This window comes from Crocodylus siamensis, chromosome 5, assembly GCF_052110815.1.
Source record: "Crocodylus siamensis isolate JL-2025a chromosome 5, ASM5211081v1, whole genome shotgun sequence".
Lineage (NCBI taxonomy): Eukaryota > Metazoa > Chordata > Crocodylia > Crocodylidae > Crocodylus > Crocodylus siamensis.
The window spans coordinates 192,837,893-192,939,413 of record NC_143399.1 but is presented as its reverse complement, the minus strand read 5'-3'; the positions used below and the strand labels follow the sequence as shown (position 1 = coordinate 192,939,413).

The 101,521-nt window shown below is 43.9% G+C and overlaps 1 protein-coding gene across 1 annotated transcript; it reads right to left on the bottom strand.

The window, feature by feature from the left end:
* Window positions 1–7,468: 7,468 nt before the first annotated feature.
* On the bottom strand, window positions 7,469–72,418 carry PAXIP1 (PAX interacting protein 1). Its single transcript, XM_090047666.1, has 21 exons — window positions 72,263–72,418; window positions 68,153–68,287; window positions 66,150–66,193; window positions 57,892–57,955; window positions 57,239–57,352; window positions 40,395–41,042; window positions 33,313–34,045; window positions 32,368–32,462; window positions 31,668–31,763; window positions 29,404–29,541; window positions 28,313–28,434; window positions 27,522–27,706; window positions 27,321–27,364; window positions 23,220–23,287; window positions 21,254–21,356; window positions 15,882–16,050; window positions 12,681–12,781; window positions 10,710–10,844; window positions 10,543–10,618; window positions 9,020–9,079; window positions 7,469–8,228 (listed from the first exon to the last, which is right to left on the bottom strand). The coding sequence occupies exons 1-21, from the start codon at window positions 72,350–72,352 to the stop codon at window positions 8,212–8,214; spliced, it is 3,237 nt and encodes a 1,078-aa protein (XP_089903792.1). The 5' UTR covers window positions 72,353–72,418; the 3' UTR covers window positions 7,469–8,211.
* Between the last annotated feature and the right edge of the window lie 29,103 nt (window positions 72,419–101,521).

Sequence of the window (101,521 nt, the reverse complement as noted above, 5' to 3'; positions counted from 1 at the left end):
CCACCCTATTTCTATGATCCTCTTTCCTACAGCAAATACCCTTTTCTCCTCTGTTAGCTTTCTACATGCATTACTCTAGATGTCCCCTCTAGCCTCCTGAGTTGGGACAGTTCTTTCAGTGAAAGCCCCCTTGGCTCTGAAGACTGTATCACAGAGAATGAGCTAATGGTCTGGATGCCAGCCTAGGATTTGGGAGATAGCCTGGGTTATATTCCTTGTTCCCCCACAAACTTCCCATGCGACCTCGAACGGGTCACTTAGGGATGGATCCAAATGGTCAACTAGGAATCTAAATGTAAGCAAGCCCTAGTGTATTACTACCCTGCTTTGCTGCCAGGGGTTGTGAAAAGATTTTGGCTTACAAAGATCCTTACCTGCCTAGATTTAGACTTCTGAGCACGTAAAATACATCAACAACCCAGGGAGCAGGAACCGTTGGGTTTCTTGTTTGTTCGCCTAGCCCATGGCTCAGACTCCATAGTATGCCTAGCTGTCCAGCGAGACAGGTTCAATAGGAGGAATGAAGGGGACCCTCACCGTTCTCTGATTATTTTATAGACTCCTGCTTAAGGCACTCCCCAAGATGAGAGATGTGAAACTGCATGCCTTCAAGCTGAGAACCTAAAACCTAAGTCTCCCACTTCCTGGACAGGCAACGAACCCAAAGGCTGCTGTACCAAAGGCAGGCATTACCACCACTGGCCATGCTTTGCAGTGATAATGGCTGATGTGTTTTGTACTGAGCTCAATGCTGCCAGTATGCACTAGAAACCCTGGTCAACTACAGGTTTCCCTCGATTTATGCGGGTTCTTGTATGTGAATTTGCTCTTATGCGATGACCCTTTTCATACCCAAAATTTGTTTCATGAGAGGTAAATTCACTCTTATGTGATCAGCATAGGTATGCTCCCCCATCCCACAAGCAGGTAAGTCTGTGGGGGGAGGGGAACGGGCCATGGGGCTAGGGGCCCATTCGCCCCAGCCCTAGCTGCAGCAGCCCCCAGGAGCAGCTGGCATCAGCTACCTACAGCCACTGGGCTGCACCGTGCCCGCAGGCAGGTGATGTTGGCCACTCCCAGGGCAGCTGCAGGAGGCCTGGGGGGGCATGGGGCGTGGCGAACTTTGGGGCGGTGGCAGCCCTTCTCCCATCATCGCGGCCTGCCCCAAGTGCTCAGAAGAGACTGGTGCCATCAATGGCCCAAGCCTGCAGCAGCAGCCTACTCTCATCTCCCATGTGGATCTGGAGGCATGGTGGAGCCCCCAGCCCGCAGCCCTCCTGGGGTGCGTGTAGCAGCAACAGCTGTATTTTGCTCCCTGCTGCAGCCCCAGGAGCAGCCAACGGGCTGTGCTACAACCCTCCCCCTGCCCCTTCCCTAGTCCCAGCCTTACTCCCTTCCTCCCCGCCATGGGAACGCATCCCTACTTGTTACTTTATAAACTGGGTTCTCTTTATGCAAATTCAATTTATGCAGTTTTCCGGGAATGTATGTACCGTATAAAGCGAGGGAAATCTGTACTGTATTTTCTCATTTATAACATATCCCAAAATATGTATCTTATTGTTGAAAGGCAGAATGAAGAAAAAAAGATTTTTAAAGCATTATGGCAGCACAAAGCAGGAATGGAGCCTAATCTTGTTGACACACCCTCCCTTTCCTGCTTAACTAAAGCTGAAACCCTAGCTGCTGCTGAAGACTGATTTCCACGGGTTGGTCAATGATTTTGCAAATAGTCACCAAGGCTGTGAAACAGGAGAGACCAGAATCAGCACACAGACAGCAAAATTGCCCTAAGAAAGGTTAGCTTGATTAGTAGATTGTTAAACAAGGGAGACCTGTTAACACCTCTAGAATGAAGAACAATGAATCACTAAATCAACCGAGTAACTGCTGCACCATGGAGCAGGAATCAAAGTAGGGTGTTTCTATCTTGGGCAGAAAGTAGCTTCTCTGCTTAATACACATACTCCAATAGCCTCAATTTTGGTTGCAGCTTATTTTGGTGGTAAAGGTGCATCCTGTATGCAAGAAAATATGGTAGTGTCCCCCAAACTCTCTCCCCACAGGTGTTCTGGGTTTGAGACAGTAAAAATGTTTTCTGTGGAGCTCTGTCTATATAAATTGCCACACTAGGTCAGACAAGGGTCTTTCTAACTTAGTATCCTGCCTCAGAGTAGCAAGCAGTGGATACTTTAAAGCAGGGCTCTCCAACTTCTAAGCAGGTGGGAGGCTGCACGCTCAAAGTGAGCCACAGCAGGACAGGCCACATGCCGCACAGGCGCACCATCTCCCTCAATACACTGCATGCACAGGCATCTCACCTCACCCTTTGCTCCCCAGCACCATGAGCTACACTGTGTTGCCATGCCCTTTGGGGTGGGGGATGTGGAAGCTGCAAGAGGGAGGGAGAGCCCAGAGACCCCAGATGCTGTTGTAGCTGGAACAATGGAGTAGGAATAGTGGCTAAATGAGAACATCGGTGGTTATAAATAACCCATGTGGGCTACATGCATCTCACGGGCCATCAGTTGGACAGCTGGATTTGGAGGAAGAGCAGAAGAACCAGGGTATAGCTATCACTCTGTCATGCCCTCCGAGAACCAGCAGTTGCAGGCTTAGTTACGTAACCTCTGGTTTATAACATCTCTGTTGTGTTTAACAGCCCCTTACGGGCCCATCCTTCACAGAACTCATCAAAAGATTTAAAAATCTAAGTACGTTACTTGACCAATCCCTCATGCGTATGTTTGTTGACAACTTACAAAAACTTTAGATTGGTGCAATACAATTTCCCTTTTAAAAAACTATGCCAGTTCTTTCCAAGCGTATCATATTTTTCCAGGTGCCTAGTAATTCTGGTTTGTTTGCATCATGCTGGGCATGTCTACATGTGCATTAATGCACTGTGATTACTGTGCATTAAGTTTAGTGCCTGTAATAACGAAATGAGCAGTAACCGGCGGTACTGTACAGTAGTGTCGGTGCGTGCCTTTTAAGTGACGCTAATACACAGTAGGCTAGTTCTACTGCGCATTAGCACAGCTTTTGCCATGGTGTATTTCACATTTAGCATCTCTTGTAGATGCACTCACATTCTACTAACATGCTGGGAACAGAAATTAGTCTCACCAGTCTGTAGTTCCCTAGCTTACCTCTGGAGCCCTTTTGTAAAGATTACTGTTACACTGGTTACCCTCCAGTCCTCTGGGACTGAGCCTGGTTTGAGCAATCAGTTGGATACCTCCTAAAATGTCAAGCTCTTTTAGAACTCTTGCCTGAATGCCCACTGGTCCTAGGGTCTTGTTACAGTGCACTATTACCTCTGTTGAGTCAGGTCTTCGTATTTATCCTGTAAAAAGTATTGTATGTGGTGTGGAACCTCCCTAACATCCTCTGTAGTAGAGACTGATGCAAAGAATTCATTTATCTTCTCTGATGTGGCCTATTTTCCCCAGAGTATACCTTATACACTGTAGTCATCTAGTGGCCCCACCAACTCGGCAACAGGCTGATATACTTGAAAATAAATATTAGCAGCTTTTATGGCTTTAGCAAGATGCTGCTCAAATTTTTTTTTTTTTTTTGGCCTGCCATATTATGATTATTATGATTTTATATTGAACTCACCAGAGTTTCTGTGCCTACTTTCTTCATTTGAGCATCATTTCCACCTTTTGGAATTAGGACTTTTCATCTCAAGCAGCCTCAATTCTACCATTAAATCATTCTGGTATTCAGTTTTGGGGGTTGTTGTTTTTTCTTTTCGGAGACTTTGATTTATGGTATATATGACCCTCCAATACAGTGTTTATAAACAGCTCTATACTGCCTCTGAGCATTTTACCATTTTCTTCTAAGTAACTCACATATTTGTGTAGCTCTCCTTTTTACACTTAAATATTGCTCTAGTAGAAACACTGCTGTGGACTCTAGGGAGGAATGGGAATTTAGGCAGAGCTCCTATGCTGTGTTTTAATACTGGGTAGATATAGGCAGCGCCTGGGGTGCTCCTGATTACTCTTTAGAGGTGCCTAACGTTTCCCAAAGGAGTATTAAGATAATAAATCCAGTTAGGATTGTAACATAGTCAAATACTATGGTTACGGAGCTCTAGAAGTAGCTAATATGATGAGAATTCACTTTTCTGTGTGAAGTACAACTTGATTCTCAAAACCCAGGGTAGTGATACTAAAGTGAAAATGAGTATTTCTATGAAGAACTCAAGCAAATGTTGAGGTAAAAATATGTGCATTATATTGCCTTTGACTTTGCTCTACAACATAACAAACTACTTAGCATATCAGGAGAGGGGAAAAGAGAAGGATTGAGTCAAGCAAGCAAATATCTATTCCTCCGTTAAAAAAAAATCTAAAATGTGCAGACTAGAAATCTAATACTGAATTCCTGCATCAAATCTTTTCTTGATCACCAGTCAACCAAGCAACATCTGTGCAAGCCAGTTGGCTCTAGACAGCTCCTGTGGCTCGTGAAGGGCTACTTCTTGGCAGGTTCTTTTTTTACTCTAATTGAAAGGTTAATCAAATCAGTCAGACTTGTATGTTGGCTAAATAAACACACTCTCTCCACTGATGATGAAACAGGTGCATTATTGCTCACATTTCCCAGGGGGTTCATTTGTTCCATTATTGCATTCACTTTTCCTCAAGCTACTGTATGCAATATGTGACAGCATTTTGGATAGTTTTCATGAAATTAAATTACATTACCTGTAAGGAGCTATTGCATTCGCATCTTCTATTATATTTTTCTGCCAAACAGTAATACATCAACAGCACTACATGGTTTCTGAAGATGACGGGATAAATTAATCCTAAAAGGCGAGAACTCTTATTAAAAAAAGGGCACGTAGGCTGAGCCAATTCCAACAATCCACTCTCAGCAGTAGGCAAAATTACTGTTACATTCAGTGCTAGTCTCTCTCTTAGTAAAACTGAAAGAATTTGTGCTGCAAAAAAGGAGCCTTATTAGCCTCTGGAATCTAATCCTGCAATGATTATGAATGTGCTTAATTGTATGTAGTGAGTAATCCTCAATGACTATTGACCAAATGTAAAGTTATACCTTTGCATAGTCCAGGGTTAAATCTGATACAGGATCAAACTGTGCAAAATACTCTGAAGTCCTAAAACTATGCTAAGTATTATTAGAACCACAGTAGACAGAAATGATCTGAGCCAAAAATATTTATGCTTAACAACTATATATATAAAAAATAAAAATGCTGAGCCCAGGCAACAAAGCCAGATAATTCCTTTTAAAGAGGCATCTAATAAAAGACTCACTTGTAATCAATGCTCACTGTAAAGAAAAATGATTTTTTAAAATTGCATGCAACAGATAACACATCCCATTTAGGGTTTTTTACATTACATACATATGCCTATATGTACATACGTATGTATCCTAATCGTCTATTTGATAAACATTTCAAGAACGGCAAATTTCCTGTTTTTCTTCAAAGCAATAACCTATCAGTAAATACCTCACCAATTCCCACTGCAATTTTCCCCCTGCTTCTGTAATTTCTACACATCTTAAACCAAAATAGAAGCCATTTCTGTAACTGGAGGTTGATTATTTAAATATAAACAACAAAATTACTTCTTTCAGGCCTCATGGAGGAGGGATCACTATATTATAAAGAGCTTCACAGGGAATGGCTTACCAACTGGTGTCACAAGTATGTGCAACTTGAGGAGAAAGCTGTGTCAATGTTTTCCTCTTGGTCTGATCTTTGCTAACTTCTGATCTCTCGGACTCGCCATCTGCATTAATCAAGAGTCAGCTCGTACCTCATGGCTGTGTCCCTTGCAATTAATGCAGTCATATTCATGCTACAAAACCTTTTTATACATACATAAAATATGTAACGGCTGTATCACACAAAACTCCCCAAACTTCAAGGAAAAACGTATAAAACAAAGCTAAAATGACTAGGTCGAACGGTCACAAACTCCTGCAAAACCATTTCAGGCTGGACATAAGGAAGAATTTCTTTACTGTCCGAGCCCCCAAGGTCTGGAACAGTCTGCCAGCGGAGGTGGTTCAAGCACCTACATTGAATACCTTCAAGAGTAAATTGGACGCTTATCTTGCTGGGATCCTATGACCCCAGCTGACTTCCTGCCCTTTGGGCAGGGGGCTGGACTCGATGATCTCCCGAGGTCCCTTCCAGCCCTAATGTCTATGAAATCTATGAAAACCCCAAATGCTGGAGCAAACTGAAATGAGACTTCAGGAACCCAATGTCCATGAGAAACAATACAGGGCAACAGGAGTTGTATTTCTTTAAATAAGCTTATGCTAAATCCTTGAACTCTAAGAACATGTGATAGTCCAATACCTACTGCTTTTATGTGGTTTTAATGTACTAACAATTAATACAACACCCTATAAACTATCACGTGCAAAGACTGTTCTCTAAGAAGAATCTATATATTTTTCTTCAAATTATACAGGTGTTAACTAAAAATACAATAGGGACAAGAACAGGCAAAGCAGATGACATTTTTGCATAGAAAATTCAGTGAAATTTTGAAAATTGGAAGAAGCTAAATAGAATACATAGTTTTAAGACTTAACATCATACCAAGGAGCACAAATGCTTAAGACATCAAGTCAAAGAGCCTATTAGTTCGTTTCAGTGAGACAAATCCATGTGCCTTGCTTTAAAAATGTAGTTAGCCCCACTGCCTTCAGTGGATATAGTCTCACATTCAAGTGAGTTAGGTACTGGCTTGAAGTATCTTGCTGCATGAGAGTTTGGGAGAAAACCAAACAGAAGGAAGAGACAGACAGATTTCTCTCTCTTTCTATACTACAGGGTATATAATTTTAGTATTTTTATTAAGTACAGCTTTCTACAGACAAACTAAAACACCTTTGCTCACCTTTCTGATATTACTATATTTGTAAAAGGTCTGCAAAATGCTTCTTAATCAGAATACTGTGCCTACTTGGTATGGTTTGATATTTTCACTACACTCAGTGTTCATTTCACACCAAGTCCACTTTGAAATACAAGACACAGGCAGAAAAGGAGGACAGGGTGGCACTTTAGAAACTAAATGGTTTAGAGCAGCATAGGCTTTCATAAGTTACAGCACATTTCATCGGAAGATATGAACGGCCATGCTAGTTTGATTTCACGCTAACACATCTAACCACCTCTATGCAAGATACCGGGTGCCATAATGTACGTGGTGCTTTACAAGGAAACAGAATCCCCCTTCCCCAAAAAGTTTAACTGCTTATTGATCAAGCTGCATGCACATCAGTGCTTTTACACTGTTTTTTTCCCTGCATTACAAAATCTTGTCCAAAGATGTATAACTCTTTGTTGAGGGGTAATTAGGCACTTTAAATAAGTAGTATAGGTACTGGCCTGCTTTTTAAAAAAAAACAATTGCTTTTGTTAAAATACAAGTTAAAATACAGATGTGGCATATTTTTTTTTAAATATTTATTTAATAACATTTTTTACACAAAAGAAAAGTGCAGGAGAGGGGACCACAGTCACTCCCACCTTCGAGCTATTTGCTTTAGTAGAAACACAGTTATGCGCCTTATATTATTATTAAAAACATATCTAGTAAAATAAATTTAAAATAAATCTCATGTCATTGAGGGGGGAGGGGTTGGAGGAAGGGGGAAAGTAATTTACTCTTACCAGGGTACCATAATTGTAAGATTTTAAAAAAATGAACCACCACTAAATTTTAGCGTAAAACATTTAAAAGTACATTTATTTAAAACTTGGGCAAAATAGCAATATAAAAGAAAATAGAGTATAAGAAATAAAAATAAAGTACAAAACATTTTAATCTTCAACATCCATAATTTAATAGATAGCAAGCCCTTTCTGATTTTTACATCCACATTTTACTTTTGGCTGAAGTACCATAGATTTGTCAAAACATTTAGAAACTGGCTAATCATGATACCTAAAGTGGGCTCTTAAAATGGTAGTATAATACAAAACATAGTAAATTATGTTTCCTCATAATAAAATTACACATCCTAAAAAAGATGCAGTTTATTTTTGCTTTCCTGCTTTAAACTGCTCATCACCCTAAGGAAAACAGCTGGAAAACAGCATCCACAGGAAGTATTAGTTCCTTTATACGGTGGCTGGAACAGCTAGATTTAATGCTCCAAGGACTCCGAAGCAATAAGGCATTTTACTAGCCATCAAGTAAATTTGCATGTAAGTTTGTTAAGGAAAGCACATACTTTCTTATAAAGACATACAACACTTACATTGCTTTTCTTGAGAGAATATGGTAATTATCAAAATGTTTATAACTTTCTGGAACAGAACTGTTTACCACCCATAGAAACCTCCAATGATTTGCTACCACCTATTTTTTGTGATGCCCATAGTCATCTCTTCTAGACTGTGCGTTAAACAAGCCAAAATGTTTGTTTTTTCCTATTAAAAAATCCATCACTTGCACCCTATTTATTCAGTACCTTGTACATCCATCATTGATAAATGGTTCCATTTCTTTAAAGGCTTTTTTTTTCAATAATTTGGACAAGAGATGACATTTTTAAAATAAATCATCATTCAACTCACTTCCAACTTGCCAACCAAATGGGGTTCTCTGAACTTCAAGGGAATTCCCAATAGCCTGTCAAATGCTGAGAAAACAGTGAATGGTCTTACAAATCCACTCATGTCTTAAGTGAAGACAAAGAAAGACTAGTGAATGCATTACATAGTCAATACCCAAGACATGACCTACTGTGCAAAAAAGGATGATGCTGAATGCGACAGAGGAGGCTATTCAGGTGAATGGCTGTAATCTCTTCTGTACAGGGGCAGATGGGGAAATTACCAAATTAATTTCACTATGAATCGAAATCAGATCTCTAGAAACCAGAGACTGTGTTACCCTTCTACACCTTCTACTACAGAAATACATTTCATAACATGGTGGAGTCTCCTTAACAAGCCCTTAAAAGTATTATGTAGTTTCCACAATAAAAGGATATGATTCGTAATCCAGTGTTTGAGTAAGTACTCCAGTCAAAACAAACTCGGCATTATGGACATCTAGAAACAAAAAAATAACGAGACAGTCTTCTATACTCTGCTTTGTGAGAGGCATAGGGATCACTGGAGACACTTGACTGACAGACTTCAGGGGAAATTAGGAAAGTGTGGATCGTCTTAATGTGAATATATACTCTCTACCAAGGGAACAACTTCATTGCCTTGGGCTGGTTTGTCTGTACAATCAACCACCAAGGTGTAGAGCCTTCATTCTGCACATAGCTTCTTGCGGGTAGGGTCTGGCATCCTTGCAGAGGCCCAGTGCACCTTTATAGGGGTGCCAGGTCTGTCCACATGGAGCTCAGTTCAGCTTAGCTCAACGCTATGGTTACAAAGGAGATTTGGGTTGGATGAAACAGTCTCTATGGATGTGCGGGGCCCAGTGCATCAGACATCAGAGACTGATGTCTGTGTCGGGCCCGAGGTTGGGGGGGGGGGGGGGGGGTCGGCGAGCAGCTGGAGCCAGCGAAGCGGAGTGGCGAGCATCCGGAGTCTGCAGTGCTTGGCAGCAGCAGAGCCAACAGCGCTCAGCGGTGGCAGTCATGGCGGGGCCTGTACGACACTGTCTGCGGGTGCCCCCCCTCCCCAAAGCATGGGGCCCAGGACAGTCACCCCAATTTGCTGCCCCCCATCTAGGGACTGCCTTGGTTGGGTGTTTGAAGTTTGAAAGCTGCTGGTTATTACACTGGGTGTACATTTCAAACTAGTGTATGTACAGTTAACTTGACTACTTTCTATATGAGATAGGTCACCATGATAATTTAATTCTTTGTTGTTGCAATGCCCAGTCAGCACCCCCAGACATTAACTCCTGATAACTCATCACTACGGAATAATTTGCCATTTGCGTTCCTCTTAAATGGAGTATACTGTGGTGTTTCAGTACTGACTGCAAATCCTACTATTAGCACAGAAGCACTTTGTGCACACATGATCAGAATCCTTGGCTAGGAAGTTCAGGTGGGGCCACTTGTGGGCATCTGAACATCACTAAAGGAGCAGAAAAAAACCTATTTGAAAACTCAGAACATTCCATTAAAGAGCTGTTCTTCACCCTTGCTTATTTAAGAAAACAATGAAATAGACACTAGGCATATCTATAGTCTAACTATAAAGACAGCTAAGTTAAGTTAAGTTATCTCAGGTACTGGATAGGCAGCAATCCAGGAATGACAGCATGGAGCTGAATACAGACTACGTTACCTTGCTGAGAATGGGTTAAATTAGCCTATATTGAGATTTGTGCTGCTATGGTAATATTGCTTGAGCTAGATAACTTAAAAGCTAACTATGCTAACACTACACTGCAGTCTGCTGTACGGACTTAACAACCCCTTTAACTGTTTTCATCTGTGACTGTTGCCAGTAACAGATGCACATACTTGATGAAAAATAAATACAGAAAACAAATGAATTCTTGAGTTGCACGTACGGACGTGATTATACTGGCAGTTTATACATACCTATGCCTCGGGCAAAATATTCTCGACATAAGTGAAGATCATTTTCACAGGATATCAGGATTATTTCTGGCAAACTCTAAATTGAAGAAACTAAATATGAGCTCAATAACACAAAAAGCAAAATATTTTATAAAAAAAATACATTTTACAAATTATATTTCACCCACTTTGTTTTGTTTATGTTCCATAAGTTTCCGAAATGAAGGTTGTTTGGATAATACTTTTCCTCCTGCACATTCCACAATAGCTTTCATGGTAGAAAGACTAGGACAAATTCCAGGTGTAATGTAAAAATATTTTCCCTAAAAATAAAAACACAACAAAAAAACAGATTAAAAGTCAATGGAAAAGGGCTGCCTCTGGACAAGTGGCTTGTAATATGCATCTTGGGGTGACCTACTGCCATGCAATTCATTTTACAGATTAAGGCTCATACTGTCCGATGGCATATATTAGCACTGCCTCAATCTTAGTAGGGCTATGGCAAGACCCGTTTGAAAAGGCTTTTCATTTTCTTATAAAATGGAGACATGGGGGGAAGCAGGGAGAAGGGGGAGACTGTCTGGATTTAAAGATGAAGTTAACAGGGACTTCAGAAATCCAGTCTTCTTTATACCTGAGGAGCAGCTAAAGAAGTGCTTTCCGTGACAGTTAGAACAATTACTATACTATAAAAACTTTGAAATACCAAACCATTACGACTTTCAGGATTATTAAGACCAGTCAGGATGTGTAAAAAGGAATTTCCCTGTCTTTAATTGGAGAGGGTAGGAATGAAGAGGGCATGACTAATGGTTTATAAAGAGACAGAAAGAAGTTCCTGGTGCAAATAATCAGCAAACTTCTACCGCCTGCCAACGAAGCTGTAACTAGGCTCTTACCTACTTAATGGTGCATTTTTGCACCAGACTAACTTATACTAGTATCCACTGTACAGATGTCAAACTCTCCAGACGCACCAATGTAGAGTTGTGTCCTGTGTCTACTCCATGTTTACACAAGTTCAATCTTGCTGTGTATCTACACCCTGAGACTACTGTACATGTTATCATGTAACACAGTATCTTTTGTGTTCCTGCTTTCCAGAAGAAGCCTAATTTTGTTATTTGGACTAGTAAAATGTAACAGAAGAATAAGATGTTATTTATCTTCTCAGATCTTACAACCAATGTTATTTCCTGAAACAATCCTAAGCGTTACATTGCTTTTGGCTGCTCAACTTCTGACTGAAACAAGGCAGAAGATTTCAGGTTTCCTCACCAATAATTTATTTTGATTTTAAATGATAGATTTATGAAGTAAATAGGTTTCTGTTAAAAAAGCATTTCTCCTCCATGTCTAAAATTGTTTCTTACAGTGCATACGACCAGAGAAGAGTCTTATGTCTTAGCTGCTCTCAAGCAAACAGAGGCTGTTTGTCTTCTCCAAAAACATAGATCACAAAGGCCAATAGCAATAGTCTTTCAGCTATTTATATAAAACAAAACCCAGCCAGAACAGGACCAGTGCAAAGTGAGATAGTACTAAGTTATTGGAACAAATCAAATTATTAATTTCATTTTAAGTTTAATACGAAATTTGGAAAAGTACACATACAAATGCTCCAGAAATCATCATTCTGCTCTCAAATGGAGTCTGAAAGTAAAGATTAATATTGTGTACGTGTGTGTGTTTTATTTATTTATTTATTCCCCCCCCCCATTAAGTCATCCAATTTAAAACAGCTTTGTACCTTAAGTGAAAGTGGAACCCTAACTGGATGTTATTGTTAGAAATGTTACACTTGTACAAATAGTGTAGGACTATCTTCCTTTATATAGAGGCACACATTTCAACTAACAGCAACAAGACATTAGGTAGCATATTCTAGTCATTCTCTCATTTTGTTGAAGTCCCCCAAGACTTTAACCTTTCGTGATATCACGACACCCCCTTACATACACAAATACCTACGGAAAAGGTCACCTTAAATACTTGTACAGGAAAAGCCGTTACAATTAGCAGGAGAATTTTTCAAGACATAACAAATGAATAACCATACATGCCATCTGTTTTATTGTAGAAGCTATGGTCCCAAAGCTGAGAAATAAATTTAGTCACATGCTCCACAGATTTAAGCATGTTCTTAAATTGTATACCTTAAAAAGTGGAGCTACTTGTGCTCTCTTCAGGGACTCCTCTAAACTGAAGCAGAAAAGCACTTCAGCTTCCGCATCTCTGAGCATGTAGTTCTGCTCATCTGAAAAAGAAAATTTACAGATCGCATATATAACAAAGGAAGAAATAAAGGTGTCAACATAACCCCTCACTAAGCCTTATTACCAAGCATTAGGGAGAAAAAAACCCCACTTATTTTAATTCCCACTTGTTTTGACATTGACTGTCATCCTACCATGAACAACGCATGCCCCCACAGCGGTGACGGGAGTGCAGAGCTCCCGCACACGCCGCCAGCACTGTTGGCAGGGGGAGAGGGGAGGTGGAAAGCACCAACTAGGGGTTGGCCACCACCCGCAGGCACCACCAGCGGCATCAGCCAGTGCAATGCCTGCAGCAAAGCCTGCAGATGCTGCCAGCGGTGGGGTGGCAAGTAGCGGCCGCCTGCAGGCACGGCCCAGTGTGGGCGCCGCTTTTTTGTAGGGGGTCCACTGCCACGCTCAGGAGGTGCACATGCATTCGTGCGCACCCCCTATGCATCACCCCTGCATCCCACTGTATCTCCATGCAAAATTGCTTTCTTAATGAGATCAAGATATTAAAGAAAACAATTTAAAAACTGTTACTTTACTTATCGCTGAGGATCATCCAACATTTCTATAACAGGAGAGTCTTATTTTTTCTTTTTGTACATTTGACAACATCTAACCACCCATGTCCTCCTTTATTGCACATAACTGACTATTTTAAATATAAAAATATAAAAAACATTAGCATGTCCATCCTTGTTCATAAAGGCAGAGGCACAGAGTGGTTTACTGAACCACATGCCTAAGGAACGATGTCCAAGACAAAAAATCCAAGACTGAGCCTAGACCTGACTTCAAGTCTCTGGCTTTAACCACATGACAGTCTTTCAGTTTGTTTCTCACTGCATAGTCATTCAGCTTCTTTTTGTCTACGAGGGGATTTCAGTCTCTCACTCATCACAACCCATATCTTAATGAGACTTAAAAAATATTAAACATATAGAATAGCAAAGGAAAGACTCCGAGCGGGATCTGGATAGTGACTGAAAATAGCAACTCCTTTAGTAAACTTAACTAGATTTCAAGCTGATGGTTTATCTTTAGTTCTATAACCAACATAAAAATGTCAAATTTTCACATTATAAAAAAAAAAAAATCAGTTCTGCCACCTAAGAACTTTCAAAGTGCTTGATTAGTCTGCCTGCTGTGGCTGAACGAAACAAGTTAAAACCCTAGAAAACAAGTCTAACCCCCACACCATGTGCATAAGAGACAAACTGGCTTGTGTGCTCATTAGCTGCAAATTATTTACAAACATATATTCTTAGAGTGGCTATTGCAGCAGTACTATGTATTTGCTGTATTAATCAAATAAGCATGTAAAAAGGTCAAACATACAGGAATCAGCAGTCATGTAATCTAGCTAAGAAGAGTTTATGCCATATCCCTGAAATCAGCTGTGTAAGAAATCAATATGGTACTCTGACCTGTCGTTAACAGAAAATATAAAAATAGATCAAAATTGTAGTACAGTTCTGGTCCTGTATTGAGTACAAACCTGATGCGCTTTTAATGCACTTTTGTCCACAACTGCACCAGATATAAACTTTTATTTTTATTTCAGGAATGCCACTATTGAGCAACACTTAACTTATTGTTAAATAAATTTCTAGTTAAAAAGATACTGATTTTTGTCCTTGTTTTAAGGTCATGCCTTGCCATGTAATGCACAAAATTGTAAACTTTTGGAGAACAATCATAAAAACAAACAAACTGGGATTTAAAAATTGCAAGCACCAGTGAAATCTCTCTCTGACAATGACAAAAGAAAGGGACATAAAGAGAAGAAAAAGGGAGCCAGGGAAAGTCTATGTAGTATTATTACATCCAGTGTTGTTTGATAAGTCTGAGTATCTTTTATTAAATAACATAATTATATGGGTTTTTTTTAATTCTCTTTTTTCCTATATTAAATCGTGTGGCAAGTTAAAATCAGAACAGTAATTGAAAAGTTAATAAAAACCAGGTGAATTTTGCTTGTGTGATAGTGCACTGGTATCTGAATGGTTATTAAAAGCATGAAATATTAAAAAAAAAATGATAAAACCTGTCAATTGTGAAATATCAACTAAAGTTTCAGCTGTCAATCTTCAAACAGCATTTTCTAGTTGCGTGCAAATTATTCAGAATTCAGCAGACTGAGAATAACTATTCTTAAAGTAATGCCCTAATGCGCAGATGTCAAAATTATGGCCCATGTGCCAGATCCAGCCCACGGAGCCCCACCGTCTGGCTTCTAGTGCTACCCCTGGATCTGGGCAGCCCCTCAACAGGGCATGGCGTGCGCTGGACCAGCTGCATGGATAGGGCCCTACATGCGTGTGGCACCTGCCCTGGCTGCTCCAGGATTGCATACGCAGATGCATGTGGCACAGATCCCAGAGCACCTGGAACAGGTACTGCTTGTGACGCAGTCCAGAGGGAGTGTGTAACACAGATCTCAGACTGGCTGGAGTGGGTGCAGCAATACACAGTGTGCCCACCCCAGCCAGACTGTGCCACATGCAATTCCTGCTCTGGGACATGCAATGCATGCAGTGCGGGCCCCAGAAGCTCTGGGACTGTGCCACACATGGCACTCACTATGGGACAAGCACGGCACATGTCCTAGACCACATGGAGCAGAAGCCATGTGCAAGAAAGCAGGGCGCCATGTACAGTGCAGTCCGGACAGGGCAAGCACCACATGTAGCACAGTATCCACTCCAGCCAGTCTGGGATCTGTGCTAAATGACCCAGGTGGACTGCACCACACATGGCACCCATTCCGGCCACTCTAGGTACGAGGCCACACACAGCGTTGGACCCAGACCTGCTGCAGCAGGCAATGGATCCAGTATGCTGTGGGAGGTAGAGGGATCTATGGGTCTAAATCCAGCCCATGGATTAGCCCTGTGCCATTCATCTAGCCTGTGGGGCCAAATGAGTCTGACACCCCTGCCCTAAAATCCCATAGTAAATAGCTGTCTGTGTAAAATCAGTCAGCAGAAAAGTACTTCCATTCAAATAATTAAGAAGTATGCAACTTTATTGTTAAAAAAATTAATCGATTACTTGTATACTAATCATCAACTGATGCTAATATTTACTTACCAACAAACTTCTGGCATTTGAAACACTCTTCTAACCATTCTGGAGTTACAATGTGCTTGACTATTGAAATGGCTGTTAAGAACTTTACAGTGCGGGTCACTTTGCTGGCAATCAGATGTGTACATTTCTGTGCAGACTCTGCCACTTCACCGCCCAGAATATAGAGTTTCTGAAAGTTTTACAGATACGTAAATCAGAAGCTGAACACTTAAAGTAAACGTTTCCATAGCAACATAAGAGAATGCAAGTATTATACAACGAGAATGAGATCTGTATCGAGTAAGCAATGCAGGAGCTTTCTGGCATTGCATAATATGCACACCAATAAGATGTGCATATCAAAAAGTCTTTCCTGAATATACAAGAGCTGGTCAGAAAATGGAATTTCCATCTGACAGGAAATTCTGACACTTCAAACCTGTAATATTTTATGTCTGTTGACAAGGTGCAGTACAACAGTATCAAAATGCAGACACCCTAATTTCAACAAGTTCTTCAGAGACAAACTTTTGCTAAAGTGGGTCACAGGCTTCTGAGAACTCGGGTGGACCTGACAACTGGGCCAGGTCTCATTTCCCTCCAAACTATTCTTTTCACTGTTGTGGAAGAGTTTTCAGACTGGGGGCAAAGTGTTAGTGCCACAGGGCAACATAAAGGGGCTTATGCATAAATGGTAATCATGTTTCTAAAGTACTCTTTAATCAAGAAGCAGACCCAGTGGATGAGGTCACATAGTTATGATGGAATGAGATGTTCTTCTTCAGAATGAAGAGCAGTTGATAGATTCTCTTTTACCTATTGAGATAGATCAAGCTGCCAGCAAACAAAACACAAGTGCAAAACATACCCTTGTCAAGCAACATGAAACAACTGAAATAAATCAACTGTTCTCCTTCCTACCCAGCGAGCACTTAGCAAAATTCAAGAGGTCCCAACTTTTATTTAGACAACTGTTTATGAATTGAGATATTGTGTGAACAAGTTCTGGAAGGCTCAAACCCATCTTCAGTAAGGGGCCCACATCTGCCTACCAGATACCATGCAACATCACCTTTAGCTTCTGGTCCTGGTCACTGTCACAGAATATGGGACTAAATGGTTCTGATCCAGTATGGCAAGTTGCGTGACCATGAGATTTGTTACCAGAAGGTGCCTCCTTCCAATTAAAATTAGCATCAGGAAAAGGAAATGTAACAACATATTAATAATAATAAGTGGGATGGAAACCCCGCCCTGCCCCTTCCCAGGTTTGGGACTGGAAGGGTTAGAATATAACAAGTGCCATCTAGGATGCTCCTTCCTCCACCACCTCCAATATGACTGGCAGCTCTTATCTGCAAGGCCTCCCCATACGAGGCCTCAGTGAGCTCCTGGAGTTCTGCCAGGACCTCCCTAGGGCCTGTAGACTGGTTTCCACCCTTGGGTGACCCTGTCTGGTGACCTAAGGCGCAGACCTTTTAGTCAAGCCCCTGAAAAACCCGCAGCTGAGATGCCCTACATGTGTTGGAGAATGGTCCTGGTCAACATCATTCATACTGGGGGTCCTCCTAAACTGTGCCAAGCAGGGATGGAAAGATCCCTCTGTTGTTCAAGGCCCCCCTGCTGGACAGTGCCTTCACCTACATCCAACAGGTCCTGTGCAAGGGAAGTCCCTGCCCTCTAGTATCCCTGTCCCACAAAGCTTGTTGTGGGACCCCTCAGTATTCCTCACCACACCGTCTCAGCAGCCTGGGGGATACCAAATCAGTCTGCTTCCACACAGCCCATTGCTGCTACTCTACAAGCTTATACTCAGAACAATCCAGCATCCCGTCCTCGTGTCCCACGCAGACACAAAGTGGCATCCTTGACAAGAGCAAGGGTAAACAAGCCCATACCTCAACCTTCATCCCATGGGCCACCAGGGACCTCAGCTGGCAGTTCCTACACAGAGTTGTCACCACACATGTGTATTACACAGGTGTGTATTTGGGTGTTTCAGACACCCCCGACATCTGCCCCTTCTGTCAGCAGAGGAAGACCCTGCCCGGTGTACCCCCTTTGCAGCACTTGTTATTAACTTCTGACCCACACTCCCATCTTTTTTCACAACTGTTGCCTGAAGAAATCAGCTGTATCCCCAGTAGCCTCCCTAATTAAGAGAGGCTTAAAGTTTTCCTGGTGGACCTGAAACCCACTGTTACAATGGCAGTGGCACAAGAGGATGCTTTGGAGGGAGAGTATTGAACTGGATACATCTGGAATGATCTATCCTATAACCATATTACCTTTCTTCCTGCTGACCTTTTTTTGCCCACTTACTTAGCTTGGTGAGACCTTCCTGCAATTTCTCTGTCAACTTGGGATCTGACTACCTGGAATAATTTGGTATCATCTGCAAACTTGGGAGATTTCAAGTACACTTCCATTTCCATATCATTGATGAAAACATTGAACAAAACTGGGCCTAGCACAGTTTCCTCAGAACCTTACTTCCGATTTCCCTCCACCCTGAAAAGTGACACTGTAGCTCCTACCCTTTGCTTCCTATCTTTTAACAAGTGCTCTGTCCACGAAAGAACCTTTCCTCCAATTCCACGGCAAGGGAGTTTTTAAAGAAGACTTTGGTGAAGGATTTTGTTGAAAGCTTTTTGGAAGTCCAAATACATTGTGTCAACTGGACACCCCGTGTCCAGGCGCTTGTTAACAGTCTCAAAGAACTCCAGCAGTTTGACAAGGCAAGATTTCACCATGCTGACTCTTCAAAAGCAGAACATATTTGTCCATGTGACTGCTGATTTTATTTTTATTACAGTCTATCAACTTGCCAGGGATAGAAGTGACACCCATTGGTCTGTAGCTCCTACTTTTGGAGCCCTTTTTGGTGATGGGTATTATGTTGGCAGCACACAGGCCATCAGTAACCATAGGTTATGTACCATTGCCAAGAGTTTTGCATTTTCACTGATGACTTCTTTTAGAACTCTCAGGTGAATGCCATTCAGTCCTGGGGACTTACTAGTACACGACCCTCGCCATTCGTGGGGGATATGTTCTCGTATTCCCTGCAAATGGCGAAATTCACGAATAAAGCACTGTGTTTACAAACACCATTTACATTCATGAACACGGTGCCCCTGGCAGCTGGGTGGGGGGAGGCATAGCTGCTCTGGCAGTGGTGGGAGCTCGGCTGTGGCAAGTGCAGAGTTCCCGAGGAGCTCCTTTAAGTGCATTACAAGACGGGTTCAGCGTTTGCTAATATTTGAAACCATGAATGCCGAACCCGGAAATAGCGAGGATTTCTTGTATTTAATTAATTCATTTTTTCTAGAGCTACTTCTGTTGTCACTTCAATATGGTCCAAATCTTCAGACCTGCGCACTAGGAACGACTGATCTGGCATGGGAATTTCCCCAGTAGCTTTTGCAGTAAAAACTGATGCAAACAATGAATTCAGCTTCTCTGCTATGGCTTTATCATCCTTGAGTGTACCTTTTGCACATTAGTCACTCAATGGTCCCTCTGATTCTTTCATTGGCTTCCTGTTTCTAACTTCTTTAAAAAAGTTCTTATGATTTACTTTAGTGTCCTTTGTTAGATTTCATAGATTTCGTAGACATTAGGGCTGGAAGGGACCTCGGGAGATCATCGAGTCCAGCCCCCTGCCCAAAGGGCAGGAAGTCAGCTGGGGTCATAGGATCCCAGCAAGATAAGCATCCAATTTACTCTTGAAAATCCAATTTACTCTTGATGGCATGCAAATCTTTTTTTAGCCTGCCTTACCTTGCTTTCATATTTCACCTGCAAGAATCTGTGAGCTTTCCTGTTTTCCTCCTTTGGGTGTGGCTTCCATTTTTTGGAAGGATGTTTTTTTTTACTTGAATGGCCTCCTTAATGATGCTATTAAATCAGGCAGGGGTTTTTACTGAACCACCTGGTATCCTTTTTGATTTGTGGTACACACTTTCCCTGAGCCACTAACATGCTATTTTTAAACAAGCTGCCTGCAGGCCTTTTATATTTCGGACTGCTCCTTTTAACTTCTTTCTAATTAACTTCTTAATTTTTTTGTAATTTTTGTGTTACTTCCTAAAGTTGTATATCAGCATGGTGGATTTTTCTGACTTACTCCCTACCACTAGTGTTGAATAGGATTATGCCAAGATTACTATTACATAGTAACTCACCAGGTCCTGTGTGTTACTCAGGATTAGCTCTAGAACTGTTTCCCCTCTTGTAGAGTACAAAACAAGGTGTTTTAAAAAACAGCCATGTACTACATCCAGAAATTTTACCGCTACGTCTTACCCCGATGAAGCACTTACCCAATCTCTGTAAGGGTTGTTGAAGTCTCCCATTATTATTGCTTGTCCCATTTTAGCAGGCTCTCTAATCTTTCTAAGCATTTCATAATCACCTTCTCCTTCCTGATCAGATGGTCATTATACAACCCTAGTACCATATTTCTTTTTATTCAAGTACAGAATTCTACCCACAGGGCTTCTATGGTAGTTTCCTTTCCCCACTGACTATTATCCTTCTACCAGGGACTCTGAGATTCCTATGATGTCAAAGTCACTATTTACTACCAGGTGTTCTAGTTCACCCACCTTATTTTCAGGCTTCTGGCAGCTGTGTAGAAGCATTTATAAATGCTGTCCTTGTTCAGCTGCCTGTTATTCCTCATGCTTTTTGACTGGGACTCTAGATGCTTTGATTTATCCTATTATTATACTTCTTACTCCCCTACTATCCTCTTCAAGACAGTTTAGAACCTGAATAATGTCCCCTTCTGGGGTTCCCTGAACCCAGCCCATGTCATCTTCTAAACCTGTTGGCTTTCCCCTAGTTTAAAAACATCTCTACTGCATTTTTAATTTTCAGTGCCAGCAGTCTTGTTCCATTCTGGTTCAAGTGGAACCCATCTTTTCTGCACAAGCTCCTTCTGTCCCAAAAGGCTCCCCAGTTCTTGATAAACCTAAACTTCTCCTCCCTGCCCCATCTCACCCACACATTTGGACTCTAGAGCTCTGCCCGTATCTCTAGCCCCGCACATAGAACTAGAAGCATTTCAGAGAGTGCTACCATGGAAGTCCAGGCCTTTAACCTCATGACTATCAGCTGGGGGGGGAAGGGGAGGGAAGCCAGGAGATGACACATGAGCATGAAGTAGCAGGATAAAGCTACATGGAAATAATTAGCAAAATACATCACAGAACAATGTACTTTTCTATTTTAATCCCAATTTTTTCATGTTTTCTCTTTTTATCTAGCAGGCATTCACACATGGAGGTAAAGTCTTATACCCTAATTTTTGTTTAAATCAGGGAAAAGTATCTGAAGCCATCAGGTGTTCCAATGTAATCTGCACAGCAGACAAACATGAAAGTCACCTTGATATACTGCTGAACTTGCATAGGTTCAAATCCTGTGAAGAGCACCACTGGCGTCAATTCTGGTGTGAGCTTTTTAGTAGGAGGTGGTAAGTCTTCAATTCTACAAAAATACATAAATATCAATGTACATCATATACTCCACACAAACACTGTGAACATTGTCCCAAAGTGTTTATTTTAAAATCAATTAAACACCATCCTGCAAGCTATTACTCCTGTGAGTAGTCCAATGAGTTAACAGTTTGCAGAATTTCTCTCTTTGGCAAATGATCTCCATCCTGGAAACAAGAGAAGTCCCAACTCCTACCCACTGAAGATGCCTCTGCCTCCAGAATGACTTCTTAAAATGCAGCGATTTTCCAAAAAGATAACAGAAATTTTCCAAGTGCTTTGCCTCCTTATGTCAAACACTTCACCCTTATAAAAGGCTAAAAGATGTCCCACTATGAATGGCAGAATGGTTCCCTGGACAGAAAAGAAATCTCACCCACTTCAAACCAAATATTCAACAGGACTGCAATACTACAAGCCTTTATGTTAGCAGTGAAACATGAAAATAAAACATTTGAAAGAACCTACTCGACTATCTCAAAAAATGATTGTAAGCTAAGTGAAGCACAACCTCTCATGAAATGTATAATTTCAGTTTCAAGAAAAGTTCAGACTTTGTTTCTATGTTTTAAATAAAGAAAAATATCTTTATTATTATAATGTTTAGCTCCTACTCCATTTTAAAATGAGTATACTATTTCTATCTTGATTGTTTTTGTCCATTCTCTTCTCCTCCTTCCTTTCTTGCTCTATTATTGCATGTTTAAAATCCCCTCTTTCCAATTTGGCTCTTTTTCCAATCTGAATTATAAAAAAAATTTCTCCTTCATATCAGTCCTTCTAATGCTCTTTTGCCATGACACCTTCAAAAATCTTAACAGCTAGGCTGTTGACATACCTGTCGTGATGACACAGCCTCTTGGCTGTCTGAATCCATCTATTCTCTCTGGTCTCAGGGCCATAGCTGGCAGCTTTTTTAGGCTGCGGGCCGAAATGCATCAATTTGGGTCAGAAGCAGGCAGGCAGGTGTCATTTTTCCTCCATGGTGGCATGGGGAAAGTCCCACCACCACTGCTTTTCCCTATGGCTGCAACCACCACCAAAGTACCCCGACAGCCAAATGCCACTGAAGCCCCACATCATGGGCTGGATCAAATGACTCTGTGGGTTGGACCTAGCACATAGGCTGAAGGTTGCCAATCTATCTCAGAGTATAGATATACAAACAACGCACAGTAAGTTAAAGCACAGGTAGGGACTGACTGCAAAGGAACATATGCAGGTAACTGCCTATGGGCCTGAGCATAAACCAGCAAAAAATACAAGATAAACTGGGGCAATTTAGCTCTGTTCTCAAAGAAAACCTACTGCACTTTCATTTATCTTAGGTATGAAACAGTAGGCAGGCAATACTACAGGGGGACTGATGTATTGTAAGTCCTTGTCCCTTTTTTAAACTTGTTGTACTTCGTTGTTTGACTGTACCCTTAGCTTGAATTGTAAGCCTTTTGGGGCAGAAACATCTTTTTGTTCTATTTGTACAAGAACAGCACAATGGGATTCTGGTCCACAACTGGGCCTCTTACATGCTACAATGTCACCAGTCCTCTTTCTTCCCTCTACCTATTTTTAAAAGGTCCCTGTTCTCAGCTTAAGCTCTCCCTACCTCACTTTACCTTTCCTTTACATAGCTCCCCTCCCCATGTTCTCCTTTCTTTCATCCATTAGGTATTGTCTTTTCCCTCTGAACTCCTCAATGCTTGACTAACAACATGTGCAAATGTGGATAAGAAAGTGACTGGACAGTTGACAGTTCTGTGGGCAGCCTGCTAAATTTCTGGTAAAGAAGGAAACCAATGTCTGTGCAAAAGGAAATAAATAATTCTTGTCACTGGTATCCAGTTATTCTTACCTTGCTCTTTTAGAAGAAGGCTGAACACTTGTTTCATTTTGCTTTGGTTTCAGGGGTAACCTCACACCCTGTAATAAGACCACAATGCATGTCTGAATTTAGCATAAGCTTTTTGATAGGGAATCCTAAGTCCCCTCTTTCACAACCCTATCTCTGCCTACTTCTTACCACATATTTGAAGCTACATGAAAACAAATAATTATACTTGTTGATGAAAAATATGACATGCGTTCACTACTTTTACACAAAAGTTTCTTAAATAACTGACTTGCCAGCAAATTTTGTTACAGGCAAATCCAAAAACGTTTTGTCCTTCTTTAAAAGAGCACCAACATGGGGAAAAGTGTTCTTTAAGTGAATCACCATTACAAAAACTCATTCAAAAAAGGAAAAGAAGAAACAAAAAGGTTTTCTGTTGAAGTTCACTGACAATGTGTTTGACACCATTTGTGTTTTGTCTATTAGGAGAGAAAAGCAAATTAAAGAAGCATTCACAATGCCAACAGCAGAGCAGAAAACACCTGAAGAGATTACTAATCAAAGTCTGAATAAAAAGTTTGAACACAGACATGCTATTCATTAGGGGGTGCGCGAAGTGGACCCTATTCGATTCGGGTTTGGATTCGGCCCAAATCAGGGAGTGATTCAATTTGTTGATCTGGATCGCTGTCCCTAATTCAATTTGGCCGAATTCGTATCTGAAGATTCGATGCCAATTTGGAGAACAGGCAATTCAGCCATTGACACAGCTTTAAATGTTTTTTCTACATACCTCGAGGTACTAGAGCGGCTTGTGAACGCTACAATGCTGGGGCAGATCAAGTGTCCCACAGAAGCATGGGGGGGGCTCCCGTGTGCTCGGCAGCAAACCCAGAAATGGACCGGAATACTTTGTTGTTCATACAGTGGGTCCACTGGGGAGCATGATGGGGGGCTCCCCTGCACGCCCCGGCTCGAAGATTGGCTACGGGGGGACCCCGGGTGCCACCCCAGACCCAGGAGGCACCAGTCACCGAGCTGGGGATGGCGGGGGGGCCACATGCTCTCCAGCAGACCCAGAAGTGGATCAGAAGTGCTTCCGGTCCACTTCTGGGTCTGCTGCTGAGTGCACTGGGGACCACACCTCCATGCTTCTGTGGGACACTCCATGCGCCCCAGCACTGCAGCATTCACAAACCACCTGGTACCTTGAGGCATGTAGAAAAAATATTTAAAGCTGTCTATATAGCCGAAGCTCTCCGAATCGATTTGGAGGGTTCCAATTCGATTCAGAGAGATTAAAGGATCCTTTGATTCTATTCGGATTTGGAGATTCGGCCACCGAATCAAGGACCGAAGATAAGCACAGCCCTACTACTATTCATCGTTTACTCTGTTAGAAAACAGGCTATTTTTCAAAGAAGTCTACTTTAAAAAAAATCAAGTTGTTAATGGCCCTCTAGGTTACTGACCACTTCCATTTCTGATAAAATGTGTGCTTCTCAACAGCAAAATATAAAGCACAGAACAGTTTCAACTGAAGTCTCTACATCTTCATAAGCTGCTTCATGAGGAAAACAAGAACTGCACATGATCCAGATTTGTAATATATGTATTATCTGGCATATTTATAGGAAAGTTTTACATTGTTAGTATCTTGTATGTTCTTTGACCAAACCTATTTCAAATAGTCCACAAAATGTTTGTCAGGCCCATGGAATACACCAGGAGACTCAAGAAAGTTAATGCAAATGAACGAAAGATGTGAAGCCAATGAACGCAGTGAAGTGAAGATGCATGAAGTAAACCCCCATACAGATTCTCAAGCCCACTTCACTCCTGAGCAAGAGCAACCGAACAGGGATTTAATGTTACGTTCAGTGACTTTACAGCATTAGTGGGGTCACCTAAGGTTGAGTGTCCCAGCACAATCAAGGCCTTAGTGTATAAAGTCCCCTTAAAAAAACAACAGCTATCTTTCATTCATATGGCCATGCTGTCTTGACTGTCTGTCTTGCCAAACATTCCCCCTATAGTTTTGTTAAGTAGCAACTAATGCACATACAAGTATTCTTAACTATTTAATTGTACAAAAATAAGTTAAATGACTGCCAAAGGAAGGAGGCTTAGATTCAAATACTGGTAAAATGACTACCAAAAAGATGATTAAGAAGTCAGAGCACAAAGACCCAATTCCTAAATGTCTGCAATTCTATTCCAAACTTTGGGCTTACGGCCTAGACTAGGAACACTTTAGTCCTGGCTACTGCTGCTAAGCCTTTTAAAAAAATATATTTTGACAGTTTAAAAAAAGTACAAGTTAATTATGACAGTTATACAGTTCCTGCTTGGTGACGAACATGATAGCAAGGTTCAGATAACGAATGATCCAGAACAGAAGAGGTAAGGCAAAAATTTTCCCCGAAACATGAGATGTTATCTAAAGCCAATTGAGTTGTATGCTCATTGATGCAAACAAGGATTTATATTGGTCAAGTGAGACACTGTGAAAACAATTATTAGAAATATAGCTCACACGACCAAGGAAATTAGAATCTGAAAGCTTGCAATATAATAAACTAAAACGAAACTCGGTGCATTGACAAAAACACGGAACTTAAGGTTGACGTTGCATGTTCCACTTTTACAGATGAACTTTTACATAGCTTACGTTATGTATTGCAATATCAAAAGAGCCTTGCTTGTGTCAGTTTCTGCCGCAGTCTGACTATGTATACCAGGGCAGCCTATCCCTATAAGGAGAAAGGACCAGTCCTCCTAGAGATCCCAGCTGTGGGGCATTAGGGTAAGCAGTAAATGCCCACTGGGATATTTAAAAGCTCCCAGAAGAGGAAGTGGTGGGAAGGGGGGGCCAAGCTGCAAGGAGGCTCACCTCCTAGTGTCTGGGAAAGGACAGAAGGATTTTACTTTGCTTAAGACTGAATTTTGTCTTGGAGAATGGGCTGAGGAGCTCCTCAGGGAGTGAATTCTCTTGCAAAAGCCAGCAGGCTAAAGTAACCATCAGGCTGCAACCTCAACCCTGGGGCTTTACCCTGACTAGCACAGTTGCTCAACCCACCCTGCCATCCTACAGTTGACCACCCAGGCTGGGCATGGCTGACCTGAAGCCTCCATCAAAGCCAAGCCCTCCACTCATTCCCTGTCACCAATCAGGATCGCTGAACCTCCACTTATGGATTTCAGGTGCCCATATAAACTGACCTGGAACAGGGTTCAATCTCATCCCAGACCACCTTCTATAGATGTACCCTCCAGCCTGCTCTCTGACTCTGCTCTCTGCCTGATCCCCCAGCTTCCTGACTCAGCTCGTTCCTAGACCCTGTTCTTTTATTCATCTCCTGACTTCTTGACCTGGCTTCCTCCTAAAATCTGTTCCTTCCTCCCAGCCCTGGTCAGCACCTCAATCCTTGAGTGGCCCCAGACCTGGCCGTCCTTCACCTGGTGTGACAGTAACCTACTTACATGATCGTTTCAATCATTTACAAACTTAAAAAAATATAATGCTATAATAAAATGAAATCTGAATGGCACATCATTCACTCTACTGGGGCAGAGCCCCTTTCTACTCTACCCCCAGCAGCTTGGCTCCTCCTTGCAGCTTGCCCCCTCATCTCCTCTGCTTCCTCATCTGTAACCTTTCACTCTTTTGTACGTACTCATGATAATATTTGAAACTGGTAAGAAACATATTGCTTTAATTTTTCCTAGTAAGAATTGTATGCTTTAAAACAGATTAAAAAATGACCACTGATTAAAGTTCTTCAAGTTGGGCACCTGAAATCGCAAAAGTGGTCTGATCTACTAACTCTCTGAAAACCAAAGCCTTTGAAGAAGTTTGAAGGGACTAATCAAAATCCCCGGTTGCTTTTGGAGAGCGTCTAATAAATGATCGTTGGTTGGATTTTGCAAAGGATATTTTCCTTTTTCTCCTAACCCTGATGCATGGTAACAAGACACCAGAGAAAAAGGAAGCTTTTTATTGTTTCATAGCCTTTACAAATTTATGCTCATCCAGTTCTTGTGGACATGCTTACACATGCATACAGAATAAAATCGCAACAATAACTTTATATAAAGTTAACTTTCATAAAGTCAACATACCATTAGAAGTTCTGATGATACCTTTAATGGCACTCTCCATGCATCTATAAGAGGTGAAGACACAACACAAAAGGACTGTATGAGTAATTTGCTACAGGAGAGGTGTGTTCCAGTCCAGCAAAGACAAGTACAACCATGATTTTATCCAGTGAACTAATTTCTAGGCTACATGGAATTTTGTGAATCTAAAATCTTACTTACCCAGGAGATTCAGAACTAGATGCTGACTAGGAGACAGTGGATCTTGAAGGTTGAATACTATGTATCGGCTGTGTTGAATCTGCCGCAAAGCTTCGAAGTTTCCTAGAAGTATGTCACACAACCACTGTGCATTTACACATGGTATCCTCCACTCTTTGGCTTTCTCATACTTTAACCCACTAGGCCTTATTGTGTGGGGGAAAAGAGGAAACATGCACATTAATAAGCTTCTACCAATATGCTCTAAAACCCCAAAGTTCCCTTCTTGACCTGCCCTGCTGAATTCATTTAACTGTAGCTATAACTAAATAAATGTTTCCAGTAAAAGGTACTTTTGTTATACATGTGAAGAACAAACAACTGGTAGTGCCCTTAGCAGTGTATCTAAATTGGCTCTAGTAAAATACATTTACCCAGTCAATATTAACACAGTACTATACGACTTTTAACTTCTGAGCCATTTCAGTTTTCACTAGTTTGAATGGTCTAAAAAGAAAAAAAAAGAATCAATAAAAAAATGTAACTTTCTAAACATTCAGAAGATTAGGTTTTTTTTTCTTTTTCTTAAAAGACTAGCAGGGTGTAGTATATCGTAATATAATTAAAAAACACTGGGCATCCATAGCATCTTTAGGGAAGTACTTCCCACTAGGGAAATAACTAAAAAAAAAAAAAAAGTATTTTTATCATGAAACAGATAAACAACACTTTGTACAGTAATAAAGGATATTTTTGTAGCTTAAACTGCCAATAAACTATTGATGTGCATGTTGGCAAGAGAAACTACTTACTCTTTACAGATGAGAACCGTGTTGCTGCGACACAGATAGCCTGTATACTTGGCTCCTGCTAGGTATGCCATTAGTTTGAGGTCATCTCTGTCACTATCAACAAATCCTGTTACTGAGATTATCTATTGCAGAAAAGAATAAGTTATAAATATTATAAATGAAAGTAACAGGCAGTATTTGTAGGTTTCAAATAAAGTACTATCCTCTAACTTTGTGCATTTGCTTACAAATCTCAATGAATTCACAGCATCCTCCCCAATTTGCAGGTGAGCAAACTAAGACTGCATGGAAGAGTGACTTGCCCAAGCCGAGAAAAGACTCGAAGTCAAAGCTAGCACAAAAACTATCAGACTCCTGCCTTTGTTTTACCTTAAATTTCCTGATCTATCAATTCAACACCATCTTTGGAGCTACATATATTTTTCTGGGAAATAATTTTTGATCTTTGCCCTTCATGAGAAAAACCAGTCACAAAAATGTGGTAAGTGCTGAATGAGAAATTGCCCAAACACGTGCAAGCTTTATTCGTTATCTTACTATAATTCGTATTAATCTGAAATGCCTTTATTGGAGAAAAAATTATTATGTCAGGTATCAAAGACAGCTGTTAAATTAAGGCAGATAAAATTCCTAGAGAACATTCCTGAGCTGTAACTGCAATGTATGTTTGCCTGTAACAAAAACGCATTGCTGTTCTTGTATAACTATTAAAATTGCTATTTTTTCATGTATGGTATCAATGAGAAGAACTGGACCCAGTTCTCAATTATGTCAGCTGCAAATACTAGGGGTAGAATCCTATTACCTTAGCCACTCAGCTTTTGGGGCTGAAACAAAGAAGTCCAAAGCCAGACTTATGTTACTGTACAGGTGTGTACACCACATAACCACCCCGCCAGTGGTAACCTATTGTGTGCGTGTAGTATATAACTGTATGTTTACATGCCTACATTTCACAGGCAAGCAAAATATCACAAGCTGTCAAAAACGCGACTTGTTGGGTAAATGCTAATTAAGCACATAAAGTCTGCCCTAAATTGTTCTTATTAAAAACTTCTGAGGTTTCATTGCCCAAATTAGCTGCATCTTACATGCTGAGAACATGGTTTTCCTCCTGGGGGGAATGCCACTGGAAAATGAAGGGCACGATGTGGTGGTATCATTTTCTTCTTCTTTAAGATTGAGTTCAACCAGTGTGCTGTTATGCATCTCTTCCTTTCTCTCAAAGCCTACCAACAAATGCATAAACAACAATTAGAAATTGTTACATACCTTCTTGAACTCACTCTGAAAACAGTCTATTCGGACACCCACTTAACCCATTAAAAAAAAAGACAGACTTTGCTTGTTCATACTTTCTCTCAAGAGAATCTTTATATCTAGCCCTCTTTCATACACCATATCCTTCAGATATACCATAGAACACTATGCTGGAAGTACAGTTTGTTATAGATGACAAAAGATACAAAAAAGTTTTATAAAAATGCTTGTTAAGACTCCATGAGTAAGGTTATGCTCCAATTTGCATTGAAAAACAAACAAACAAAATTTTATGTATTAAAAAAATATAGCATATCCCCCCAAACTTACCATAGTTAATATTTGAATGCAGGATGAGCTTGCTCAGAAAGTCAATTCTAATTTTAACTATATTAGAAAGTCCAACAATTTAGAAATTTCCCCTTAAAAAAAATACCACCGGGCCATTCTTTTCTGTGTCCCAAACAACTCTAACTGAAAACACACAGATCCCCTTAACCATGTAGGCACAATACTAACTTGATTTTTTGCAAAAGGTTCTATCTAGTCTTAGTCCATGTTGAAATGGGAATTTTTAAGTTACTGACATTGTCAACAAACAACAGAGCCATAATTATCCCATACCTGAACATTATGAATTCAGGAAAATCAATGTTGAGATGACATTTAGAAGAAATCCAAACATGTTTAAGGAGTAAACAGCTGATACCTCAAAAAAACCTTAATTACGTCTCAAAATGGCATACAACTAGTGATAAATTATCTTACCATTTGCAATTCTGAAGTAGGTAAAACTGATTTTAAAGGCACATTACATTTGTTTACTTCCTGATCTTGGAGGGGTGCTAAACCTACTTCAAAACCCATCTCTGAATCTACATAAACAGAACCCCCCTCCACCCAGATGAATAAAACAATAGTAGGGCTCCTTCCAGTAAGTTGTTTACCAGTACTAGTTTACTCAGTAGGTTTTTTCCTGAAGCAATTATGCTCGTAGAGCAGGGATAGGTAATTGTTTCAGCTGGTGGGCCACTTAATGAGTATTAGTGAACTGTCGATGGCCACCCAAAATCTTTCAGGAGATATCGTTTTAACAAATTATAGATAAAAACAAACCATATGCTAAAAATTAAACTTCTACTACAATGTATTTTAATTTTATATCAAAAATATTTTTGTCCCTATTTATGGCTTGGGAATTTTTTTTTTTTTTTTTTTAGTAACACATACACACACGCACACAGAGTAAAAGCTGTGTTAACTGGCATTTTAGTAATCGACACACTCTAATAACTAGGATTTTTGGCCAGCCGCAGGAAGGAGGAGGGCGGGGGAAGCTTACTATCCTGCACCGTCGCTGCTCCCATTCTTCAAAATGGCAGTGGGCGCACTAAATAAAGCTTATTCGACAAGCTTTAGATAAGCACCCCCACCACCATTTTTAAGCGCAGGGACACTGATGCATGAGATGCTCCGGGTGCTTTAATTAGAGCAGTTCTTGGAGCCATTTTAATTAAAGTGCCCCCCACTCCCAGAGCATGTGTAAAAATGCCCTTTATTTTAAACAGAATGTAAATGTAAAGGTACATATATCAATACAAGTTAGGTACAGACTTCAGCCTTGGCTCAGGAAACCCTAGATTGCATTTATAGGTACAACGATGTAATATAACTACAGTCTTGTGCAGATACTCAAGTTTCTCCTGGGAGAGCAACAACCTGCACTGTAATTTAAATGTTAGGGCAGTCTAAATATCACTTTCTAATCTTTAAATGCAGGTTGCATAATTCTTCTTTGCGTTGCTGCTCCACACAACAAGATGGTTTTGATTACACCATAAATCTAATAATTTTGACTGATTCGTATTTTCAGCTATCTTCTTTCTCCGCTGGACTATCAAGTTATTAATATTGTGATACAGCCTTTACTTGTTACCAAGATAAAATTTCATAAACTACAACAGAACTTCTGACTTAGTGAAGCTGGAAAGATTTGACCCATACTGTTTTATGTTCAATAAAGCTGCAAGCACTGGCATTTCTTAATAAATCTCCAAAGCAAAAGTGTGTCAAGTCATATTACGGTTTTGCTTACCTGAGCGTACATATTACTGACTTGGCTTTCGCAGAGAAGATGCGTACATCTGTTTGTTAGTGTAGGATCCACAGTGCCGCCATGTGCTTGGATTATCTGGTAAACCAAAAAAGCTAAACTTTTAATGTCTACAATTGACTCTTAAATTTTAACTTAACCTAACAAATCAACAGTTTCAACAGGGCCAACCGTTCTTCTTAGTGGAGTCTTTTTGCATCTCAAGAGTTGGAGCTATAATTAAAAACAACAGAGCATTCTTATGTGCAAATAAATCATAATTATTACAAACATTACTTGAGAAGACCTTTTCATGGAATGATTTAAGACTGCTATTTATTTCTGAAGGAGAGAGAAACAGCATTAAGTGCCTCAGCTTTAGGAGCAACTAACACTCCTACCATTCTCCCACCACCAAACTTCCAGACCCACGGGAAGCTGCATGGGGTAGATGAGAAATGCTGCAGATGAGAAATGCTGCAGGCCAGATTTGGCTCTCAGGCCAGAGGCTGTGAACCACTGTTTTAGGTCACATAACAAGGGACATATATTATATGCACACGTGTCACACACAGAATGGGTAATGAGAAAATTATCAGGGTTTTAAAAAAAAATAGTGCATACAACCTTTATTCTTTATAATTTTACTGATCAACCACCATGCTGTATCAATTCTGTTCTTCTGAACAAAGCAAAATCTTACCCGTTTCCAGGTCGCTAGCAGTTGTTTATCAGACATCTGTTCTGGATAGTCAGCAATTGCAAACACGCAGCCCAGGAGAAAATAATCTTCTGGAACTAGAATAATTTGGCACATGAAAGAACAGAATTATAAACCAAGAGTTTGGAGATATCCATCTCAGACTATATTTGTTGTATTATTTATTTCCCACTACCAAACTATGGAATAAATACATTTTGGATTGATTATATATAAATTAATCATAAACTATAACAGAATAATAAAATCAACATACATATAAAATTTTGTGGATAACTCAGCCCTCAAAAGATTTTAAAAAGTCATATTCATGAAAATATCCAGTGATATCCACTGAAATCCTGTTCATCTAAACAAATGTATAGTTCAGCCCTTACATATTTTTTGTAATATGATGCTATTAACAGGGCAGAGAACCATAAGCTATTTCACAAAGACCACCAATAGACAGTCAAAAATAAAAAACCTTGTTGTTACCAGCACAGGCAGAATTTGAAATGGCACCGTAGGAAGTGAAAAGTTGATATCCCAACACCAATCTTTTGAGCTATCTAGTTTCCCCAGCCTTTCCAGTGCTCTTCCCTAACTAGGTTCTCTTTGAAAACTTCCGTCCCAATCAAAAAATGGACAGTAGACATGGACTAACACCACAGTCATTGCACAATTCATGCATTTAGATGCTAGATATTAAAAGGTGTTTCACTACTTCTGCCACATTCAGAGTTTGGAACAGTCTTTTGTTTTACCGCTCTATGTATGCAATACTTACTAGAATGCGGTCCAAACCATGGTTCCTAGGCAATGCAGTGGCATGCTGTAAACCTACAATTACTTCCTTTAAGTTCTTAATTAAAAACATAACCTATTTAACCTAACATCTTTCATCTCACCAAGCATCATGTTAAGGATCATAAAATCATCACTAACTCTCTACTGCTGGGTCATGTCCAAAGAGCTGCTGCTGCTGCAATTGTGGCTGCTGTTGCTGGTGATGTTGGGGCTGCTGGGCTGGAACTTGATGCTGTAGTGTCTGTGATGCTTGAGTCAAGTGCTGTGATGCTTGATTTTGCATTTGCTGATGATGATGCTGTTGGTGTAATCTCTGCAGGTGCTGCTGCTGCAACTGCTGTTGCTGGATCTGCTGCTGATGATGCTGCAGCTGTTGATGTTGTTGCAGGTTCTGCTGCTGTAGTTGTTGCAGCTGCTGCTGTTGCAGTTGCTGCTGTTGTAATTGATGCAGCTGCTGTTGCAAAGCATGCTGCTGCTGAAACTGCAGCTGTTGCTGAGGCCGGTGCAGCTGCTGTGGATGTAGCTGTTGCTGTGGAAACTGTAACTGCTGCTGTGCAAATTGGTGTTGCTGATGAACTTGCTGTTGCTGTTGTGAAAACTGATGTGTCTGCTGCTGTGGAAAAGGCTGTTGGGAAATTTGTGGTGGTTGTTGCTGCTGCTGCTGTTGCTGCTGCAGCTGCATGAGTTGTTGAGGCTGCAGGTGTAAAAGAGGGTGGTGCTGTTGTTGCTGGGTTTGATGGGGCTGTTGTAATAAATGTGTCTCTGGAGTTAATTTCACTTGGCTAAACAACACCGCATTTGGGTGTCCCTGTTGGCTGTGATTGACTTGTTGCTCTAAACTTTTTGTAGGTGCTGAAAGGGATTGCAAGATCTAGAAAACAAAGATTACTCTTGTAACCTTTATGTCATCAGCCACATACAAAAAAAACAAAGCACAAATGTGAAAATTACTTTTCACAAAACAATATAGCAAGCTTGTTTTACATACAATTCAAGATCAATAGAACCTTTAATATTGTTTTGTGATTTAAATCAGCGCAGTAACAACTATCTAAAATAAAAGAGCATATATAGTGCATGACATGGAAAAGAACATTTTAGCATGAGTCTCAAATAAGAATCCAATCCAAAACTCTTGACAGTATCTTGAATAAAAATATGATATTTAAGACATTTGTTAATCACACTTAGATGCCTCAACTCCATAGGTTACATTTCTTTAGAAGAAAAATGAAAACAAATGGGCTTTTACTCTTTAGAGTCTATTGGTCCATACAGGTAAACTTTAAAGAAACTACGAAAATGGAATCGTCTCCCTAAATCTGTAAAGAATGTCCCAATTTTCTAAGCTGTATGGAGGAATTCAGTATAAGACAGCTTCCCCATCAAGACTAGGAGCAACAGTCTCAAACCGCAGCAGAGGAAATTTAGGTTGAAGATTAGAAGGAACTTTTTGATAATGAAGGTGGTCAAGCTTTGGAAGAAGGCTGCCTTGGGAAGCTGTGCTGTGTAATCTCCAGCCCTGGAAATTTTCAAGAGCAGCTCAGACCAGTGGTGCTCAAGCTCTCCAGCCACATGGGCCACATGAGCAGTGTAGGGCTTGTCTGCAGGCCAGATCCCATACATGGGGTTGGTCTGCAGGTTCAATGTGGCTCACAGACCCACAATCCAGAAATTTGGTGGTGACAGCAGCAGCAGCATTTATTGTTATGGCTTTGGGAGCAATTAATGCTGCTACCACTCCCCTGCTGCCACCCTTACAGACCCATGAGGAGCCCCACAGGCTGGACCACGTGGCACTAGACCATTGCATTAGATCAACACTTTTGCATTAGACAAACACTTGACTGGGATGGGTTTAGTCAAGGCTAATTCTGCCTTCAGCAGGCTTGGACTAAATGGCCCCATGAGGTCTCTTTCAGCCCTGCTACAAACCTACGATCCTTTTGGCATATCTCAAGGGCGGCTTTTTGTTCTTCCTTTTGACTATATCCCACAATGCACTGTTCTGTATTGAGAAACTTAGTATCACTGTAACAGCAGTATTTGTGATGCCACAGAGGTGTCTGTAGTTACTAGAATGAGACAGATCTTAGAAACTGTTTAAAAAATGTAAACACCTGTTAAAATGTAGAATGTCTATACCAAAGGCAACACCCACCTAATATTTCCGAGGCTTTTGTTCACAAAGCTTGTTTTTCATTAAACAGAAGCCAAAAATTGTCACATGTATTTGTTTGAAAAATAGCAGATAAAAGAAAGAACTAGATAAACTGCCAGTAATACTAGAATGTATGCTAAAAGGCAACAATAAACTCTTTTCCAACAATAAAAAATACTCTTCTAACCTGTAAAAAGCCATAAGAAGTGAGAATAGTTTGTATTACAAACTACTCGCTCATGAATCTCTGCCTTCATGAGGCACCTAAAAATTAAACTGAAATGAGTAGACACAGTTTATTATCTCACTTCACTGCATAAACATTGAACCAATACTATAAAATCACTTGCACTTAAACTTTTACATTTTAAGATATTATATTATCCCTTTCCACTACTGTCTTGTGCAGTTCTTTAACTTCTCCAAAAAACCTTTTTGTTATGAAGTTGCAAAATGCTGGAGGCTCTCTTTTAGTTTTTATTTTATAGTTATCTTCAAGGGTTTGGTGACTTCTGCCTTCAAGAACAACACAGAATGACATTTCTTCTGCAGTGGTGCCATCCATAGTTTCATAGTTTCTAGGGTCAGAAGGGACCTGAACAGATCATCAAGTCTGACCCCCTACCCTGGGCAGGAACGAGTGCTGGGATCGTAATACCCGAGCCAGATATCTATCAAACCATCCACGTTAGTGAATGACAGGTTACTAGGGCTAGGAATCATAACAGCTCCCACCTACCAATGGGAACTATGCCTTGCTAGAAGAAAAGCCACTACTGTATTCAACGGCCCGTATACTTAGTGTGGCAGGCCAATAGGGGGACTCCTGAGCAGAGACACCTATTTCACTGCACCCTGCCAAAAACCAAGCTTCAGATGCCTCTCCGGGAGCACCAACTTCTGGTCATCCCCCTTCCTGGAGCACACCTGCAAGCTTGGGGTAACTGCTGCCACCACCCAGAGTCAGGTCTCTGTCTGGGCCCTACGCTGCCCGGGATACATAGGCCCTGCAGACTTTGGGGTGCTTCTATTTACCTGAAGCCTAGAAAGTAGCCTCCCTTAGCCAGCTGAGTCAAGGGAGCAAAAAGGCCTGCCCAATCCCTCTCAAGCATGTACCGCAAGGTTTGCTAACTTTATTGGGTAAAGAGGGTAGGCTTGGGGAGGGGTACAAGTTAGAGAAGTATTAAAAGAAAATCCCAGAGCAAACAAACAGCGTGGTAGCCTTTTGACAAGCAACTAAAACTCTAGATTCTGAATTCCTAACTACATTTCAGGTAAATTACTCACAATTCCATCCAGGGGCTGATTGAGCCTGCTCTACAGGCAGCATGGCTTCCTGGCTGAGTCCCCAAAACATGTCTTCCCTTCTCCTTCTAGGAATAAGGACCTTATATACCCATCGTGACCTGGTCACTAATTTCTACCCCAAACCAGTATCTTCAAACCATGGCCGATGCCGGTTGGTCAGTTTGAAATAACATCACCAACCTCAGGTGAAGGTTTAAGGTTACACAGGATGGGAGAACAAGTTCCCCCTGCTGCAGGAATGTCTCCAGCCCAGGTCACAGCTCAGTGGTAAATCAAACAGATGGGGGCAGGGGCTGCCTGCTTACACAGACTGGGGGGTGATTTCTCCACACTTAGTACATGTCTTATTTGTCTTTACAGATAAACCTAACGGAGGTTAGCATGTTCAATCCATTTTTCAGTCCACCTGGTTTTGCTTTCGAATGATATGGAAGATTAATAAACATGGTCCTGTCTTCCCCTGCAGTAAAGCCCATTAGATGCCCTAGACTCTCATGATGGGGTAGCATTAATTATAAATAATTATGCAAAATAGCTTCATTACTCTAGTCTTCCCTTTGCAGTTGTTTCCCATCATTTTTTTCAGGCAGGAACTTATTAGTGTATACTGGTCAGTACCCAGCAAAAAGGCAACCTAACCCCATTGTGGCCTCTGAACACTACCTGAATATAAAAGGCACATAAATAAAGAAAACCACTGCACACAGTATAGCACTGGAATTAATCTAGTAGGCTGAGATCTGACTATTGGTCTCTGTCCCAAGTCCAAAACATCACATACTCTGCAGGACACAACATGCAAAATTTTAAGGAGTAAAATCTTCCAGAGTCATCCCAGGGCTGACTCTACAAGGGAACCTGGGAGCAAAGCTCATCATCATAGCTCACCCACCAGACAATTGCTGCTCCAGCAAAATTCTCACCTTTCAGCTTCCCGTACATTAACTGGCTTCACGTTAGCTGGCTGAGCTGAGAGGCACCTCAGGTAGACGGTGGGTAGCGTAGAAATGGATGTGACCTGGGATTCTCAGGGGTAAATCTTTACCTGGAGTTGCACATACAGGCCAAGTCGCCCCCGCCCCTCTCACATAAGAGAGGAAAGACCCATCTCTTCTTGAGGGTTTAAGCACTTTCTGGAGCTATGGGAGAACTGTTTTCAAATCCCAGCTCCGTATTAGGGAGACTGAAAACTTCAAAACAGGTCTCTTGTAATGCAAGTAAAAGCCCAATAAAAGACCAAAAGTTAACTGCCTTCTAAGGCTCTATGAATGTTATTTATACAAACTGAAACAACTATAGCAGGAGAGATCGAATGAGAGATTCAGATCAGGAACCCGAAATGGCTTAATGTAATAAGGACTCGCTCCAGGATGCAGGAACCCTGGCTTCAAATCCCCAATCCAAATCAGGCACAGCGAGAATCTGAGACTAGGTCTCTGACCTCTTTGGTAAGCATCCTAACTGCAGAGCTACTCAACATAATCATGCACTCAGTCGAGTGCAGAAGTCCAGCGGTCATTTGTGTAAGGCTGACCTGATAGGTGGGTCTGGAGAATGGCTACTGGACCAGGCATCACAGTTAAAGAACACCTGGTTTGGATCTTGATGGGAGCTGGGCACGAACTAGGGCACTGAACAACCCAGGAGTGGGTAATTGTATATGATCCCACTGGAAGAAACTTAGGTACTTTGAGAAATAATGCACCTTGAATGTCAGCCAGGAGCTGAGCATGCATTTTGCAATTCTCCATGATACTTAACGTTTCACTTAAGAGTTACATTCACAAAAGGGATTTGAAACTTAAATCACTTTTCTGAAAATGTGACATAGGCACTCAAAAACCAAAATCCGAAAGCTCCTACTGCCTGAAGTGCACTAGTTATAATCATCTGAATAAAATGTACCTGTCTATAAATACAAAAAAAATGTGGCAGCATGGCATTCTAGCTATTCATTTTTCCACATGCATCACTGAAACGCAATTTTGCAATTCTGAAATGTATACTGAAATGCAACTGCAACTTAGGGCTGCATTAGCAGAATTACTGCATGCAAGACACCAGAGGTGATAGTACCAGTTAGGGCTGGTTAGGCCTCTGTTGGAGTACTATTTCTAGTTTTGGAATCTGCGTTTTGAGGATATAGAGAAAATGGAGATGATCCAGAGGCAAGTAACAAAGATGATAAAGGGACTGGAAAGCAAACCATAAGAGGTAAAGCCTGGGGGAACTAGGTACATTTAAGTTTGGAGAAAAGGGCCATGTCCAAATGAGCATGGACGTTTGCTTCCCTGGGGGCAAGCAGCAGCAGTGCACCTTGCACCACCACTACTCATCCCCCCAGGGAAGGCCTGGGTCATATGTGCTTTTGTGTGCAGCGAGTCACCCCAGGTAGGGTAGGGGAGGCTGGGGCCACCACTGAGATAGCCCCAGCAGCCTTACCTGGGGTCCTCCCGGGGCTGCAGCAGTGGCAACTCTGCTGTGTGGAGCTTGGCCAGCAACCAGGGCATGGCTCTGGGTGGCCTGGCTCTGCTTTTTTTTGTGGGTTTTTTGACCCCTGGATAGCAAGGGGTCAAAAAAAACCTGTCATGGATCAAAAAAAATGGAGCAGAACATGCATGGGCAACGTGCCATTGCAGCTTGGAGAATATCTAAATGTGTGGTATTTGGTGCCACCGATGTGTTTGTGGCATCACATACTGCACGGCCACGGTCATCTGGACATGGCCAAGATGATTAAGGGGGGAGTCCTGGCAGAAGCTGTCAAATCTGAACACCTGCAGAAAGAGGAGGGGGAAAACTGGTCTTTGCTACAAGGGCTGAATATGAAACAGAGGGTTTAACATGCAGCAAAGCAGACTTAAAATTAAAGCACAGAAAAAGCTTCCTAACCATAAGAACAATAGAATGAAACTAGCTGCCCATGAAATCTCCTTCACTGAAAGTTTTTAAGAGGCTGGACTGAGATCTAGCAGTTTACAAATAGCACATCCTGCATTTGCACGAGGAGCTGGACTAAATAACCCCTAATTTGATGAAATCTAATAGCATGGAGCTCCTACAGACGTGCGGGGAGCCTGCTCCTACATGCTGAAAATCCAGCACATCGGACCTGATTAATCAAGTCTCCTGGAGCACAGAAATTGATGTGATCTGACAGCAAAGCCTTCCACGTCACATGCTGAGAAAACAGCTTTGTATAGCTAATATAAGTAAATGGGTGGCACATGACAGAACCAGCTGCAACTTATGGCTTTTGCAACTGTACCTTCAGTGTACCACACAATTTAACAAATACCTAGTGGTACAAAATACTACAAATGCAAAATTGGAAATATATTACAGCTGGGCAGAAGGTTTCAAGTTCATGAAGTATGGTGCAACTCTCTTGGCTAAATAGTCTGAAGTCTATGAATCAATTTTTGCGCTTCTGCCAGCACAGACAGTACATAATTAAACATAAATAAGAACAAGCTGAAAGGAAATAAATAAAAAGAACCTAGGTATCAAAGATCAGAGTTAAATTCTGTTTTAACATCATTAATTCATATATTCCATCAATCCACTGTTTTTGGTTTTTCAAGAGAAAAAATAAGTGTCTATCTGGGGATACGTTTAAATCTATCTGCAATCTATATGGAACTTGGGAGCACTTTACATTTTGTGGGTTTCAAAAGGAAAGAACATTCTTAGAAGAGTTAGCTCCTAATAAAATGCACAATATTTTATAAGTTAAAAATTCAACACTTACATGTGCTACATTTGATGGTCTATTAATCTGCTGAATATCAGCACTATTAGTAATATTTCTTAATGTCCGTGCGGCTGGACTCCACGTAGCCATCATTTCTGGTCGTTCAGAGCTTTGAGTCCCTTGTACTGAAGCCATTATATTACCTCTGATTTCTGGTGGTAAAATATTGCCTGGTACTGGAGGAACATTGGCACATAAATTAATTAACCCAGAGTCCTTGCCCTGAGGCAATCTGCGCTTTGCTGTAGATGTCTGTGGAACTTCAGCTGGTGTCCAGTTCAAATTCCTTTCTTGCTTTTCTGGAGAGGAATCTGAAGAATCATCAAACATCAGTTCCCCTTTTGTTTTATCAGCACTAACAGATTTGGGTGAAAAAGCTCGGTCACCCAAAGGCGAGGCTTCTCGAGAAGATGCTGGGCTTGATAATTTTTCATCTGTACTAGCTTCATTTGGGGAATCTCGTTCTTCATTTTCTGCTTCTTCCTCTTCCTCCTCCTCTTCCTCCTCCTCTTCCTCCTCGTATACAATTAGACGAGGATGATAGGGTATCTCTTCTTTTTTAGCTTTATCAGATATAGAGTCTAGTACCCAGTCAGGTGTCACAATTTTAATGCTCTCTCGTTTACAAGCACATTCGTATTTTTCCTGGGGAGAAAATTTAAGAAACTGTTATAAACAAAGTTTGACATTTCCCCTCTCACTCATATTCAGATGAGATTTAATTATTCTTAGTGATGTTGACAAATCCTACCGTCAAATATGCTTCAGTACATAAGTAGTTTAGCCCACAATTAACAACTTTTTATTTCACAGCATATGACTACTTAAGACTACCTAAAACAGTAGCAACTGAAAAGTTTCAAATAATCTTTAACAGAACCTAAATCAAAAAAGCTTCAATAATTATCAACAGGGAGCTTAGTTTTCTTGGTTTAAAAATCACATTCTCTGATAAAACCCACAACATTTGCAATTAAAATGAAAAGCCAATATATTTTATATGTGTATCAGCTGAACACAATGTTTTACTGATATATTTCACATTTTAAAGCCTACTAGTGCTTCAATCACTATAATAAAATAAATTCCAAATACCTATACCATTTGGTATTTGATCTTGTTTTCTTTTTATAATAGAAAATCAGAGCTCCTTCTGCCCCTTTCACTCATCAGGACGCAGGTCCAGGCCCCTCACTCCCCACCCACAGCCTCCCAGCCCTGTTGGTGACCCTCGCCCCCAACCCACAGCCCCCTGCCCTCCCAGGGGGGTCCCCAGCTGCCAGAGCCACAGGGCCAGAGACCTGGGTCTGCAGTCCCCTGCAGCAGCGCCCGTGCCCCAGCTGCCACCCATGGGAGCCAGCGGCTCTGCAGCAGAACAGAGCGCAGAGCTCCCCTTTCCCAATAGGTAGCACAGCCAGAGTGGAGCCCATGGGGGGCAGGGGCAGGCTGCCTGCTACGAGCTCAGGCTCCCCACCCTGCTGCCCTCTTCTGGGGCCTCCACATCCCAGTGGGTGGGACCATCGCGGCAGGGCAGAGTGGGACCGGGTAGGAAAGGTCCTTGGCACTGCAACCCCTGAACTGCCCTGGTGAGATGCCCCCATCTGCACCTGGCAGCAGCAAGGGGCACAACTCTGCACTGCCGGGTGGGCAGGGGGCAGTTCGCCAGGGCAGCGTGGGGCTTGCAGCAGCAAGAAGCTTCCCTGCCCGTCCCTACTCTGCCCTGCCATGATGGGTCCCGCCTGCTGGGCCACAGAGGACCCACCCCATGCACAAATCGGGGGGGGGCACATGCCCCCCACCCAGGAGTTTGTGCAGCAGCAGAGAGCCAGCCGTTCTGCCTCGTCCTGCTCCCTGCCCAGGCCCTGCAGGCACACATTCCAGCCCTGGGTTCCAAGCTCCATGCACCACCCAGATGGGCAGCAGCCCTACCCCTGCCTAACTCCCTCCCCCTCCCCTCCCCTCCCTATGGGGGCTTCAATCCACCACTCTTCCCCCCACAGACTTACCTGTGGGAGCTGCTCTCCAGGCTGCCTGGGGCCACATTCATGAACATGCACATGGCTCCCCCCACCAGACCGCCCTCCTCCTGCTCCCTCCAGCCCCTTGCAGGCTGGAAATCTGCCAGCCTGCGGAGAGCTCTTTGCAAAACTGGAAAATCTGTGTTTTCTCTTGGGTAAAAAGGAAAACACGTGCTTTTCCCCCCATTTTTCTGTGTGAAATAGAAAACCCAGATCCCTGATTATCACGTATAGTAAGTCAAGTAAGGCCAAATGTTTTCAAGCAACCAACTGTGGCCCTGTTTTTTTGCAAACTACTGCAATTTCTATAGTTATGTATTTATTTGTGGGTGCACCAGAATGACTTTCACATCATTCATTTATTAGACTCCTCGTATTAAAAGTATTGTCCAGTGAAAAGATTAGAGAATTCTTGTTGAGAAGTGATGCTGAACGATGTTCATTCTGATCCAAAATTTTCGAACTATTTACAAGATTTATAAAGCTGGGAGACAAGATGCAGTCACTTCATTTACTAGACTAGAGAAATCCATGCCATCAGTGACTATCAAACATGTATAGGCATCAGAACTAGACGAGCTTTACTTGGCTAAATGTATTGTTATGAGTAACTTGTTTTGAATCAACTTCTTCAAATAAGGAACTTCGATTAAAAACTTATTTAATTTTGATTTAAACATCCACATTCAAAATTACAAATATACCATTTAGGAAATACAAAAGCCACACACCACCAGGGTCATTTGCCATTTTTTTAAAATTCTTCTTTGGCAAAGAGAATCTGAGCAAAGATGCAGCCTGCCTGACCAAAACTACATTGATTATTCCCCCTCCCCCAAATTTAAAATATTACACTTTTGGAGAGATACCAAGCATAACCGTGTTCATTTTCCGAAAGGTTAATGTTTAAGAAGTTACAGATGACTGCAGCTTTAGAGTGAAAGTACATCCTGGAGCTTAACCAGAGCACTGCAGTAATAACTAAAAAGTGCCATTTTATATCTGCTAACTCTTAAACACTCTCTGAACATTTCTTTCCTTTTGTAGTAGGATATAAGAATTTCTCCGTATTTAGCAAAGAGTTAAGTCTCTTCTAAATAAGAAAACAAGCAACAAGAAAACAGGAAAACAAGCAAAGAAAACAGGAAAACAAAGTGGTGAACGACTTCTTAAAATGCTTATATTGCATCAAAATAGACAAGATATAACTGAAGGAATGATCTTCTTTGAATCTAGGCCTCCATTAAAAAATGAGTATCAGAAAATGATTAAAGTAAACTAATCATTAAACAGATGGTTCATTTTTTTCAAATCGTGTGTGTGATAAAACAGGATTACACTTAAATGTTTAAATTAAAAGGATTCACCACTACCATATTAAAAGTGCTATCTGATTTTAAAAGTAATCCACCACTTTGACATTATTATATAGCCGTAGCAATCTAGAACTTTGACATTATATGTATTTTCAAAAGGGGCTCATGAAATCAGGCACTTTGCTAATGTGAATTTAGTGTCTAGTACCCTTAAACCCCTTTGAAAATTCAGCCTAAAAAGGTATGTATTACATTCCCTTCTTCTCTATCTTCTGTCTTGTATATTTAAATCATAATCTCTTTAAAGATCAGACTGTCTCTTTTAGTGCATTTGTACAGCACAGTGTAACAACAGGCCATGTTCCTGCCTGCAACATTCTCTAGATGCTGGCAAAATAAAAATACGTTAAAAATCCAATCTGAACAGATTTTTAAAAACGAACTAATTGCAAAGCCAACGCACTAAATGCCTATAAAACAACAGATGGCTGGCTTCCGTGCCAAACAATGCCTGTATCATCCCTTTGTTGAGAGCAAAGCCACAAAGGAATCTTTCTGGAGCATAAGGTCAGCTTAAGAGGATCAAACTCTTTTTTTTTCCGTGAGAAAACCTACAAAGCTGTGTCATGCCATATTTTTAAGATTTTAACTCCCAAAGGACTTTAAATCCCAAAAGCAGCATTAAAAAAAAAAAAAGACAAAAACACAGAACTTTGCCAAACCTGACCTTCTACAGGCTGGCTCCATGCCCCAGCAGAGTGCTGCAGACCTGTGACGTCACCAACATAAGGAATGCTGGGGCATCACTGGGAATGGGAGGCAGCAATCTATTAATTTGTGGGACCTGAAAACAAACAAAAATCACTTATGTGCTGTGTGCTCCCGTAAACCTGCTATGTGGAGAACAAAACATCAAATCCTCAATTTTATTTCAAAATCAAAGAGTCCTGGTTTGCTGAGCGTACGTATTTTAAAGTTACCATGCCAAATACTTTTGAAACTTTGCACTGCAACATCAAAATAATTGTCATGTCACTATGTCTGTAAACAGCTTTGCAAAAAACCCACCTAGCAAACCTATAAAAGTAGCTAAACTCACACAAACAGCCCAAATGTGTTACAAGCTTTTGGACGAATCCATAATGAGGCTTTAAACTCCACCATACTTCCTACCACAGTGTTAAAAGGCAGACATCCTATTGTTTATGGCCACTAAAACCATTTGGGCCTGCAGGATTGTCACACGTGCAGGAAGTAGGCTTAATGCCGCTATTAGCTAGCTTGCTTTATTCTTTGGGGTTGTAGACTGATTGTTGAGATAATACAACTGTATTTCTAAACAGAAGCCAGCCTCAATGGGGGCAACTTTGACCTCTTCCAGGGAAAGCTCAAGAACATCAGGCTAAATAAGAGGTAATCTCTTTTCCTTTGTGACCATTCTCATTTAACATTAACCCTCCATCCCAGACCCTTCCCCCCCAGACACAAACACACAGAGGAAAGAGGCCCGGTTTTCACTCCAGTCTTCACTGGGACTCCCTTTCTGTGCCTGCCATCTGCAAGTGTACATAACTCCAGGAGTAATTTAGTCATTCAGATACCCAAGTCTTTCATTTGTCAAACTGCAAACTTAGTCAAACTGCAGGTACAAAGCAGATGCCACTTTCTGAAAGTCTAGCCCAAAAATGTTCGTTGTATTGTTCAGACTTAGGAGTGAAGTTTAAGAGGGAACAGCAGCCTATGAATACCTGAGGGGGTCTCTAAGAGGATTAATTGGATGAAACCCAGAAAAAAAAATGAAGCTAGATGCTTCTCAATGGAATTCAATGCAGACAAGTGCAAGGTGCTACATCTGGGAAGAAGGAACCTGCAATGCATCTATAGGCTGGGGAACACCTTCTTGTCAACACGGTGGCAGAAAGGGATCTTGGAATCTTTTTCGACTCCAGGATGAGCATGAGCTGCCAATGTGAGGAAGCGGTCAGTAAGGCTAACCACACCTTGTCGTGCATCTACAGATGCATCATGAGCAGGTCCAGGGAGGTGATCCTTGCCCTCTCTGCAGCATTGGTCAGGCCACAGTTGGAGTACTGTGTCCAGTTCTGGGCGCTGCACTTCAAGAGGAACGTGGCTAGCATTGAGAGGGTCAAGAAGAGGGCCACTCACATGGTCAAGGGGCAGCTGGGCAGGCCCTACGAAGAGAGGCTAAAGGGCCTGAACCTATTCAACCTCCACAAGAGAAGGCTGAGAGGGGATCTAGTGGCCAATTACAAACTCACCGGGGGGACCAGTGGGAATTGGGGGAGGCTCTGTTCCCCTGGGTACCACCAGAGCTACTAGGAATAATGGCCACAAATTGTTAAAGAGACGTTCAGCTGGACATTAGGAGACAGTACTTTACAGGTAGGGCTGCCAGACTCTGGAATAGGCTCCCAAGGGAGGTGGTGCTCTCTCCTACCTTGGGGGTCTGCAAGAGGAGGCTGGACAGATATCTGGCTGGGATGATATGATCCTGGCACCCCTTCCTGCCTGGGAGAGGGGGTCAGACCTGATGATCTGTTTAGGTCCCTTTTGACCCTAAGTACTATGATACTAAGTAAATCTCAGGATGTCATCCTCCCGCTGTACTTGGTCTTGGTGAGGCCACAGCTGGAGTACTGCATCCAATTCTGGGCTCCACAATTCAAGAAGGATGTCGAGAAGCTTGAGAGAGTCCAGAGGAGGGCCACATGCGTGATCCGAAGGCAAGAGAATAGGCCTTATGAAGAGAGGCTGAGAGCCATAGGACTCTTCAGTCTGGAAAAGTGCAGGCTCAGGGGGAACTGGTGGCAGCTATACAAGGGGTATACATCAGGATCTGGGGGAACAGCTGTTCACCACAGCACCCCAAGGAAAAACAAGGACCAATGGTCATAAACTCCTCCAAGACTGTTTTAGGCTGGACATAAGAAAAACTGTATTTACTATCCAAGCCCCCAAGACCTGGAATAAACCCCCTCCAGAAGTGGTGCAGGCACCTACTCTGGACTTATTCAAGAAACACTTCGATGCTTATTTTGCTGGGATCTTTTGACCCTAGCTGACTTCTTGCCCCTGGGGCAGGGGGCTGGACTTGATGATCTTCAAGGTCCCTTCCAGCCCTAACGTCTATGAAAAGGAAGAGAAGGTCAACCCTTTCTCAGGGACTGACGGTTATAAGTATACCCAATGAAGACAACAGTTAGAGTATTTCATTGAGAGAGAGAGAGGGGAAAAACATTTTCAAATTCTCATCCTCCTGATTTGGAACAGGGACTTTAATCTGGCTCTCCCACACACCAGGTGAGGGCTCTGGCCACTGAGCTGACAGCTGCAGCAGAACAGACATGCACACACCACTCAACCCCCAAGTGTCAGCTCCAGCTCTTTTTCATGCAAGGTCCAATCTGGAGGTGCATTCTGCGAATGCTGACACGACCAGATGCCCCAGGTGCAGGAACAGCTGGCTTGAGAATCTCACTGGGACCTACATATGGGGGACCAGTGCTGAACATAAAAAGCAGCTTGGCTGTGTGACTGCATGCATGCATACATGGGAAATGCAGGTCCCTAGGTAATTCCAAAAGGAAGGACTTGGTATTGGCAATGCTGATTTTCTAGGATGGATCTCTGCAAGGATTTATTGGCAGCATGCTACTCCTTTGGATTTAGGGAAGAAATGATTATTGCTAGCTATACAATTCTGGACTTGATCCTTCTGATGTAATCACTCAGGTCTCTAAGAACTGGATTACAGCAAAGAAAGTAAATCTGCTGCCTGCCAGAGGAAGGGATGTGGCAGCTGATGGAAAGAGTTTCCTTTTAGACAGTGTCTGACTACTCCACCAGAGCCTTTGGTGGACTATAGTGATGGTAGACAGGTTGCCCCATACCTACGAAGTGCCTTCTGAGGAGAGAAGGGTCGGGAGATAAGGGAAGAGAGATGGATGGAAGACCCCCCAGGGGTAAGAATCTTAACTCTGTTAATTTTAACCTAACAAATTGTGGCCTTTGAATGGTAAATCTATTGTTCATCTGGGATGCCCAAACAAGATCACTAAGAATACCACAAAGGAACTACACCTCCCATAACTACAGACTTGACAAACTGTATCCGAAGAAAATGAAACCTGCATCTAAAAAGAAACCTTCAAGACTAAGTGACTGCTTGCTAAGATAAGTTTGAACATGAAGTCATCTGTATAGGTATTAGCACTTTACTAACTAAACACCACATGGCACACTACTTTACTCAGTCATATCTTGATACCTCAGAATATTAATTTGTAATTCTCATCTCCAGACTTGATTCTGAAATGTAACTTCCAACTGAAGAGAGCAAGGATGTTCAAATGCTCTTTTTCTTCTGATTTTGTTGAGAACTCACTTTGTTGATGTGATGATCACTTAAGATGCCAATCCCATGTGATAGGAGATTGGTTCAAACCTAGAAGCCAAGAGCTGATACTATTTATTTGCATGGCTTGAAGTCAGCACTAAGAACTTGACAGTCTCACAATCTGATTTTTTGGATCACCAAATGACCTGGTATCATGTTTTGTAGAAGATCCGGTAGTTTGCTTAGCTTTTCCTACACTGCTTTGACATGCACTTCTCCAGAACCGCTGCCAGTCTCTTAATAAAATCCTGGGAGATTTTATCGTCTTCAGAAGTCAAGAGGTTTGATTTGGTACAAAGTTGTGGCTGAAGGAGCGAGGTGAAGGAGGGGATCAGATGGTTCTTGACCTTGCTCCTGTATTGGAGGATGTGATGTCTGTAGAGAGGGACATGACTTAGAAGGAGAGACTGAGGAAACGGCGCTTTATTCTGTCTGGAGAAGAGTAGACTGAGAGGGGATTTAATAGCAGCTTTCAGCTACCTGAAGGGTTGCTCCAAAGAGGATGGAGCTGGACTGTTCTCAGTGGTGGCAGATGACAGAACAAGGAGCAATGGTCATAGCAAGTTAAGTTTAGGTTAGAGATTAGGAAAAACTCTCTCACTAGGAGAGTAGGGAAACACTGGAACAAGTTACCCAGAAAGGTCGTGGACTCTCCATCCTTGGAGATTTTTAAGACCTGGCTAGACAAAGCTTTGACTGGGATGATCTAGTTGGGGGTAGTCCAGTTTTGAGCAGGGGGTTGAACTATGATCTCCTAAGGTCCCTTCCAACCCTAATTGTCTATGATTCTATGAATATCTCAGTCTAGTATATGTCAGAAAACCAGGTCTCCTACAGGAAGAACACCACTTCCACTCTCCTTTCTCCCTCACCAACCCACAACCAAGAAGATCCATGGATACTGGAAATTAAACAGAACAGGGGGCCATGGGAAGGATGCAGCTGTCAAAATTAACTGGTTTTATTTTTATGATGAGCTAGGGATAAGCAGGCCCCTAGTTTCGCTGGCTTTATGCCTCCTGAAAAGTTTTATGGCCATGCAGCCAGACGCTTTTATAGGACAGCAGTGCTGCCGTCACTTCTCTGGTTATTCTTGGGCAATTCACTTGCTAGTAGTAGAAATCACACAAATTATGCATCTCTAATACCACTTTTCTCCCCCCACTCAAGCTCCCTAAGGAACAGTATTGTAACATTGCTATGATGATTTAGATGGACATGACACTTAACTAAACACAAAATAATGACCAGTCCAATAAGCTTAAAACTCTCAAAAAAAGCATGCGATTCAGGAAAGGATAACAGATGGAGGGATAGCATTTGGAGGTACAGTAAAGATGACTGGTAAAATGGTTAAAGTTCATTAGCTGTATTTTAGTTCCATATTCATGTATTCTGATTTCTGTATGCAGATATTAAGATAATTCATCTTGATTATGTCACGTCCTCTTTTACTATGTTTTGGAATGACAGAGAAGCTTTACAGTGATCCTTAAAGTAATTTAAACTTACTTTAATACCCCTTTGATCTTACAGAGTGGAGCAAAATTAGCTTATTGTAAATCAGAATCTGTCAAATGATAAATAGTGAGGTACAATTAGAGATACCAAAATCTAGGAACATTGTACATCGGGGTAACTAAAGAATCAAAAGACTATCCCTTCTATTACATGCATCTTAATAGAGGAACCTGATGAAAGGACTACATGTACCTGGAAGTTACATTTCTGTCTGAATGGTTTTTTTAACCTACTATAATCACAATCAGCCAAGACTATTTATAATGGCAATGTGGGTCAAATGCATGTATTTGACTAATATTTGAATAAAACAAATGCGTGCAGTCTGTAGTTTCAGGATATCCCCTTTTTCCTGTGATAAAACTACATATACCTGCACTTGCAACAGTAAAGGTGAGATAAACAAAGGGACTTAAGCAAGGCAGCACTGACTGTTTTTTGCACTTCAAGGTGAGGCAGCTGGCCCCAGAAATACAATCCACTGCCCTAAATTAGGCACATAAGTTTCCTGTATTTTAACTGGGAAGGCAACAAGCATTGATACATGCCGTGCTGATTGAAAGACACCTAGCACAGGGAACAGGAAACACCAAAGATGGGAGGCTATTTCTCAAATAGGCATTTTGCCCCCCTCTACACTTACGCTGAATTTGATGTCCATGTGATATTTAAGATTTATATTACGTGCATAGCTATGAATCCTCAGTAGCTTTGCACAGCAGACTGGTGTCTAAGGTTGTCTATACACGTGCTCAAGGGTGGAGGGGTGCTTTAATTAAAGTGGCTCTGAGAACTGCTCCAATTAAAGCCCCTGTGGCAACACATATATTCAGCGTCCTGTGCTTCAAAATGTTGGTGGGTACGCTTTAACTAACGCTCGTTCAACAAGCTTTAATTAAAGTGCCCCTGCTGCCATTTTGAAATGCAGGGATACTGAATACACGTGACGTGAAGGCCACTGGAGTGTGCTAATTTAACATGCTCAACGTGCTAATTAGCATGCATGGAGCAGAAGTCCATCGTGTATAGGTGCCCTAAATGCTCAACTCAGCTGAGATGGCAGCAGTTCTGGGAATATGTGGAATCAGAACTTTACACACCTAAAGCTTTTACCACTTAATTAAGTTCATATAGGCCATTTGACACCTAAACAATTGGCATCTATTTGAATTGGGGTATAAATTCCACTTCTTTCTTTTCATCTCGTCTTAAAAGCATCATCTTTGTTGGAAACAACCCTTACAAATATTGCCTGTCCCACGAAAAACCTTAAACTCTTCACAGCAAGTTTAAAAAAATAACCTTTCAAGACTCAATATTTATACACTGCTCCATCTGAAACTTTAAAAAAACTGACTAATTAAAAAAGCCAAAGTCTGATTAACAATGAGATACATTCTGAATAAATATATGCTAACTACCCTCCAAAGTTGTAGCTGAGAAGCAAAGCTCATTTGCATAATAAAATACTTAGAAAGAAATGTTTATTTGCAGACGTATTTTCCTATTTTCTGTTCTTGCTGGCACTTATTAGAGGTCTTGTTTTATTTCCTTCTGTCTAATCAAAATGATCACTTAAGCCTTTATTGCTGCTGCGGATATTCTCAAAGCAAATTATTGCATCAGATTACTCAGTTATATTATGACAAAGCAGAAGGACAAAGCGGACTCAAAGTGCTCATCCCTACTTTACCCCCCTTGTGATAATTATATAAAATTAAATAAGATGTCTGGAGGTTTAAATAAATAATATGAAACACTAATGGGTTTTCTCTAGCTCCATAAATCTGCATAGAATTCAAAACAGAAAATTACATTCTCTGCTGTAAAAAAGGCTTACTAATGTAGAACCTCAATCTCATAAACACTATATTCTCACGTACAACTGCATCTCCCTGCCACAAAATTGGGGTGCGTACTTTAAGCAGTGAACCCGTTTTCTTTGCTGAAAAAGCAAAAGCCTGGAGAAAATATACATGCCATGCAGTTGCCAAGATGGGTTAACCCTTCCACAGCCATAGCTACTTGCTGAGCACTGTAGTTAGGTCTGAAGCAGAAGTTGAACTGTTGGCACCTTGATGAGGCTTCTGATGTGGAAACAACACTTTATTTATGGGAACTCATACAAAGCACTACATACAGCGAAGGACTAAAAATCTTGCTACTGCCCTTGCAAGGGTCCAAAGCTTTAAACTTGTATGACGGAGTAAGTCCTCCTGAGAGCACTGTCCATGAAGTGTGGCATCACAGCAGACAGTCTGGGCGAGACAGCTGACCCCAGGAACTTCCTGGTGCCACACTTCCTGGACACGTTTTCCCACGAGGACTTACTTTGTGTCACACACGATTAGCTATGATCCTGGAAAAATCTTTTTTTTGACACTCTGCTTTCTCAAAACAAAGTATGTGCTTTATTTATTGGGGAGGTTATACATGAGAAAATGTGGCATCAACATGTCCACCTCCTGTGTGACACTCCAGTAAAAAGTCAAGAGGGTGCCACGTCCAAAGATAAATGCTGTTATGAATCAACTGAGAAGTCTGAAGTGTATAGGTTTCATAAAACAAAGCGTCTTATATAAAGACACATGACAAGGAACTAAGTCACAAAAGGTCTTCCTGTTTCTGTGCCTAAAAGAGGAACCAATATCTGATATTCTCCAAAGGAATAAGAACATTCAAAAGCATTAAAAGGTGGAAGAAGTACCCGAAGAGGCTCTATGCCAAGGAAGGGAATGGCTAAATTCTCCAGGGAAGAAGCCCAATGCCTGCAATTCATGCTGCCAAAAGGGAAAGTAAAAACTAGAAACACTACGTGTTTTCTGCTCAAAGACCTAATATGACAAATAAAAAGATGGAAAGAGAAACGAACAGTGATCACCATAAGCAAAATTATAAAGAATCTTCTGCTCATGAAATTGTACTGAATGAACATCATTATACAACGAGGGAGAAAGGGCACAGAAAAAGGAAAGGCTGTGTGTCCTGCACAGTGAAAACCTGCTCCTTTTTCACTCCTCCTCTCAGATACTGAACATGCTCTGTGCTTTGGGTCCCTTGCCAGAATAAATTTTGCCTTAAGATTTAAACAAGGTTCATGTAAATCAAGGTGCCACTGGGAACAGTTTCTGGGTAAGATTTGCTTCTTATGGCTAAGTACCAGATACATATTGCAGCAATTTATCAGACAGGACACAGTGTTATTTCTATGCCCATTCAGCTACTCCATCAGACCCCATCCTCTTTGAACCCAAACAGAGCAAAATGCCAGAATACTGAGTTTGGTGGTAAACTTTAGAAAAGGCAAAATTTAAGTCTCTTGTAGGAAAATGAAAATTACAGAACCTGAGCAAAACCCAGCGTAAGCTGATAAGCTGCAACTCCAAGAGTTTTAGTTAAGATTGCTACAATGGGAAAAATAGTTTTATTCACTATTGCACAGACAACTCTAACTGATCAACAAATGAAAGTAGTTTAAAATAAGATTTTTAACAATCTAACAATTACTTTATGGAAGATTTAATTTGCATTGCACTGCATTCAAGTTGCTAGTATTTAGATACTGCATGTCCATTTCAAAACTTTTGAATCAGCTACACACTTTGACTACCACCTCGGACATGCGCTAAAACAATGGTTCTCAGCCTTTTTAGGCTCAAAGCATAAGTTTTTGGAATTTAGCAACACCCCACTGAGAAACACTGGTGCCAAATGAGTGTTGCAGGGGCAGTACCTCACTTTCCTGCATTCATGTTTTTTCTAGTCTAACTCCTCTCCTCCTCAACAAGTATGGCCCCTACTGCCACAGGTGCTCCTCTGGCAACTGGCATGCCAGTGACTGGAGCCACGTTCACCCATAGCCCCTCTCACTATCCCTGAGAGCACCTGCGGGTGAGCCTGGCTGAAAAGTGAAGCCATGTGCCCGCCTGTCCGTGTGCACACAGTACAGCATGCTGCCTGGAGTGCAGGGGCAGCCAGGGTAGGGGGGTGTGGGCAAGGTAGGAACAGGGGACAGGAAGCAGCCACAGGTGTCACCACTTGTCTGCAGTATGCTGGACAGGAGAAGGAGCGATCACTGTACTCCTGGCACAGGGCTGGGTACTGCAACACCCCTGGAAGGGGTTTCATGGCACCCTGGGGTGTCACAGCAACCTGACTGAGAATCACTGCACCAGAGGCTGTATAACTGAAGCAGAAAAGGGTGCTAATAGGACTGCGCAAAGCTTCAGGTACTGATTCGATTCAGAGGAGATTCGGCCCGATTCGGCAGCTGAATCTCCGAATCGAATCGGGAGACCAATATAAAGGTTCAAATAGATTCTGAAAAGATTCGGAGAACTTTGGAGAGATTCAGGCAGTCCCAGCTCACCACCACAGGGAGCTGGACCCAAACTCCATGCCAGTAAGTTGGGGGGGGCCTAGAGGCTCCACCAGGCCCCATCCCCTGCCTGCTCCCCCAGCTCCCCTGAGTGCCCCGCCCTACCCCAGCCCACTCAATGGGTGCCCTGCCCAGCCCTCCCCCTTTTTTATTTTTTTTTTAAAGAGGCAGGCCTGCACTCACTGGCTCCTGCAGCAGCCTTGGGGCTTCTGGGGGCTTGTGGCAGAGCCCCTGCAAGCAACACAGGGCAGTGGGGGGCAGCAGGGATTGCCCCCTGCCTGGCAGGAGCCGGTGAGTGCGGGGCTTTTTTTGATTCTTTGTTTGTTTTTAAGAGCCGGGAGCTGAGGCCAGGCAGGCCAGCCATTGACGGGGATGGGAGAGCAGGCAGGGGATGGGGCCTGTATGATTTGGAGATTCAGCTGATTGGGCGGCAGCCGAATCTCAAATCAGATTCGGGACAGCGATTCGAATCACCGAACTGAATCACTGTCCCCCAAATCAGCCAAATACAAAGCAAATACTAGCTGCTTTGCACAGGCCTAGGTGGTAAGGCTTCCTCTGCTCTGATGGAAAACTTCTCTCCTCTCAATTCCAATGCACAATTTACATCTAGAAAAAGCACACCATTGATGAAGGGGAAGTAAATTAACATAACGTATGGTATATAAAACACTACAGGCCAATGTCAAAGATACTGTCAGTTACTACAACACATAAAAATTGGGTTCTGGTCCCAGCTATCACATCTTTCCTGTTTGCTTGGCAGGAGCAGGGGTTGCAACCAATAACTGTATAATGTAAAAGTGCATAAGCAATTTGGGAGTAAAGAGAAGCCAGGACCTCACCGTCCCAGGTGAACACCCTAACCCAGACAGTCATGCTCCCTTTTGTGCTCTTGTCCTCACCCCACAACTCCTTAATTAACCCTCAGGCTACTGTCTAAAAGGTGGGCACCACCTCTGTTCAAGAATGACAGTGGGGTACTTCTGCATCAATCAGGTATATGGCATGCTCTACAGATGCCCAACAGGTAAGAGATTTCCCCAGAGGAGCCTCCCAGAACCAATGGGCTAGGCAGACTCTAGCTGCTTGATCTGGAACACTTCTCAGCACACGCATGTACCCAGAGCTCAGATAACAGGAAACTTTTCAGGCCAACAGAGAGGTTCATCATGATTCTAGGCGCTGGAGCTAAAGCTTTGTTGCCCATCTAGATTATTTTTAGTGATTTAGACACTTATATTCCACCATGGCTGCCTGCAAAATAATCTGGATCTTGCACTATGCTCTTTTGTAACAGAAATGAAATTTATTTCTTCCAAACTTGACAAGTACATTGGAATTCTTTTCCCAGAAAAGCGAGTACCTAAAATAAATCCTGCCACGGGTTAAATAATGGAAGTTGTTTGAGAATATCATTATCATGACATATCAGAAATCTGTTCCGATACAATTTCTTTGTGCTGCCTTTGGCAAATCACTTAACTCCTCATTTGCAGTGAGACCATGCTGTTTACTTGCCTACATCAGTGGAGAGATCTAATACTGTAAAGAGTTCTGAAAACTGTAAGTGCTGTATATATATATATTCAGTATGGTTTATAAAGCATTTATGTACTAATAATGGCCCAAAATAATACTTCATCTTCCAAGAGGAAAATCCTTTCAAGATTTTTTAATTTAGCACTCTTTCTAGATTACGCTCCCTCCATCTCCAGTACCTGAAAGATCAATAAAAAGACACTGCAAGGGCCCTGTTACATACTGCAGTTAGCACATGCTAACTGCACTTGCAATACTGGAGTCCAAGCATTCAAGTGGTAAAACCTGTGGTAACTGTCACTGCAGCACAGTAAAAGGTAAGCCCTTTCCACAAGGAGCATCTCCAGATCATATTGTCTAACATGTTCTGAGTCAACTTTGGACTACTCCATGGAGGTAACTGCAATCAAAGATTCCTGTATGGTGGGACAGGTAGGAGCCTGACAAAGCCGGCTGTCAGGTTCCCACCCACCACTGCACTGATGCCATGCTGGTTCAAGGCTCTGGGACAATAAGGAGGCTGGGAGCCTGACAAAGAGCCATTTGACAAGCTCCCAACCTCCACACTGTACAGGAGCCAAAGCTCCAGTGTAGAGCAGGAGTGGGGAGCAACACTGGCACCGAGCCCCATATACCACATAGGAGCCAGTTCAGGCCTCGAGTGTGGTGCAGGGACTGGGACCAGCTCCCATGCTGATGTCACTCCTAGCCCCTGCACTGCACCAAACCCTTAAACTGGCTCCCATGCAGTATGGGGATTGGCTCCTGTGCCATGCCAGTGTTGCTCCCAGCCGCCATACCTCACCAGAGCTTTTAACAAACTCCAATGAAATAGCAGAGCTGAGACTGAAGAGCAGCTGACTACAATCAATACTGTGGTGTGACACTACAATCTATATTTATATCATAGTAAGCATTAACATGTGACCACTCAGAAAACATTCTAAGTCATATTAGAACGTTACTACAATCTAAATATAACATGTGCTAACTATACGATGTAACAGGGTCCTAAATTGCCCCTCCCAGCCACGATACAGTCCAGCAACAACAATAAAGTTGACATGGTTTTATAATATTTCTGCTCTAGGACTGTATTTTTGTTCAGGACTGTCACCTATGCTTTTATGAAGAATCACTAATGACCCTAGTGTATCTAGATATCTGTCTATAGATAATCTCTCTCACACTATATATCTATCTATCTATCTCTATTTAAATGCTAAATAGATAGAGATAGATAGATAGATAGATATAGATATAAATAAAAAATAGATAGATAGATATAGATATAAATAAATAAAAAGGTGGTTTATCCTTACAGTTAGATTATTAGTTTTTATATAAGCCAACTGTAAGGATAAACCACCTTTTTATTAAACAGCTATTTCATAACATCTGAATTCTTTATTAAACTACAGAAGTAGATAAAAATACAACAGAAGATGGGACACCTTTTGAATTAAACTTATGGCTGTAGGGAAAATAAACACAAAACAATGAATGCAACGCATTGCTCTGATCTGTTCAAGAACTCAAGATCAGCAAGCAATTCGAAGACTCTTATATTCAAGAAGGGAGAAAATTGATTACTCAGAAGCAAATAACAGCTACAGACAGGAAGGATTGCACATGTAATAAACTCTTACCCCCTTTGGCTCAGGCACAATCAAATGAGTACACGTATTATTGAGACTCAGCTGACAATTCCCTCCATAAAAAGTAATCAAAGCCCACAGAGTACTTCGGTCTTCAGATGAAACCTAATGGAAAGTTAAAAATAAAACCTTTTACGTCAATGCAACAAGCCTTTTTAGTTCTGTTTGGAGGGATAGGAGTTTGCCTTAAGACCATTAATATAATTCATGAAATTCTGTAGAGGAATCTGGCTAGTGCTCTAGTTCATACTACTGTTAAATATCAGATTAACATGGAAGTTGAGGGAGGCAAATGCATTAAAAAGGATGAGTAATGCTAGTGGATGCTCTTTACTTTTATAAACCTGAAATCAAGATATTTTCTTCTGAGACGATAACATTACAGCTACCAAATCAAATGCAGTCAACTATCAAGTACTGCACATTCACTCATTATGGCTATACTATGTGTTCTATGTATTATAGGTCCGCCTTCATTTGCCTCACATTTGGTAATATTAAATCAACACAAAGAATATGTGGATTGATCACCCACTTGAAGAAAGTCATATGACCATTTAAAAGGATAACAAGTATGAGACTATAAACAAGCCAACGCACACATCCCAATCATTCCGAGTTGTATGTATTTAAAATGTTCTCACCTGAGAGAGACAAGCAGTGACTCCAAAAAAGATCTGGCATGATTCTGGAGAGAAACCATTCACTCTGGAAAACAGATGTCAAGGACAGAACTAACTGAAACAAACTTCTAGAGGGAACTTGGAAGAAAATCATCTTACCCTCAGACTTCCCAGATATTGGCATACATTTGACCACCCAAAAAATAAACCTTCATAGCATGCTTTTTTTTCCCCTTCAGGCTGCAGTTTCAAAACTCAGGAGATTTAACTCAAACCACTCCAGATTAGCACTCTGGTAGTAGTCCTAAATGGCACCATGAACCTTGCATCTCCTGCATATCTTCTTTGACAACCTCAGACTCATTAAGACTACTCACTTACGTAGTAAAGTTAAGAAAGCATGTATGTTTGGTGAAGACCTTAAGTTCTATTTTATTTTAATCTGCTCCACATTGCCTACAAAATACAGAGCAAGGACAGGAATGCTTTATAAATATTTTAAATGTCTGGCTGTCACTTTCTGTATTTCACTTTCTTCAGTAGCACTTTTTTCCACTTTCTGCAGCAGAACAGTGCTTTTTCATACAAAATCTAGCAAGATGTACTACTTCATTATTTATAAAGAAAGTTTATACCTCTTGCTAAAAGAGCATCAGAGATACGGTCTTCATCTGAACATAGCTTAATGCCTTACTACCACCATTATAATTCAGGATTGGCAACAACATGCCCATGACTGTATTCCCATAAATTAAATATAAAGGAAATCACCATGTCATGAAGAACTCTCTTCTTGAAGAAATACTACAGTAAAATTTTTTGCTTGGGTTATTAAAGAAACATGTATATCCAGTTACATCATCATCATTTTCATTAATCCTTCATGGTCAAGGATGACTGTCTTCCACGACCGTCTTATCTGTGGGTCTGAAGGCGGCAGATCAGGCCGATCCGGGATCAACAGACTCTGCTGCAACTCAAGCATGTGTTTCTGCGCAGGGTGGGGGGCTCTGGATTCTTGATTTAGTCCATGACATATTGTTTCTGCCACTCCCACTTTTCTGTCTCCTACTGTTGTTGCTGTAAGGTTTCAAAGTACTGAGATCCTTGCAGCAGACTCTTCCTCCATTTGGGGCAGTTCTGGGTGATATTCTCCCACGAGTTCATGTCGATGTTGCATTTTTTTCAAGTTTGCCTTAAGTATGTCCATGAAGAGTTTCCTCTGCCCTCGTGAGCGTACACTTTGACTGAGCTAAGAGAATAAAACTTAGTTCAGGAGTCTGGAGTTGGAAATCTGGATAATGTGGCCAGCCCAGCCAAGTTGATGTTGAATGATCAGCGCTGACAAGAGGACATTAATGTTAGTGAATCTATTTTCCCACTGAATTTGGAGGACCTTCTGCAAATAGTGTTAATGGTACTTCTCCAACAACTTGAGGTGTCTCCTATATGTTGTCCGTGTCTTGGCTCCATGCAATAAAGTGGAGATATTGCTGCTTGATAAACTGTGAGCTTGGTTTCACATACGATGTTGCAATCTCTGAACCCCCATTTCCTCAGGTGTTCAAAGGCTCCACTTGCACATTTAAGGTAATGGTGGATTACTTTATTATGTCAGCCTTCTGTCACAGATGGCTCCTGAGGTACAGGAAATACTCAACCTTCTCTAGAGTCTCATGGTGAATCTGAATTACCAGAGCTTGGGACTGCTCACTAAGAGCTTGTTGATGGAGGACCTTCATCTTCTGCAAGCGTCAGTCCCATTTTCTTGTATGCCTCGGTAAAGACGTCAACGATTCTCTGAAGGTCTGCTTCTGAGTAAGCACAGACTGCAGCATCACCATCAGTGTATTGGAGCTCAGTGATTGAGCTCAGGGTGGTCTTGGTTTTGACTGAGAGTCAACTGAGATTATCATCCATTTGGTAGTTTAGCTCCACTCTGACTGGAAGCTGGTTCGTGGTTAGATGTAGCATCCCTGGGGTCTTCTGGGATTTCCTCATCATTCCAAACCTTTAAGGTGAGGGCATGCAGCTGTGATGCGAGCTTATCTCCCCCTGCTTGAAGATTTCAGGGGGTAATCCACCACCTCCAGATGCTTTGTCATTCTTCATCTGTTTGGTGGCACTTGGATTCTCTACCAGGAAACATCAAGGCTGGTTTAATGAGAATGACAGAGAGATCCAAGAATTGACTTACTGCAAACACAAGGGCTTTTGTGCTTGATAAAACGACATCAGCTCCAAGCAAAAGAAACTGAATCACCAAGAAACCAAGGCAGAGGTCCAAAGAAGGACCTGAGATATGAAGAACAGCGTATGAGATACAGCAAAAAGGATACTAATCTGACCTCTACAATAAGAATTGGGCATCTGTTTGTCATCACTGTTCCCCATCCCCCATTATAGTCATCTTCTGCTAACCTCTTCTAAGATTAGATTTGTACCCAATAGTATCAATCCAGGCCTATGACTAACTTCACTGGCATCACAGGCCCATATACCTCAAAACCAAAATACTCCAGGAGTTAGATTACTCTTTGTGAATTGCAGCTGTCTCTCTATACAGATCCCAGATGAGAAACGTTATTTGAGACGAAGAAAGAAATGTATACATCAACGTTATTGCTACCATAATCCAAGAGAAAAATGCTGGAGAAACACAGATTTATAGAAGTTCAAATGATGAGAACTATGGAAAAGAGATGTGTTGCCAACCTGTCACAGAACACAAGAATTCTGAGGATGGTAAAATAGGCAAGTTTTAAAGTCTCCTTTAAGAACGCATTAAAATACTTCAGGCAGGGTGCTGCTTTGCTCATCCACGATTCCCTGAGAAAGAATGGGAGCTGCCTTTCACACTCCAACCCAAAGTGAGCAATGGCTAACTTAAATCACATCACAACCTCTCCACAGTTTGCCATGCTGGGAAGTGGACAAAGCTGTGCCTGTACGTCTTGCACACCTCCATGAAGACAATATCCAGTGAACTCATTAGATCAGTTATGAGTAGGCCCCTTTGCAACTACCACAAGCATCTCAGAAGTGGAAGTGGAGCTGAGAAAATGTAAATCAGCCCTGAGAAAATTCTTCAACCAAATTATTACAAATGTTTACATTAACAAAAGCTGGAGATCGCCTCAAAAAAATCTGCATCTGTGTGGTTGGTTGAGTAACCTGCCAGTGCAGATACAGAAAATACACGAGGGAAGCTCAGGAGGTAGGACATTCACCTCTTGCCAGCAAATGACAGGTCTGTTGCACAAAGCTTCAAGAAGGCTGAAATTCCTATTGTAATAGGCCTATGGACCATGACACGGGGAAGAAAAGTGTCTGTCTATTAAGTTCATTTGGAGCAAGTCCAGACTGACAAAAGGCAGAAGCCTCAGAGAAGCCAAGGATACAGCCATGGCCAAAAGCATCCTCCCAACAGGCAGTCATGGGAAAAGTTTTTGAAAAATGTAACTAGTTAAAGTTAAAAGTTAGCAGCCTTTAAAATTACCTTAATAGTTAAGTTAAAAGTTAAATATTTCCCCTTTCAACTAGTTAAAAGGTAAGTTAAAAAGAGAGTAACTACTTAAAAGTTAAGTTGATTCGTGAGAAATGCATGAAACATGGTGAATTGCCTCTTAGCATCACTTTTCATTTTCAAATGCAGTGAATGGGTTTCTTTTCCATAAGCCCACAGAAGCACACTAATTTACTCAGAACTCACCCTGCTTTACCTGAAAACAATGTTATACCTGTCATCCAGTTTTCAGCATAACAATTTACCAATACCTGTGTACTGTTAGATCCTTCTCACCCTCTCCATGTAAAGTACTTTGTAGAAGTCAGTGAATCATATAGGTATACCAGAAAGGAGACGTTCATAGCCAGGTGACAAATGAAAGCTGTTTCCACCGAAAACCTCTGGTGTTACAATTTTTATTGCTCAAAAGGTAACAAAAAGGTATGAAATACATCTGAATTAGAAATAATGAAAGTGTCTGAAAATCAATATTAGACTGGAATGAGAAAATCAGTTTAAATAAGAAAAAAACTGTTCAGTTGCATAGCAGACACTGTTTAAAAATGCTTACTGAACTTCAGCAAAAGCTGCATTTCAAAATTTACATCTGACAATTTTCCTCCTCTGTCTTGCAAAACTAAACCTCCACTACTGAACAATCGCTGTAAATCAGGGGTGGGCAAAATGCAACCTGGGGGCCAGATGCAGCCCGCCAGGCCATTCTATTGGGCCCACGGGGCCTCTAAAAAATTTAGAAAATTAATATTTATCTGCGCTGGGCTGCCTGTCATGCAGCCCTCGATGGCTTGCCAAAACTCAGTAAGCAGCCCTTTGCCCAAAATAATTGCCAACCCCTGCTCTACATGGGCAGATGAGGGAATGCCTGTGTTATAATGGATGAATAGTTTTTTCATAGTAGCTGACATCGCAGATAAGTTTCTCACAGATGAGAAGTAATGCTCAACTTCTTGGGCCCTGGGCTGCTGGCCCTGATCTTCATTAAAATGAAAAATGTCATCATCTGCTTCACCCCCTCACTACTTGTTCCCAGTCTTAACTGGGATCAATGTCTCTGCTTGTTCCCTCTCCTGCAGCCAGCTGGCTGTCCTGTTGACTTCTGCAAATGAATGGGAAAATGCCATCATGAACTAAGGAACTCTGAGACTTGTAGTTCTTAAGAGACCATATCTCATAGGAAGGCACACTACTCTCTGTCTCAAACAAAAAGTCCTAGAGTTTCAGTAAAGAAATATCATCCCATGAGTGGCTGCCTCAGGAAAAACTATGGGAAAGCCAGATTTCAATTTTTTAAACCTTTTAACTTAACTTATACTTTAACAAAAAATTAAAAGTTAACTTTTTTTTTTTTTTAACTAAAGTTAAAAGTCGACAGCTGAAAAATTTAACTAGTTAAAAGTTAGCCATTTCTTTACCATTTTAACTAGTTAATTAACTAGTTAATTCCCAGTACTGCCAACAGGCCATTTGCCTTTTCGCAGTATAATAAATGTTGTAACCAAACATTAAGGGTGGGATTTTCAAAAACACTCAAACAGTGCCTCCATTCTACTGAGCACATTGGTCAGACTTCTGTTGATTTCAGCCGCAGCAGAAGTTGGGCCAATTCTGAGGACTTCTGCAAATCCACTCCTTCCATGTCTTTTGGTTATCCCTCTTCCCATTTCCTAGCAGTTTCACCTGAGTCCACATGAGCTTCACCCATAATCAGCATTTCTACTAGCTGTCTGGTAAATATTTTTTAAACATGAAAATGAAAAGAAAAAGAAAAAGAAACAAGATGAAGAAAGCATTAAGTATATTAAGCACATTCCTAGTATCCTGAATCTTTCACAGATGAAAGGAAGTCTATCCTCTTAAAACTTTCAAATTCTGTACTGGGGGGCGGAGAATGTAAATAATGCAAAGGATAGGTCGTGCTCTAAGATTTAAGCTCAAATGCCAGGCTGACCACAGAAAAATGAAGCATCAATTAATCCCTTTTTGTTGTTAAGTTCCTCATAGGGTAACATTTTCAAAAAGGACACATTTCAAAGCCTCACATTCAGACTGCTTAACTACTCAGTTGCTATCTGTAGACAGAAATGGGCCTATCATTTATGTCCACAGTCTGGTCAGGAAGACAATTACGTGAGTGTCCGAGCAAATGCAGATCGCATACGCATGAGCCTAGCAAGGTCTGTTAAAAAATCTGACCATCAGTATCTGGAAATTGCAATAATAAGCTGTATTTTCTCCGTCAATTGGTATCTCCACAGCTTGTACTTTTTCACATTGTTAAATGTGAGTCTTGTCAAACGTTCCAGAAGGACAGTCTTGGAGACTGAAGACCTCTACAGGCAGAAAAGGAGGAGTGTGAGCAGCAATACACACAGCTTCCCCATGCTGCCCTGCCAGCGAGCCAAATCCTGATCTAGACATCACACCGTACACTTTTAATCTTTGGCTTCTTTGCCAGTTTCTCCTCACCAATTATTCACAAGACAGCCAAATTTTGAAGCTTAGCCTGATCCATTTAAAAAAACCCCAAGACGACTGTCAAAATAAAAATGAAGACTGCTCAAGAGTGATTTTGTAACAATTTCTGTGATGCCGAATCAAAAACCATCAGCCTTTGCAACATGCTCCCTGATAAACTGTCAGGCACAGGAGTTACTACCCTGTTATTGACACTCAAGACAACGTGCTCCAGACATACTGTACATGACTCACTGAGACATAAAAAAAAAATGCTCCAATAGTACTGACATCTCACAATTAAATAAATAACTTATTAATTCTACAATATAGTAGAAATGTCTACTATATTGACCAAACAACTGCAAATTCTCAGCTTTCGTTAACAAAAAAAGAATCCGTTGCCCTTTGCTCAAAAGATACAAGCTTTGTGACAAAGAGAAACATGCTACTTGGTCAAGACAGACTTTCAGAAAACAGTTTTCAAGTGATCATAAAACCAAGACCTGGAATTCACTATATTATTCACCTCAATGAAGGTTTAACATCAAAGCCTAACTGACACAATTTTGTTTAAAGGCAACTTCACTACTTTTGCTTACTAAAATTAGAAGTACAACAAAAAATGTGAAATACAGGTTTTTGGAGAGGTAAAGCTGAACTCATGAAGTAAGGTCAGTGAAAGTTTATCAATTAAAAGGTACACAGCCAAGCTGTACACTCTCAGTGTCTTGTCACAAAGCTTTATAGCATAACATATTAACATTAAAGCTCTATTTTAATCAGAAGCAGGATCAGAAAATACAGGCAAGTTGCTTGTTATCAGGGACCTGGGCTTTCTGTTTGCTGTGGAAAAACATGGATTTTCTCCCTTAAAGGACAAAATCACAGATTTTCTTTAAAAGGAGAAAAACCTGGGAAACCATGGGTTTGCCATTACAGCCTGGAAGAGTTGCAGCCTGCAAGTGGCTGTTTGGAGCTGTGGGACATGGGACACAGGGGGTGCTACGTGCATACGCACATGCACACACGCATGGGGCAGCCAGGCAGTGTACTAGAGACCAGCTCCCGCAGCTCCCTCCAAGTAAGTCTGTGGGGGTGGCACGGGGAAGGGGGAATCACAGGCAACATGCGAGGGGGCACAGGTGATGGCGCACAGGCAATGCAGTGGGGGGGGCACACGCCCCGCCCCCCAACCCCCTCTTCTGATTTTTGCTCCCACAACAGGGTACAGGGCTGCACCCTGGCCAGACCAGCTCTGGGTAGGACCTGGCACAGGAGGGAACACCGCACCACCACTGCTGCTGTGCCTTACCTCAGTGGTGCCGTGCTCCCTCCTGTGCCAGGCTGTACCTGCTAGGACACAGAAGCAGCTTCTGTCCGGAGCGGGTCTGGCCCAGACCCCACTGTGGGTCCAGAAATCTGAAGGGGACACGTGCCTCCCCCTCCCCCCCCACAATGCTTCACCTGTGTCCCTCCTTGCTCTCCTCACGCATCACCTGTGTGCATACCCCCTTTCCCTACAACCACCCATTCCCCACACATCCACCCCTTCCTCACACATTGGGGGGCTGGGGCAGCAGGTCTGGAGTGGTAGGGCCAGGGGGCTGTGGATTGGGAGTGAGGAGCAATGGCAGGGGCAGGGCACTGGCATATCAGGGCTGCTCAACATCACAAAGCAGCAAGAGGGCCAGCTACAGCTGGACTCATGCCCTGGTAAATGAAGGGGACAGAAGAAGCTCTGATTTTCCATGATAAAAAACCAAAATCAAATCCCATAATTTATATGTATTTAGAAACAATTTTATTATAGCGATTCACGCACTGCTAGGCTTCCAAATGGCTTCAAAATGGTAAATGTATCAATAAAACATTGTGTTTAACTGATACCTATATATACTATAAATACATGGTGTTTCAGTTTACTCATGGAAAAACATGGATTTTAGGGTTTTTAATCACAAAATTGGGGCTTTTTTTTTTTTTAAGTCGCAGAATTTGGGATTTTTACACAGAGAAAACCAGGATCCCCAATGTTTATCTGTATTGAAATAACACTGGTGTTAGAATTCCAGGCCCAAATCCTACAAACATTTATGTACAAATATACCTTAACCTTAAAAAGTAGTTCCAGAAGAACCACAATTTCATGTACAAATGCTTCTAATAGTCTGTGCTGCTTGGATTTTAGTTTTTAACTATACACAATTGTCATTGTTTTGCTATTTTACTTCAACAAATTCTGACATTTAACACACAAAAACTAGTTTTACATTTTACTCAATAAAAAGGATACGGCAGAAGGACTCCACAGCGAACAGACAAGATCACCCAGGAAGGCTGCAAGACAAAAACAATGAAGAATATTTTAAGCAATATGTTTACATAAACATGTAACAAAACAACACATTAAAAACGCTTAACATTTTAATTCTACAATGTCTTTCACCTTAGGTTCTCTGAGTGCTTTACAAACAAGTAACTTGATCCTCTCTACAATATTAGATATCATTAGCTTTTACAAACTGAGAAACTGAAGCAGAAAAAAATGACTTGTCCAAGACAAGAGGCATGTGCTTATTCTGAAACCCTATTTCTGCTCCCCATAATTTTTTGTGTTTCCTTTTTTTAATCCTTATTCTATATTTTTATTACATTTTACATTTTAAGATACTCTTTTTCCATTAATTCTAGGTCTTTTTGCACTAAGCCTGATCTAAATTTGTATGACCGCATTATATTGTTTTCAGATCAGACTGAACAACATGGCAGAAAGTCTTGCCCCTGGTGAGTACAGGGAAAGAAAAGTTGATAGTATTTCAAGAAGTACATTAAGCCAGATCCATTAAGAAGGAGAAAGCACCAGTGGTGTTTCCAAGCCCTTTCTCTAGACTTAAGTAGTCTCTACCACTATGACTACCACTCTGCAGAATTAAGCCAGAGACCACTCCACATTATAAAACATGTCTATAACATGGCCATTTCTATTGCTCATCGAAATGGAGCCTGAAGTTGGCAGAGGAGACAAAACTTGAGAGGCAGCATGGTCCAGTGGAAAGAATACTTAACTGGGAGTCATGAAACCTGAGCCATTTCCAGCTCTGTAAGCTTGAGAAATTCACTTCCCCATTTTGTGCCAGTTTCCCCACTGCCAGCAACTCTGCAAACACATCAGCTAACTCCCTCAGATGTATATGGGCCCTCGGATGCATCTACCCCATGGACTTGTACACATCCAACATTTCTATATAGTCCCTAACCTATTCTCTCTCACTTCTGCCCCAAACTGTGGAAAACAATGTAACATTAAGTGCTATTAGTAATGAAAAAGCCCAAAGGCATCCTAGAAAATTGACTTGTTTCTTTTGTTTTCCTAAACACAAAGGCTACTGTTGTCCCTAGTGCTGTTTGTTATGCTTCTATTACTTCTTGTTTTGTTTCTATTACTTGCATCACATTGTTTACCTGTACATCTATACAGCTATGCAAATCTATAGATTATATCATATACCAGACCACATGATTTCACTATAGCCAAAATTTCAAGCATTCAAAAAACTTCACTTTATATCATATATCGTATATAGAACATTCTTAATTTGTCTTCTGCCTCATGAATTCTGAAGGTTAATCTTTTCCAAACTTAACATCACAACCATAGAACTGGAAACTGATTTTTTTTTTTTTATTATTTAATGAAAGCTGAGAATCTGACATGGGCACGTATCAGCCCTTTAAGGGGAAAAAAAGCAAACAAAAAAAATACAACAATTATTGCAGGACTCATGATGACATCAAAAGAACTGGAAATGCTAAGCTCTAGAGAATCTACCTACAGTACTATCAGCTCTTGCAGGTGCACGTACATGCATATCTGCCAGCACCTTGACTAGCAAAATCCTTGTTATACAGACAACAATTACTTTCATTGCCAGCAACTTCAGGAGAATTTCTTCAGCAGACCTTATTGCACTAAATAACTGATCAAGAAAGGGAAAGGGGATTAAGAAAATTAATGTGAGGAGGAGGGAGGATGCAAAGGGCACAACAAAAAGTTCACTGATGTGGGGGACAAATCAGTTGGAATAAAAAAAAAAAAATCTTATATTAAGCTGTGGCATCCTACATACTGTTGCTCAGGAAATAACTGGCATGCCAAGTTTCAAAGCAGATTACTTATGTCACATTTTCTATACACATCACATGACTGGGAAGGGTACTTAAACTCAAAATTACAATCAATGGCTGCAGCTGACAATCACATTGACAGTTCTACAGTCTTGTATGCTGGTTATTCACCTTTACCACAGGAAGATCGAAGACCTCACGAGATTCTCCAACTTCTGGATTGTCCCCATCTTCCGAAATAATGTGTGAAGCCAGCGCGTTATAAGAAACTTCCTTTGCCTTCCCAGCTTTCAGAAGCTGAATAACCTACAAACCAGGGAGGGAGATAAATCAGAAGATCGTCTTACAAATTTCAAAGGAAACTGACACTATAGGCACTCAAAAAATACTGGGGGTGAAGCAAGGAATAAATACTATTTCATCAGGTTCTCTCGATTTTTCTAGAGAAAGCATAAACACATTGTAGGCAAGGCTAGTAGTACCAATTATGAAGGCTGTTCAACACTTTCCATTATTCAGACAGTTTTTGGTGGCTTGTAACTTTGCCAAATTTGAACCATTTAGAACATGGGAGGCAAGAAATCTTGCAAGTGATCTTTTATTGGACCAACAGCATGGCTGGAATAGACAAAAACAAGCCTTTAGGTATCACATTCCCCTTCCTCAGGCCTCTGGGAGAGAGGATGTAGCAGAGCTGTAAGTAGAAGAATGAACAAAAGCTTGTGTAAAATTCCAACTATAAACACAAACACAATATAAGAGAAGTTATTCAGTAGCCAACAGACAGATGTACAGTAAAAGCCCGATAAAGGAGGAACAAGATTGTTCAGGAGGACCATTACCCCTGTGAAGTGCAGAGGTTAGCAAATATTAGGTAGATTATAATAGACCATGGAAGTCTGTAAGGCCAAAAGTTTGGATGCCATTATTGTAGTGACTTCCACCACAGGTTTAGCAACTATCACCCTTCAACACTGCCTAAGTCTATGGTATTTAGCATCCAACAGGCTCATGAATTTCTGTTTCCATGCTCATCTTCTAAAGGTGTCAGGTAGATCTGAGTGCAAGAACTTCAGGTCAGACAAGAAGCTGACCCACATTACTGCCATGGGGGCATTTGGTGCACTGCATGAAATATACCACACTTTGGGACACACATGTATTGATTGGTCCATGAATTATGATTTTGGGGGAGAACTGACTGATGTGGTAGTAGAGATGTGTTAACAGGTCTTGCATTTATTGCCCAGGCAGGGATGGGTCCCATTAGGTCATCAGGGAGTTTACTTCTGATGTTGCATTGGGCAAGGTTAGGGGCTGTTTGAAGACTAAGAGCTAGGGGAACTGGTAATCTTTTTCTCAAGGTCTGGTTCTTTTCAAGTACAGCAGTTTGTAGGGTGCCCTCCTAGTAGTTTGATGATCATTCTTATAGTTCAAATGTGGGATGGTAGGTGACAACCAAGAGTGTGTGGTCAGACGGGGTGTTCCTTGTACTGGGCAGGGGTGCTCAACCCCAGTCCCTGGAATGGTATCATCTGGCCCACAGGGCTCCTCAAGAGTCCAGAAATTTGGGGGCAAGGGAGCAGTGGCAACATTAATTACTACTCTCTCACTGCCAAATTAGCAGCCCTGCGGGCAGCTGGATCTGGTGTGCAGGCCAGCAGGAGCCAAGTCAGGCACGTGGCCAGACTGACAGAAAGGGGCAGGCAGCTGGATCAGGGCAGCATGTGGCCGACCCAACCCTCCACATGATTTGGCCCACAGCTAGATCAGAGCAGCGGGCAGCCAGATCGACCCCACAGACTGGTCCCGTACCACTCATCCAGCCTGCAAGGCCAGAAGGTTGGGCACTGTGGTAGTATACCTAGACTCACTTACTGACTTTCACCACAGGTTTAACAATTACCACTCTTCAATCAAAATCTCTCAGGAATACTACTATATTAACTTTTTAGACACCATGAAATATATCCAGAAGAACATTCTACAAACTACTGTAAACAGAAAACTCACAGATTACCACACTTCAAATCAGCAAATTCCCCAAACACACCAAAAAGCAAAGAGGTAAAATCAGGTCCTGCTCTGGATCTGCTCACAATACCCAAAATGAAATCTCCCCCAACTTAGCCACTAATTCAAAGTTTTGCTGGCGGTCTCCCACATTTCATAGTATTGCAAAACTTTCCCTACTTCCCTTAATCAGCCTTAATCCTTAATCAACCATGGCAGGTACTCAAATAAAAACAAAACAGAAAATCACTAAGAAGCCAAAAAACAGAAAAAAAGATTGGTTATTATTATACAAACTGCTAAATCTGCAAAGGGGTTGAATGCAGGAGAAAATGGGCATCCAAATCTCACTTGATCAGGGGTTGGTAACTTTTTGCAAGTGCCGGGCCACTGCTTGCAACCAAGCCACCGTCACAAGCTGTCAATCGCCACCATAGATCCCCCTCGGCAACAGCTTCACACCTGCTCCTACCTCCACCATGAACCACCACCTCTGCCATGTACCACCGATTCCTGTCCCTAACCACAATGGGGAGGGGCAAATTCAGCAGCAAGGGGAAGCACTGCCTGCTGCATAGAGCAAGACAAGGGGGCAGGGAAGGCTAGAGGGGATGTATGGCTCAGGGCAAAAAATGGGGATGCACCCGGGCAAGCTATTCACCACAGACCCCCTGGTGCCACCACAGGCCGGATCAAAACTTCACAGGCTGGAGACAATCACTCTGCAAGCCAGTTTCAGCCCAGGGGACACAGGTTGCCAGCTCCTGCCCTAGACAGCTTTTGCCCATAAGTGGAACATGTAGGTATGTTACATGTAGGATATGTAGGCTTACACATGTAGGTGGAATAGAGAAACAGACTTATAATAAGCTATAACTTGCAATGAAACAACGCATTAAAAGTCCTGAAATATTTCTATATGCTGCAACATGGAAATAACAATTCTGATAAATTCTGAACTTCAAGTTTAAGGGCTTGCTTTCACAGGAAAGCTAATAGGACCACAGAGTTCAAAGGTCCCTCCACAGATACCTAGTCCACTCCCCTGCATGATGGTGGACCTAGGTCCACTCCCCTGTCTCTTATATGCTGATGGTGGACCTAGGTCCACTAGGAATGACAAGCCCCACTCAATGGCTAAACAAAGACTGCTCACTAAATGCACAACTAACTCCATGGGACGCTATTCTCAATCCATCCCCGTAAAGTACTTATCCAGCCTCTTCCTGAAAGCCTCCAATGAAGGAGATGCTAAAACTTCCCTGGGCCGCTTGTGCCATTGCCCTGCAGTTCTGACACTAAGTTTTCTGAGATTTACTACTGATATAATTCAGGGAGTGAATTTTCAGTACGACTGTCACCCCCTGCCTAACTCCCATCTGGACATTCCCTCAAAAGGTACAAAACCTATTTACAATACGACCCACAGCACTTCGGAAACTTTGGAAGCACAAGCTGCGGAAAGGAAAAACAAAACGAAACCCCCATTTATTGCGAAGGCAGGGTCTAACACAGCTTTATCCTGGCGTTAATTATATATAGGTAGAGTTGGAAAACTCCCCCAGGCGGACCAGGGGTGCAGGTGGTAGCCGTGTCAGTCTAAGGACAGAGGCAAACAAGGTTAACAGGGCGAATCGATTGAAGTTGGTCTCATAAAAGAGATCCGATTCACCCAAAAAACCCTGTCTACAGGGCAGACCACGCATTTGTTGTTCTCGTGGTCATAAACCAGCCCAAAATCTCACGAACTTCAACAGAAATGATGAAGTCGCAGCAAGGCCGGGGAAACCCCAGACACCTGCGAAAGAAAACAGTGGGAAGAAAGTTGAACGGGTGGTGAAGCCCCGGAGTGAGCAACAAGCGCTCGCACATCCTCCTGCCAGCCCCCAGGCCTGGCATGACAGGTCCTGCCTGCCTTAGTCACCCCAAACCCGAGGCCCGGCTTTCACTCTCGCGGCAAAGAAGAGACCTGAGCGGGGAAGACCGGCACCCCCGTCAGACAGGGTGGCAACCCCGGGGCCCGGGCAGGGGCCGCCCTGGCTGGGCCCAGCTCCTGCCCGGGGCGCGCCGCGGTATTGGGGCTCCCGGGACAGGTCCCCGGCAGGGGGGACACAACAGGTCCAGACCCCCCGAGCAGGGCCGTGGGGGCGGGGCCGGGCCGTGGCGTGACGTCACCGCCCAGCAGGGTGGGGGAAGGGCCCGTCACCGGGCCGGGGGGGAGGGGTGGAACAGCCCACGAGGCCCCCGGGCGGGAGGGGGGCTGGGTACCTGAGGGTCGATGTCTCCCACCGCGAAGAACTTGACGTCTTTGAACATGTCCTCGGGCACGCGGAGCTCCTCCTCACCCGCAGCCGCCATGGCCCCGGCCCGGCCCCGGGGCTGCGCTGCCGGCCCCTCCCCCTCCCCGCGCCGCCCCGCCCCCACCCAGACCGCGGGAGCCCGGCGCGCGCTGCGGAGCGAACCATTGATCGCCGGGCCGCGGGGGTGGGAGAGCTGCCGCTAGGACCAGCCGCCCCGCGCCCAACTCCCCCAGCCCCGGCTTCCTCTTCGGCCCTGCCTTGCCGGCTGCGCCCACCGGGCTCCGCCGCCCCTCCTCAGCCCGGGAGCCGGTTGAGTGCCCCCCGCGCGGCCCAGATGGACTCTCCCCGCTCGGCGGCGGCAGCGCTGGGCCCGCCCATGGAGAGGAGGCGGGCGTCGGTCGGGCCCCGCCCCCAGCCCCGCCCCTTCCCGCGCGATCAGGCGCGTACTGGCGGAGGGGTGGCCACGTGCTGGCGCCGCGTCCCCACCTTTGTTGTCCCAGGACTCTCCTGCGGGTTTGTTTTCTTGGGTAACTTGGTAACAAACAACGACAAAAAAGTCAATGTCAACAGCCGCTCCCCATCCAGCGCCCGTCACTGCCGACCACTGGCCCGGCCCGCAGTGTGTGGGGCAGGGGGTGGGCGTGTGGGACCCCAAGCAGCCCCTGGCAGGCTGGGGGCTCTGACAACCTCCGAGGGAAACGCCACGTTTTTCTCTACTGAAAAATGGACTCTCCTTTTAAGTTTGTTCACGCTGTTGTCGTAGGTTCTTGCGACCCACTTTTGGGTCATGACACATGGGTTGAGAAAGGCCGCTCCAGAGGCATCGCTGCTGATACCCCTCCAGACTCTCGAGATGACGAGCACGTTTCACATCTGTCGAGGACAGGGGGGTTGACGACTGCTTCGTTGCCGGCGGAGTCCAGCAGTGGCAGTGACTCCTTAGCTAAGATCCAACGCACGTGGGCAGGAGCTTGAGCCCGCTTTCAGACAGTCCCCTGCAAACCCTTGGGAAGTGGACCCCTGACCTCACCTGTCTCCTCAAAGTGTCACATGTCAGCCATGGCATTCCCCTGTGTGCTGTTGGCTGCTGAACTGGTGTGCCTTAACTGTGTTACTCCACAGGCCTCTTGGCTCCTGGCAGGCCTGAATAGATGATACCAATGCTGATCTTTGGATGAGGAACTACTTCATTGTAAAAACAGGAGAGTGAGAGCAAGATCCAACCGAAGAGATAGATGTCTAAGTATCTAGCTGCAAAGGGTCTTGACCCCAGTTAGGTGCTTGGGTTACAGTGCCCGTGGGGTATGGGCAGCTAGGCGGAGAGTTGCAAGGTGCTGGCCAGTAGAAAACACCAAGCAGAGCTGCCTCTGCAGAGCCTGGGCACCCAAGTCCAAGCTGTGAGTACCAGTGTTGTAATAAGCTGCCACTGAGCAAGCATTATGAATGGGGACCTGTCAAAATCGTGATTTCACAGATTCTGCAAATTCTGGCTTTGCCTGTGAAATCCATGGGGAATAAAAAGAATTACTGAAAATAAAATGATGGCTGCCCACAGGGAGCCAGCAGTCCCCAGGGTGCTGCAACCTGGGGAGGAGAGGGCAGTAGGGGGCTGGCCACTTCAAGGGCTGAAGGCAAGGTGGCTGTGAGGGCTGCTACCCCACTCCTCCAGCTGGTGATGAGGGGCTGCCCTTGCAGCCAGCCAGTAGCGAGGGGTGGGGCCAACAGTGCCCCTCAGCCAAGCGGAGGTGTGGGATGGCCCACAAAATAGCTTCTGGACCCCATATTCTGCCTGCAAAATTGGCAGGCAGCCACCCTGAATTTGGTAGGTCCATAATTGAGGACAAATGATGGTTTGCCTAGAGACACAATGCAAATGCCTTCAGCTGCCAAAAACAAAGAACCTATCAGTGCGTGGACAGCTATGGCTTTTGCTGTTTGGATACAATCCCAAAACTTATGATCAACATCCTGGAACTCCTCGCCTGAGGGCTGGCCCCTATAATTGTTCTTTCAACGAACTGAGTTGGACTTTCTGCTTTCTTTTTAAAGAACTGGCACAAAGGGGTGCTAGAGAAAAGAAAGACATGCAACTCATAACCTTTTGTGTAACTGCCTACTGATGACAGCATTTGCCTAGGACTGCAGTTCCCAACCTTGGGCTTGCACCCCATTTGAGGTCACAATGATAAAAAATAGGGCCACAAAGACACTCAACACTGTTGACTCATTATGATGAAAATCATAGAAAGAAGTGGGCAATGGCAGAGATACAGCCTGCCCAGGGCTGCTTGGGGCTGGGAGAGCTGGAGGAGAGTGATCAGGCAGTGGTGCCATGTGCCTGTGCACACATACAGGTGCACAAGCAGCCAGACAATGTGGAAAGCAGCTCCCTCCAAGTCTATGGGAGAGGAGGGCAGATTGAGGCCTCCGTGGGGTGGGAGGGAGGGAGTAGGATAAAGCTGGGGCTGGGAACACTGCCCGGCCGGCCAGGTGCGTAGGACCCAGGGCTGGGGTTGGAATGTAGGGCCCGACTGGGGGAGCAGGATGGAGTCATGGGTGGCTCATCCAGGGGGCAGCGAGGGGGCTGACTCCCAGCTATTGCACATGCTCCCAGGGGAGCATGTGCCCCCCAGATTTTTGCATGGGGTGGGGGCAGATGCAGGCTGCCTGCTGCAGGCTTGGGGCTCCCCACCATGCTGCCTTCTCCCAGGGTCTCCATGGCCCAGCGGGTGAGACCCAACACGGGAAGGCAGAGCGGGGCAGGGAGGCTCAGTGCCACTGCCAGGAGCCCCACACTGGATAAGCTGCCATGGAGAGGCACGCCCTTCCCACCCAGCACAACTCCACACTGCTGCTGCTGGGCAGCCAGGGGCAACTTGCCATGGCAGTGCAACTGGTGTGGGGCTCCCAGCAGTGGCACTGGCCTCCCCACCCTCTGCCTTCCTGTGCCGGGTCCGACCTACTGGGCCACAAAGGCCCCTGAGGGGAGGGCATCAGGGCAGGGAGCCCTGAACCCACAGCAGGCAGCCCACATCCTTCCTCCCCCCCGACCTATGTGCTCCACTCCAGCCATGCCACCCATGGTAAGAGGGCGCATTGATCTTGTCTGCATTGTTTTGGGGTTGTGAAAATTTTCCAGTGTTTACATGGTGTCATGCTAAGGGAAAGGTTGGGAAGCACTGGCCTATGACATGAGAGATCTGGATTCTACACTTTCCTTAGTTTTCAAACCCATTTTTCTCATCTCCCAGGATTCACCTCCCAACCTGTTAAAGCTGGCCCATTGGGCAGCCAAGAAATGAAAGTGTTATGGGGCCTCTCCCCAGCATAAAAAAGGTCTGAGTAGTTAAGACACTTACCTAGGAAGGGAAAGTCTTAGATTTTAATTTCTGTTCCTAGGAGTATTTCTGTTTTTTATCCAATGACTGTTTAATGTAAGACTGATGCAGGTGCCCCAGCAAAACCCGAAAATCAAAAGCCAAAGATATTGTGCTACATGCATTTCCCACAACTCACTAGTGTCTTGCTTTACAGATTCGGCTCTATATTTGAATCTCAACAATTTACACACACTGGCTCTTTTTCTGTACTGGCTATTCAAGTTGAGTCCACTTTGGCTTACACTGCCCACCATGTTTTTGCTACACAGAGAGATTTTACGTTTACTTAAAGTTTATAGTAATAAAAAAGGAAATACAACAAAATAGCAAAGCTCTACAGAGTTTTTTAATAGTACTCCACACAAGCGTTTTACTTTGCTCACCACTTGCTAGAATTGCAAGTTGTTAGGATCAAACGTGCGATGTCCAATTTGATTCTAACAGGCAGCAGACACTGTACTGTGTGACCTGCAGGCCTCGATTCAGCAAAGCACTGAAATACTTGCTCAACTCCTTTTGGCTTCAATGAAACATGATGAGTATGTTTAAAATTAAAACATGTAAAAATGGCTGAATTGGGACCTCAGGTTCCTTATGTATAATATGTGGATAGTAATTTCCAATTCACAGCGGTATTATGAAAGTTAATTATTATAAGCCAGTTTTTGGTACCCTGGCATATTATTACTTCAAAATCACTTCACTCTGAGTAGTTTCACTAAAGGAAACTACATGCAACTAAGGTACTGCTCAGCATAAATTACGGGCAGCAGAATCTGGTTGCTACTGTTTTCATTAGGTGCATTGGATAAAAGTCTAAATATTACTTTATTGTAAAATTTCATTAGACTGTTGAATTAAATGAACAATAATTGCAGAATACATGGAACATGTTAATCGAATGCTAGTTTTATCCAGCAATGAATAAAATTAACTGGATATAGCAGTCTGATTTTTTAAATATGCACAGGTGACTCAGTACAAGACACAGCACACACAGTATGCAACATCAGGGAAGTTATAGCAAAGGGAGAATTTTTTGAATTATCTATAAATACTGACAGGCCAATTTTGCCATCCTTACCCACACTGAGAAAGCCCTTACTCTCTGTGGAGCAGGGGTGGGCAATTATTTTGGGTGGAGCGCTGCTCTCCCAGTTTTGGCAAGCTGTCAAGGGCTGCATGAGTAGCCCCACCCCTTGACAGGTGCCCCACCCCCTCATCACCATCTTGTGACTGTAAGTCCTGCCCCCTAACCTCTGACCTTTGCCACCAGAACTCCCACCTCTTGCTCCCTAGAAATACTCTTTTCAGCAAGGGGTTTTGCCATCTTGGAACCAGAAAAATGCCAAATTATATTCTGAAAAGCAAACATCTACAGCATTCATTACTTTGATTTTAAAAAAATATTGGTTTACATCAGGGCTTTGCAGACCAGGTAATATTCGATTCGACAGCCATGTGGAATGTTAAACCAGGTCCCACGTCGATTTGCCGTCCGCTTCGGGGCGAAGCAGGTGCACTTCGACTCGAGGTCAAAGCTCAGTCGAATATTCGAGCTGCTTCGACTTCCCCATAGGCTATAATGGGGAAGGTTGAAGCAGGCTATAACTTTGGCATTTCTTGTCTGATCTTGATGAAACTTGCAGGAAAGGTAGCTCCTGAGGAGCCCACAAAGCGTGCCCAGGTTCAACAAGATAGGTTCAGGGGGTGCAGAGAAACTGCACCACAAATTCTTGAGAGCAAACTGCCTATAACTTCTATGTGCAAAGCCACAGGGAGCTCAAACTTGCAGGAATGGTAGCTCCTGAGGAGCCCACAAAGCGTGCCAACGTTCAACAAGATAGGTTCAGGGGGTTCAGAGAAACAGCACCCCAAATTCATGAGAGAAAACCTCCTGTGACTTCTGTGTGGAAAGCCACAGGGAGCTCAAAACTGCCGGCTTGCTAGTCCCCGAGGGGCCCACCAAGCCTGCCAGCTTTCACGGTGATAGGTGCAGGGGTTTGGGGGAAACTGCACCTTCAGCTGGTGACAGACAAAACTTGTGACAGATGGAGCAAGGAGGGCGGCGTTCGCTCCGTCTGCACCTGGCGCTTGGGGACCCCGGCGGCGGGAGGTTCACCTTGAGGACCACCAGCTGCTCCCCCAAACCAGTGCGGTGGATGTCACAACATCCGCAGCCACGCGAACACCCCCTCGCTTGGCACACTGGTCACTGGACAGGACAGGTATTCCCAGTCTGCCTGATCCAGGGTCTGGTGGGTCTGGACCCCCTAATATTTGCCATGGCCTTAGCCCATATTGGCAGCGCCTGTGGTGGAGGGCAAGACTGGCTTGTGGATGGCAGGCTGGGTTCAGGCAGTGGATCCCCCTGTCCCATTTCCCCCCGCCTCCGCTGCTCCGCCTCCATCACTGTCTTAATAAGTACCTCCCTCCAGCGACTCAGTGTCTTGCTGCCACATATGGTGCCCTTCACCCTTGGGTCACAGATGGCAGCCAGCATATGCACTGTGTTGGACCCCGACGGTTCAAGCCTTTTCCTAAGGCCTCCTTCAGCCACCTCACCAGTGCCTGGACGTCTGGTGACAGCAGCCTGCCCCAGCCAGGGACATTGGCCCCCAGGAAGCTCTCCGTTTGGCTGCAGAGCTCCTTCTCTATGGGGACCACCTGGCTGAGGAAGGCATCAGCAGCACTGATGGTCTCAGTGGCCTCAAGGAAGGGCTTGAGGACCAGCAAGATCTGGGCGATGGCATCCCACTCGGCTTTGGTCAGGGGGCCGCTGATCCCAATCTCCCCAAGCAAGGCCAGCTCCTGGACGGCCTTCTGTTGCTCCACCAGCCTCTCGAGCATCAGGTACGTGGAGCTCCACCGAGTCTCCACGTCCTGGATGCTTCTGCGCTGCGGGACATTAAGCTCTGCTTGTTTGTCCCACAGTATCTTGCCCCCCTTGATGCTCCGGTGGAAGCAGCCTGCCACCTTCCTGCATCTGGAAACGAGCCTGCTGGTGTTGCTGGCGCCATCACCGGCAGCCCTGTCCCCCTCCAAGGCATCCCTCACAATCAGATGTAAACTGTGTGCCACACAGCGAATACCAGCAAAGTTGGCATCACAGACTGCCTTGACCATATTGGCCCCGTTGTCGGTGACCTGGAAGCTGCGGGTGAGCTCAGCCTGCCCAACCATGCAGTTCCTGCCCCCCTTATCTCTGCTGCTGTGTGGGACTCATCCATCACCTTGGCGTGAAGCAGAGCCCACCAACGGCCTGACTGGCCACACCAGTGCCCTGTGAGGGAGAGGTACGCATGATCTCCACCCCGGCTGCTCCAGATGTCCGAGGTGAAGTATACGGTCACCTGCGGACCTGCCTTGTGCAGCTCCTCCCTCAAGTGCTCCCTGCGTGCTTCGTAGAGGGAGGGCAGCACCGTCCTGCTGAAGGTGGTGCGTGCGGGCACCTGGGAGAATGGAGCCAGCAGTGCCAGGAGCCGCCTGAACCCTGGCTGCTCAGCAAAGGTGACGGGCTGGCCATCCAGAGCAAGCATCTCCCCAGTGGTCTGGGTGACCTCGCTCGCATTTGCAGCTGGCCCCTTTTGCCCCCCAAGTTCCAGGGTGCCCTGCCTCTGCTGTGGGGGGAGGGGGACTGTGGAGCGAGGGGGGGCCGTTCCTGTGGCAAAGGGGTGGCACCTGCGGAGATGATTCAGCATCCCCAAGCTGATCATGCACTTTTGTTCCCTTGCCCCGGGCTGACTTTCTTGGCAGTGCACACAGATAGCAAATGCGGGATCATCTGCCAGCTCATAATGATCCCAGACTATACTAGTACACTAGGCCTTTCCCTCTGGCATGCGGGTGCATCTGTGGATGCTGCTGAACTCTCCCCCTCTTCAGCAGTCAGAGGCACAGCAAAAGAAAGAGCAGACTCAGCTGAGCCGCTTGCCCTCACCTGTACAGAGGCACCTTCTGAAGTGCCTTTTGGGAAAGACCTCGTGGCTTGAAAGGAAAAAACCTAAGGGGTGTCGAGCACAAACTCGACTGATTCCCCCTCCTAAGTGTGCTGTGCGCTGCGGATTAGATTTCTGGGTGTTACGTAAATGTGTTTGTGTGTGTAGAAAATATATTGAGAAGCGTTGGTGTGGTGGAAAGAGTGATGTATTAAAATATAAACTAAATTCCTATATATAGAATAAATCCTAGGCTACTACTAACCCTATCCAATATAAGCATAAACTAATTTGAAAAATAGTTATAAAATAAAAGCACCAAGTTCTCAGAAATCCCTGTTGCTAGCGTTGCAAGCAGGGAATCTGCTGAAGATCAGGGCTTCCAGCCCGCATGGTCTGACACAGAGGTGTGGGAGAACGCCAGCAGCTCAGAAACGGACCCCAAGGCAGAAATCAGGGAGCAGCAATACTGCTGTCTTTTATGCATTTTCTCTGGCCCTCCCCCAGAGCACTGGGATTGGAAGGGACCTCAGAGAATGCTGATCAGTCACTGGCCAGCCACACATGTCAGTCATGAAAGCACTCCTTCCCCCTCTCCCCCTTCCTTCCCTTGCTTTCCTTCCCCTCCCCCCGCCAGGGAATCCAGTATAAGCAAGTTGAATATTTGACCCTTGTCGAATATTCGACCCACACTGTTAATAGTCGACTTCCGGTATTCAACCAGCTGCTATTCAACTCAACTTTCACTTTTCAAGGTCGAATACCTCGAATATTTGAGCCCACAGTCCTCCAGTTTACTCATGAGAACATCATGGGGCACTAGATCAAAGGCCTTTTGGAAGTCAAGGTATACAATGTGATTCTCTTCTCCCTTATCCAGGTGGCAAGTTACCTGATCATAAAAGGAGATGCAGTTGTTAAGACAAGACCTGCCTGTTAGAAATGGAATATTGTTAGAAATGCACAGCTTGCATCTTGTACCCGATAAGAAAGAAACACTGTCAAGGACTTTGTTCCTTTCCTAGCCTTGCCACAGCTTTTCTTATACTAAATCGCAGACTCTCCCCCAGCTTCTCCCTAGCCTTTCTCATACAGATTACAGAAGCTGGAATTCAGCTGACTGTGTCCTTGAAAGGGGGGGGGGTTTGAACTCTTGGTGACCTATAGTAGTCTCTGAGCATGCTTAATTAGCTGATGCATATTTACCTCTCCGCCCTGCATACTTAAGTAGTTAATTATACTATACATGCAATGTATGTAGTGATGTAACCACATGTACGCTTGTATGAAACAGAAGTGAGCTGTAAGAGTTCCTGTTTCTGCACACGTGCCCAGGAGGAAAAAGATAAATACAGCCTGCAAAATTCCTTGGTGGGTTCAGAGTAATCTGAGTTTTTGATTCTGCTCTGACCCTATTTGCAAATACACCTTTTGTGCCATCTAATGAGTGTGTGTCTGTGATTTTGGTAGCCTCCAGAGAAACAAACCGCTTTATGCATCATGCCCATGAGAAAGCCACGCTGGCTGTCATTTAGAATCCTACCTTATGCAAGCCTATCACATATAGCAGGGATGGGGAACCTCTGGGCCCCTGGCCAGATGTGGTCAGCCGGAGACTCCATTTCCCAGCCGCCCTGCCTGCTGTTACTGCTGCAAGGAGCCGGGACAGAGCCATGATCCCCTGCATGCATGCCCCTGCCTGGAGTGTGCAGGCTACAGATTGCAGCTCTGCTCTGGCTCCAGAGCAAGCTGCCAGCACTGCAAGATCCTAGCAGCTCTAGAGCAGCCCCCTGCGCTGCTCTGCCGTGCATGCTGCCAGTGTGGCTGAGGTCTCCACTGAGATCAGCACAAGCCATGCGGGCAGGGGCATCTAGGAAATGGAGTCCCCAGTTGACCGCATCCAGCCTATGGGCCAGATAGATGTTCCTCATCCGTGACATATAGACTCCTTGACGAATTTTTCCAGGATCTTCCCCAGGATAGAAGTTAGGTTGATTGGCCTATAGTTACCCAGGTCCTCCCTTTCTTGAAGATGGGCACAACATTGGCCCTTTTCCAATCCTCAAGGACCTCTCCCGAGAACCTTGAATTTTAGAAAAGTTTTGCCAGTGGTCCTGCAATGACTTTGGCCAGCTCCTTCAGCACCTTCAGATGAAGTTCATCTGGTCCTGTTGATTTATAGATGTCTGACTTTTACAAATGATCACACACCAGTTCTACAGTAATAGTAGGACGGCATTCATTCCTGATTGTAGCCATATTGGTCTAAGGACATAGGCAGACAAGGTTCTTTGGGTAAATCTGATATCTTTTATTAGACCAACTAAAATAGTTGGAAAAAATTGTCTCTCTTTGCAGTCTAGCTTTTATGCCTCTTGTCACCCAATCCTTACTTCTGGCAATCTGCCACTTGACACCCTTCAAGAGCCTCTTCATCTTCAAATTCCTCCTTACTACTCTTTTGTTCCAAGAATCCTTCTTTCTATCATGTCATCTGCAATCTTGCCACACACTCTCTTTCCCGAACTGTTGATCCATGTCTTGCATTTGTTTCTTTAGGCTATCTTATGGTCAATTTTTTCAAACACTTACTCATACTTTTATTAGTCTTTGAAGAAGTCTTGTTCAAGTCACTGGACTATTCACATGAGTTAGGATTTTTCTAAACTCTGAATTCTTATTACCTAATTTAGAGAGTTTGCAATATATGTTTACATTGCTTAGAAAGAGCATTTCAAATAGTGAATACTGTACACTGGATTTGTAATAATACCCATGCCCAAGCCTTCACTTCAGTCATGCTTTTGGAAAGCTAGCCTGGGCTACTTTGATCTTCTAATATTTATTCAGCAAGACAAAAATCAGAAGAATAAAAGATCCATTTGATATTTAAAATCCCATCAACCTGACAGCACTCTCTGAAATATCAGATGTTAGCTATGCAAGGTCAGAGCTCTGCACATGTTTAAATCATTGAGGCCCATCACTAAAACCAGTTTTCAGCAAAGAGATGCTTATTAATAAGGTGTCAGTCTTAACTCAAACTGTTTTTCTTGGCCAATTATGATAGAGATTTCAGAATGAAGTTTAATGCCATTTGGAGCTTGGATGTTTAATGTGATGTGAACAAAGAGGAGGGAAAGTGTCTATTAAAGCAGCTTTACCTAAGGAAATCCATTTTGTAATCTTCAGTCTCTGGAAAAAGGAAACATTTAAAAACATTGCTATGCAATTAGAACATTTCTTTCTTGATTTGTAATTTACCTCTTTTCTTTGATAGCCTTTTGCTTTTAAACATGCCTAAGTTATGGAAAGGTATATATAGAAAACATCAAAACCACCAGATATTTAGAAAGAGGACAACTTTTCCTATAAGGTTATAAAACTAAATAAAGATAACATTTTGTCCCTAAACATTAAGTTACAAAATCAAAATAGAAAACCAGTTGCTGCATCCTTTTCCTGTTCATGAAAAAGACAAAGTTTGGCACAGATAGGAGTGATAATGGGTCCAAAGGCTACACTTCTCAGACATCACCATTTTTATTTTCTATTTGCAATTTCAGTTATTATGTCTGTTTTCTATTTTTTTAGAAATTCTGCTGGCATATTTTCTGTCAGAGTTAAACCATGGTGGCGAACAGTTGCAAAAATGCATATTGCTGTTTCTGCAGGGAACTGTTTGGCAATTTTCTACACCAATTTTTTGAATCTGTCCTTTCCCAACTAGAATGTGCTCTTGTCTTTCCCCACAGTATATGAGTATCTCCCTCTGGCTGAAATCAAAGAGAATTACTCTTATCCTAAGGGGCAAAATCATGCTATAAGTCTAGGAATATTAGTGCTGGTTTTAATGTAGGAGGTAGTTCTCTTTTCACTAAGGATTCCTCAAGGCATTTTAAGAAAAAGCTTTTAAGTAGCATGTCAGAATTTTTTTTAACTTCACTTATTAGCCTGTCTGGCCAGAGAGACTTACAGAGAGCTAATTTACAGGGTTGTATAAATCCATTCCTGAAATGACAGTCGCACAAGGCTCTATGAGGCCCTAAAAATGGAATATATATGTAAAGTTCAGAAAGCTATTTAAGCCCATTCCATTAATTTTACATGCATATATTTAAAAATGTTTGAAATTAACTGGAATTTCTGTGGGATTTTTATAGGTTGTTTGCCCTGAATTTCTTCTCCCTGAAGTGAAAATTAGGAGTAACACAACTTAAGTCAATTAAGAATTAGATCCAATGGCATTACTGTCAAAGAAAATATTCTGCAAGAAAGAATTATCCTCTATGCCCTCACTACACAACTGAGTGTAGTGCTTTAGACACCCATCTCCTTAACAGCTATGGGATTATCCTTCCCAATTAGGGCCAGGTGGCCACCCTAATGTACACATGTGGCCCTCTTTGGCCGGAGAAAACTAATAAACTCAGCAGCACGTTAGTACTTGTAAATACAAGTACTATCCTGCTGCAGAGTTTTTTTGTGCATAGCAATGCACATGTAGACGCTGACCCAGCTGGGTGAGTTACAAGGGTGCTTCAGTGCTGGCGCTGCCTGCTGGCTAGCCCCACACTGGAGCATCCTTGTGCCCCCAGCCAGTCCCTCTGCAGCTTATTGATCCAAGTCAGAGCAGCCCTGGGCTGGCAGGCTGACCCTCCAGGCCTCCTGCCAGCTGGGGCTGCTCCGACCCAGCTCAGTGTACTGTGGTCCCAGACACATGTTCAAATAGTGTGGCTGGGTGCAATATGAGCCAGTTTATTGCTTCAAATTAATTGCATGTGTAAATACAACCGGGATGTACTGAGAAAGGCCTAAGTCACATAGTTGTTAAGGAGATTGGTCTTTAATTCAGGGCAGTGATGAGTTATGTCCTTCCTTCTAGAACTGACAGCCAGAGAAGGGACCAGAACAGCCACCTCCCTGCTGCCCCCCGCCCCCCAGGCCCCGGGGGAGGCACACCTGGGCCACGGGTTAGCGAGGATTTAGTTAGGGAGCTTCTGGAGGGGTTGGACATATTTAAGTCAGCCAGTCCAGATGATCTCCACCCTAGAGTTCTAAAGGAACTGGCCGAAGCCATTGCAAGTTCCCTGGCACGGCTTTACGAGCACTCGTGGTGCTCTGGTGAAGTACCGGAGGACTGGAAGAGGGCCAACATGGTTCTCATCTTCAAAAAAGGCAGGAAAAAGGACCCGGGAAACTATAGGCCAGTTAGTCTTACCTTGATCCTAGGCAAGCTGTTTGAGAAAATTATGCTGGCACACATCCAGGAGGGGCCAGCAGGGGACTGCATGCTTAGGGGCAAACAACACGGGTTCATCAGTGGCAGGTCCTGTCAGACCAACCTGGTGGCCTTTTACGATCAGATCACCAGATCATTAGATGCAGGGATAGCAGTGGTCATAGTCTTCCTGGACTTCCGGAAGGCTTTTGACACTGTCTCTCACCCCATTCTCATTAAGAAACTGGGGAGCTGTGGTGTAGACACCCACACAGTCAAATGGGTTGCCAACTGGCTGGAGGGCCGCACCCAGAGGGTGGTAGTGGATGGGTCCTTCTCAGCCTGGAAGGACGTGGGCAGTGGGGTCCGCAGGGCTCGGTCCTCGGGCCCGCACCGTTCAACATCTTCATCAGTGACTTGGACGAGGGGGTAAAAAGCACCCTGTTCAAGTTTGCTGATGACACTAAGATGTGGGGGGATGTGGGCACACTGGAAGGATGCAACAGGCTACAATCAGACCTTGATAGGTTACAAGGGTGGGCGGATGAGAATAGGATGGGTTTCAACACAGACAAGTGCAAGGTGATGCACCTGGGGAGGAACAACTGGCACCATACCTACAGGTTGGGGAACTCCCCTCTTGTCAGCACAGAGGTGGAAAAGGATCTTGGGGTCATCATTGACTCCAAGATGAACATGAGCCGGCAGTGTGGAGATGCAGTTAGGAAGGCCAACCGCACCGTCATGCATCCACAGATGCATCTCAAGCAGGTCCAGGGAGGTGATCCTCCCCTTCTGTGCGGCACTGGTCAGGCCGCAGTTGGAGTACTGCGTCCAGTTCTGGGTGCCACACTTCAAGAGGGATGTCGACAGCATGGAGAGGGTCCAGAGGAGGCCACTCGTATGATCAGGGGACAACAGGGCAGGCCCTATGAGGAGAGGCCATGGGACCTGAACCTGTTCAGCCTCCACAAGAGAAGGCTGAGGGGGGTTCTTGTGGCCTGTTATAAACTAGTCAGGGGGACCAGCAGGCACTGGGGGAGTCCCTGTTCCCCCGAGCACCGCCAGGAGTGACCAGGAATAACAGTCACAAGCTGGCAGAAGATAGGTTTAGGTTAGATATCAGGAGGCGCGACTTCACGGTCAGGGTGGCTAGGGTCTGGAACCAACTTCCAAGAGAAGTGGTGCTGGCTCCTACCCTGGGGGTCTTTAAGAGGAGGCTAGATGAACATCTTGTTGGGGTCGTTTGACCCCAGTACTCTTTCCTGCCATGGCAGGGGGTCGGACTAGATGATCTGTTCAGGTCCCTTCCGACCCTAGAAACTATGAGAACCTTCCCTGGCATTAGGTATATAAGCCAACCAACTCTTTCATGCAAACTACAGCCAAGAGGACTTAGATTCTCCCTTTTTGCCCAGTGTGGCAAAGTGGGAGCTCCCCAACCAGCCACAGTGCTGGTCTTCCACCACATCTCTCTCATCTGCCACACCTTGCTGGTAAGTAATTAGTTGACCATTAGGCAGGAGGCTGCCCTTCTATGGCCCTGATGTCTAAGGGCCAAAAGTACACACTCCTAGCACCCCATAAGGCAGGGGTAGGCAATGTTTTTTGGCTGGAGTGCCGGAAAAAACCCACAATGTCTACCTTGTAAGGTGCCGGAGTACCACAAAAACAAGACTGGGGTGGAGATACATGGCGGGATGCACTGCATATTTAATACAATTAATAATCATTAATGTTGCTTTTTTTTTTTTTTCTTACAGTAAATACCAGGCTTTCTAAAAATTCGAAACCTGATGACAATAAATAAAACTTCATGTACTGCCTTGTACTTGTACATTTTTTTCTTGTTAAGCATGTTGTGATGAGGGAGAAGAAAAGAAGAGAGCAGCAGGGAGCAACAGGCACCAGGGGACTCACTGCAGGCAGGATGGCCTGGCGAGGCCCTTGGGAAGGCTGCAGCTGGAGGAGAGCTGGTGTCAGGCAGGGAGTGGGGACTGCCCCAGGGCTCCGCTACTCGGGCCACAGCAAGGGGCCCAGCAGCACCAGAGGTGGGGCCCAGCCACCCTGCCCACAAAGGGACGTTGCCTGACTAGGACAGGACTCTGGGCTCAGGGAGCTCCCCGCTTGGTCTCTGTGCGTGCTGGGTACAGTGCAAGTGGGAGCTACAGCTGCAGGCTGTTCCCAAGGGTCTGGGAACAGCTGCCACAGCTGTTGCTCAGGTCCAAGCCAGCCAGGAGCCTGCAGTGCAGTGGCTCTGTGCAGTGCCTGCCCCAGCTCTGGCCCCTTGAGGGGAGCTGTGGGTGTGCAAGGCCAGGACCCGGGCATGCCGAGGCAGCCATGGTAGCTGTTCCTAGGCTCCAAGGGGCTCCAGCGGCCAGACCCCTGCACCGGGGATGGCTCTGCCCTGCCTGCACTGTGCCCAGCATGCAGAGAGGCTGATCCCGGAGAGGGAAGGCCACTGAGCCTGGAGTCCTGCCCCAGCCAGGCAGCATCCTCACGTTTACAGGGTGGCTGAAGCCCATCCCTGAAGAGCTGCACAGGCCAGGCCAGGCCCCACTATGGGCACTGCTGGACACCTCTGCCTGCCTACCCACCACAGCTCGAGCCTGCAGAGGCCCAGGGCCACCCCTACTTCCTGCCCAGACCCTGCCTTCCTAAAGGACTGAGCAGGCTGGCTTGCCCACTGTGGCACCTCCCCCCACGCCACCCAGACCCTGTCCTGCCCACCTGGTCCCAACACTCGGCACCTCAGTACTGTCCCGGCAGGGACAGGGTGCCTGCCTGCCTGGGCAGCTCCCCCCAGGGGCCAGCCAGGCGGGAGGGTGCAGCCAGGGAGCACGGGGCAGGAGCAGTAGAGCACAGACAGCCTCCCTGCCTGTGTTCTTCTGCCTCTGCCCCAGCGCCTGCAGTGGTGCTGGGACTTGTGGCTGCACAGCCTGGAGCAGCAACTTAAAAAACCCCCAAAACTCCTAGTTTCTTTGCGTGCCTCCTGGCATGCTGGGAAAAATGTCTCCGCATGCCATAAATGGCACAGGTGCTGGAGGAGGCCAACCCCTACCATGTGTCCCATGCCTCGCAGATGTTTCTAACAGCTGTGCTCTACTCCAGCTTAAGGCTGGGTCCAACTCAGCATGGTGTTAGGCCTCTCACATTCTGCCTTGTTATGGGCCCCATTTGTACCGCCTCCTTCCCACCAAGGCCTCTCTTGCTCCACTGGCTCTCACCTGGTCTCTTTCACCCTGCCCTTCCTGGGCCTCACCCATACCGCCCCTCCTTTCCCTGGGGCCACACTCTCCCTGCCCTATTCCAGGGAGGTCTCAGGCTTGATTCCCATCACTTCCCAGCCAGCAAGTGTGCAGTCAGATGAGCCTCTCCCGCTACCCTCATCTGAGCGAGAACACTGGTCTGACAGCCTCTGGTCTCTCAGTGGGTCACTCACCCAGCTGGGTTACTCAATCAAGGGGCTCCTGACTCGCCCTGTTGTTTCCCTGCAACTCCTCCTCTGCTGCACCTCCCAATTGGCCTCAGGCCCACTTGCGGCCTCAGGTGCCCAAAGGCTTACCTGGACCTCACATCCTAGCAGGGCCTATCCACAAGCCCCCTGCTCACAGGGACCCAATTCACGCCCCTTACTCACAGGGGCGTATCTCATGCTCCCGTGTTCACAGGGCCTCACAATTACCACTGTACTCACCCCTCTCTCCAGGGCCTCACCTGCCCCTCTTGTGCAGGCCTCCAGGTGCCCCTCTGCATCTGCCTCCACTGAGGTACATACTTCACTGAGGGCTTGGGGTCAAACACTTCCACCGGCTCAGGTGCCACTCGTCGGCATGCCTAGCCCACCACTGTCACTTGCTGCGGTCTTGCACCCAACATGGGTTCAGGTGTCACACCAGGGGGGGCCTGGCCCTCTACTGCCTCTGGGGTTAAGGTGCTCCTCCTCACCTTTAACTGGCTTGGCATTTCCTGGGGGCTCCCATGGCACTAGGAGCCCCACCAGGCCACCCTTCCCTGGCAGGGTGCAGTTTCAAGTCATGCCCAGGACCAGGTGCCTCCCAGCCATATCCATAAGCTCCTGCCCTTACCTCCTAATTCTTGCAGGAGCAGCAGCTCCATCAGGAGATGTTCCTTCCTTGGTATCTGGCAGCAAACTGCTGCCTCCAGCTCTGCTGGCCTGGATCTCAAATGACAGCTCAGAGATGGGGCTTAAAGTGGCAGATGCCAGATGGCTCTGCCACCCACCTTCCCCCTTAAAAAGGTTCCTGGGGGAGTGTGGCAGCGACACGCCCTAGGGGTGCTGTGAACTCCCCTAGTGCCCCTACCTACCGCGCCAACTGGGGTCTAAATGCACCCTCTCTCTCACCCGCCACATCTTGCTGGTAAATATCGTTAAAGGGAGGCTGCCTTCTTGCCCTCCTTGGCACGGTGCCTTGATGTATCGGGGCTCCATCTAGTTGCCTGCCTGTGCCCTCACGGGTGCCTCCTGGTGTCTCCCCACGGCTCTTGCAGCCCACACCAGGGCCTTGCCTCATGATCCTGCACTCTTGCCTGCACCGGGGCCTTGCTCAATAGGGCTCAGGCAGCCTCGGCCTTACCTGGCCCTTGGACCCCCTTTCCAGGTCCTACACCCCACTGGGGCCTCCCACAATTGGGGCTCAGGCAGCCTCAGCCTTACCTGGCCCCCAGACCCCCTTTCCGGGTCCTACACCCCACTGGGGCTTCTTGCCTACGCCCACAATTGGGCTTCTCCCAATGCTGCCCACACTGGGGCCGGAACCAGGACACCCCAAAATGCAGCACCCTCTCCGGCGCCAGGAACCCCCCCCACTACTGGGGAGCTCCCATGAGGCCTCCTCCAACCTTTATAGCCTCACCCAGTCCTCTGGTCTTATACAACAACCAAACCGAAAACACAAAGCCCCTTGGCTATAACATAAATTCCAAGCCAACCTGGCTATCCTTCATCCACGTCCCTGTCAGGGCTCTCTCTACCCTGTACCATCATGCCCACTGCTCAGGCCATCAGGCATCCTTGCTATGCCTGCCCTGCTCGCACCACCAGAGCTCCAGCTTCCTAGGCTGCCAAAGGGAAACTGACCTTCCAGCCCAGCCTGGCTGTTTATAAAGGCCAGGCCCTGCCCCCTTCTGGTCAGCTGACCAGACTGGTTGCCCCCGCAACCCACACCTGTGCTGCCCTGGTGACTGGCAGCTGGGCTCATACTACTGTTGTCAGTAGCAGGCACCTTAGTGCCCTGCTACAGGGAGGCTTTTCCCTGCTGCTCCGCAAGCAAGCTCCCACAGAGCTTGTAACAGCCCCAGAGCGGCGAGCACCCCGCTGGTGCTCCACCACACCTGGTTTTCTAGTAAAGCACTCAAAGTTGCATTGGCTTTGATTGTGAAACTTCAGTATGCCAATGATCGTGTTGTTGTTGCACATACTGAGGAGGACCTACAAATGACTCTTACTTGCTTCTGTCAAGCATACCGGTGCCTGGGACTAATGCTTAACACCAGAAAAACAAAGGTTCTTCACTAGCCTGCTCCGGGCCAAACTCTCCCAGCAAAGATCCTCGTTGAAGGAAAGGAGTTGAAGAAGGCTGAACACTCTGCATACCTCATGAGCCAGCTCTCAAAGGCGGCCAACATCAATGAGGAAATCCACTATAGGATCCAATGTGCCAGCTCTTACTGAATCATTGTGTGTTGAGCGATCATGACTTCAGGACTCAAATAAAGCTCCTACTATATAAGGCTGTGGTAAAGCCAACTCTTCTCTATAGCTGTGAAGCTTGAGTGACCTACAACAACCAGTTGAAAGCCTGGAGCACCTTCACCAGTGCTACCTCTGGAAGATCCTTGGCATAAAGTGGGAGGATTGTCGCACAAATGCCAGTGTCCTCATCAATGCTAACACCACTGGAAGTGTTGATCGTTCAACATCAGCTGTAGTGGACAGGGCATTGTGTGCACATGCATGATGTACATTTACCAAAACAACTGTTATACTCCCAACCCAGCCAAGGACAAAGGACACACAGGGGCCACAGGAACTGCTTCAAGGACACCCTCAAGGCAAACAGTAAGAAGTGTGGCATTGACATCACAAATTGGGGAAAAACTACCCTTGGATGGCTACATGGCAATGCCTTGTGAAAGAAAGTACATCTTACTTTGAGCAAAACCATGTTGCCTTGGAGGCAGAAAAATGACAGAAATGGAAGAAAAGGAAACAAGACCAAGACCAACCCTCCCTTTAACCACCACCTGTAGCATCTGCCAGAGAGTCTGTGGCTCTAGGATTGGCCCTCTTAGTGATCAGTGGACTCATCTACAACCCTTTACTTGACCCATGGACATGATCATCCTTGACCATGAGGGATCACTGATCATGATGAAGAAAGCACTAACCTGGGATGTGCAAAACCACCGGAAACAAATGCACACCCATATGCTCCAGATGGCTCTGCAATAACAGCTGTTGCTAAAATATGAGGTGCACTCTGGGAAGGCACCAGCCACTTACAGAATCACAGGGTAGAAAGGAACCTCATGGATCACCTAGTCCCACCCACAACGGGAAGGTGCTGCAGCGCCTTCAGACACTTTCAACCAGCTGTTGTTGAGCAGTGTCAGAAGCCTTTCTTCATTTGGCTGATGTGGAGTGACTGCTAGCAGAAAAGAGAGCTCTGTTGCCACCGAGAGGCTTTTCCTGTGATTCCACTCAAAGTTTTGCCAGAGGAACTGGTGTTCCACCAACAAGACTTCCTTCATACCATAAACTAGACCTGAATCTCTCCTCTGCTGAGGGTACCTCACTGCCCACCTCCACCTCAGGCAGAGGAAGGATTTCAGCTGTGTTCTCTCACATCCCTGTCAAGTGCTCTAACCACTGGGACACTGGATAAAAGGGGCAGTGCGATGGGCACCGCTAGCATCATTTCCTCCTGGCTGGTTTTTGCACACGGGTGGACTCCAAGAGCACCTGCTGGATTGGGCCCCACAGGTGCAAGAGACAGGGGTTGACCTAGTGTGAATCAGCTGGGATTTAGATATCAGCTACGTACCTAGTTGCTGGACATTGTCAAGGCATAGGCATTTCTGTGCATGCCTGGCAACAGGAATATAGGAAACTTTTTACTGGTAGACACTTAGGGACTCTTGGTACCTAGCACAGCTAGGTGGCAGCTAAGCAGGGATTTTAAAGGTCTAAATTTTCTACCTAGTCAGTTAATCTGCCATTGGGTGACTAAATCCTTCCGTGGGTTGAGCTCTAAGGGTTTCTTCAGTATCAGTAAGAGTCTCTATCTGGTCACATAAGCATATCTTATTTTTTATCCACATGAGGAGTCTTGTTGCTTTCAGAGTGACCACTCACATGAGTAAAGATTACTCACTTGACTTAAACTTGGCAAATTCTTTCCCTTAATTCCCCCCTAAATTAACAGAGGAATTAAACTAAGCAGCCTTCTTTTTAACAACTGTATCTATTTGACCATAGAATTTAATTTCCAGTAATTAAACTCTTGCTTTTTTACTTCTGGTCCCCTAGAAAGGTAGTGTAAAGCTAGTATGGGCAGAGGTACAGTGAACTCGTTCAGCACCAGGGATGGGGGTGGGGAGAGGGGAATTTGCTGATAACTGTAGCAGGGTGGGGTGGGAGGAAACGGGGAAGTCTTATCTGCCTTCCCAGTCAGCAGCAACCGAGAGAAAGCAAGAGTCAGGCAACAGCAGCCCCATGTTGTGGGCTCCCTGGGAGCTACCCCTGGAGCTCTGTTCACTACCCACTATGCCCTATATATGTTACTAGGTGCAGGGCTGTGCCAACTATGAGAAAAACTCCCCAGGAGTGGAGCATCATTGCACTTGCCCCCTGTCCTCTAGATGCACTTCTGGGTCTTTGGCTGTAATGCCTGGCTGCTGTGGTCATAGCACAGGGCTGCCCCTGCAGTGACAAAGACTCCCGGGGAGCGATTCTGATGCCCCCGCATAGTGTAGCACCCAGGATTGGTGTCCCGCTCATCCCACCCTAGTAACGCTACTGAGTATGGGTGTGCCTACACTCACCTGTGCTGGGAGGGCAAGGCTGATGCACCCTGAGTCACAAGGATGATGTCAATAATGTTGTGTCATACATAAACATATTAATATTTGGATGGAATGGGAACAGTCCTTCATAATAAGAGGATGCATTAAAATCGATATATTACCCAAACCTAGAGGAACAATTTTTGGGGTGGGGGAGGAAATCTATCAATCTGTAGCTAATATTCATTGGAGTAGATGGAAATGCCGTAAAACCAGGATAGAAAATGGCACATACATGGCATGTGAAAAAGATTTTGGTCAGCTTTTTTCTTTAGATACAAGTATCCCCACATTGACCACTTTTTCCCTTAGAAGTATTAGCATTAAAACATCTTGCAAGTATTTATTTCCAAACTAAATAAATCAGATTAATGAATAAAACAACAATAACAATTAGCATACACAGCGCAATAACACCCATTTTTGTCTAGTTTCTCTAACTCCCTTCAGTCATTACTTTTCTCAGTAAATGCCAGAAGTACAATTCTGACTTTGCTAAAGGCTGTAGGTGTTTTGTCTTTGGACTTGCCATGGCTCTCAGCACCTGGCAGAAGGGAGACTTTAATCTGCATTAAAAACAGAAGACTGAGGTTTTGCTTGAATCAGGTTTTGCACTAGTGGAAGGATAATGATGTGGATATATAAGTCAGACTCAGCATTGCTTGACTGTGCTTATGTACAGGTGATAAATTACCGGGATAACTCTTTTCACTATGTGCCCTGTCTTCCACCGGCAGTATATGTGCACGGGCTTGCCAATAATGGAATTACAACTATAAGTTTCTACCTTCCTCAAAGGCCCTGAATAGAAATTTTCTGCCCCAGGTCCCAATGTATGGTATGCAGATATTTATGGCCAGATTCTTAAAGAAGCTTCAACCTGACCTTTACTTCAGCTCATACAGGGAATCTCTTGCATGCCATGACGTTTATAAACATTTGCGTTCAGTGAATGTGTGCAAATGGCCTTTATTTGTATAAATGAGCTATTTGTGTGCACAATCATAGAGACATACAGTGTAATATTTGTGCATGTTTTTCTTGTGCAAAAATAGCACATCGTTTTGAAAATCTGTCCTCCCAGTAATGCTAAGTTCCGAGTTTAAATTAAGGTGTAAATTTGTTTTACTCAAGTGACTATAAGCTTTTACCATTAGTTAGTAATGCTTAATCTATTGGCTGCAGATGGCTCTTGAGAAGTTATTTTCTAAATAAAATGAATCTTCCAAAATTACAATATAGTATTCAGAAAGCTTATGTTAATGTCACTGTCCATGGAAAGTTGTTGAAATGTCACAACAAGTCATGCTTGCTACACTGTCAGGGTGCTTAGTTTTTAATGTAAGTAACATATTCCCATGAAACTAGCAGTAACAGGAATCTTTTTGTTAGCTGAACCTGCATGTTTACAAGTCAAACACGTAAATACAAGGCTAAACTCTGGATTGAAATGTACATGCAGGTTTTCATTGACTTCGTTAACGATTTGCAAAAGCTAACAGGTTTTATAACTAAAAAGTTTTCTGTAATCTGTGCTACAACTTGAATTTTGAAATCTTGACTTGAAACTTATGAAATCTTGATGTGAAACAGACATCTCCAAGTCTGTCAGCTTCAGAGGAGCTGCAGTGGAAATGGCCTGTCATTTGTTTGACAGTTTCCTTTCTAAACAGACATGAAAAGTTCTTGCAAATGTCAGGGAACAAGGTAGACCTTTTATATACTATGGGTACATCTACACACTCCCATACAGCAGCGTTGCTACTGCGCCACACTTCAGTACTTCCAAAAGGTATGGGCAGTGCACGGTTAGATGGGCGGTGCATGGTTAGATTTTGCTGCTGTGTCGCCATAGCAGCATGCTACACTAGGGGAGCACGCCGGTACAGCGATGTAGCTGCTGATCACGTGTAGACCTGTGTGATCACTATGTCGCCATGGGGCAGCGTGTAAATCTGCCCTATGTATAGCTGGAAGACACATTTCACAAATGTCTAATACCACAAATAAATAAAATCAGTCTTTGTAGTCTTGAATGAATCTATGAAATAAGTTCTATTTTCCACAAAGTTGAACAAACAGTATTACATGGCTAAGCACAAAGTTGTTCAAAGACTTTAGACAAGGCTACTGATTTAATTTTGAAGTTATGAAATGTCTTCTGTACCCGAGATAAGATACAACACTTATATACCCCAGATAAGCCCCTGGAAGTCCCAGAATCACAAAAATGGAGAGTTGGATGTGACCTCAGGAGATCACCTAGTCCAACTTGCCACATTGCAGCAATCGCCTAGACCACCTCTGAGAGATTATCGCTTAATCTGTTCTCATAACCTCCAAGGAAAAACATTCCACAACCTTCCTAAGAAGTGTGTCCTACTGCTTAGCCAGTTCCTAAGATCCTAAAAACTAAAATAAATTTGCTCAGTTGCAAATTAAGCCAACTTTTTCTTGTACTATCCCCGGAGGGCATAAAGAACAATTGATGATCACTGTCCTCTGTATAACAATCTTATACGGACTGGAAGAATGAGATGCCCCTGTTAATTTCCCAGTTGTTTTAACCCGTTTGCTAATTTTTACATTGTACACGGGCACCTGCAGAGAAACTCTCTTGAAGCCTGGGTGTTCCCGGCCATGTCACAGTGGAGTGTAGCGTTCAGGTACTATTGGAACTCATTTGGGACAACCTTCATAAGTCATCCATGGGTTTGCCAGTTGTGAGTAGTGTGAATGTCCTTAAACCTAGAGCTCATACTCAGGGTCCTGCACCACTTTTCTTCTTGCCCCAGCTCCACTAATCCTCCAGGTAAAATGATCAAAGGGCCACCCAGTCCCAGCAGCCTCTCAGGCTAATGTGTTTAAGGCACACAATTTTTTATGCTCAGTGACACACAGTGGTTTATTGTGACCTGCTTCATGTCCAGCTGCCTTTGCCTCTTGAGCCAGAAGCCAGTTTAATTGTAAGCTGCTTTTGGCATAAGTGTATAGCAAGGCTCAGACTATGGTCTGTGGTCATGGAGAAACAGCCTTCCTTTCCTGCCACCACCCCACCCCTCCCTTCTCATCCTTCAGACTGACGGCCTTTCCTTTCTCAAAGTACAAGAATGCAAAGCAAACATCTCATCATTCGTGGTGTAGGTGCTACAGTTGGAGGGAAAGAACTCCAACAAGAAATGAACGCCAGCCAAATTCTGTTCTCATTTACACTGGTCTTAACAGAGTGATTTTCTCCTATTCAATGCCGTTTCTCTACACCAAATTTCAGGCATTCACAATTCTAAAGCCACAAGGGACCATGATGGTCAGCGAGCAGCTCTACTACTGCAACTGAGAGTGGGATTTATTTCTCTATCTTTTCCTTTTAAAGTTGCTTCTGTAATAGGCTCATGTCTCCTCTTCCCTCACCCCTTTCCAGCTGTGAATAGTGCAGTGACATTTAAGAGTGGTGGTTCAAAGAAACCACTTCTTCCCCACTTCTTTGAAGTATGTGATGAAAATAAAATACATTCCACTAGCAGTTTTATACAAGCATGTCTACACATGAGTGATTGCTCCTCTTTAGCATATCACATGTACAGCTGCCCTCTTACAGTCACTCAAATGTGTCACCCCTTTGTGGCTGCAGCCTACAAAAGCCATATGGACTAATAGGCCCAAACTTCTCCCCTGTATGAACTGGGAAAGTTTATGTGTTATCACTAGTTGCTTACTGTGGGTTAAGAGCATTTCAAATCCAGAACTTCAACAGCATTTCAAAGGGTAAACAGTACTGTAAGTAGTTAAAATGTACCACAAGCAAGATCAATAATTGTAATGTGACTTCTGTGTATCTTAGCTTAATTAATTAAAGATTGGTATCTAAAACTAATTGCCTTTTCATTAAGTTGTAAGCAAAAAACATTATGCAGTAACACACTGGGCACTTAAGCCCTTAATTATCTGCTACCTTTCAATGCAAAAATTAGAATTATTGATTTGGTATCTAGAGTAAGTCTTTTTTAATGATCTCAGCTACTTAGTGTTAACCATGAGGCAGGATCCAAGAAAGCAGCTCTCCCTTCTAAGACTTATTAATTATTTTACACTTTTACAGGATGTGTCCAGGTAATAAATTTAATGAAAAAACCTTTGGGTCTGATTTTCAGTTCCTCTATCCCTGCACTTGAACAAGAAACAGAAGAATGGGGAGAGAAAGTAGATTTAAATCAGCTTCTGGATTTGAGGCTTCTGGATGGAATTCAAGACACTAGATTTAAAATGTAAAGTGCTAAACAGTGAGAGACCTGGATTCCTAAGAGACTGCCAAAGCTGAGATCAAAAGGGGCTCGTGCTGGAGTTCCCTCAGTAGAAATACTGATAAGAAGGAGCTGCTTCTGAGCATCCTGAGTTTGGTGTGCCCTGCTCCTTTGGCTGGCAGGACTGCATGCTGCAAAGCCCATCTTTCCCTCCTCTGAGACTGTTGAGAAAGGTCTGAGTCAAGGCAAATATATTTTCAGTCCATCCTTTATTTACATTATAACTTTTAATTGATGGAACAAGCAAATGTTTTTTTAAATGTGAAATAATCTATTAATCAATATTCTGCGGCTGTAGGAAACTTTGATCAGTTCCATATATAAGTTAGGGCAGGCTCAGGGCCCCAGGACTTGTCAAATCTGCTGCTGAATTCTCTGAGTTCTTAAACGAAGAAACTGTGCCATTAGGCAGACATGTCACCGCTGTAATGCTGTTCCTTCTGGGTGTCAAACGTATTTGCTATTTGCCTCATGGCACATGTAGGTGATTACAGTGTGAAGGCCAAGAGACATTTGTTTAATGTATGCTTCAACTCTATTACATTTTCCACTCATCTTGCTATAGCCTTATCTTCAATTACACTCCTTTCCGGAGGCCCCAAGCTGTTATTTGCTACAAGCCCAGTCTGACCCTGTTGTATCCAAAAATGTCAGTGAATTAAATCAAATTTTTATCCTTTTCAACCTGAACAGTTATCTCATGATGCACATAACAAACAGATAATGAGATCTGCATTTTATTAGACACACTGGAGCTTACCAATGTTTAACTATTAGGCTGAACCACTTTGCCGCTCACAGTTGTAATTACATTTTTTTCCTCTCCAGCTGCAGGGCTGTCAATTAATTTAACTCATTCTAAATTTGTGGGGAAGTACTTTCCTTGGTGCCGCTTGCACATGTACCTAGAAAACTGGATATGTTTCTACTGTTTTCTCCCAAAAGAGAAGGAAACTTTCCATGGCCACATTTTTCCAGCAGTGTAAGATTTTTGACTCTCCCAGATTGTGATAATATTGCCAATCCTCATTACTAAATTCACAAAAGCACTAACCCATATGCTTAACTTTAAGCAAGCTCTAAAGTCCTGTTAACTTCAATGGGACTAAGGCCCCTGCTACAAAATACATACATTATGCAGTTAACTGGTTAATCACACAATAAATGTAGACCAGCCACTCATACAAAGTAATTATCACACAATACAAATGACTATCTAGCTATAAGCAGAGCCAAGCGCCTGTAAAGTTCGTGCTTGAAAATGTGTAACAATTCTATCTCTAGTTTCTGTCCAGTTTTAATTTGAATGTGTAGCAGAACCCTAAAGCAATGTATCGAGTTGAACACATGGGCAGCATACTTTCCTGAACCAGGACCTCAGAAAATCTGATCCATTTGATATAGTTCTATTTATAACCTATGCATCTCTCCATAGAGGTCTACACACTTGTACATGATTATGATCGTGATCCAGAGCTCCTAAACTCTGAAACTCCCTCCCTCTTCCATGCCTCCCAGAGCCCAAACCTGGACATCTTGCAGTAGCGCTGCAAGACCTTTCTCTTTGGGCAGGCATTTAGCAACCAGAACAAGACTGAAATGTTGCTTAGTGGGTCTCTGCTTTTTTTGTTTGTTTGTTTAAATTATTCTAGGGGCCCTTTTAAATTGTTGCATTTCTCTTGATGTAAATCTCCCCGAGCCTTTGTTGGGACGGGTGACATATAGGGTGTGTACAGAAGTTACATTTTTTGTGTGATGAGGCCCCCAAAAATGCTCTGCAGCCCTAACACAACAAATGTTCACAGCATCAGAGTGCTTTTAAAATGGCCGATTACACAAAAATTTAACCCTCGTCTGAGGTAGTATCAGACGGGGCACTCTAGGGCAGAGTGCCATAGGGAGCCTGTGTACAGGTTTCCTGCAAGGATTTATTTTGGGTGATTCTGCCTGCATCCCATGTGGCTTTGCAGGGCTGGGCTGGTGCCCACAGGGGCAAGCACTGACCCAGACCCACACTCAGGGCTGTCACGGAGAAGAGACAGAAAACCTCTGTCTCCTGCCTCTGCTGCTAGGCAAGGTGGGGAGGAAGACATACCCCCAGCCTTGCAGACCCAGCTACTCCTGCTGGGGTCTTGGGGGGAGCCAGCCCAGGCCCACGGGGGGGGGGGGGGGGGGCTCTGTTTCCCCCCTTCAGCTCCAGGCACGGCTGTCACTGTCAAAACACTTATGCAGGAAGCAGAGAGAATGGAGCCCCCCACCCCATACACGGGCCTGGCCCGGCTCCCCTCAAGATCCCAACAAAGTTAGCTGGGGTGGGGGGGGTCCATCCCCCTCCTCCCCCCAGCTGCGGCTGATGTTCGCCATCTTGCAGGGGAGGGGGCTGGCAGCCTCTCTCTCGGGAGGCTGCTGGAGCACCTCTGCCTGCTGCCCTTGGCCAGCACGGGCAGACTCCAAGCCAACAGGCAAACCCTCTAACTATGGTTGTTAACAGCGCCATAGTTTGAGGGCCTCCCCAACAGGCTGCCTACACTTCTGTACACAGCCATAAACGGCAGAAATAAATAAACAAAATGATGCAGAATACCTAAATAGCTCATAAATTTAAATTATAGTAACCCCAGCTTGGATCAGCTCCCACTTACATCAATCAGATAAGCTGCAGAAAACAGAAAGGCCCACCCTTCCCAGTGTTAGAAATATTATTAAAAATGCATTATCAATAGCTGTTAGCTCCCATCAATAGTGTTGTCCTTTGAATAAGCACGGCTGCCAGCCCTCCTTGTCTCCTTAATGAGAGAGGGAAGGGGGGGGTTGGAAACTGAAGGAAAAACTCCAAGAGCTCTCTTTGTTCTGCAAATTTACTATCTCTTTGTTACACTAAATCACACTTTCTTTCATGGCTCCCACGGTTCTTAGGCTAAGATAAGAATAATTGCCATCTTAGCCTTGAGGTTAAACCCTCCATAACCTCCAGTGCTTTCTGGGCAAGCGCAATAACCTAATACATATTAAGCCTATTCGCCCCGCATACTTAAGTAGCTAATTATAATACACATGGGATGCATGATCTGACGTATTCTCATGCATGTTTGTATGAACCGGAAATGAGTTGTAAGAGTTCCTGTTTCTGTACACGTGCCAGAAGAGAGGGGATAAAAGCCTGCTAATGATTGTACTCGGGGGCAGAGGGTTTTGATCTTTTGTCTTCTCCCTCTGACCCTATTTGCAAATATATACCTTTTGTCTCACCAACAATGTGTGCCTAAGGATTTGTTATTCAATGAGCCTCCAAAGAAAACGAACCGAGAGAGAGTTTTTTTTACCTCAATCTGGCGCCCAACATGGGGCATTCTTTGGATGACTCCGGAGTTCGTCGGCACATCGTCTCTGCCCCCCTGGGGGGTTTGCGCGCCGAGCCTTTCTTTTTGGCTCGCCCTGAGGGGGGGCTTGAGGTGTGAGCCGGAACATCCGGAACACTAAGGGCTCCTATGCAAATTTTGTTTTTTTTTGGAGTCTCCAGGTACACATTTTTGGCTTTGGATCGAGATCTCTGGGGTATCTGAGTGAGTATACGAATTCCCTTTGCCCAATTTGGTTCTGGGTCCGGAGCGGGAGGTGTGCATGTTCTCATGGTAAATCATCTGCTGTAAGGGACTTTTTGGTATTTGGTGTGCCTTGGGTGCACTTTTGTGGGCAAAATGGGTACGGTTAGCTCCCGTGTAGAAAACACGGATACCCCTCTAAGGTGCTTATTACGTCATTTTAATAAATTTGCAAGGCCAGCCGATTACGGAATAAAAATGAAAAAAGGTGATTTAACTAAGTTTTGTCAACTCGATTGGCCAACATTTGGGGTCCACTGGACCCCAAAAGGATCCTTTGTGCTAAAAGAAGTGATAGCTATCCATGAAATTGTTATGCAAAATGGGTATTGGAATCAGTTTCCTTATATTGATTGTTGGTTGTGGGTGGTTCAAAATCAGCCACCTTGGATTAAGAATTACGTAGTAAAGTCTCATGTGATGCTTGTTAAGAAAAAGACTCGGGGGGGGGCGCCTGTACTTCCTGAGTCTAATGAGGGGGGGAATTCTGAATTGGCTGAGTACCGGACCCGTGCTCCGGTTGCCCTGTCGGGTAGCGAAGATGAGTCAGACGCCTCCTCGGCATCCAGCCCTTCTGCACCACCGCCCCCTCCCTTAGAGAGACCACCACCGACGTACCAAGGCATACCTAATGAGTTAGAGCGTGAGCCTCAGCCAAGTGCCTCATCTGAATCAGGAAATAAGGGTTATTATTTGC

Bases quoted from the DNA above. Each gene is read 5' to 3' on its own strand.
- PAXIP1 (XM_090047666.1), bottom strand. From the start codon at position 72,352: ATGGCGGCTGCGGGTGAGGAGGAGCTCCGCGTGCCCGAGGACATGTTC. The intron at 66,194-68,152 runs GTGAATAACCAG...TTTGTCTTGCAG, and splicing joins TCGATCTTCCTGTGGTAAAG to CCTTCCTGGGTGATCTTGTC. The intron at 41,043-57,238 runs GTAAGAGTTTAT...TTTTCTCCCCAG, and splicing joins TTGTGCCTGAGCCAAAGGGG to GAAAAATACGAATGTGCTTG.